Below are 143,343 nucleotides of genomic sequence, written 5' to 3'. Positions count from 1 at the left end.
CCTCAATCTATTCAAAGAGAGATCCTCAAAGGGTTGTTTCTCTTAGGCTCTTACCACATGGAGATCCACCTAGGGCTGTTTCCAAGGGAAGTCCTTTCCTCAATCTAGGAACCTCCAAGAGGGATCCACATAGGGCTGTTCCTCTTAGGCTCTAACCACATGGAGATCCACATAGGGCTGTTTCCAAGGGAAGTTCCTACCAATCATCCTCATCATAATACTATCACTCATAACCTCAATCACAATCCTCAACCATTACCTCATTCATTATTGCTACTTCTATAATCATTCCTCAATTACTCTTAAACAATCAAACATCAACCAATAATCATCAATCAATCATAACATGTATCAATGCATGAATCAATGCATGAGCATACAATCACTATCATAATTACATATCACATCTCATAAACCATTTCTCCTCAACGGAGTATGGTGGAACACTCAATGGGATCAACCACAAGGTCCAAAGGTTTACCTTGCTCTTTGAGCTTTCCTCAATTGCACACAACCCCAAGGGTTGGTCACTCCACTTGGTCCTCTTGCCTCAATCCTATCAACACAAGGAATACAATCAAACAATGCTAACAATGCAAGGAAATCCATAGTTCCAAGCCTAGATTTCTCCAAACATCAAAGCATACTAAAATAACACTATAAACTCATTTCTACCGATTAAATGTCATTCCTAGCATTTTTCACAACATACTCTAAGCCTCATTCTTCCTTGAACATAGCCAATCTACTCAACATTTCATAAAAACCCTAAAACACTATTCATTAACCCTAAACTCATGCAAATCTCCAAGAATCATGTGAAAGAGAGTGGAAACTTACCACCAATGATCACACAATAGAGGAATGAGTGTTCCTCAAGCTTCCATGGAGGTAGAAACTCCCAAAACCCCACACTTCTCAAAAGGGGCGAATCTTTGGGGACCAATATCTCTCTCCACAAGGACCCACTCAAAACCAAGCTAGGATTATGAAAGAGGGGAAGATTTAGAGTAGTTTAGGCTTTTGAATCACCCAAAACGGTTGGGATTTGCTCCCACTAGGTTTTCCCTCCTTCTTCCTCTCTTCTCCCTCTCTTCTATTCTCCTCCTTTCTGTTTGCTGTCGACGGGCAATGGGGGGGAAATGGGTTCTTCTTTGTTCTTTAGTCACTTAACATAGGTTAAGTGACTTTAAGCGGGTATTGGTTCGTCTATCTATTCAACTCCATTAATTACCAAACTTTACCCAAAAGTCTGGAATATTATTCTAGGAATATTACTATTTTTATTTTTATATTTTGGGTACTTTCGCCAGTACCCATTTATACTCCTTAATTTTCACTGAGTACACTTTTTAACTCTAAGTGACTCAGATTCATTTAATTAAGTCTTTTACTTAATTTTACTCACTAAAACATGCTTAATTATTTAATTAAAATTAATCAATTAAATGCTTAAGTTTGGGATATTATATTGTGCACCTATTTTGGGACTTTGATCACTTGCTATTTCTAAGTCTTTGGTATGTAATCCTTTTGAAGAACAATGATGCAATTGTATATTTGAATATGGATGTAATATGAATCATGTTTTATCCTTTAGATTGTAATAGGATTGTTGAATGTAGATATGATGGAAGGACATGGATGCCATTTGATAAATGTGTCTTAACATAATTAAGGATCATGTATAGAAGTGATGGTATGATGTCTATTAGGTGTTAAAAGAATGGTGAAAGAGAGGAAATCTCTCATGAAATTACATGAAAACAGGGGAGGACATGTTTTGCCCAGCTGGAGAGCGTTTTAGCGCTGAAATGAGCGCTAAAACGCGCTATGTTCGTGAAATGGAGGAAAAGTCTCTACCCTTGGGCTTTTTAACTTGCAAATGGGCGCTAAAACGCTCAAGTGGGCGTTTTAATGCGCAAGTTAAGTGCTAAAACGCGCTGAAGACCTGTAGAAGGCAAAATTCACTGCCTATGGGCGTTTTAACGCCCAGTTGGGCGCTAAAACGCGCTACCCGAAATCAGCAAAAATAACTCGAGCTACGGAGCTCCGATTTGAACCCACTCGAAGTTAATAAAGAGATCTACAACATAGTAGGAGATGAGAATTATAAAGGAAGTATAGAATTCATATAATATTAAAAGAGATGAAGACATTTAACCACGTGTGGTCTAATAAAAGAAGAATATGATGTTAAGCTTAGTTTATTTTATTCCGCAACGTCATATGGTTATGATCACGCAATTGGGTATTTTAAATTCAGTTCTGTTCAAAAAGAAAAATCTATCTGAATTTTTAATTGAACCAATGTGATTGTAACTGCGCTTAATATCATAATGCAATGTTAACAAACCGGTTCTAGAAGGGGGTGTTACACTGGAAAATGAAGAAACTCTGAAATCATCCCTTTTTCAAAGTTCTACATGCAGAGTCTGTGGTCGGATATGATATCTTGAATTATTTCTTGGCATGCCAACTAATTTCTACATTGAAGTAGACGCGAAAATATGTGATGATTAGTGAGATATTGCCTTCAATCTTAAAATATCCTTGACCATGATTCTAATTGGTATAATCGTAAAGGTGTTACACGTCGAATCTGGTTCAAGGAAAGATTCACTCATTTGTTGAACTTCGTTCTTGCTTCTTCTTCAAGATGGCTTTATTTAGGTAATGTGGACGAGGGTGAGATTTGGTGTTTAAATTACTTTGCAAACTTTGAAGTTATTACTAAACCAAAAACGTTAACATTTTTGAGGCATTGTGATGTCCACTCCTCAAACCACTATGTATCAACATATAAGCCTCGTATATGCTTCTTATTGTCTTCTGCTTGTAAATACAATTATGTGAATATTTTTTCTAATTTTCACCCGTCGGGTACTGTAGTTGGCACTTAGCAGAGGCGCGGTCACAATGGCTGCCAACTTCAGCTGATGAGGGAGCCGTAAATTCACGAACAAATAGAGTTCTTAGCCATCAACTTCTACAGAAGTGGCTATTGACTTTTGAGGTAGCGCAACCTCTTCACAGCACAAAGTTTATTCCTTACTCAACATTAAGGTGGATGGAAATAGCAACAAGTCAGCGATCTGGATCGGACTCCAATACTCTTACGGCTAACAGGTATTCCTTACTTTTAATCTCTTCTTGATCTTAGGTACAAAGAGGAAGAATATATCAATATTTTCTAGCTAGAAGATTTTGAAATCTGTAAAAAAATAATTATAACGCAGGGGTAAATTTGAACTGCAACGCCTACTGGATCATTACGTGAATAGGGGTCACCATTTTTGTAGTACATCATCTTCCCGACAAAAAGAATAAAAACTTTGTTTACCACCTGCTTAATCTTTGCCAAAAGGATGAAATCAAACTCCACTGAGCCGAAAGAGGGTCTCTTCAATTTTTTTGGTTTTGTGCATTTTCTAGATAAACTTATTTCAACGGAATCTTATCTTTAAACCTCATTCAAGGAACTTGCAACCAAATCACAAGAAAAAGCTCAGGGGACAGTCCAATGGTCTCTTTATCCCCTTCACATTTCCGTCACCACAGTTCTGAAAGAATACATTCTCAACCAATGTTCATTATTCATTATGCTCAGTTATTCCGTTTAACAGAAAGAATACCATAAACCAGATACGATGGTAAGTTGGCAAAATTATTAAATGAAATAAATAAAGCATCTGCATGTGTCTCATTCCCAGAAAGGAATCCATTCGAAGAGTGCAAATCCAGCCATTCGGGGTACTATAAGCATCTTCATTTAAAAAAAAAAAAAAACTTTTCTCTTAGCCCTTGATAAATTATTTCTGTTTGATATGCCGTAGCTGTCCCTGCCAGCAGTGAATTTCTGTGGGCTCCAACCTCATTATAATTAATAAACTTATAAACACAAATCCAAGTGCATCTCCACAAACTACTTTACTTTTTGGTATTGCCTTAACACCACTAATCCCTTGAAAATTTACAGTCAATCAAGTTCAAGAAATGAGCAAAACACAAGTTACATGGTTCTTTTTGTTGTTGAACATCCTCACTTATGCAGCATATGGAAGCACAAGCACTGCAGAAACCGGAGATTTCAGGAACTCCAAGCGACAAAAAGAGCATAAGCGTAACCAATTTTGAACTTCTCGTTTGCTAGTTTTTCTGTTTCTCTCTTGCAAATTCATATTATTTTCTTGTATCAAAATCACATCCAAATTGTACATTTTGATCACAAACAATCTCTCTCTTACATGCAGCAATGTACGGTATGACCACTGAATCAAGCCAACCAGGCATTCAAAGAACATTTCCAGGATTGCATGTTGCCAAACAAACAAGGATTTCACGGTTTGCAAGAGGGATTTATAGAGGACCGAGTAACATAAGGCCACACATTGTTCGTAGTGCAAACTCCTACTCAGTCAAACCTTCATCCTTATTCATGGCTGCACTCAAACATCTCGCTTTCGTATTGCTTTTTGTTCCTGTTCCTTGCCTATTTTGAATTAATGAGACCTGAACGTTCATCTTACACTTGTTTCTATTAGCTTGGTATCCAAAACATAATTTAAGCTTCAAGCTACCACTTATTTCCACTAAGGTACAACCGTATATAGGATTTGCTAGACATGTCTGAAATCTATCATCCGCTTAACGGGACATATCAAGACCTTTACAGTGTCTTAGTAGCCTACTTTTGATTTGTGTTATTATACACACGAACACTCCTGCATTTGGCTTGTATATTTCATCTATATTATAGAACTGCGTTTGTAAGCTTCCCTCTCTCCATGATTTGTATAAATAATGCAAAAGGCTTGGTACCTATATCCTTTCTTTGTCTAGAGATATACATCCATCACTTCATCTAGAAGGAAATCAGAATCACTGCTCACCTCAATGATCCTAGTTAATAACTCAACAAGTATCCATTCACTGATTACCAATTTAAGTTATAGGTGTAGATAAATTTTCTATAAGCATAAACATTGCAACTATGAGGGTTACTCTATTTAACAAAGTAAGAAAAAGGGAGAGAAAAAAAATTAATTAATTTAAGAGCTTAAATTCCTGAGACAATTTGTTTGAGGTAGAATGCTAAGAAAATTATATAAGAAGCAATGCAGCAGCCACAGAAGAAACAAATAATTAGAACATTATTAGGTAAATCCATTATGATTATTTATGAGAACTTCACTATACAAATACATTGCAGATACACGGAAGACAAAAACAACATAGAATAGGAATTACATAGACAAAGATCATAATTTCTATAAGATATATTGACTGTAAATCTGTAACAATAACCATAAAAACCTTAAATAAGATCTCCACAGACCAGTAGAAGGAAGACTGAGTGATGGATCACAGAGTTTACATCTTGGATTAATATTCTTATCAATGCTCAGATTCGGAAAACATCTGTTTGAAATCTCTCATCGTATAAATTCCAATGTCCATACCTTTCTGTGTGAAAGACAGACCTGGGAATGTAGAAATTTGGCTTTTTAATGTCTTTCAAGTGTGCCAAACTGGACGATGCATTTGCAATGTCTCGACTAGTTAAGTTCGCACATCCAGACAAATCCAAGAACTCAAGTTGAGGACACCCCTGACATATCGAATTGAGGCCTTTAGCTGATAACTTCAAGAACCTAATCTCAAGCGACTGTAGATGAGGCATAGAATTTGCAATGGCAGCAGCTTCAGATTCTCCGTCTTGTGGACAAGCATTTAGATACTCATTAGGAACAATCCCTACATGTTGGGAAGGATCAAGCCAATTCATGAGATTTCTCTTAAGAACCTTAAGATTGGGGCAATTTCTTCCAATCAGCACCAATGACTCATGGGTTATCTCATAAGAATAGCTGATATCCAATTCCCTAAGCTTTGGACACCCAAGAGCTATCCTAGAGATAGAATCATCAGTAACACGAGGGCAGCTTCTGATTGACAACACCTCAAGATTTGTGCATCTGAAATGCAGTTACATTATATTCAAAGCAACAAAAACAAACAACATAAGACAAAACAAGGTGAGGCTTCAGATATTGTTACATAAAATAAAAAGGCTAAATGTTCCAACGTTATATTCACAATAGACAGCAATAACCACCATATAACACTTTGCAGCCTGGAAATATTGCAATTACAGCAAACCCAATTCCAGAATCGACACCTTATTGAAAAATCATAGCATGCCCGATTTCAACTCTCAAATCTGAAATCCACTCGGAATGATTGAAAGCACCAAAATTTTTGGAGACCCAATTCTAAAAAAGAATCATGTATGCGATTCCTACCCTGGTTTCTGGAAATAAAAAACAAAAGAGACACATGGGTATTGAAATTTGCAAGAAAGTTTATACCTTTCGGCGACCAAAGCGAGGGAACGATCAGAGCAGTGTCGAATGCGGATCTGTGTGAGAGAGGAATGTGTCCATTGGACGACAGATCGAAGCATGGAATCGATCTTGATCTCGAAGTGTGGGGACCACAACCAAGGGGACTCAGGGAGCGAATCGAAGAGGGGATCGAGGTTGAAGACAGAGTGAAGAGAAGGGTCCTTGAAGGCGCTGAACCATGACTTGCAAACAAGCATGCTCCCTCGCCATCGATCCTCCAACGTCACGCGACTCAGAATGTTGATCAGGCACTCGCGAGTCAACTCGGCCCACTCTGACTCGGTTTCTTCTCCCTCTCTATCCATTTCCTGTTCCAACATTTACAACCTCTTCTGTTTCTTTTCGGATAGGATTGGAAATTGGAAGGAATCTGAGTCTCTCTTTTTGTATCAAAACGCATGCATTCACATTTTATATATTTTCAAAGGACAGTTATGTAAAAATTATTTATCATTTTAAATCATATAAAGTTATATCATTTTAAAAGAGATAGACACAAAATAAATTTTTTTATTTAAATTTTAAATTAAAAAAATCACCATCTTTCTCTCTCCAATGATTTCTATTTTCTGTGTCTATCTCTCTTAAGATGACATAACTTATGTCATTTTAAATGACAAACACCAAACCCATTTTTAAAAGGGAGTCATTCTACCTATTTTTTTGTTTATCTTTGTCTATCATTTTAAAAGACTATTAAATTATAATCTTAATTAATATTTATCTTTCTCTCTCCTTTTTATATTCTGATCTAACAGTTTTTTAGATTCTGATCTAAAAGATCGTTAGATTTGAATCTAAATTAACATTTATCTTTCTCTCTTCTCTTTAGGTTCTGATCTAACGGTCTTTAACATAGTAGTTAAAATCTGGATTTAAATCTTAAAATCCCGATTTTAACGATTTATTTTTGTTAAAACAATTTAAATTTCATTTAAAATCCTTTCCAATATAAAATCTCGATTTAGACATTTACTTAAGTCCCGATTTTAAGATTTAAATCCTGATTTTAACTATTGAAATGATGTTAAGCAAGTTAGAAAAATTGTTGAATATAACATTGCTGATGTTTCATCCGAAGATGAATGGATTGTGGAAAATGAAGGAACTCTATCTCATGATGAAAGTTTAGATGAAGACAATTTTGAATGATGTAGTTGAAGATCACGTGGAACAGAATGTCTTCGATGATAATAACTTAAATGATTTATTAGCTTAGACCCTTAGAGTGTGACAATTGTATACAAATGCATAAGGATGGTGGCAGGTAGTCTATTTTTCTTAATTTTTTTTATACATAAGCATATGTATATAAAAATTTAATTTTAGAGTGCAGGTAAAATCTACGATTTGTATTACGATTTTACGATTTAAGATTTTTTATTCCCTTTCCGATTTTAGGTAAAATCCCGATTTTGACTACCTTGGTCTTTAATAAAAAAATATCAACTATCATAAAAAAATATACCTATCACATAAAAACATAAAAGGTATGTCTGATATTCTCTAATATCTTTAAAGAGATATGTTATTCTGCCTACTCTTAATTTGTCTACCCCTCTCAACACTGTTAGATTATAATCTTATCCAACGGTGGAGATTTATGGGATAAAATAAATCCTTTTACTTTTTTTTTCTTTCTCCTCACTGCCTCTTTCTCTTTCTCTCTTTCCCCTTTCTCTTTATCGATGAAGACAGAGACAGAAAAGCACATACAATCGAAATCTCTTATGAGTTTGAATTGATTTTTTGTTCATATATATTTGTTATGACTCTGGTAAAAGAGTTCTCTTGAATGTGGTAAATGCCCAAGATGCCAATAGTATGACAGTTATTCGAATGCCAAATCCCTAGCTTTCTCTCTCTTAAATGGCGCTTCAGCAACAACCTGAGTACGAACGCAAGCGACTCGACAAGATTGCATGAGGATGAAATGAATGAATTAATTGAAGATCCATAATTAAATAGTAATGTGAATTCGACATATGTGATTAATTAGCAAACTCTAACAAAATTTGGAATAGTATCAAATACGATGGGTCAAAGAATCATTGGCGAAAGAGAAACACCTTTTAAATTTTGAATTCTGACTCTTTCCTTTATAAATTTCCAAAATTGATGGTCGTTCAAGGGGGTGGGACGAGAAAGAAAGGGTGGGAGGCAATGAAGAGAAAGAAAAGGGTAAAAGGATTTATTTTATTCCGCAAATCTCCACCGTTTGATGAGATTATAATCTAACGGTATTTAGAAGGGTAGGCAAATTAAGAGTAGGCAGAATAACTTATCCCTAAATAAAAATAGATAAAATAAAGTATTCCCAAAAGAAAATAGGATTAAAAGCTTTTTAATCTCTGCAAACCTACAATGCATGGACACGTTTTTTTTTAAAAAAATTTGCGTGTCAGACACCGACACGTTTCGACACGTGGTCAACATTTTGGGACACGCTGTAAACTTTTTCCAACACGCAGTCAACGCTCCGACAGGCATTCGACAAGTTTTTTTTAGGTCTAAATTTTATTTTATTAACTAAAAGTAAAAAATTAATTCATAAGTCAATTTTTTCTGTTATAAAATTTAACATAAAAAATTTACAAGGTATGAAAAATTACTTTTGCTTTATATTTATGTTATGGAATTCGAATATTTGATTGGTTATATTACTTATTATGAACTGTTTTATGTATTAAATATAAATTATATTATATATATTAAAAATATTATTTAATATCAAAATGTGTCTTAACGTGTCGAAATATGACTTTTTTAGAATTAACGTGTCGGCGTGTTGTATTGTGTCGTATCTCGTGTCGATGTCGGTGCAATATAGCTGCAAACACAAAAAATATCCCATCAATCCTTTTTAAAAAAAAAATAATAATAATGGGCCCATTTGCACGAGGTTAAAGTTTCTCTCATAAATTTTAACTTAAACGGAAAAATATTAGAACTAATGTAAATGAGATTTCTTTTTTCTTTTTTTGAAATAACGACATATTTATTTATTGTTTATCTCTTCATTCACTCTTTCTCTTTTTTTTTTTCTTTTTTTTGATAACATACTCTTTCTCTTTTATATATTAAAAAATAAAACTGAGTACAATATATGGGCTGGCCAATGTGGACTGAGCCAAATCACACACAGTTAAAGGATGAAGACTTTAGGTTAGGTGAAGTGCTTCGTGGGCTGATGATGTCTGCTTTGTGGTTAATTGATATTGAACTCCCTTGGCGCAATGGATCTGGTTGGAGCGGGTACCTGCAATGACACTCTGACGTTCAAGTCAGTATCAATGCTAGGCTTATGTTATACTCTTATTGGAATTAGATTATCATACTTGGGTGTGTACCCTTTGTTTATATAACAAGTCTTATGCCACCTTTGGTAGGCGGTATGCCTTCTGATTGGCTGTTCCTGGGCTGCAGACTTATCTATCCCAACTAGTGCCTTTCTGGCTATACCCTTATATGATGGGCTGCCTTCTTAGAGTGGTGGTAAGCTGAAGTTGTCTTTCATGTATTGGCTTATAACGCGGTGGATCTTAGTTTGTTATAGGATCCTTCCTTAGTTCTTAAGTCATATAAGGCGGTTTAGGCGCGATGAGACCATTGCGCCTTCGGTTCTTTATGCGCGATGTAGACATTGCGCATTTCATTAGGCCTGTATGTTTTTGGGCCTATTCTGAGCTTTAACCCTTTATGGGCCCATTTTAGTTTATCCATATCAAAAACTAATCATAAACAATGTAAATAATAATAGCAAGTTAGCAACTAATTATAAAAATGTTAGATGGTAGTTAGCTAAATAAAATAAAAAATGCCATATTGCAAAAACTTAAGTGACCAATGGTCAGTCTCAGTACTAATAAGAGCTTGCAAATTTTTTAAAGGAATAGAATATCTTTACTTATTCAAGACAAGACACTATAGCCAATACTAAGAGTGGACTCTGATGTAGTGATTGGAATGCTTAATATATCAGTAATCATCCTCTAAATCAAAGGCTATGATCACTCCAATATTTGAAAGCATGTAGGTTCAGGAGGAAACAGAGCTCATGCTAATGTGATCTGGTTTAGGAATTCAGGACACACCCACATCTTACAAATGCAATTTTTTTCCCCCCTTACATCCAACCAAAGTCCATGCAATCCATCCTTTTCTTAGTTATTGGTCTGGAAAGCTTTTAGTTCAGGGATATGGACTTTGAACCTAAATAACTATAAGCAAACATAAATAATAACAAAAAGTTAAAATATTCTGAAATTTTACTCTTTTCAAACATTTTGTCAACTAATAAAATTAAGTTATTATGAAATTTTGCTCATTTTCAAAAATTTGAATATATGATAATAAAATTTGGCAATGATCTACGGTGTAAATATTCCAAAATTTTCTTATTTAATCTCTCGTACTAAGATGTGTTATTTTTTTCTGTGATTTGAAACTTTATTATTCTTGACTACTTATATTTTATTACTTAATCACAGCCGAATTATATTGATTAATTTTGTTAATATTATCCTTAACTAATTATGTCCTATTTACTTGATAGCAAAAAGCTCTTATAATATCTCTTATTTTATTTTTTTAAAATTTCCAATTGAATAATCTTGTCTTCATTAATTTTGCTAACAGTATTAATTATATTTTAATTTATTTACTTGACTTTAGGTTCTTAATTTTTTTTCTTCTCTATTCTTTATGTGTTGACACGTGTTTTTTTTTTTAACATTCGTTCACTTTATTATCTTATATTAAATTATATTTTATTTACTTGATTTCTTCTTGCTTAATTTTTAGAATCGGTTGTGCTGCTCATTTTTTTCGTTTGATCAATTATAGTTTATCATCCTTGATTTTTTTTATAGTACTTGAATAATTTTAATTTTTTATCCGATTATTAAATATATTTTATGAAAAAAAATTATCATTTTAAAGAATATAACTTTGTGTCATTTTAAATGAAATGACCGTGTTTTGATATACATTTGTTTGTCTTTTATATTCTCTTTCCTTCTAATTTTGTGGAGGAGAGAGACAAAAAGGTATTATGGAGAAAGGAGAATGTAAAAAATAGTAAGTATTTTTTCTATATTTTATTTACTTAATTTATATGCAGTGACAGAGCCACTTTGGTGCCAACAGATGCCTTGGCACCAGCTCCCTTTCAGCAAATTTCACTCACTACCATGACTTCAGATAGGACAAGTAGCTGAAACCAACTACACCTTAACACAATGGCACTGACTAGTTTTCATTTAGTACCACGACTTCATGTATTACCACCATACATTCCTCCTTGATGCTCACACACGGATGTTTCTCCCTCTCTTCGCTCCTTCTTCAACCCCAAGCCTAAGATGGTAAGGTGTTTGACTAGTTGTGCTTCCTCATTTTTTTTAGGGATAATACACAAATTACAAATAAGAAGCACAAATGCAAAAAAAAAAAGGCACTCACTAAACAGAACAACTATTTCTTTTATTTTTTTCTCCAACATTTTCATTTTTTTAGGGGTAAAGACAACACACTTTTTCATTTTTTGAATTTTCCATTCTTTGTATCTGCTACTGCCGCTAGCGGTGTGCTTCTACTTTTGTGATTGCTAATAACCTTGTTTTTAAACTTTCTCTCTCAACTTTCACTGTTTTAATACTCCATGCAGAGGGGTGTTATTTTTATAGCCCACCACCACCCGTCATGGCCGCCTCCTTCTATGGTGACCGTTCTCCATTTCCAGTACCCACCATCCAATTGGGTATGTTTCAAACAAAGCAAACTGAAACAAACGCTTGAAAATCTTTTTTTTTTTTTTTTATGTAAGTCTCTCTTTTTCACTCCAAAAAGGAAACTTTTGGACTTCTCTCTGCGTTTGTCTCCAACTTTTGTGTTCTATGTACATGTTTTTTTGGTGTTAGGTTTGGTAGATTTGAAAAATCAGTAAAAAAAAAATCTGGGATTAATTTGTGTTCTGTGCACATGGTTAGCATCAGCTAAAAATTTGTTCCGGCTCCACCACTGTTTATATGCTCTCTTTTCAAATTTTTATGATTTTTTCTTACATAATTTCTTGTGTAGACATGCATTACATTCTTCATTTAGCCACTTTACGAGAGCAACAGGGATATATGTATATCTTTTACAAGGTTAGTATCCTATTATTTGGATTTCAAACCTTACGGGGATCCTAATAATATTCCTATTCCCATTCTTACCCCTGTATGAGTCTATACAAATATTCAAGCATCGGGATGTGAAGTAGACTCAATTTACTTCACAGATAATAGGTGGTAAGAGATGAGTTCGGACTATTTATAAGGTGAGTACATGATTGGAGTTTCTTCAGTGTTCAAAACAATAGAGTCAAGCTCCTCGGTCCATATGAGGATTAAATTGATCCACCACCATTTTGGGTAGTTCGAACTCCCAGGCAGTTTCCAAGACTTCATATATCAATTTGGGTAGTTTCCAAAAATTGATCATCATTTTTCGGATTATTCCACACTCATCGTAGGGATTACCATTAACAGTATGTCATGGTTTGTCTTTAAAACTTCTCTGTTAATTGATGTAATTACTCTGAATATATAATTTGTGACACTTGAAAGCTTTACTTTCAAATTTAAGAAAGCGTAGATTGCCAAGTTAAGAACCCCACGAAAATGGTAATACCTTCTACCGTTTTACTTCCCAAAAATTCTCTCATTAGGTAATACTCATCGAGCAACCTAAGAGATGAACTAGAAGGAGCTTGTACGTTTATCAAATTAGAATATTTCAAACTTGTGGATTAGCCTTTTACCTGTTTAATCATATTCTGTTAGGCTTCAAAAACTTTCCTACAATTACCTCCTATTACCAAAATACCAGTAGACACGATGCCAGGAACATTACTCTCTCTCTCTCTCAATCTGTATATGACAAAAGGTTTCATTTTCTATTAAAAAAAATCATAAAGGAATGGAATTGAGCAGCAATACAATGCTTCCAACACCATATATCGACTTGTATGTCAGGTTTACTATCATAACAGGAACATTATAACTTAGAAAGGGCCAATCCATAAAAACAAATCGACAAAAGCATAAACATAATGCTCTCCAGCAGAACTATGAGAATAATATCAAGCAGTATGGTAAAAACATATTAAAATTGACAGAGGGAAAGAGAAGCAAATATGTCTTTCTTTTTTATTTTCCACTTCTATTTTCTCAGGAAACATAGAAGAGGACCATAAAGGAGGAAAAACATGGGAAGCACGAAACCTGCCATGTAAAGATCAAACCCTAAATGCATCTATATTCTCGAAATAATCTCACCCTAATCTGCTGAATCAACACATTGATGATGATAAAACTTTAACGGGTGCGGGGAGCAAAAGGAAGGATTGACTATTATGAAAATCAGATATTCAAAAGCAACTGTGAGGAGTATTGAAACTCAGTTTCTTCCGCCAGGGTTTTTCCCCCTGGCACATATAATATTACCACAATGAATATAAAAATTCCAATTATACAATGGAGCCCATGTTGGCATGGCCTGTGCTTACTCTCACATGAACCATTTTTAGTAGAAAAACTAGTCAGTCATGCCAGATAAACCCCTGATTTTAAGATAGTGAAAACTGATTGAAAATTTTCAATGCATGGTTAGGTTCAAATCAACAAACCACCCTATGTAGTAATTCTTGGTTGAACCCATTGGGAATCTGGAATCCTTTCTTGATAATCCATTGAACCATCTTACCCCGTCCCTGACAATGCAACCACTATTGAGATACGTTCAACAAACAAAGAGAAGTATTTATATAAGCAAATCACCTTCTGATGGTAATAACAGTTGGTCCCAGCTCCAAGTGCACCAAAGAAAGTACGGGAATCAGAGAGAAAAGGGAGCAAAGTAAGGGTATTGTGGGAAATTGGGCACTGCAGTATTGAGGTAGAAAAGACAAAGGGGAAAAGAGAGCTGGAAATATAAATAATTTCTGAACGTTTGACTGTTTGAGAGGTTCAGAGCTCTCCCAGGTCCAACCAATCCCAGAATTTCAGATGCCCCTCACACTGACACCCTCCACTGCTAAAATGGGACCCACTTGGCTGACCTGAAGGAATGTGGTGAGTATTCTCTCCACTTAGGTTCTGAGTCTGACCTTTTGTAGCAGCCCAATGCCTTATGCTTTTAAAAATGTTGAGATATATAGTCCCACATTGATTGGATGGGCAACTAATATGGCCTTTATAAGGCCTTGGGCACTCCCACCCCTTGAGCTAGCTTTTGGGGTGGTGACCTCAAGGTTCTTAACATGGTATCAGAGCCTCACCGTCCCCCGCTGTAAAAAGTGGAATTAATAATAAAAAAAAAGCACAAGAAGGTAAACCAAAAATGGGCCTATGCAATTTTCACGCTTCTAGCCTAAATGGCTCTTGCGTGAGAGGGCGTGTTGAGATATATAGTCTCACATTGATTGGATGGGCAACTAATATGGCCTTTATAAGGCCTTGGGCACTCCCACCCCTTGAGCTAGCTTTTGGGGTGGTGACCTCAAGGTTCTTAACAAAAAAAGGATTGGGCCCTATTATATTGTTTTCAAAAAAAGGATTTAGGTTAAAACAGAGCTAAAAATGCAACAATCTACATCCGTTTTGTCTTTAAATTTCATGTTTCACTTGAAAGAGCCCAATCTTTGTTTTGAAAATCATTAGATAAGTTCAGTCACTAGTGCTTAATACATTTCAAGAACAAAGCTGAAGGTAATAAAATCCTGGTTATACTTTCTATCACATTATATATATTCAAACTAGTAATTAATATGACAGGGAAGAAACCAATATTAAAATATTCATTAGTAGTGTAATACTAAATTCAAAAGATCAACGAAGAGGTTTAGATCCTCCACAATATAAAAAGTCATTAAATACTTCTTCATATATTTAGACATTTCTGAGACCTAGACATTTCAAAGATCCACTAAGCCCCGTTCCACCTCAATCACCCACGGAAAGAGAAAAAGAGCAGAATAAAATTCAACTATCAAGAGATACCAGTTATAATTGATGTTCTCATGAAATTCGTTTGGAAAACCTACCACCATTCTCCCTAAACAAATAAATATGATATGCTAGTAAAAGTCTCCATTAAGGATGATGTGATATAAAATAAACTCACAAGCTAGGGGGTGTAAAGTAGGAAGGGTCATATGTAGAGATTTGCTATCAACGGGTAAGTTGTACCGAATCAAGGAACAACATGTATAAAGTCTCTTTAGTTTACAAACAAAACAGAAAAAAGTACATACTTTTTACCCATTTGATTCACTTTCAGCAGCCCCTAAAATATATTGTTTTAAATATTGATTTCAAAGTTCAAAATCCTCAATACTCCTTCCCAAAACTGAATATTCTAGATATTATCATATTTCTGGAGATTCAGATCTATGCGAAACCAAGAGCACAAACTAATGTCAAATAGAGAGCATAACAGAAGAATCCTGATTACATAAAAGTTGTTTAAGCTTCGAGAGAAAAAACAAGTAATCCTACTGTTATGAATCAAGTATCCCCAAAGCTTAAGTTGTTCAGTGAAAACACATAAATGATTTTATATCTAACATGCTCCATCACACAAGAGTCCTTAGAGCCAAGCATTGATAATAACAGGCCCACCCTATCTTGTGCTGAAATTTCACTTTATTTAAAAGAATGGAGGCAACAAGGGATCAAAATCTAAATCACATGGTCATAGGGACTTTGATACCATGTTATGAACCAAAAGCTTAAGTTTTTAAATGAAAACACATGAACGATTTTATATTAACATCTTTAACACCCACTAACTATCAATTTCAATAAGCATATAAACTTATTTTTAGTAGTTATGCAAATGCTCACTATCAAGCAAGCCATCCACATCACTTCTAGGCTTCTACTCTATCATCAATTAGATAAGATATCCATATTATCTTCTACAATATCAGTAACCACATTTTTTTCATAACATAAGAACGTGAATATAGCCATAGAATCAACAATCACATTATTACCAGATAACTGTCCAAAGGACCCGAATACTCTGAGTAACTGTTCTCAGCTCAAATGCTATCACATAAATTATGCAAATCACAAATTGACCAAGTCCAATCTCAATGAAAATTAAAAATAAGAATACAGTTCGAGTGGTGTCCACTGTATACTCAGGAGTAGGACACAAGGTATCACAAACACGATGAAAAGTGGGGGAAAACACACACAGTTACACTGTATGTGTTAGTACTGTTGGTAATACAGAGGACGTCTACATTCATCAAAGTACTGATCACGATCAACAAAGATAATGGCATAGAGAGCATAAATTATACCAGGAATATACCCTAGTATAGTAAGGAGCAAGCAGATGATGAATTCAACCTGCATAAATAATGCAATCACAGTCTCCGATTAGTAACAATCAAATTATAAGAATTTCCAATACAATTATACTGAAATCATACAACTTCAGATTGATAATTTTACTTTATGATCCTTATCCCCTTTTAGCCAAGAAAAAACTAATTTTATTTCACAGCCTTCATAGTTTGACTTTGTTCATTGTTTAACCACACAAACAATTAGACAGTTAAAACCTCGATCTGCTGAAAGCAGATTTGCAGTAGCTAAATCCAAAAAAAAAAAAAAAAGAGAGTAAAAGGGGACATACGCTGCAGCAACCATGGCGGAAGCAAACTCCGACCGGAGGGAGCAAGATCGCGATCATTATCTCACAGCATATTTCGCATCTACTCGGCATTTTTCACTCTGAGCTGCTACGAGTTTCACTTCAATCGATAGGATCGAACATGTGATCACGAAAACCCAAATATATATGTATATATATATCACAATAAAAAACTTTAGAGTTGTACAAAATAAAAATATTAAAATTTTATTTGATGAACTGATAATCACTCATTTAAATAGAATTCAAATAAAATAATAATTTCAAAATCAATCATTTTTCTCTACTTTTTTTATTTAAATATATGTTAAAATATTTTAATATGTGTTGGCAGTTGACTGATATACCTTGATTTGAGTAGAAGAATATTAGGTTTCACTAAAAATATTTCAATCATAAAGAATATTAGTTGACTCTTGTGTATATATAGGGCTTGATATTTTTGTTTTTAATGTAAAATTACAAGGATCACTAAATGAAAATTTTGAATTCACCTTTATTATAAGCTTAAGACCATGCAAATTTCTTCACATTTAGTCTTAAATTTGATTAAAAAAATCTCTTATTCATTTATTTGTAAGTGTAGATCCAACCACCACATCGGGCAAACTCTAATAAAAATGGACTTGATAGTAAAAATACTCAAAATCACACTAATGAGAGTACTGGTAAGAGCAATTCTTGCAGGCAACTTTTATTCTTCCATAATAGATTTATCATTACGTGAGGCTCGAAAATTGATTTATATTGAAAAATAATTAACTTTTTATATTTTACTTTTACAATTGCCTCACACAAGTGTTTTTTTCTGTAAAGGAGATAGAGGACCTTATACTATAAGGTATTCTTCTTCTTCAGCGATGGTGTTAAGTTTTTTTTTAAAGAATCTTCGTTTCTAACTTGCTCTTTCTCTCTGCATTTCTCTTTCTTCTCTTTTTCGCTCTATAGTGATTCAGAATATAAACATCTCTTATAAATTATAAATTAAGACACCATTAATTTAAGTCAGGTCCGTCATGCACCACAGATCCAACAAAATGTAACATTCTTTGAGCTTAGACCTTTTAAAGGATCTCTGTTATATATTTGTAAACCTGGCAAAGAACCATTCGAGTCAAGTTATCATTATATGGCTTAAATATATGAGAAATGATATTATCATATTATAAATACTACAGCATGTTTTATGTTTTCCTTGTTTAGGAAATAAAATATAAAAAATATGTTAGAATGTATACTTTTATTTATTATAAAAAACAAAGTGATATCAGGATACCAAAAAAAAAAAAATGATATAAGAACGATGTAAATATAAAATAGTGCGAAAATTTCATTTTATTGGATTTTATTAAATTTTAAAGAAGTTTGCATTTTATTAGATTTTAAAAAAGATTTGAGATATTTCGTATAATAAATGAATTTGGCTTTATCACATTAATGTTTATTAAATCTTGTGTTTCTAATATTCTGCAGCATAATTAATAATAAATTCTATCTTATCATGCCACGTGATGTAACGTAGTGAGACCAGCTACATAGCTGGTTTTGAGCCGGTTGGCCCAGCAGCATGTTCATGACTTGTTGTCGACAACGAAATTTTGTCCCCCACCACGTGTGGAAAAAACGATCCACTGCAATTAACAACGAGTCCTAAAATATTTGCATTTTGATTTATTTTTTTCCCTGAAACTTTGCATTTGTCATTTGAGTATTTAAAATGCAAAAAGGTATCATTTTGATTTTTGTTCTTAAAAATTATCGTAACAACTCATGATAAAAAATAGTAAATTAGTTTTTTTATTATATATATGATCTGAACAATTTCCATAAATATGAGTCATTTTTATATCAACTGACTGACCATGTGATCTCTTTCAGCATAAATATATTTAAATTGTCTTGAGTTGGAGCAGCTTTAATCTATGGGTTTTCAATGGAATAAGTTGAAATATATCTATAAAACACTTTGACGTTAAAGTCAGTTTTAATTCATACAAGTTTTATTATGTAGATGAAGAGATATAGCTTGATTTAACGTGTTGGTATTTATAACGGGAAGGTGACTAGTTTGGGAGATGATATTTCTTTATGCTGGGGAGGTTGGGGAGGCAAGTCCTTTATTGGCTGTTGTGGGTGACTATGATGAGGTTGCTAAGTTGGCAATGGTGAAGTTATAATTTGTTGTGATGTAGCTATGATTACAGTAACTTTTGTTGAATCAGACACTCAGAAACCTTGCTTAATAGTGAAAGCCTTCAACATTGGCCTTTATAATATTCGATTATAATATTCCATATCAATATTCAATGTCGTTATAAAAAGAAAAAAGAAAAGAAAAACTACTAAAATAATATTAATAAAAATAAAAATGATAACGGATGTGATATTTTTTTATAGATATATCATATGTCTTTTTTATGGGAGAAATCTTATTCAAATAAGGAACATTCAAAGTTGTGATATTTCAGCGTCATGCAAAGATATGCCCTGAAAATAATTTAAGGAAAAAAAAAAAAAAACTGACGCTTCTTTATCCCGTGAAGATATGTTCCTATTAATGGCTAAACAAAAACTAAAATCAATTTAAAGATGTTAAAATAAAGTATCCCTAAGAGGCAAATACTGAAATTGTAACATCTTACTTTCATGTTTATCAGTATATTCTATCATGTCGACACCATTTAAACAGGCTGTGAAACATGAGGAGAGAAACTACCCACAATGTCTTCTTTATGGCTTTTGGTTAAAGTTCATTCCGAATATATAGCGTTCGGATGTCGATTTTATCTCTCTTTTCTTTTCTTTTTTTGTCACTTTCACAAATACATTCTTTCTTTTTGGAATCTGTCTCGAACACCAAAGTTATATATATGGATTTATCATCTATTATTTAACATGACCACAAAAAGTTTCCTACACATGCAACATTTTGTGGGGCCCGCAACAAAAAAAAAAAAAAAACTTCGGCACGCAAAACGAATCTCTATAACATAACACAATCACTTTTCCTATAACATAACTCTTATAAAACCCTATATATATATATATATATATATATATATATATATATATATAGTGCTTATCGTTTCTTAAGCTGCTCGAGATAAGTTTATCTCCGGCTAATAAATCATAACTGTACAAAGATGAATGTGATAAAGGAAGAGAGAGAAAAGAGAATCATAACCATTCGGAGGTGAATCAATTAATATAAGGAAATAAATAAATAAAACGACGTAGTTTTTGGGTAGCCGAAGATTAAATTATCTCAAGCTGCTTGAGAAATATTTTTCCCATATATATATATATATATATATATATATATATATATATATATATATATATTAGGATCCTTTGACACCAGTGTCAAATTTAAAGTTTGACACCTCATCTGAGAGCCGTAGGATCAAAAAAGATCAACGACTCTGATTTCTAAGCATGTGATACCATTGATCTTTTTTTATCTAAGGCTCTTAGACGAGGTGTCAAACTTTAAATTTGACACCGGTCTCAAAGGATCCTACCTCTCTCTCTCTCTCTATATATATATATATATATATATATATATATATATATATATGGGCTTATCATTTCTCAAGCTACTTGAGATAACTTTAACTCCGGCTACTAAATCATAACCATACAAAAATGAATCAACGGTGATAAAGGAAGAGAGAGAAAAAAGAAATCATAACCATTCAAAGGTTAATCAATTAATATAAGGAAATAAATAAATAAAACGATGTAGTTTTGGGGAGACCAGAGATAAACTTAACTCAATCTGATTAAGAAATGTTTTTCCCTATATATATATATAGGAAAAAGTATTTCTACAGTCACTTTAGATAAGGTTGTCTACAACTACCCCTTTTTCACTAAGTACGACCGGTCGTACTTAGTTATAACAATAAAGCTGTTCTTTTTTTCTCTTTCCTCAAACATTGTCGGCTGACGTGGCGGAGAGAAAAAATGCAATTTTAATGTGCGACCGGTCGTACTTAGTGACAAAAGGTAGTTGTAGACAACTTTATCTAAAGTGGCTACAGAAATATTTTTCACACACACATATATATATATACTTACTACCAAAAAAGTTTACTACCTTTACAACAAACTTAATAACCATTGATTTGATTTTCGGCTATAATTTCTTGGATTTATTGAGAATTAATAATTAATTAATAAATGCGACCTAATAATTTCCAATAAATTATAACCGTTAGATTGCCGGAAATCAACGGTAATTAGGTTGGTTGTAAATGTGGTAATTTTTTTTGTGGTAAGTATATCCTTCCTTTATATATATATATATATATATAAGTAGGATAATTTGACACCAGTGTCAAATTTAAAGTTTGACACCTCATCTGAGAGCCATTAGATCAAAAAAGATCAATGGTATCACATGCTTACAAATCAGAGTCGATATTTTTTTATCTAACGACTCTCAAATGAGGTGTCAAACTTCAAATTTGACACCGGTGTTAAAGGATCCTACCTCTCTCTCACACACACACATGAGATAGGATGTTGACACCAAATTCTAACTGTTGATTTTTGTCAATAGACAATTGTAATTTATTTGGATTTATTAATTAATAAATTTGACCCAATAAATTATAACCGTCAAATCGGCAAAAATCAATGCTTAGGATTTGGTATCAAATTTTTTAGTTTGACATTCATATCAAAAATCTTGCCCATATATATAGATAGAAGGGTTATATTTACAAATTTTTTATTTACAAACTGCATTATGTACTCAGGAAAGAGTACGCTAGGTTACACTGTGTACTTCCCGAAGTACTCAGTATAATTTGCAAAAATTTATACTGCAAAAATTTTTAAAAAAAATATGTAAACGGATCCCTATATATATATATGAGCTTATCATTTCTCAAGCTGCTTGAGATAATTTTATCTCTGGCTACTAAATCATAACCATACAAAGATGGATCAATGGTAATAAAAGAAGAGAGAGAAAAAATGAATCATAACCATTCAAAGGTGAATCAATTAATATAAGAAAATAAATAAACAAAACGACGTAATTTTGGATGGCCGGAGATAAACTTATCTCAAGTTGCCGAATAAATATTTTTTTCCATATATATATATATATATATATATATCCAACATTGCGTCCGTTCATACGTGTGTCGTAACCAATAATTAGTAGAAAAATGTAACTATCAAATTAACGGGGAGGGTCATACTTACTACTAGATAAGTTTATCGTATTTACAACCAATATAATTATTATTAGATTAGAATTAAATTTAATGGCTTATAATCATAATTTTTTTTCTCACATTTTCTTTCTGTCTCTCTCTAGGTTTCCATCCTTTCTTCCTCCTTATAGCCTTATAGCACTTTATCGAAATTCAAGATTTGTTCCCATTTGTTAACATATTTCATGAATCTGTATGATATCGGTAGGAGAGTATTATGAATTCATTTTTTTATTATGAATTATTAGTCGTCGCCATGAACATCATACCAACGACCCTGACAATGATTTTCTTTGAAGAAGCTCATGACTGACACAGACAAGGAGAATTATCAATAGCACACAAAATATATTGTATTATGAATAATGAACAATGAATAGTACCAGAGAGAGAATTATCAATCAGAGTATATACATAATGGTTCGAGATGAATAATGATTGTATTAGATGGAGGTGATTCTCAAACCTAAAAAGAGAGAGACAGAGAGGGGAGGAAATTTAGAGAGAGCTAGACAAAGGGAATGTGTGGAGAAAAACTTAGAATTATAAGAAATGATCATGAGCCGTTAGATTTAATTTTAACCTAATGGTGATTAGATTGGTTGTAAATGTGGTAAACTGACATAGTGTAGGTATAACCCTCCCCAAATTAATACATTCATTGAATACATTAATTAATTCAGTAATCACGCCTTTTTTTTTCTGTATAATTAAGTTAACTGAGCAATTTTAAATGCTCACAATTAATAATCGCAATTACTAAGAAAATTGTAATTGAATGTCATTTTATAATTATAAGATATTAAACGTAAATAGATGTATTTAATATTTTTTATAGTATATTTATATGGATTTTATAAGAGTTATGTTGTAGGAAAAGTGAATGTGTTATGTTATAGAGATTCGTTTTGCGTGCTGAATTTTTTTTTTTTTTGCTGTGGGCCCCACAAAATGTTGTGTGTGTAGAAATTTTTTTGTGATCATGTTAAATGATAGATGATAAACCCTATTTATATATAGATTGAATACAACCAACAGTTGGTGAAAGGCACGTGAAAAAAGCTAACTGTTAAAGTAATACCTTTATAGGTTTTATAAGAGTTATGTTGTAGGAAAATGATTGTGTAAAGTTATAGAGATTCGTTTTGTGTGCCGTAATTTCTTTTTTTTTTCTTTTTTCTTCAAAAAGTGTGAACCCCACAAAATGTTGTGAGTGTAGGAAAATTGGTTGTGTCATGTTAAATGACAAATTCAAACCTCTACCTTCATTTAATACAATTTTAATTTGAGAAGTATTTGTAATACATTGTTTTTAACATATGTATTAATAATAATATAAGGTTGTTGAATTGCAATACGTGTATCGTTAGATCGATTTTTCGTATTGTAAACCGTATCGAATTACAAAATATAAAAGTATAAAACAAAAATATAAGAAATAATAATTTAATAATATATATTTTTTATGACTTTTATCGAATCTTATCCCAGTTATGTTCATCTGTTTTATGACTTTTTTTTAAGTCATTTGAATTATTTCTGGCTAAGAGACAAAAAAATAAAAAATGACATAAAAATGGACTAATGGGTATAATCGTATAAGAAAAGAAAATTAAACCTGAAGTTTTGAGATAGACGTATCTGATGGACTAACGGGGATTTGTTGGAAGCTTATAATCTGTAAATAATTTTCGAAAATAAAATCTTTCTTCTTTAGATATTGAAGAGATTTAGAATATTTATTTAATATTTTTCTTTATTAATATAAAATTTTCAAATTAATTTTTGAATTTAAATCACAAATCAAATCTTTATTTTTTTTTTATATTAAAAATTATAAATTTTGATTTAATTTTAATATTGTATGACATGCGTATCGTATCATACGTTCGATACATATTCTTTTGTAATACACCTCGGAATATATATTATTGCATTTGTAAATCGTATCGTATCATATAAATCATATCGTATATCTTACAAATAACTATGAATAAATGGATTTTATGTAAATTTATCAAATATTTTAATTATATTTTTTATTTAATGAGTCTCTCGTAAGATTTATCTAATAATAAAGAGGATGTGGTTGAATTCAAATTTCAAACAGATAGAGGAAAAAATTGAATACAAAGATAACAAAATTAGTAAAATTTAAAGATTTAATTGACGGAGGCTGAGGTAGAAAGAGAAGAGAATCTCAGTGTGAGCGACACATTGCAAATTTACTCTGAAGAGTGTTGCAGAGGACAACACTTTTTTTTCCAAATAAACGCGCCCTTAACATTACACTCTCATTTAATGTTCACTTTTTTTTTATATATAAATTCTGTCCCAAACGCATTCATCTCCAAGTCCATTAAACGCTGCAAAATATCTCTTTCCTTCTGTTCCCTGCATTTGAATTTTCTCACTCATAGTTTCAAGCTTCAACCTTTTTCAATGGAATTTAAGTATAGGGTTGTCGATGACAGACCCACACCCACACCAACGTCGTATCCTCTGTCCACCGTTACCTACGTTTCCGAGCGATCATTGCAAGGTTGTTCTTTTTTCTTTCTTTCTTTCTTTCTTTCTTGTAGTTTGCATGTTCATGGTAATTGGATACCCATTTGCCTTGTTGCATGTTTATTGCTAAAAAAAAAAAAAAAAACTTTTTAATTTGTTGTCAATAATTTATTTTCTGGGGTTTGAGTTTACATCAGGTGGTAGTTATGAAAGCATGGTTTCTACTACATCCAACAACACATTCAGAATGCCGGCGGCAAACGATGCCGGCGAAGCATTGCGGAGAGAGCTGGAGAAAGAGCAAATCAGGCGAGAGATAATCGCCGGCGAGATTGCACGGCGGAGAGAACTGGAAGAGGAAGTGAGGAGGGAGTTGGCGATGGAGAGTGTGTTGGGAATCCCAATGCAAAGGAGTTTGGGAGCACCACAGGGATTCTCATTGCAGGAGCGTGTGGCTATGTTGTTGAATCCAAGACTGAACCCATTTGATGGTAATATCTTTGGTGTGCCACAACCACAACTACCCCAAATCATGGCTCCTCCTGAAATCAAACCTTCTCTGCAAATCATGGCCCCTTCAGAAGTCTCAACTTCTCAGCACACTAACAATGATAAAGTAATCGTACTGGTCTGTTAACTCCTCCTATTCTATCTTTTCAACTTTTTTTTTTGTTTACTGCTTGTTTATATCTTTGTTAAATTTGTCTTGTTCATGGCCATATTTTGTGATATGATTTTTTTGTTGATAGATGGAACTTATTCACATGGGTCATTGGATGAATGAATTGTGTCACAAAAAGATGTATTTATTAACTCGAGTCACTTTTCTAAGGACCCATGTGACCAAAGGTCTTGCTTGCATTCTATTGCTCACTACAAGCACTCACTGATAGGAACCCATAAATGGGTTCTGATTTTTCAGAGAGAGAGAGAGATGAGAAAAACAGAGAAAAGAAAGGAAAAGAATAATTTGGTAACTTTGAATTACAAACAAAGACCCAAGGAAAGAAATCTCCTTCCAGGGTTTTCCCTCTCTACAACAGAGCTAATACTCAGTTTTCAAATGATAATAAATCAGAATAACCACTCTTCTACCCGATCCTCCTGCTTAAGATAATTCTCTGCCTCTACAACTTTAACCATCTAACTTCTCTTCTTAACTAACTATCCTAACAAACTGCTATCTGACCCTATTAATGCCATCCTCTTGTAGTTCAACATTGTTCTCAATGTTGGAATTTGGAAATTGGGTACTGTTAGTATGCGCTTCCATTCCCCAAGTGGCCTCCTTTGATGGGCGTCGGTGACATTAACGAGAGCTTGGACCAGCCGTTGATGGTAGCCCTTGATCCGCCATAGCCAACATGGTTGCTCACCCTTATTGGCTATGGTGGATCAAAGGCCGATATTAACGGTTGTTCCAAGCTCTCGTTAAGTGCATTTTCGCCCATCAAAGGTGGTTAGTACTCAATTTGCATATTCTAACCTTGAGAACAAAGGTAAACTTCAAGGGATGACATTGATAGAGCTAGAGAGTAGTAGTTTGTTTGTATAGATATGCTTGGGCGGTTAAAATTGTTAGAGCTAAAGAATTAGTTTAGATAGTAAGAGAAGGTAGAAGAGGAAGATTTAGATTTGATACTTTGAAAAAAAAGATAAAAAAATAGAGCAGTGACTCAGTTGTGAGGGAACACCCTTGTAGGAGATTTCTCTCCTTTGTTCTTTGTTTGTGATTTGGTCAATCAATACAGAACGGTTCTTTCTCCTTTTCTGTTTCTCAGTTCTTTCTCTCTGAAAATTCAGACTCTGTTTTGTGGTTCCTAACACACACATGCTTACTCAAGCATACCGGTTATCCTTATCAGCTTTTTTATTATAACTGTTTCAATTTTGTAGATTTTTCCACAGACTACTTTAGAAAGTGGAATTTACTATGCAAGTAGAGCGGTACTCGTGCTTAAAATGATTAGTAGGGTACTTAATTCTTGGCTTTATGTCAGCAGAAAAGTATTAGGCCATAAAATATAATGTAATGTGATAGTAAAAGTTGAAATGCTATGTATTTTGTCATTTCTGTAATACTAAAATGGGTTTTGGCATGCTAATGGTATTATGGTTTCTTGTATTACCTAGAGCACAGAACTAATATTTGTAAAGTTAGAGAGAAAGGTGATGGAATAATGAGGAGAGAAATGCGAGAGAAACAAGTAGAGAAAAGTTGATAGTGTTTTATAAAGGGAAAAAATAAGGCAGGATGTATGCTACTCTTGCCCGGTATGCTTTCATATTGGTTCATTTCCCTTCTCTTCCTTCAAATTCACTCAACCTCACAATGCTTCACAACTATTCTATTTATAGTTGACTGACTAATGTCACTACTACTTGACCTAGAAGGACATGTTATATCCTTAAGTGCATATTATCTCCTATGTTTATTATTACATCAGACCTTATTATGTCTCATGCTTATATATTAAAAAAAAAAAGAACAATGGACTATAATATAGTCAAATGGCACACTAGCAATAAATTTTTAGTTCCAGTTTACTTCAATAACTGCATATCCCAAAGTAGCACTTGGAATGTTGTCCTTTTTCTTGATCACTTTATTTTGTACACTAAAGCACATTCAATGTATAATTCTTTTTGTCCTCTTATTTTGTCTTCCTTGCAATTTGGACCTATGTTTGTGTTATCTATAAATTACTTTCATCAGTGAATTACCCATGAATCAAAACAAACTACAAGAGGAACTGACAGGTTCTTTTTTTAGTTTTACTTAGTTCCATTTGGTTTGCAGTATTTCTGAGCCAATCAAGGTTGGTTCAGTTCAAGGTTAGGTCTAAAACCATACGGTGTAGCTCACGAATGCTTCTTGTAGAAGTTTAGTTGAATCTATATTGGCTTGGTCCTTCTATCCAAAATTTATTATTTTCTAAAATTGATGTTAGTTGACTTTAGCAATTAGTGATTATTATTTAATTTTAAAAGTTAGGCACTTTAGTTGTCGAATTACATAAAATACCTCTTTCAAAGTTGTAGCTGGAATTGTGTCATTTCTGGAAGTTGTAGTATTTTTTTTGTCAAATTTTCTCAGCTTTTTCCCTTCACAGGTCCTTTAGTTCTTTAATTGAAAATACCTGGCACACGATGGATGTGATATATACTTTATGAACCAGGACATGTTGATATATGAACACACTATAAGCAAAGCTTTGCTTGATATAATATTGTTGTTTTTATGCTGGCTAACCTGCTTTGATTCCAGCAAGTTGCTTTTCCTATTTGTTTGGCTAACCAGTGCACGGCAGTAGATTTTCTTTATTGTAAACTTGCATTACTTAACTTCATTGGCAATGGAACCATGTATGATCACTATCTGTATATTTTATTCTTATATTCAAAGAAGAAGATGGAGTCAATATATAGGGAATGTCAAAGCTCTTAATTGGCCAGTGAGCATTTCTTATTTTGTTTGAGTATCCCATTGCAGGCTAAGCCAGACCCAGATCTTCATGGTGCAAAGCGAAAAGCAGTAACACCTCCAGCTGTTGATGGCAGCAAGCATTCTCCATTTAGTTTGAAGAAAAAACCCAAGGTGGAGTGGAGTTGTGCACTATGTCAAGTTAGTGCAACAAATGAGAAAGGCTTGAATGCGCATCTTCAGGGTAGGAAGCACAAGGCCAAGGAAGCAGCACTGAGAACGCAGAAGATTGGTAAGTGCACCAAAACATCATTGTCATTAAAGAAAAGTAAAAAGTGTGTGAAGTCTACTGAAGCCATTGTTACCACAATTTCAGGGTTGGATGCAGAATGGGGAGAGACAAATCAGACAACGGTTGATAAAGGTGTAATGGAATCTGAAAATGGGAAGCAGCTTGTGCAGAAAGGCGAAAATACATGTTTGGAGAATAAAAATGGAACAGCAATTGTGAAAGATGCAGGGGAAAAAAATACATTCAGTAATGGGAAGTTTAAATTTTGGTGTGAAATATGTGAAGTTGGTACTTGCTCGCTAATTGTGATGGAAGGCCATAAGAAAGGGAGAAAACACCTGACTCGAATGAAGAAATTCAGTCAAAATGATGGGAGTGCCATGCCCACATCCCCGGTATCAGTAGAATCACCTGGGTTGAACAAAGAAGCAAGGATAACACATGTTCTGAACGAAGAAACAATGTCAAAGATTGCAGAGAATTTTTCAGATTCAGATAATGTGCATCCGGAGGCTGAATCAATAGGAGATAGAGCGGGTGAAGGACTATGATCCTGGTATTTCTGGAGTAGACAAAACTACTTATGTTGTAAATTGACTCATTGCAACCTGGTTTTTTTATCGTTTACTTATGTGACATTTTTAATCTGCTATGATAAATAGATCTTGCATAAATGTGAAACTCGTTTGATCTTCATTCCATGGCAATTTCAGCCTATGCTGCACCACTACATGTATCTGTACTCTTATCTTATTAGTCCTTACTGAGTCCCCCTTGTGGTAACGCAAAAACTTAGGACCTTATATGGTTTTGTTCCAATTCTGTTGCACATTCTCATTACTCCAATGTCCCAGCGTATCAATCATAGCAAAGGAACATGAGAATTAGAGTGACAAGTCTTTTCTGATTTGAACTAAACCAAAATTTCTTTTATTTATTGGCAACATTTTATTAATTTCAAGCGCTAGGAAAATCTCATTTTATTTTAGAAATAAAGATGAGGGCACAACTTTTTTGCTAGTAGCAAAGAAAGCGCAACTCTTGATGCAAAATTATAGGGAAAATAGACTTTTAGAAAAAATGCAGAAGTTTTCTGCTGTATTATCATTCTTCAATAATCAAAAATCTTCTCTCACATCCTTCTAACCAGCCTTTTAAAGGCAATACAAAAAGTAACTGACAACAAAGGACTATCAATGGTCTATACAAAACGGAAATAACCATAAACAAAACATAAAGTCATGCAAACTGAAACGTCTGCAATTATTAAAATCCATAAAAAGCTTTAAAACTGAAACGTCTGCAGTTATAATAATTTATGGTGACTTAAGTGCATCATCATCTCCCACTAGGAAAAGATTCGCCCTCGAATCTGCAACGTCTTCAGGTGGTAATCCAGGCGGAAACTCTTCTGGTACAATATCACCAAATTTCCTAATTAAGATTAGGACTTGGAAATGTAATACTTTAACATGCTTGGTATATTCATTTGTAGTTTGGATCAATGATCGCATCTGTGATCCGTCATAGGAAAACTTTGTCTGATGTACCAGCAAGTCCCATTGCCTTTGACGATCTCCAATTAAACTTTTACCAAAAGCTAAATCTTTATCTCCATGGAGCATAAGGTTGTTATGCTCGTTGTCCCCAAATTCATAATACTGCTTGCAAATTAAAGACTTCTTGGATGAAGGATCATTCTGCATGATATCTTTGGGTAGAACTTCATCTGTGTCAGAGATATTAGAATTTCTAATAACTGACTTCCCATCAGAATCACTACAAGAGATTTCTTTCACCTCTGGATTCTCGTCGTCTTGCTCCCAATCATACTTATCATAGATAGGGAACTTGTCATAAATTGGAGCATCCATAACAAGATTCTCATCATCTTGCTCTTCATCATATTCATCATAGATTGGGACCTTCTGGTCTTCTGTCAAGTCTATGATGTCAAAGATCTTTTCGACGGTGTGTGACCCGTCGATAAACTCATCCAGATGAGTAGTGCCTTCGAATTATGGGATCTCAATCTTCACCTCAATATTAGCAAAAAAAGAATGAGTAGTGCCTTCAGATTCCCATCCTTCATCTGACTTGTGCAACTGTGCCTCTGCAAGCAGTTGTTCGAGTTCTTGGATCCGTCTGTCCTTTTCCTCAATTTCAGCATCTCTCGCATCAGGATAATAATCACCATCGGTAGGTTGACTGCGTCTGCCGCCACGACCTCTTCGTCCACGACCACGACCTCCGTGATTTTCCTGCTCAGCCATCTTTAAGGCAAATACCAAATGATGCAAAATTATAGGGAAAATAGGCTTTCAGGAAAATGCAGAAGTTTTCTACTATAATCATTCTTCAATGATCAAAAATCTTCCCTCACATCCTTCTAACCAGCCTTTTAAAGGCAATACAAAAAGTAACTGACAACAAAGGACTATCGATGGTCTTAAAAACTGATACAAAACGGAAATAACCATAAACAAAACATAAAGTCATGCAAACTGAAACGTCTGCAATTATTAAAATCCATAAAAAGCTTTAAAACTGAAACGTCTGCAGTTATAATAATTTATGGTGACTTAAGTGCATCAACTCTTATGGGTGATTTTCTTGCAAAACTAAGCATGAATATGGACTAGTTTTAAGACTATTATGAGCGCCTTATCGAGTGGCAATGGGGTTCTTGCTGTTCTGTTTGGTATTTGGTCGTTACAAAAGATAAATGAACGTTCAAATGTAAAGGCTTACAGGCTTTAGCAGCCGCAATTGACCAACCAAATTGCCATCTGTTAGAAGCACCGGTCACGTTATTCAGAGATTTATAAGCAACTTCTACAAAGTAGACAATCAACAACTCCTTTGTCGTGGCGCCTAAACGCCAACATCCTAGCCTATATTTTGGTCAAGTTTATTTTTTCTGCCTAGATTTCCTCCATATGGCTTCAAATAAGTTAAAAAATAGTAATATAGAATAATGAACCGGCATATTGGAGAATCTTGTGTTACACAATTTAAATAATGAGCAGACCAATGCATAGTTGCTAAGTGAACAAATGGATAGACATTGTAGACAAACCAACCGAAACCAGTCCATAAACTTCAAAGTCGGCCAGAAAGTGGAACAAAACCCCAAAAGTACACAAGCCTCAGGATTGAAACAGGCACAAGAATCTAAGGACCACCATTTAAAACACAGAATCCAAATTCAATTTTGGACTACTTTTTGCAATGCAAAAGACAAATAAAAACAACTCACCAGTGAAGAAAGATAATTCACCATTTCATCTAATATTTATATTGAACATATGATATATGATTCTATGAGGTATATGTTATCTTTACAAAATGAAACATAAAGCTTGAATGACTTGATGAAGGTAAAAAAATATGGTCTGCTATATATCAAGGCAGACTACACATTCCAAATGGGTAGCAAATTGTTATTACTAAGATCAAACCCTTAATGCCACCTGGTCTTGCCATGAAATCTTCCTCTTCCCTGCCCTATTTGATCCATCCCCAACGTTTCTACAAACTGACAGCTTGATATCGTTGTGCTGCTCATCACTCACAACTCTTTGTGTACTTCTCTTTGATTCTTCAATCCTCAATGGCTCGCCGTTGCCCTGTAATTCCTCCTCTTCTCTCTGCATGGCATCCAAAGTAAAAACTATAAGTCTACAAGAATCAAACATTATCAAGGACTCACAATGTAAACACAGCATGCACAATTAATTACCGAAATCTGGTTCAAGTCAAAAAATGGAACTATACTCTTCTTTGTGGCTTCCTTCCCATTGTGAATCCTATCTTTGTGATTCAAGTCAAGCACTGGAGTAGAACCGAGAGAAGAAGCATCTCTTTTACTAAAACTCCTAGCATTTTGGTTTAAATCAAACACATGGCCAGTTTTTTGCAACGTGACTTCGACCCCATTGGAAATCCTTTCTTTTGGTTTCAAATGGGAAGTGGTGTGGGGTCGCAAAGTGGATTCCTTTCTATTGTAATTCCTTCCCTTTGAGATAATGGGCGCTTGGATTTTGAGCTTTCGTGGCTTTAGAAATTCTTGCTTAGGTTGAGGCTTTGGAGAAGGATGTTTTAGTAAGTATTTGTAACGTTGCCTCAGAAATCTGCAGGAAAGTGCTGAGGATAAGCTTTATGGATAATAATAAACAGCAAACCAATAAAAACCCAAAACTACTCATTGGTAGGATACATTACCTAACTTCAGCTGACAGGATCAACTTTTTCTGCTTCGTACCCTGCAATTTCATTCTCATGGCCTCTGTTTCCTGAACATACAAAAAATATCATGAGAACAATTTTTACAAAAATCTTTTACAACAACTCAAACAAGACTATCATGGGAAAATAGACAAACAAACACACTGACGAAATTATTTTGACAAAACTTCCCTTACAAAAAAAGAGATATAGAGACTAATTAACAATTAATTACCTTTTAATTATTAAATTCAGGATTGAATTAGTAGGAAAACCCTACGGAAAATATGACAAAGTAAAAAATAGAAAGCTACATAGCGAAAAGACCCAAGAGGCTTAAACTAAAGCTATGCAAGGTTAAGGTTCCAAAAGCTTTGAAAAAATGTAAAAAAGAAAAACAAAATAAGAAAACCCGCAAGAGCACACCGGCTCCTATGTGATTGTTGTTTCATGTTAATTAAACACTCAGAAATTTCGCAGATAAGAATCAGATAATTTGGAGTCCCAAAAAAAAAAATTGTCCTGTAAGATGTAACCGAAGCGAAGAAATTCTAGAACAAAGAGAGATACAAGCAACATAAGAATAAACATGAAAACACACCATCCCATCAGATCGGAACACGATTATAGGTTTGATCCAAACAAATTATTAAACAAGCATATAAAAACATAAGATCTCTTCTTGTTTTCTCTAACAAATTCTCAATTTTCTCAGCAACAAACCATCATAAATCCAAATCAACCAAAAGGCACAAACACACCAAAGGAAAAACCAGATCTAGCGAAACCCACAATAAAAATTTCCAATCTTTCGAGAAAAAACAGGGCAAAGGCGTTACCTTGTGCAGGTCTTCAAAGTCCTGCAAGAGACTCTGGTGCCTCAACCTGGTCCTTTGATCCTGATACACATCAAAAGAAGTCTCCATGGAGACAACCCCTTTCATCTTCTTCATGAGATCAGGGAAGAACAGAGCAACAAACAAGGCAAGAACCAACAACAACTAAAGGTAAAAAAGGGGAGCAAATAGAGAGAAAGTAGAAGGTGGGGTGTGGTAGGTTATGGAACAAAAGGGGTGTGTGAGAGAGAGAGAGGGAGAGGGAGAGGGAGAGAGAGAGAGAGAGGAAAAGAGGCACAAGAAAGAGAGAAAGAGGGGAAGAGGTAAGAAGGTTCTCGCTTTCCTGTTTTCTCTGTGAAACTCTGACCAAAACAAGGAACCCCAAAAAGCCCACATAACTCGGTGAAAAAATATTGTTCTTTAGAAAGACCAGTGATGAAGATGGGGGATTTTTTGGGGGCTTGCAGAAGGGTAATTCGGGGAACATAATTAGATGATGAGAGAGAGAGAGAAAGAGAGAGCTTGTAAGGTGGGTTTGGTTGGAGGACATTTGAACACATCTAACTTCTCTTTCTTTTGTTTCCCATTCTTTCTATCTTTCTTTTTTGGTTTTTCTTCTACATAAATTTTGGTCCAGCTGGGCCATTGATGAGAGAGAAAGAGGGTTGGATGGTGTGGTGTGGTGTGGACTCTTTGGTTTTGATGGGAGGATGCGTGGAGTTTCCATGTTTCTACTTTCATTCTATTTGCCATTTGTTGTTGCCCTCTGCGTAGAGAGAGAAAGAGAAAGATTGTTATATGGAAGGTAGATTAGGGGCTGGAAAAGGCAAAAGAGGTAAATGAGATGAGATGATGCTGTTTCTCTGCTGTGCCTGTAGCAGTTTTTGGTTGCAACCTTATTTTTGGGCTTTGGAGTGGATTCAGTACTTTTGTTTTTGTTTGGGTTGTGAACTCTCTCTCTCTCTCTCTCATATGGTGCCATGCCATGGTGCCCCTCTCATTTCACCCAATTATTATTATATACAAGGTCAATTGGTATGCATTTACCTGCATACCCTTCTTATTTTTATGCTTTTCCCCTCCTTGTCCTCTGGTTGGAGAAAAATCAATCTGGCTTTTTCATCATGAAGCAGGTAAAGTAAAGAAGAAAAATCCCAAAACCCATTTGCCAATTGCCCCCCCATTATTTTGTGGTGTCTCTCTCTAGTAGCATTTGAGGGGTGGATTAGGTGCTTTTTTTCTTCTACATCCAAACTAGTCCCTTATCTTTATATTTAATGTTTCCTCCATCTTCATGAATGGAATTATAAAGATCCCACCAGCACCTACTTTCAGGACTTTTGTGTGACACCACCCCTACCTACCTTATAGCCACCACTACTGTTGATTGAAAGCTCCATCACCATTACCCTTTCATTTCTTTGTTGTGGGCGTGGCCTGGTGCTATATAGCCACATATTTTGAGATCTTATTTTATAAAAAAATAAAATAAAAAATTATTATAGAATTATATAAATTAAGACATAAATTTGGGATACAAATATTGAAGCTAGATAGAATAATTAGATAGGGGGTGTTTGGTAGGAGGGGAAAAAAATTGTCCAGGAAAGTGGGATGAAGAAAATAGTTTAGCCATGTTTGATAGGAGTAAAATAAAAAAATGGGTAGTAAAATTTTTTGACTCGGAAATATGTTTTACAAATGATCTCATTATAAAATATTATCATCCAATGTATGGTCAGAAAATTTGCCTACAACCAACACACATTTTCTTATCTTACTCGGTAATAAATTTCGGCATACCAAACACCTTTTCTTATCTTACCCAATAATAAATTTTTTCTACCATGTTTCCAACAATTTTTTTTTCTGATGAAAAAAAATTTCTCCTTTACCAAACGCTTCCTTAAGGATTTATATAAATGCAAGCTTATATGAATATGACTTAACCTATTTTTATTAAAACAAGAAAACCACAATTGATATTTATAAATAATTTTAAATGTGCAACTAGCGTTATAATTTCTTATGATTATCTAATGGGGACAATGTGGTTAATGTCTCTCACATGGCGTGTGGGTAGTACTAGTATGTGGTACAAAAGGGGATCCCAACCCACCAAAACTCCTTTAGGTAGCGTTTGGTTGGGGACAACTCAAGATTTTCCTGGCGAAGTGGATGTGGGCATCATCGTTGTCCACGTTTGGTTCAGGTATTTCATCTTTGTTGCCCATCAATGGGGGTTGCCTAGCATTCCATGAAAATAAGTAAAAGTCAGCAATAATCACTGTTGATGAATCCGGTTGTGAAGGTGGTTTTGTTGTGAAAAAGCGGGTAAGTGAAAAATGGGATGAAATGGAAGACAACTTTACCCCTCCGTCGTAGAAGTTGGTCGTTTCCAGATTGTACACTTTTGGTCAGGTACAGACAACGGTGAAACAAGGGTTCTTGTTATATTGCGACTGTCTTCGTAACACGCTTCCGGTAAGATGATTCTTTGTCGTTGGACTCATTCTCTGTTTCTATGTTCTGTTCATTGTTGCAAACACAACTTTTGGATGTGGCCACACACCATCTTTTTGTTCTGCTTGTGGTAGTGATTATGAAATGTAGAATGGAGATGAAATGATGAGATGTTCATCCGATTTGTGACTGTGCTTGATCTGGTCTTAATATTGTAGGAATGTATTGTCTTGATTCATGCCTTGAACTATGTTTATTTATTATGCAATCTACTACATATTTACATGATGGGACACTTGTCCATTTTGTTTTGCAAATGGCGCTATTATAACCAGACTTCTCTCATGATGCAGTTTTGAAAAGCCACCTGTCTAATACTGCAACTACACACGATTTCTTTAGCGCTTTGTATATCTTGAACCGCTTCTTTGGTAGCATGTTTTTATAAGGATATTTATGTAATTTCGTTAAGTTTTCCCATCAATATTTTATCTTCAACCAAACACACATTTAGAAATTTCATTCAATTTTCCCGGTAAAATTTTGCCCAACCAAACAACTTTTTTAAAACTTTCCTATCTAATTCACTTTTCCTATGGATCCCTAGTATTTACATTTCCCTGTTATTATAAAATTTCTCCCCAACCAAACACTACCTTAAGAATTCAAAACAAGACAAGATAGCAGAGAAGTCTCCTAAAACAAAGATGCTGAAGCCTGTTGAAGCTGTGTTTGGTTTCTTACATTTGTTAACAGTTTTTTCGGTCACCATTTCGCTCTTTCCTTTTGTACGTCTCATACCCCAACCCCATCTACCCTTGTTATTTCCAGGAACGGTGACCATTTTGCCACTGTTGGCCAAAAAAATTATCTGACTGTCATGCCAACAGTAAATTTTGCCAAAATGCCACGTGGCATATTTCGCTACACTGCGTAGCGAAATATGTGTGTAAATAATTCGCTACACAGTGTAGCGAAATATGCCACGTCAGAACTAAAAATGTCATGTGTCAAAATTGAAGAAATTCGCTACATAGGGTAGCGAATTTCTACAATGTTGACACGTGACATTTTTAGTTCTGAGCAGTCTGACGTGGCATATTTCGTTACACTGTGTAGCGAATTATTTACACACATATTTCGCTACACAGCGAAATATGTCACGCGATATTTTGACAAAATTTACTATTGACGTAATAGTCTGATAATTTTTTTGATCAACAATGACACTTTGGTCACCGTTATTTTCGTTTCCCATTCCCTTTGCGATATTAATAACTTTTTGGATTCTATTCTTAATATGCTATTAGGAAATTTGACTTTTATGTGTACCGACCGAGTCTTTGAAATATGCGTCCCTTCGTAACACTCACGAAAATCCAAGTGTCGTTGTTCTTTTTAATGTAAGTATTCATTAACGTCAAATTAGTTACACGAACTTAGGAACGTTTGGTAAAAGAATATTTTTTTTTATTTGAAAATTTTAATTTTTAAAAATATAATTTTTATATTCAGTTTACGATAATATTTAAAAATTAAAAATTTAAAAAAATTCAGTTTTTTGAAAATCTTATAAAATTACACGTACCAAACGATCCTTTATAATTTTTTTTTTGTTTTTTTAAGGGAAGACTTATCGTTTAGGTGGGGTTTAAAAAAAGGGAAAAAGTGAAAAACAAAATAAAGTGCATTTTTTAAGTTTAAACACATGTTTTCATTATATATTTAAGTCTCATTAATGGACCAACCGATAAATTAAGTTTTCCTATCTGTATTACTTGATCCATATACTTTGTGGTAATTACTTGCTATTATTATATATGTTATGAAAGCAGTATTTTTATTTCTCAGTCTATTGGGGTGTGCACGAAGTAATTTTTAAGGCTAACTTGGCCAAATTTTTATCAGACTGATTTTATAATTAATTTTTTAGAGCTTTTTTTGTCAGAAATTACTATTTTTAGTTTTTAATAAACGTATTAAAGTATTTTTATTTTTTAAAAAAAAAACATTGCAATTACTATAAAAAAAACTACTTAAGTACAAACAAACGAACTCTTAATCTAGATTATTTATACAATTGTAATATCGACACTTGTTCATTTCATCTCTCATAAGTCATTATAAATCATTCGTCTCCCTAAATATGCCGTATATAATAATAATAAATTTACATATGCATGATCTTGAATATAGTAATTTGAAAATTCACTCATTAATAGGTACATAGTACATACACTTAAATAATATTCTTATGGATGAACTTGGACACTATGTTATACATCCGAATCATAATAAAAGAATTCATATTTATACTTTAGGTAATACAATTAAGATAAATAATTAATACAATTTTTTTTAAAAACAATTTCTCTAAATTTAGATGCTCTTACCTTACCTATTTCCATTTGAGCAATGTTAAAAACTCTTAAATATCTAGATTATAATTTTAAATAAAAATAAAAGTATTTTATATTTTCTAATTCTTTTTAATATTTATGAGAATTACTAGGAACATTAATATATAAAATCAAACAATTTTTTTTAATAATCATTGTAGTTAAATATCGAGTTGTTTATTTTTATTTTATTTTATACTTTAGAGCATTTGTTAAAAATATTAGTGTGATGACCGATGACAATATAATAAATATTTAAAATTTTATACTTTTGTTTTCAACACACTGGTTAACAAATTTTTTTTATCAAAAAGTCTTATTTCATACTTGAATTTCTCACACTAAAATATACAAAATACTAAGTGAAAAAAAAAAAAAAGAGTCAACTAACTTATTACGTGGCAGTTTGATAGTTGTCATTGACAAACACATAGACAGGTGACAAATCTAACCAGTGGCAAGTACTCGTAATCCTACAATTGGACCGTTATATGAGTAACCTGAAATAAGGGTAATGTTAACAGGGAAATCTGAGTCACCGACTCTTGAGGCTTCACTGTCCAATACATGGAAGCCAAAAAATTCTCCATTATCTAATACTAACAGTAATACCTCTTTCACTTCACCTCACAAATTGCTTCATCTCTTTCCATCAAAACCCAAAATTGTAACCTTTTTCTTCCCTGTGCGCGGAAGCCAATGGTGTCCACAGTTTCTCTAACTGGTCATTTATCAAACATCCACGGAACAAGTGAATGGAAAAAGCTTTGCCCTCTATCAACTTCTCTGTGTAAGTCTACCCCTCCATTCATTTCCATTTGGGTTTCTCTTTTATTCAATAAAGTTGCAAACTTTTTTTACTTTGACATGTTATATGGGACTTTTGCCTCGGGTGAGTGTGATTCTCCAATTTACAGGCAAAGAATGAAATGTTAGGATTTTTTTTTTTTGGGTTGTTGTTGTTGTTGTTTGTACTATGCAGAATTGGTATCTGTTTTCTGCCTTCCCATTGTGGCGTTTCTTATTGCCTAGAAGACCCTTTATTTGTTTAACTGTGTTGAAAAATAAATTCATCTTGAATTGTTGGTTTAGCATATTCTTATTCCAGCAATTGAATGCTTGGAATGTTTAGTATTTTTCTAAATAACAACAGTACCACTTTGATTCGATGTTTGACCGTACTGTTGGAAACTAAGCTTATCATTTATAATATATCCAAGACTATAAACAAAATAAGAGACTAGATTGATAAAGGGGTTATGTAAGGTTAATCCATGTATGCTTTCGATTATCAAATTTAACTTGTTATGACTTAAGGTATTTGTCATTGGCTGTTATTATATAGGTAAACTGAACTCCAGTGCAAATGTAGTTGATATGAGGATATTATCTCGGTGTGGTAGTCAAAAAGTTGGACCTGATCGTAGATGTTTTCGTGTTTATGGCCTATTTGGAGGGAAAAAAGAAAATAATGAGAAAAGTGATGATGCACCTTCAAAGGTTAGCCAAGTTAGCTTTCTCTTGCCATCAATGTAACATGTGAATACACACTCTGGATGACAAATTTGCTTTTGTATTAATATTTCCCATCTGTTTAGATTTTTCATTATTCACATGCATGATAATGATTGACGACCGGAATTTTTTTCTCTGTCACGTTTATTTCACAAGCATTGTAGGATTAATTTTTTTACTTGTTTAATAGTCATCTCATTAACTTAAACTGGATGATGGATAGTTCTTATGATTTCTTCCAAGAGAGAAATGAATCAGTGATAAATTATCTCTTCTACAGAGTTTCCTCTTCGTAAGTGATAAAGAATCACTTCTCATTTCTGGCATGTGGAGAAGTTCCTTAGAAAGACACATTTGAATCAATTATCAGACTGTGTTATGTAGGAGATCCTCCCAAGCACCCGACATCAACCTTCCAATCCACCCCCATTTGATGCCTACTTAACTGTTGAAACTTTTCCCTTTTATATAGTTGCAAAGTAAGATATTCACCTTTCAAGCTAATATTTATAGTGTGAGGATCATGTTTGTATTGGTAAATTTTTTGGTCATGCTGTCCTGTGCTTATGTGTTTTAAATTCTTCTGGGACAAACCCAATTAGCAGAGCAAGAACACCAATCACAAAAATATAAATAAAGCCCCGTGTTGCAATGAAGGTTGGCAAAAAAGGCACACGGTGATTGTCCATGCCTATCAAATTGAGTTTTTATGGTTTTGATTATTCCTCGAATAAGTCACAACTTCTAGTTCTCTTTCAAAATTACAAAGTACACAGATATTGTGGATATACTCAAGGTTCCAATAGTTTGTGTCCCACTACGCGTCCAGGAGACTTGATCCATTGAAGCGCTAGTAAGAACTTCATAGTATTGTTATGATTATAAGGACACTATTGCAGAGTTTTTCTGATGTGCAGCATATTTTTTAAGGTTCATAATCAGGTCCTATATTCGTGATATTGATCCATCACATATCTTCACTACCTTATGCTGAAATGAAAATGCTGGCATTGATGGTTTGCCTTTTGACTTAGGTTTATTAATGGACTGAAATCCATTACTTCTATCATTTGCGCATTTCACTTCTGACTTTTGAGTTGATTTTTCTGTCTTTCTGTATGTTCTCTTCTGCAAGATCATTGGATATTTATCATTGATCTGTAACCTCGAGATATCAGCTTATCTGTATCTTCACTTTCCCTTTTTCATGATTAATCTTATCTTTGTCTGCCGATATTACGTTAAAGTAGTTATTGTCCTTTCTGAGTTACATAATTTATGATATTTTCACTGTACACAATAGGTCTAGTTCCCTATTAAAATTCCTTTGCAAAATATCACTTTTATATTTGGCAAAATGTTGGGGACTCGTTTGATTGGTAGATGATCATGTGTCATATGGACAACATTCTAAGTTAGTAACTCTGAAGGAATAAATTCTATGGTAACGTTTACCTCTGATGGTGGTTGTAATTGTACATAAGTTGCATTCCAGAAGTTTTTAACTATTTCATTGAGTACACAAGTTAAAAACTTCATGGCACATGATTTTACGTAACAGCTATTTAAAACCTTTCTTGGGCAGAAGTGTTTGTTGTTATATGTGTGTATACTAAGCTTAATTTTGCTTACACTTGACAAACTCTATTAAAAGTTGTTCCATTGTGACTGAAAGGTCACAGATTCAAATATGGAAAACAGCATCTTTGCAAATATGTAAAGGTAAGGCTGCGTATAAGAATTGTCCTCACCTTTACCCTTGCTTGTCGGGATTTAATGGGGGGTGGTAGACAATCTATTAAATTCAAAATTATGAGGCAGTATTTTCTTTTGTTGGAATGTTGGGTTTGTCTATCTGATTGATAAATCCTGATATTCATAATTGGTGGATTTGTGGATTGACTTTAGGCCGGAATTCTTGGAAACATGCAAAATCTTTATGAGACTGTGAAGAAGGCACAAATGGTGGTCCAAGTTGAAGCTGTGCGAGTTCAGAAAGAACTTGCTGCGTATGGCATTCTTGCTAAACAATTAAAGCTTTTCCTTTTCTTTTTTTGCCCCAGTTATACGAGTTATTCATAATAGAGTTATCTGTCTTTATTCTATTATGCAGAGCAGAGTTTGATGGTTACTGTGAGGGTGAGTTAATAAAGGTACAATATTTGCTCTCTCTCTCTCTCTCTCTCTCTCTCTCATGCTGTGTGGTAGAAACCTTTTCGTGCTTTTGTGAGCAGATTTGGAATCTGGAACTTACTTAGCCTTTTAATTTTCCTTTTAAAAGCTGAAAGTCTGGAATTTTTATGTGCATCATCTTATAAATATTTTATACTCCACGGCAAGGTTGTCGATTCTGCAATACGTAGTATCATATATATATATAGATGGGGTATGTCATAGAATGGTGTCGTGGTTCAGTTTATATATATATATATATATATATATATATATATATATATATATATATATATAATAACATTTGTTGTTCTAGCTTTATTCTTCATCATGATGTGTTGGGTTACATTATCAATACTTGTATTATAATCTGTAAGTTTGGTTTCATTTGTTAACTTGCCTTTAATGAAGTTTAATTTTTTAGGTAACACTATCTGGGAATCAGCAGCCTGTACGAACACAAATTACTGAGGCTGCTATGGAATTGGGACCAGAAGTGAGTAGGCAATTCAAATGATATTTTATAACTATACATACATCTTTCCTGTCATAACTAATAGCATCCTGCATACATGACCATAGGGTGAAATTGGAGTAGACGTTTGCAAAAGTTAACAAATATGTAGAGTTTATTAATGTATATAAATTCTTTGATTGTTTTTGCTGCTTACATAAATAATGTTCAAAGAAATTTGTAGGACGAGGGACTTAAATTTGGATAGGATTGCTCACTTTAATGGAAATGTAACACAGCTTTCCCCTTTGTCTCAACTAGACATTCTGTCAAAAGTTGGAGGAATGGTTATGAATGACAGATATGGTTTTCATTCATGTATTGAGAGTTGGGTTGGATTGCTGATAATTTTTATCGAACTAAGGGCCTCTTTGTTTGAGCTTTCAAAATAAGTGTTTTTATGATATAGTTTTCGTTTGGAGCTCTTTTTTTGGAAGTTACTATTTTTAATTTCTGAAAAAGAGACTAAAACAGCTCTTTTTATGTTTCTTCTTCTTTCCTTTTTTTTTTTTTTTAAAAGAAAACATATATTATTATAATTTTTTTAAATTTATTTGTTATTAAACGTCTCTGGGTTGCAGAAACTTTCATTGTTAATCACTGAGGCATACAAGGATGCACACCAGAAGAGTGTCCTGGTAAAAAATCTCAATTTTCAATAGGAATAATGGAAATTCCCTTGCGTTTGTGGGTATTGGTTTAGAAAAACATGATCTTGCTATTGTTTTGCAGGCCATGAAGGAAAGGATGAGTGATCTTGCACAGAGCTTAGGAATGCCGCCAGGGCTCAGTGAAGGGATGAAGTGATGACAAACATGAGATGAACATCAATTTTGCATACAAGAACACCAATGTCACAAATTCTAATTTCTCCCTTACCTGTGATTTTGAATTTGCAATCTTGTTTCTTTATTTATGTCATACAAGAACCTAATTTTCTTCCCTTTATCCTTGTCCTATTACTTTTTTACGGGGAAAATCAATTCTTTACATCTTATTATCATTTCTCTCGCAGTTTAGGTGTGTTTGGATAAAACGTAAAAAGATAAAAGCTTTTATGAGAATATTTTTTTTTTTTTTTCCTGAATGTTACTTTGTCTTGTTTTTAAGAAAAAATACTATTTTTTTTTTTTTAAATGAATCCAATTATGTTGAAAAATTGGACGTGTTTTTTTAATTAAAAGAGCATTCATTATTTTCCCTTACTAGAGCACAAACTGGCCCGAAGAAAAATCTGGGCCGCGTTAATCCACTATGAGATGACGTTGGTCGCATTTGCCAAGATGGATTCTGTTGTTGATAAGGGGATACGAATTCTTCTTTCTCTAAATTTCGCAGCCTCATGAAATTTTTATAAATAACAAATTTCTTCATGTTTACAAATCAGAACTTAAATCTGAGACACTAATTAAAATTTTGACATCCTTGTTGCTCGACCCACCCACCAATTGCATGGGATCGGAGGTACAAATTTGACACCCTTTTTATGTGACGGTTCCAATATCATCATGCATCAACACGGGGAATGATATAATATTCTAATATATTAATTCTAAAAGATATTAAATTTTGACAAATATATTTTGGTATTAAATAATATTAAAATTTATGTAATATATATTATATTTAATATATAATTATTTAACAAAAAATAAAATAAAATATATAATACTCATCAATTTTGCAAAGAAATATATACACTCCAGTGAGATTTACTATTATATTTTTAAATTGAAAATCTCTTATATACTCCAATAAAATTTATTCGATATTTATTTTTACTTTTTATTATATCCGTTTAGTAAAACATTAATCAGTTTTTTTATAATATGTAAAGAAATTTCAAATATTATAAATGTTAGAGCATGTCAAAATATCGAGAAATGTCAGGTATCAAAAAGTGTCGAACACGATACTTCAAATTTTTTGAAGTATCGTGCTACATAGTCAGTTACAACATTTCCCACTTGTAGTTTTAATAGCAATATAATTATGACAGATGAGTATATTGGAGTCATAAGAATTGACTTACAATGAACCCTTTGAGACTAATCATGAACTTTCTTAGCCAAGATGATGTAGAATTTTGACTTGCAATTAACAGAACCGTTAACAATATTTTCTAGTTTCCAAGCTCTACATGTGATATTTTCATAGCACAAAAGCAAAAACAGTAAACAAATATCAGGAATAAAAGAATGACACATAGGAAAATGATATTGCTGTAACTTGTAACAATTTTTGAGGATGCAAGTTCTAGACTCTAGGAGGGTGAGTTCAAGTGGGAGGCCTTGGGGAAATCTCTTCTTGTCTGCACAGTAATTGTAAATTATGTAGTTCTTTTGCACCCACAGAAGCCTCTGCTGACCGGTTGAAGAACATGAGGAAAAATTGTATACACTTTATTTGATATTGTCTTATTAAACATGAGTAAAAATTACATACCATATATAATCTTTTTTCATTCACTTGATTTTGTTTAGCTCAATATTTTTTTAATTATCTGTCTTATACTTGCTGGTCTTTTTTTTGACATTTGTTCTTTCATTCAGATTTTTGACACTTTGTTTCTATTCTTTTTTATATGATACCTCTCATTCTCATTATGAGGTTTTTGCAGAATATATTATTTGATTTATTTCATATTTATAGTTAGAAATATCGTCTATTAAACTTGAAGCACCAATTTCATAAGAAATTTCATCTCAAAGAAATCAACATATAGGAAAAATTGATCCAAGTTGGGCACATCGTAAACAACTTGTTGAAGAGAATGGAAAAATTGTTCTAGTGTGTCTCTATTGTGATAAGATAATTAGGGGATGTGACATTAATCAGCTTAAAATCTACTTGGATAGAAAAAAATGGCAAGTTGAACAATGCAAGAAGGTTCCAAAAAATATTCATTTCAAATGGAGCAAAATATTGATGACGGCAGGAAACAAAAAAAAAAGTCCAAGAGGAATATTAAGATAATAAACCATTTGATGAAAATAGGGTGAGAGAAGTAGACGATGCAATGCTAGAAAATTCATTAAGAAAATCACATTCTATATCTCAAAAGGGGGAGAATATTATTCCTTTAGGTTCTTTTTTTTAAATAAATAAATAAATAAAAAGTAATGGAGAAATGTGACCTCGTAATTTCCAAATGGATGATTGATTCTGGTGTGCCATTTAATGCAGTTAATTCATCATATTACCAACCAATGATTGATGTTATTTGTAGCATGGGTTCAGAATATAAAGGTCCAAACTTTTATAGAGTTCGTGATCATTTGTTGAATAAGTGGGTTGGAGAAGTCAATAAACTTGTTGAGAGTTATCGCACTGTTTGGAAGCAAACAAGATGCACTATTATGGCATATGGGTGGACTAATCGTTGTAGGAGAACTCTTATTATTTTTCTAGTTTATTGTCCAAAAGGTAATATTTTTCTCAAGCTGGTGGATACTTCTAATGCTTCCAAAAATGCAGATTTGTTGCATAAGCTTTTTAGAGATGTGATGTTAGATGTTGGCCCTAAAATTGTTGTTCAAGTTGTGACTGATAATGCTACAAATTATATGGCTGCTAGATGGTTATTGGATGTTGAGTTTCCTAAGATTTTTTGGTCTCCTTATTGCGCTCATTGTATAAATTTGATGTTTAACCCCTAACATGTTTATTGCATGTATCTTGGGTTGAACATGTGTAAGGATGTGCAAATATTGTCTCTTACGCATGAAAAAACTTTATTTTCCCCTCTTTTCGTGTTCATGGCTTACAAGGGCTTTTTTGACAAAAATGTGTGACACTTTTCACGACTGAGGCTTGCAAAGAAATATTGTGGGTGAAGACGTTTTTCTCATAACTTGGCCATGATCAAGACAAGTACGAGCTGAAGTGTGATTTTGTTGGGATCCTGCCTTTCTTCAAATGGAACGAACAGATATAGAATCAAAGCGATTTCCTAAATGTCGTAACTCTCCTCAGATCTAAATAGACTGAATAAGACACATAACGAATCAAAAAAGGATATCGGATAATTAGAATTAGAGAGTGAAACAAGCATTTTGGGGATAGAGGGACTTGTCCGGATCTGCACGACTTTCCGGATAATATCCATAAATTACTTGTTTTTGGTAGGATATGAACATTACTATACATAAATTCTGATGCATGGTCCACATTGGCATTCCAATGCATTTCTCCCCCAGAATCAATTACGGGTAGGTGGACATTTTATCAGATGTTTCTATTATATCAATCTACCCCTGTGTGATTCTTGTTGAAGCATATAATGGGGGATTGCAGGGTAGACGATTTCAAAATGAACTTTTCATTCAATAGATAGAGAAGATCACCAATAGAATGAAATAGGACCACTTTAAGGTTCCCCATGAAATAAGGCATGGAACGGAGCCACTCGTGAAGGAAACTATCAAAGCGCTATTCATCTGGAAAAGAACTCGACCTATCACTCCTGCACTAAACACATTGACGTGAGGTATTACTAGATTTGGGATGTGATGGAGGATGGATAGCTCAAACTCATCAAAGTGCATACCGACCTGAACTGGTCCGACATTATGACAAAGTCGGTTCCTACTAGGAAATTTGAAGATTGCTGCTAAGGTGCCGGGCTACTGAACCCGATGGATTAAAGTCGGAAGGGGGAGATTTCTCGGGGTGGTTCCTCTATTAATGCTGGCATGCACCACATTTAATAGGTGTAGGGCTCAAGACTGTCCAACCACCTCAAGCACCATAATGATTGAAGAAGATTCTGGAAAAAATGAAGAGTTCCTCTCAACTTATATAAACCCATGAAGATCTTTGTAATAGGTTAGAAGCTTAAGAGAATTTTGAATCCTCTCAACTTATTCATCTGCCATCTCTTCGTCGTCGCTTCTTCGGCTTGTAAGTGCTTTGATCTCTCTGTGACTCATCCCTCTCTCTGATCTCTCTCTCATATTTTAAATAAATTATTTTAAATGTTGTTTTTGGGTTATGATTCTTTCAGGCTTATTTGAATTGAACTGGTTCTGATTGTTTGTTTTGTTGTTCTTTATGGTGATTTGAAGGAATTGGTGGGGTTGGATTCACTCCTCACGTAATCTTGGTGGACCCTGGCGGGGTAATGCTTCCTCTTGGTTGCAATGTATTGAAATGCTGAATTATATGACTGCTAAAGTTAGTTGCTTTAGTTTATTGGTAATTTTTGTGACTGAATACTTGAAATAACAATTATTTAGATTCACTATTAATGAATACGATCAGAAAGATTTGAACTGTGACATGGAGTTATTGCTTTTGGTTGTAACTTATCCATTTTAAAGAACAGTCTTGCGATGATTATTGTCTTGTAATTTCTTTAAATGTTTTTATATTGTTTTGGGAGTTGGCACTAATTTCAATGCTATTGCTCTATGAGGTAATTCGATATTGCTCAAGAAGGTTGCCTTTGTTACATGTGAAATTGCTACTAGTTGCTCGATCAATGCTTTTGTATTATAGCATGGGCTCTTAATAAATTATCCGTATTCAAGTTCATCAAATTCTCTTATAAATGTTGGTGTGAAGTGTGATTGAATTTTGGTATCTCGTTTAATCAATTTACGAATTTATGAGATGTATCTCATTATGGTTTCATCACTTCATGTGTGATAACTTGGCTTCATTTGTACCGATTATTGACTGGATCGTTAGATTATTGGTTCAACTGAGATCAATCGTATATACTTTTTATATATTAAAAATATATAAATATATTACTTATGATAATATAAAAAAAGTGAATAGAAATAAATACTATAAATAAATGATAATAATATATATTTTCCTAGGAATAAATAATTTTTATAGCAATATAAAAAATATATTTACCTTAAAAATATTATTTAATATCAAAATAGTTATAATTTGTAGAAGGATTTTATAACAGTTATGTTATAGGGAAAGTGATTGTGTAATGTTATAGAGATTCGTTTTGCGCGCCGTAATTTTTTTTTTTTTTTTCTTCAAAAATATGTAAATCCAACAAAATATTACATGTGTAGCATGTTAAATCAGAAATGTAGACCCATAGAAATATGACATTTTTTTTAGTTGCTTTGTTTTTCTAAGGTTCATTTATATTTTTCAGCTGGAGCTAGAACTGAAGCCTTCAAAAGTGACTCGGCGATGGCCGGAAACTACTTGCCGACGGTTCAGCTCACCGGGAGTGGCCGGCCGGTGCTTGTACCGAACGAAATCGAGTGCTTCTTCCTCTCAGGCGTGGACCTTCTCTGCGAAGGCGAGTCCTACACTTGGTTCCCTCATCTGAAATCGGGTCTCCTCATCCTCACCACGCACCGCCTCATCTGGCTCTCCGATTCCGCCGCGGGCTCCGCCGTATCTGTTGCCGTCCCCCTGAGCGCAATCTCGCACATCTTCTCTCACAAGAAGTCCCTCAAGTCGATGTTCGCTTCCCCGAGGGTCCGTTTCCAGGTTGCTCTGGTGGCGGAGGGAAGGGTTTTGCCGTCGGTGGTGGTGACGATTGTGGTGAGGGGGAAAGGGGACTGCGATGCGTTCTTGGCCAAGTTTTGGGAGAATTGGCGGGCCAGGGCGTGGGAGGAGGCGGAGAATGCTACGAGTTCGGGTTCGAATGCGGTGGCAGCGTCGTCGGTGGCGGCATCTTCGAGCGGGATTTATTCGAGTGACGGGACGGTGAGGATGGTGGGAGTGTCGGGGATATTGAGGAAAGAGCAGGAAATGTGGGAGAGTACTGATCGGAGCTTGCAAGAGGCTTTTCAGGATTTGAATGCTCTCATGGTAATGTCTTTATGTCTACTCTGATTGTGTAAAAAATATATATACATTTTTGTTTTGCTATTTTGTTTTTTATTTATTTGTTTATGGTTATTGCACCTAATGATATATACTATGATATATATTTGGAAGGAACATTGCACAACGGTTAGTGTTAGTTGCCATGAGATAGGAAAATGTAATTAGCCTCTTATACAAGACAAGACAGACCCTTCAGTGAACTCTGCACATAGCGGGAGCTTTATAGCATCAATTTGCCCTTTTTTTTTTGGACCAAATGAAGGTTATGTTGAGGTTTGGTGGAAGGAGGAGAAATTAGATGAATTGAATTCTGTTTACCAAAAGTCTAGTTGGTTTTGTAGTTGAGGGAGCCGTAATTATGGCTTGGGAGGATTTTGTTTAGAATTAAGAAGTGCATCATTTTCACAAATCTTTATGTTTATTGCGACTTGCTTGGGCTGAGTTACAAGGAAATATTAGGGGGTTATTGCTGTGTTTGCAGATATAGGCTGCATGTTTATGATGCTGGCAAAGGTATTCTAAACCATGTTATCCCTACAACTCAATCATGCAGATTTCTGAAATTTTGCTTTTGTTTGTCTTGAAATTTAGGCTGTGTTAATTTATGTATATGGAGTAATTTGTGGAAAATGAGCATTTTTCTCTTTTTATGCTTAGTTAAGCGAAGAGGAAACATCAATTAATTTGATTGATGAGGACTAGTAAGGCGAATGATCTCTGGTCCTATATGTTACTTTTATAGGTGAACTTGTGAGCTGCGTTTTCCCTTTATGTTGTGAAAACAGATGTAAACTCGTTCTTTCTCCTACTTGATTGTGACAATTGTAGTTAGGTCTAGAAGTATTTTGGTACTGAAATTCTTTAACTAGTTTTGTTTTTGGCTTGTGTTAAGCGAAAGCTACTCTAAGTTTTGGGTTGATGTGGGTTTGCAGAGCAAGGCTAAAGAGATGGTGACGCTAGCAGAGAGAATGAGACAAAAACTTTTGTCTGGCTCAAGTTCTCAAACCAATGCAACTAATGATGAAGAGATGGTTTCAAAGGAAGAGATGCAAGATTGGTTATTGAGTGTTGGTATAATATCCCCTGTTACCAAAGAGTCTGCGGGTGCTTTGTATCATCAACATTTATCTCGTCAGGTTCTCTTATCTGTCCTCAGTCATGCATTATTTCTTAGTAATAAAAAAATCATGCAAATTGTAAGATATTCTTTTAAGAAGGATTATTATTATTAAATTTGGTCTTTTTTCCTTAACATTTAAAAGATTGATTTGATATAAAGAATTCATAGTCAAGGATTTTTTTATCATGGATGCTTTTTATTCCTGCTATTTTAAATGCAGGGATACTCATGACTTATGTTGTTCAGTGATTGCAAAAAAAAAAAAGTAATGGTTTGCAAAGCTCATGGGGACATTTAAGGTTTGCTAGTTCACCAAAATAATGAAATATTTTTAAAATATGATTATAGTTTTTAACCATATGTTGATGAACATATTGAAGATGAATTTGTCTTTGCCTTTGTTGATGACAATTAAGGACTGACATGGCCAACATGGGACTATTATCAAGGGCAGCTGGTATTGGAGAAGAAAGTAAAAATACTAGAAAGTAAGCCTAAAGGGATAACATCAGCAAAGTCAGAATAAGGCTAGAATAATATGGATTAATTAGAATACAGACGATATTCTTGATGTGCATAAAAAAACTATGGTTGAAATCATTATTCATATAAAAGATAGTTACGGTATCTATTTCTTTGCATTACCCAATTGTGGTCGCAAGAGCCTGGGAAAAGCTCTCTCACTCATTCTCATTCCTGGGGCGGAAGAAATGAGTTGTTGATTTTGATATTTTGCTTACTAACCTACCTTCAGGCTGTGTGTGCATATATTTTGATATTTTTTCTCGCTTCTATAGAAGTAATGGGAAAAACAATGTTCTGTCTTTTTAAGGTTTTGGAGTTAATTAATGGTCACTTGACTGCCTTTTGTTAGTTTTCTGTTTGTTTAACTAATCTGTCCTTGCTAATACTTAGTTGGCAGATTTTGTTAAAGTTCCACTTGACAGAGCAGGAGGGATTATCAATCTTATTGATATTTATTGTCTCTTCAATCGTGCTCGTGGCACAGGTTTCAGTACTCTGTCTTTTGTTTTCGCTCAGACATGTTTATCTTTCAAGTTTTACATTTTTTGAATTAATACCTCCCTTGTTTTGGTTGTCTAATAAACAGAATTAATCTCACCTGATGATTTGATGCAAGCATGTTCTCTTTGGGAGAAGTTTGATGTGTATGTATGACATTAGCCTTCCAATATACTAACTTCTTTTACTCTGTATTGGTAAATTGTGGGCATAGTATAAGCATGGAGATTAGGTGCCTTCAAATCATACTCCTTGGGATTCTACCTTGTTTAATACTTTAATGCAATCCCCTTTTTTGTTCGATTATGTTATTCATTTGTTTCTCTTGTCTATTTTTATTTTTACTTTATTTTTATTTCATTTCTTTTTCTCATCTTCTTTTCTCTCAATCATTTTTTGTTTTTTATTTGGGTCATTAACCACCGATTCAAACTAGTTTGGGATAAATGTATTATTGATGTTATTCATTTGTTTCAGCCCAGTGGTTCTACGGAAGTTTGATAGTGGAGTCATGGTAATACAAACTAAGTTCCACAGCGATGAGGAGGTAAGTTCATTTTATCTTTTTGTTTGTGGTCATTTTTATAACTGTTTTAGGTTTTATTGTTGTTATTGACTCGGGAAAATAATCCCTGTCTTGTGGTGTGGGAATAATATGGATTTTGTGTAGTGCATTAATTGTGAAATTGTGGGATCAGATTAGTGGATTGTTGTAGAATAGCTTGTATTTATACTAATTATGTTTTTCTAATGAGCTCTGAGCTCTTTAGACTTGTGCTCAGTTTCTTCCCAGATAGTGTAATAGGTCGGGGTGGGTCCTACAAGTGAGGGGACACCTGGACCATCTGGGACTGAGGTCCAGAGCATAATTGTATGTACCAGACCAGTTGGCTAACCAGATCACAAAACTAGTGGCTTTGGCTCCATGGTCAGTCCGGTTGAATTTTGCTGACTGTACTTTGAAATGAACTGGTTAAATCTGTTGAGCTGATATAAACATAAAAAAATCAAGCTGTTAATGAGCTCTGCAGAAACCTAAGGAACAAAGATGAGAACGAAAAGTGAAAGAAATTGAGAGTCCGTTTGTGTTCTGTTTTTTTTGTTCTTAAAACTATTTTGTAGAATAATTAATGAAATAGGTGTTTTCTTTGTGTTTTTGTTTTGAAGGTTAAAAGTCAAAACACAAAACAAAAATAACTCAGATATGTTCTCTAAATTTGAGTCTAAAAACTAAAAAATAGTTATAATTTTTAGAATTATTTTTACAAAACAGGTCTTATCAAACGGGTTTTTTGTTTTTTATTCTGAAAATCAAAAAAATATTTTTGAAAACTGAATTCAAACATACCCTGAATCTATATTTTTCAGAATTGCGAGAAATATAATGGAGATTGGATTTTCTTCCTCTGCTCCTTTGTCTTCCTCTCCTTGACTCTGTTTGCATTTGAGCTTCATAGCATTCACAACTATAAAAATTTTATCGCTTCCCTTCACTTGTATGAAGAAGCATTCTTGTTTTTTCTTCAGCTTCTCACTTTTTTATCTTTTCTCGCTTTGAATGCATTTGTGTAACTTTGATTTTGGTTGCTTTATGCATTTTTGTTTTGCTTGCACGTTTGGAATATATTTGTCCTTTTTATCTTAAAAAAGAAAATTTGGCATGGGAGCATGAAACTGTCAGTTCATCTTGCATAAATTTGGTTGCTTACTGTTTGTATTTCTTCCTGTTGGAGCACTGGACCAGTTTGAACTAGTTATCATGTGACCGGGCCTTTTGGCTAGTTTGATCTCCGGTCTAGGTTATGGAAAGCTCTACCTTTTTGGAATTGTTTATACGGAAAGCAATTCAACTATTGTTATTTAACCAAATATGTCAAGTTGATATTCTAATTCTAAAGTTGAACTTCGGATCTCCAATTCTTATTTTTGAGAAGATTTTTATATTTGTAATGGATTATACAATATCTGTCAAATTATATTGATTTCCCTTAACTGATTCTTCCATCTGCCATATAAGTTTCTTGGGCTACGATGTGTTTGTAATCTACCTTTAATAGGTTGCCACGAGAACGTTTATTATATTTTAGATTACTGATTTCAATCTTCTGCACTGATTTTTTATATTGGATGAGGTGGATTTTTTTTTTTGTTAGGTTGTCAATCTTCATTTACATCTTTGTCAATTTTTTATATCACTGACTGCTGTTCGGTGTAGGTTTTCACTAAAATCAAGGTGCTTGTTATGAAGCCTGATGCTCTTCGAGCTGGGATAAGTGCTAGTGATGCTGCCATGACACTGGGAGTTGCCCCGGCAATGGCAAAGGAGCATCTCTTGTCTGCTGAGAGCAAGGGTACACAGCTGCACCACTTTCTACAATACTTTTAGCAACCTGACTACTCTGTTCTGATTTCTGTCGAATCTTTCCCAGGTGTACTATGCAGGGATATAAGCCCTGATGGATTTCGCTTTTATATTAACTTGTTCCCGGAAATTGATCGAGATGATATGTATTTGTAAGTATACTTTCTATGCTTGATATGTAGTTTGGCTTTTGTTTTAATATAATGTTTTGGCTTATTGATATTCTGGTCAAACCTGTTCCTGCTTGAGCTAAAATTTAAATGTACTAAGGCTACAATATTTGATGTTTGTTCAGTATTCCGTGTCCAGTTGTCATTACTGTTTGTTTTATCTTTCCCATGCTCTTGTTTATTTTTTCAAATCATAAATGAGATAATGATTGAATTCCTTCTCATCAAGAAATGTAACTTTCCCTTCTGTTGCAGCCTTTTTGTAGTTTCATGGTTTCAAGATAAATAACCAAAAAAAGTCTTCCTACTTGAAATATATAGATAGAGTATGCTTTTGATTTTATTTAAAATTAATGCTTCACTTTTGAAATCCATATCATTGGCCTTGCAGTCCAGCTTTCTGCTTTGTAGCCGCTCAAGAGTTATTAATTACTATCCCCGTTCCTGCTTCTCATGGGTTTCTAGTTTGATATGTTGTTTCAATTATAGAAAATGATTTTGTTTATTGATTGCTTTCATAAGCATAAGTTCTTGCATACTGCCATGAATGCAGAGTAAAAGATCAAGGGATTTATCACTCATGGGTAAGGGCAAGCCATGCTTGTGGTTAGAGTTGCAAGCTTGTTCAATTCAATTCAATTTAAGGTATGGATAAATTTTCAGTTAGTTTATGTGTACTTTGCTGCTTTTAGTCATTCTCTACTTCGAAGTTCACGTTTTCTCTTTTTGCTCAGAAAATTTACAGATTGACATGATTGTTGAGTCAAGGTTAATGTTGGGCTAACGATTTCAAGACAAGCCCATATCCTAACAAGTTAATATATACAGTACGTCGAATTGGGTTAGTCTTTTCGAATGGCGTTACTACGTTGGATATGATCCAATTAAGGCATGGCCTGAGGCAGCAGTTTTGACGATTCTTGAACACTGTACCATATTGTACAGTTGAGACGGGTTACTTCAACATATTGCTAGGGGTTTCTTGCAATTTATAGACATTGCTCAATACATGTTCCGAAATTATCAAAATAAGAGACATTATCGGTCATGCTCTCAATAGGCCATGTTATGTCAAGTGAATTTCTAAAAAGGGGTGGGGAGGGATTGACAAAGAAATGACAAATGAAAGAGTAGGGTCCAGGACTCTAGGGTGTAAATAGGTTGGGTTAGTCTAGGGTTAAATAGGCTAGAGTTATATGAATTATTTTGAGTTTGGTTTGACCAATTAATCTAATGTAAGTTAAATTATAGGGTTCACCCTATTAATATTTCAAAAACAAAAGGTCTAGTCTACGCCTAATTAATCTATTTAATCCTATCAAATCTCCAGATCTTCAAGATTTTTTTTTAAAAAAGATTATTTTATTATTTAAATAATTGTATTGTTTTTTTAAAATAATATAATTGAGGTCGACCTTGAGATTTTATAGGCCAAGCATCATGAAAGTTTATGCCTACAATATATTTATTAAACACGCTTTTTAAGGTATGAGTCAATTATTTTTTATTAAATAAACTAGGCCAGGCTTGACTTAATGTGTAAGCCCTTAATAGGCCTCATGAATTATTTACAGCACTAGGCGAGACTGGACATATTTTGGGTGACAGAAGAGCTTAATAAAATGATAAGTAGGATGTAATTTCTTTTTGTTTATTCCATTCAGTCATTTGATATTTTATTATAAGGGTATGCTAAAAATATTAAAGGCAATAAATATTAATTGTAATTGATATCAGTCAAAATTAATTGATATTCATTCATTTATTTTATTAATGTAATTTGAAATGCTAAAATCATAAATTTAATAAATATTAATGTTAATTGATACCAATAAAGATTAGTTATTAATAATGAGATATAATATTCTACCTATTTTTTTTTGGTACATTGTCAGGAGGTATCCCCATTCAACCTTCTCGGGGCACCATGCCCTCGGGGTACGGCCCGTTTGGGCTAGCCCCTCATTGTAACAATGAGTGCACTAAGCTTCGCAATCGGAGAAAGGACGAGACTAATCTCCCCCATTCAACCTTCTCCGAGCACCATGCCCTCGGGGTATGGCCCGTTTGGGCTAGCCCCTCATTGTAACAGTGGGTGCACTAAGCTTCGCAATCGGAGAAAGGACGAGACTAATCTCCCAACCGAACAATCCCTTGGGAGCTCAGCTGCCAACTGAGCTACCCTTGGGAGTTTATTCTACCTATCTTTTTTTTGCCTGTTATACCTACTCATCTTCAATACTATTGGATTAGAATTTCGTTATTCTTTTCTTTTGAAATTTTGATGCAATGGCGTTAAATATGAGTAGGTAAGGTAGACAAGAAAAAAAAAAAGGTAGGTAGAATAATAATATCTCAATAATAATATGATATCAAGTGATGTGTTGGGATGTAGAATATTATGTTATTATTTTATAAATGCTAAAACATAAATCGTTTAAATTATAGATCAACGAAAATAAAAGCAAAAAGGGGAAATTTTTTGACAATATAAAAATATATGGGGAAAGTATTTAAATGATATAATATGGTATCTTTTTAAGTGAAACGATTTTTAAAAAATCACTTCACTTATTTTTTTTCCTCAAACAAAAAAAAAACCACTTCATTTAAATAACGCAATATTAAAAAGAATATTTGATTCATTGGGATTTGCGATATATTTGGCTATTTGGCATATGGAAGCAAGCACAAAGCTTAACGTAAGTTTTCACTTCACTTGCAAATGATTGTCCTTTCAGTTGATTTTAATTAAGATCGAAATTGTTACAATTCTTGGTATAGAGCTACTAAGAATCACTCCAGAAAACCAACTAGCAGAAAGAGAAAACATAAAGAACAACACCAGAATTTATACTTGGTTCAGAAATTCTTTGTAAAAGAATTTCCTACATCCAAGTTGGCCAGTGAGGGTCAAACGCCCTCTAGCATGCACTAATATTCAGAACAGAATAGTACAAAAATTATGTTCAGCAAATCCAGCAAAACAGAAATACAGATACAAATATTACAAGACAAATAACCGAGGAAGATAACCAAGATTACAGATGTATATCAAATGACAAAGAAAGATCATCAACAGCAAAGAAACAGAGAAAGATATCACCAAGACTATGAGCAAACACCAAGCACCAGTGTCTCCAGCTCCTCCAACCACACGAATCCCTCTTCTCAAGTTGGGAACGTCACCATGCTCAATCTTCTTTGGCTGTATGATGAATCTCCAGAAAGTGCACCGAACAATAGCTTCTCCTTGACACAAGGATCACTTCTCACCAAAGAACCGAGATGAGATTCTCAGTTTATCTTCCTCAAAATGCCTCACCAAGGTTCACGAACAAACCCTAAGTTTCTTCTCTCAAGAACGATTTTATCAGAGAACGAAGAAAATGAAAAAGTGTATCTTAATCCGGTTTTCAACGCATCAGCACATATGTATCATTAACTCAGTAGCCAAGAGAATGAAACGGTGCGTTTTTGTTACTCATATGCTTATTAACAAAATGACCAGCATGTGGGCCTTAGCAAACCAACACAAAATATTCATTGGCCCAATACAGTAAATAACCCAAACTGAAACAAAAGTCAGTAAACATATCAGCCCACATAATAGGTAATAATTCTTGTTTAGAAAATAAACTAACAGAAATGAATTATGTAATAAGATTTGCTTAACGCAAATGTGCTATACAAGCAAAAGAAGCATAGAGGAAATTAAATCGAGGTGTTAGAACTCGAACTGCATGTTTGATGTGTACCCAAGTGCGTCAAGGTGAGCAGCCATTGCTTTATTCATCGGAATAGTGACCTTTGTGTCACTCTTAGAAGATAAATTGACCTAAATGCCACGCCAAAAAATAATTTTATCAAACTGCCACAAGGGCAAGTTCGTCCAGAGCTGTAGCAAATTTGGTATGCTGATATGTCAGCTTCCTGGTAGTGTCAGAGTTCGCTTCTGACAGGTGAGGCATTAATTTCAACCGAGGTTGTGTTAGAAGCGAACTCTGACACCACCAGGAAGCTGACACATCAGCATACCAAGTTCGCTACTGCTCTGGGCGAACTTGCTTTCATGGCAGTTTGGTAAAATTATTTTTTTGCATGACATTTAGATAAATTTATCTTGGAACAATGGCACAATGGTCATGGTTCCTTATTCATCAGGGGTGGACCACACCTAAATATCTGCACTATTTGTTGGATATGGTTCATACTTCGCATGGTGACGAGAGTCTTTGTTGTAGGGGTTACCAAAAAGGCAACAAAGCGGGGGTCCGAAGGAGCCGCCCCGGTGGGGTCCGGGAGGCAGCACCCCCGTGTCGGTAGAGACTAGGTACTGTTGTAGGTCTCTGATTTAATATAATTTTCTTAATAATTTGAATTTGCGCTCATGAATAGCTGGTGTTAGAGTTTTCTAATTCTAATTATATTTATATTTGTTTGCTACTTTTTCTCACAACAAAAATATCAAAATCTTGTGTAAATTTTTAATGCCAAACAAATATTACACATCACGAAAGGTATTGTAGAAAATTTTGCATTGTTAGGTCCAATATTTTCAAAATAACTTGTCTTGTCAATTGATTACCAAAAAGTAAAAAATTAAAAATTGTGTTGTAACTTAATTACATGTGCTGTGGTGTTTTTCTTATCACGTTTTCTCGTGTGCATTAAACACAACCTAAAATCTTAACTAGTTAAATCAAAGGCAAAAGTGATTATTATTTTAAATGACATAATTTTATGTTATTTTTAATGAATTTATATTGTTTTGATATATTTTATTATTTTTTCTCTTTTTATAAAATTAAAAAAAAAAGTGAAGGAGAAAAAAAATTTAAAAACACACCAAAATGATATAGTTTCATTAAAAAATAGAGACCAGATATTGTTATTACCAATTAGTATTATTATCAATGTTACTACCAGTTTATTTCACTTAGATTGATTTAACAGTTATATTTATTTTTACTTTTGTATAATTATGATTTTTCATATTTAATACTTTTACATTAAATATGAAAAATCATAACCATGTAAAAATAAAAATAAAAATAAAATATTAAAGATATGATGAATTTTTTTTAAGAAAAAGGGTAAAACAAATTAATAATAATATTGATAGTAATAATATCTTATTCCTAAAAAATAAAATAAGGTTGTGTCAATGATAAACACTTTTTCCGATTACAAAAAGACAAAATCTATTTTTGTCGGTCGACGGCGTTGAATAAGAATAACTTTGTCAACGACGGCGTGCGCGGTTTCCACAGTCCCGTAAATCTAGCACGTGTCATATTTGTAGATACCTTCTTCCTTCTACCTTTTCTGAATTCACCATCAACCAAACCTAACTTCATTTTTATTATTCTTCTCACAACTCAAAGGATTTAAACAAAAAAAACAAAACAAAAAAGAAACAGGTATGCAATTCTCCTATTCAGAACTCAGAATTTTTCAGCGCTTCAATCAAACATCTTTACCCTAACTCGTATGATTATGCTTGTTTGGATTAGGTTTTCTTGGATTTTTGAATTTTGATTTGTTCGTTTAATCAAAGATGTTAGAGCAATTACTGATATTTACAAGGGGAGGATTGATCCTCTGGACGTGCAAAGAACTCGGCAACGCTCTGAAGGGATCGCCGATCGATACGTTGATCCGATCGTGTCTTCTGGAGGAGCGATCTGGTGCGGCGTCGTACAACTACGATGCACCAGGTGCTGCATACTCCCTCAAATGGACCTTCCACAACGACCTTGGCCTCGTCTTCGTCGCCGTCTATCAACGGATCCTTCACCTCTTGTACGTCGACGATCTCCTCGCCGCCGTCAAGCGCGAGTTCTCGCAGGTTTACGATCCCAAAAGAACCGTTTACCGAGATTTTGACGAGACTTTCAGACAGCTGAAAATCGAAGCCGAGGCTCGCGCGGAGGATTTCAAAAAATCGAATCCTGTGGCTGTGCGTGGCAACGGGAAGCAGCGAGGGACTGTGCAGGGGCAGGGGAACAAGGCTGGATCGGAAACGAAGAAGAGTGATGGTGCTTTGAAAAATGATGGTGATGGCGAAAAAGGACGTAAATTAGAGAACGGCAATTTTGTTGTTGCTAACGATACTAACTTGAATAGTTGTAATAATAGTGTGAATGGTAAAGAGAATGAGAGTTCCAATATTGGGGCTTTTGATGTAAATAGGCTTCAGAAGCTTAGGACAAAAGGTGGGAATGGAAAGAAGACAGGTACTACTGTTGTTGCCAATGCCAATGCCAATGCCAAGGTAGAGCCCAAAAAGGTGACGAAGAAAAACAGGGTTTGGGATGATTCGCCTCCTGAGGCCAAACTGGACTTTACGGATCATGTGGATGTGGGTGAGGATGGGGACAGAAACATTGATTTTTTGGCGAAGGAACAAGGGGACAGTATGATGGATAAAGAAGAGATTGTTAGCAGTGACAGTGAGGCTGAAGAGGATGATGATAACACCGGGAAGAACAGCAAGCCTGATGCTAAAAAAAAGGGGTGGTTTTCCTCTATGTTCCAGAGGTAAGATACTAAGATTTATGAACTGGTGAAATTAGTCTTTATATGTTGTGCATTTTGTTTGCTTTATTGGCTTCTTTCAGATTTGTGTTTAGTAGTTTACGTTACAGTATGTATGGGATTGATGCCGTGGTGCTTGAAATCCTGAAAAAATGTATATAGCTCTACATTGGATGTTCTACTTTGTATGCGGAAGATTTTATTGTTTATTGTATCCCTCAAGGGGTTGAGTATGTCGATGTATGGGTGCTCGGAGTGACAATGGTATGGGCCAAAGCACAATATGAGCTACCCAAGTGCAACATAGATATATCTGCAATGGGGTTGGTGTGTCATGGCGATGGTGGCTCTAAATCTCAGCAGAATAACAACTCATAAAAGTGTGAGAAATCTAATGCCTCTTCGATGGGAGAAGAGGGGTTTATATAAGGGAATGGATATTCCGTAAACCAGAGAGAGATGAAAAAGCTGAGCACACTGTTAGCCTTGCCTCCACTACTGTTGTGAGGTGTTTTGCTCCCACTGTAACCCTGTTCAGGGAAGAGGGGATACTCTGTGATGAGACTCTTATGGTTCATTTTGGAGTGTCATCTGGAAGGTTCTAGACTTGAACCATTAATATTGTGTCCAACTTATTGGGCCCTGAGAGGTTGGCCAGAACAGAAACCTTATTGATATTTTCTTGTAATTTTATTAATTTGTAATGTTATAAGGTACTTGTTTGAAATTTAGGAAAGGAAAGGAATCGGAGTTGGGGACATAAATTGATGGGAGAAAGGATAAAGGAATTAAAATAAATTAAATAGTTATCTTGATCTTAAAAGCACTCCCCTCTTGTTATCAAAAAAAAAAAAAAAAAGCACTCCCCTCTAGCAAGTTGAATTAAGTTTTCCTTTTTTTAAAATCCGGGGATGCTGTCTTGTTTCTATTTTTCTTTTGCTGGTATCTACCATGGTGAAGCTTATTGCATTGTTTAGATGTAAATAACTTTGCACCTGCTACATTGACCGATGAATTTAGAAGCCTTGATTTTATAACTTTCTACTTTATTTCAATTCCCAGCATTTCACTGAAATGACTAATAACAATATTCCTGTACATCCCTGTGCTCAGTATTGCAGGGAAGGCCAATTTGGAGAAGTCAGACTTAGAACCAGCTTTGAAAGCTTTGAAGGATAGGCTCATGACGAAGAATGTGGTATGTATTTATCTTCAGCAGCATTTCTTGTGTCCGCCTGAATAACAAAATGGTTATCGATGTGCTTCTTTTTGCTCTTCTTAAGCTAGCTAATTTTGCTTACATTCTGTCACTTGTAGGCTGAGGAAATAGCTGAGAAACTATGTGAATCAGTTGCAGCAAGTCTTGAAGGCAAAAAGCTAGCTTCATTTACAAGGATATCTTCAACAGTGCATGTTTGTTTCTATCACCCAACCCTATTAACATTTGATGCTGGCTTTTTCTTTATAAATACACTTTCATAACATTCATACTGACACTATGGTTCAAAAAATAAATGCAGGCGGCAATGGAAGAAGCACTTGTTCGTATTCTAACTCCTAGGCGTTCTATTGACATATTGAGGGATGTGCATGCTGCCAAGGAGCAAAGGAAACCATATGTTGTTGTATTTGTTGGAGTTAATGGAGTTGGAAAATCCACTAATCTTGCTAAGGTGAAGGAATAGCATATTGTTTCTCCTATTTATTTAAGATTCCATCTGTTGGGCTTGCCTTTTAAGTTTTAACAAGGAGATATTCTATTTTTGTGTGCAATTGTGTAGGTTGCTTACTGGCTTCTGCAACACAATGTTAGTGTCATGATGGGTGCTTGTGATACATTTCGATCGGGAGCTGTTGAGCAGCTGCGGACCCATGCACGTAGACTTCAGGTTTATATTGATTTTACTGCATAAAGATTAATGCATATATTCTTGCTTCATATCATAACTAGTTAGGGGAAGCATATTGTCTTATAATTTTCCTTTTCAGATCCCTATATTTGAGAAGGGCTATGAGAAAGATCCTGCCGTTGTGGCAAAAGAAGCAATTCAGGAAGCTTCACGCAATGGTTCAGATGTAGTTCTAGTTGATACAGCTGGTCGTATGCAGGTAATTATCGCAGTTTTTGTTCTAGTCAAGAATTTAATGATTTTATGAGTATACAAAATACTAGGCGACTCCTATTATTCAATATCTCAGTTTCTAGTCTTTGCAGTTACAGATAGTACGTCCATACAACGAACCTTCTTGCATTTATTTTATGTATATTGGAACAGAGGACCATCCTCTTATTGGATTGGTTGAATGATTTTGGCTATATTTGGATACTGTTTGTTTGTAAAGAACCAATTCAATTCAAAACCTTAAAGTGTTGGGTGAGGGTCTTTTTAATAGTTTATATTATTCTCTCACAAACACCTTCATACAAGAGCCCTTTGGGCTTGAAGCGTGGATATTGCACAGGCCCAATTTTTTGGTTTACCTTGTGCTTATTTAATTTCACTAGAAAATGGGAAGAGGTAAGGATTGAACTCGTGACCTTGTGGTCACTGAAGCTCTGATATCATGTAAAGAACCAATTCAACTCAAAATCTTAAGGTGTTGGGTGAAGACTTTTTTAATGGTTTATATTATTCTTTAACATTGGTGATGTTTATTTCGATGTTTTTATGTTCATCTGAAGTGTCACTGTTGGTTTTCAGGATAATGAACCATTGATGAGAGCACTGTCAAAGCTCGTCAACCTTAACAACCCCGACCTGGTCTTATTTGTTGGAGAAGCACTGGTTGGTAATGATGCAGTTGATCAGCTTTCGAAGTTCAATCAGGTTCAGCTCTATATATATAATATTTTTGTCCAGCTACAATTCTATTTTTGTTTCTGCTTTCTCTATATGAGGGCAAGTTAGAGCATCGGTAAGGTTGTTTCTTGTGACCGGAAGGTTAGGGGTTCTAGTCCTAGAAACGGTTTTTTTGCAAAAGTACAGGCTGCGTACAATCAACTCTCATCTATACCTTTGCTAGTCGGGAAGCCCTGTGCATTGGAGTTTGTCTTTTTTTGTTTTTTTACTTGCTTTCCCTATATCACAGTTATTGAACTGATCTATTTTGTTGCAGAAATTAGCTGACCTCTCAACATCTCCTACACCCAGATTGATAGATGGGATCTTGCTCACTAAATTTGACACTATTGATGATAAGGTATGCAAGTTCTAAAATGGCAAGGAGGTGGAATTTTGGCTGAGCATTTGGGTCTTATTGATGAATATTTATTGGTCTGTCGATGTTTCCTTTTGTCAGGTGGGAGCTGCACTTTCAATGGTTTACATATCTGGAGCTCCAGTCATGTTTGTTGGCTGCGGACAGTCTTATACTGACCTCAAGAAACTCAACGTGAAGTCAATTGTGAAGACTCTCCTTAAATGAGGAAACAAACTATATTATTTTCGCTTGTGATGTTGTTCACCGATGACCTGTCATGAATGTTTCTGTTTGATGATTCCCCCGTCGATCCCATTACTTTGTAAGCAAAACTAATGTGGCTATGACTTTGGAGGCAGTTTGGTTTGTTTATATTGAAAAGCTTCTTTCCTCTATCTACATTGAGATAAACTAACGTGTGTATCGAGTGAATTTTGTACATCACGTCCCAAATTAGAAAATAATAAGGACATAAAAGGAAATAAATAAAAAGCAAGGGATTCATATGGTATAAAAAGGAGGAGAGTACAGAATTCGGTGCTCTTGTAATATTAATTATTTTTTTCGTGTGTATCAATTGTCATCTAATTTTCCTTTAAACATGTGGCAATCGGCCAAAGAATGTTATGTTCTAGTTTTACTCCTTTTAATAAAACGAAAATATTTACCCAAAAAAAAACAAAATAAAAAAAACGAAAATATATTACCTTTTAATCTCATATTTTGTTTTATTTTACAAATATATCAAATAAAGAATAAAATTCATATAATACTTCCTGAAGCGGAGACTGTCCAAATATTTAGTGTGACAAACGAGTAGATATATGTAAGCATGTTAGGCATTTTTACAAGATAAAAAAATGAAAAGAAAAGTTTTAGTGTAACTTTAACCGTGGGTCATAGTTTCAAGCTTATGATAGTACTCAACTCGAGGCTGAAAGATATGACGATAGCAAAATGATCTAAAGGGTCCGCAACTCCAAGTTATATTTGATTGAAGTGAATCCATTTTCGGTACTTTATTAACAAAAGTTAAACGTATAATAACTTTGGTATGATTTCACATCAAAGATGACCAATCGATGTCCACACCAAAAGCACTAATTATAATTTGCGGACATAGACATGATCGTAATTACAATAAATGAATAATTGTTAGGAGCTGTAATTTTGTCATAATTTATTTTGTCAAAATAATGTGTCATGTTTAATTGTTTATTAACTTTTGGATGGATAAATAATTTTTACCACTTTATTCCATCCAATAAACCATCTTTCTATGCTGTCAAAATTTTGTCTATTCTATTTTGTTTTTTACAATGTAGCATTGCTCATAATAAAATTAGTAATATAACCTATTTATCCTTTTTTAATACATGATATATTTAAGTTAGATTTCAAGATCGAATAATCTTTTAAAAAAATTAATATAACTTAAAACACGATTCTCTTGTATTTTTTCTACTGAAAAAGAGTAGCTAGCATATTGTCTTTTTCAATTGTTATTTGTTCATTATGGATTAAAGCCAATCCTTTGTCCACAAAAGTTGGATGAGAAAAAAAAAAAATCTTACATGTAAAAATTTATACAAAAAAGTTAATATGATCCCCTAATTATTTTAAATTGCAGGGAATGATGATCGAATACAGTCCAACTTAGCATATCATATAAGGTAGAGTTCTTCACAAAAAAAGAAATCATATAGAGTGATGTTATTTTGGAACTCATGATTAACTTGTTAATACTTTGTTATTCTTTTTTTTTTCTTTTTTGGGTAAATAAAATTTTAGTCATTTTAATATCAGGATATGCTACAAGTCAACAAATGCTTAAACAGATACTTAACCTAGAAATGAAAATCTCAACAAGAATCAGATCTATAACCTTATATTAATACTGTTCAATGTTGTCAATTAAGTCAATCTTCATTTATAATACTTTCATCTAATTATATTCTACATTTTCTGTTTGTATTAATAATTTCTTTTATTAATATTGTGTAAAAGTTAACTAATGCATTTCATAAATGATCTAACATAAAAAGATAAATAAATTATAAACTGATCAAGGAAGTGTACTAATAAGTATAAAAATAAACATTTGCTCCTTGACCATGTACAAGCAGTATTTTCCTATACAGTCTAAGAGTTAACCATTTTCATTTTTTCTCCCTAGTCTTGAATGATAACAAACACATCAAGCGCTCCTTGACCTGCAATTAAAACACCATTTCCTAAGATTATAATTATAACGTGTAATAATATTACAGAGTCTTTTTTCTTTACAAAAATTATTATTAGTATGTGCCATTTAGGATTGTCATAAGTCACAAAGACGAACTCACTAGTACATGAATTGTTTAACTGAAGATGTGACGCCCTTCTTCTGCTGCCTCTACGTTGGAGCGAAAAAACATTTAACCCCTCAAAAAATGAACAGGTATATATATAACATGGTAAAAAGAAATATGACACAAACAAATGATAATTAAGTCACGGGACGATTTTTTTTTTTTTGACAGATAGGCCACTATGTATTTTTCACACATTTCCGTTAATTAATGAGTCGTGTCTTTCTTTTAAATTTTTATGTGTATATATAAATGCATCCTAAAGAATAACGAAAAGGTGCTTGGTTTAATTTAAAGAGCTCATGCACGTAATCTAAGAGGTTATTTTCGGGTTCTTGGCTCGTCAATTCGCCAAAATGTGGTGTTGCTTCAAATTGCCAAGTGGCTCTCATTCGGAGCATTATTATCACAACTGTTGAAGGCTATATTAATTGAGAACCCAAAAGCCAGTACTTAATTCGTCTCTCACACTAACCATCAATTAATGGGTTCTTTACCTCCATTATTGTTGATCATTTTTTTCTCTATGTGGCTGCTAATTTCCTGCTCTGAAGCCCGAGAATTTCTAGTTGGAGGCAGTGAGAATTCATGGAAGGTTCCTCTTCCATCACAAGATTCACTCAACCAGTGGGCCAAGCGTCAACGATTCAGGATCGGCGATGCTCTCAGTAATAACAACTATATATCCCTTTTTTATACTAGTATTTCTTTCTGTATTCGTTTTTTTTTTTCCTTTGTGAAATGAAAAATTATTAACCTGACTTTTACCTAACAGTTTTTGGATTAGCTTGCCTTCGCCTAGCACAAGCACCCGGTTTTATTAATAAATACTAGGATTTAATTAGGGGTGTAAATAAATTAGGCTAGGCTAGACTTTGCCTTAAATAGGCTTGGCTTGTGTAAAAAATAATTATCTAACCTGACCTGTTAGCCTGTGTAGGCCCCAAATTACAAGTTTCGCCTAACCTATATTTAAAAAATAAAAGTCTTGACCTAGGTCTGTTAGCCTGTTGAAGCCTATTAAACATTCAACAATTAAAAGAATAATTAAAATAATATTACTTTATTATTCAAAAGTATTAAAATAATAATTTTATTTAAAATAAATAATATGATATAGGTCGATCTATAAAGCTTATAGGCCCGATATGTACAAAAAAGCCTATAACCTGTAATCTAAATAGATTTTTTAAAAGCACATGACTATTCTATTTACTATTTGTAATAAGTCAAATCTGACCTAATATAGGCTAGGTCGTAGGCCACTGTAGGCTTGTCTAGCCCATTTACACCCCTAGATTTAACTATGAGTAATGAAGTTTGACAAAACGAAATAAATGAGGACCAACTAAGAGAAAGACCTATTAAGTGGGTCAGTGGAGCCTATGGTGGAAGACCATTATAAATGGGCTAAGTTAGATTAATCATATCAAATGGATCTGACATTAATATTTCAATCCAAAATCTTAAAATATTGAATTCATGGATCCTCCACTTATATGGACATCAGTTAATCCAATACACCAATGTTAAACTTCACCACACTTAAATATCCCAACAAGACTTATAAATCTTAAAATGTGATAGTGCACTTATTGTAACAAGTTTGTCTTAGCCTATTTAATTGTAGTTCTACTCCTAATAAATAGGGTGAGTTTGTGATTATTCACCCCCTCAATTTCAACGGACTCTTAAGACTTTTATATGCAACTTTTATCTTTCAGGTAAATAGGTTTTTCGAATGTATTTTATTCAGTTCATCGCTTTGATGTTAGTCCGATTCGGAGCGGGTTCCGAGTTTAAGATTTTGAATTGGTTCTTTGCATCTCTCTAATTGTGACATCCTCCTTAAGCAAACTAAATTCAACTACTCAGAGACTCTTGGAATTTGCATTGATTTTTCTTGCATTTTCTGTGTGTTTTAATTAATTAATAACAATTTGTTTGCATGTCCTATATGTACAGTTTTTAAATATGATAACAGAACAGAATCGGTGCACGTGGTGAATGAGAATGATTATCAGAGGTGCAATAGTGAGAGAGCGGAACACACAATATTCAGGGACGGCAATACCAAGTTCTGGCTTTCCAATTCAGGACATCACCACTTTATTAGTGCTCAGGGTCATTGCCAGATGGGGTTAAAGCTTCTTGTTGTCGTCATGTCTGAAATACACGGAGGAGGAACGTCTCATCCCCCGCCTCCTTCATCGTCAGCGTCACCCGCACCGCCATTTTCACCATCACCATCACCTTCACCGTCACCGTCACCGTCACCGTCACCAACTAATCAAGGTGTTGCTCGCGGTTCAAGCGGTGGATTCATCGGAATTGTGATGTGGTTGGGTGTTTCATTGGTGATGATGTTCTTAATTTAATAAAAAATATATATGTTTGTATTTGCATGAATTAATGTCTCCGTGACTACATGCAATATTTGTGTGGTCAAGTCAAGTTTTTTCGTTTTCATTTTGCTTATGTGTTTTCTTTTGATGGGAAAAGGGTTGTTTCGAGTCAGAAAGATTGCGCACTTGAACTCGAATGGCTGGTCTGAGTGATTTCAATTAAGCATGAATAAGTCATTTGGATTTAAATGTGTATTGGCTCTTCCCAAGTTATTGTTTCTCTAATTATAAATATGTTTTCTGCTTCTCATTTATATATTATGTATTCATTAATATTAATTTGCATAAATTTATTTGCACTTATATTCACCTTTTTGCCCTGCCACGTGTTCAGACGAATCCACATAACTAAATCTGAGATAAAGTGGTAAACAACTCTCTTGTATTTCTTCTAGCTCGACTAATTCTGAAGTAGGCTTATTAACGGTGACAATGTAGGACCTTGCCTTTGAATAAGTTGTCTCCATGTTCTCTAAGGAAATTTTTTAGATGATTTACTTATATTTTAAGCCCAAAGAATCTGTTAATATGCATTTTCAACTAACTATTCACATCACATAGGAAATAATAAGGGACATTTATCTAGCTACCTTTACAAATTACAATATCGAAATAACGGAATTATTACCACCATTGACCAACAAATTGAAATTATAAGTTATAACATTAACAAAAAGTTATAAATGATGGTAGCTTAGTTGGTTCATGGGAGCTGAACATGTGGGAGTGAGACTATTTGTTCGATTCTTCTCAATATCATTTTTAGAAGGGGTTTAAAATTTTAATCCTGTTCCCGTCCTAAATCACCGAATCGAACTAATCGTAAAGCGATCAAACGATGAAATATTTTCAAAAAGAACAAAAACAAAATGTCATAAACCAGAGTCATGCGGAACGACGTAGAAAATTAAGGTCAAACAATTTTTACATAGTGGATCTCCTTAGAAGGTCAACCACACAACGTGTCAAATGCAAAAAGACTCCAATTCTAGAAGCTCCATTTGTACAGAACCCATTGTTTTTCGCCTTGTATTCCTTCTTGCCATTCCCATGTTCTTCTCTTTCTTCTAGCAAGACTTGCATAAACACCTCAACCTGCAAACTAAAGCACGTACACAATAATTGCACATATATAATACATATAAAACACACATATATATATATATATATATAGGATTACAAAGGCACAGATTCATAAGGGTATATATATAAGAAATAGACAGAGGAATTTAGAAAGAAAAAGGATCGAAATGGTTGGGGCAGAGGAAACGAAAGAGCGTTCACGGCTACATACCACAGAAGTACTTCACCAACGTAGGAAAATGCCTCACTGTCCCATGAAAATGGCCATTGGTGGCTTTGCAGCAATATCTGTGCTAGGTTACTTGGTCTTGTACTCCAATAAGAAGCCAGAAGCTTCAGCCATGGATGTTGCAAAGGTTGCCACTGGGGTGTCTCATCCAGATAACACTCATCCCCGCAATTAGATCATCACCATATATGCATGAACCATATATACTTCATTAGCTTCAACATATATATACTTATTGTTGTAATTATGGCTTTGTGCAGCTTATTTTCATCTTTATTATATATTTCATTTCATCTGTGTTTAATTAAGTTCCTTCTATACATCATTAATTGTATTACATAGCAATAGACTTCAATAAACACTTTACTTCATATATCCCTTGTTCTTGTTCTTATTTGCATGAGTACATCAGATTCAGACCGTACGTGTTGCATGGTCAATATTTGAATTTCAGAGGATCCATCCAATTTATCTTTAACTAGTGTCACAAACTTATCCACTTTAATTGTCCTGATCTGATTCATTGAAGAAGTATAGTTCCATGTGAGCATATAAATATCATAATTTCCACATTAAATTCGTTATTTTTTTCAACTTAAATAAATTTATAGTGCTTGGCTGACGATCCAAAAGTTATCATTTTTTTTCTCCAAACCAATAGACACCCAGAAAACAGAGCCAGAAAAGAAGGAAAGAGCCATCAAATTTTTCTGGGTTCAGAACCAAAAAAATCCAGTACCAATTACCTAAAAATAAAAATAAAAATAATTTTTCACATAATAGAAAGAAGAAGCAGAGGCTGCAACACACAGAATCGTTTTCCCTTTTTTATTTTTGTATTTTTCTCTCTCATGATTTCTCCTTCAACAAAGTTAATGAATATTGAAGAATAATCAAGAAAGATAAGTGGTTAGGAATAATTATTTAAATTTTAAATTAGAAATAAGTACTATTTAATTTTATTGAGAGAAGGATATACTTACAATATCATTTGCTTTACTATTACTTATAATTATTTTTATTATCGTTAAAAAAATAAAATCAACTAGTGAGAGTTGTTAATTTAATTTCGATCTAACAATAATAAAAATTAATTAAAAAGTTTGTAAGACAGCCTAACAATCAATGACGACTATGGTTGACTAAAGATAAAAGATAAGTAATTTGTAGTTATAAAGTGATTATTATTAACTAATCAGATAAGAGTAGTGTAAATAATAAGAATTATATTATTTATTTTCCAAAAAAAAGAATTATATATTTATGGCTAAATGATTACTGTTGACCAATAAAATAATGAGTGATAACCTTCTAACTAAGTGGTATTAGTAATTATGATTTTACGTATCAATAATTCCTTAATATCTTTTATTCCTAACATTTTTTTTTGTGACGGTAAAAAAAAAAAAACATACTTTTTTTTTTGGAAAGAGATATTATTTCACCAATAACGTAATGATACATTTTCTGCAAAAGTGCAAAGTAATGACATAAATTTTTCCATTTTGCCATTTTTCAATTTGATCGGATCCATTCGTTCGAAACATTTCCGTTCAGTCACCATTATGATAAATCAAATATGAGTGATAGCCATTAATGGTAGATGTCACATTGTGAACCACTATTTAGTTACGGTACGTAATGATGGATCAAATATAAGCAATAATCATTGATAACAAATATTAGACTCTTAACTAATTAACGAATATGGTTGACCAGCATTATAGTAGTGTTCTACTACGTAATATGGTTGACCACTCAAAGATGAGTAATAATCATTTACCTACTAGTGTTCTACTGTTCTTGACCAATCAGAAAAAAGTGATAGCCATTAACAATATATGGATAATTTTGACCTTTAGGTCTAATTAAATGGTAATTCTTTTTTTATTTTTTTAGAGTTAACCTAACTCTAATTATCTCTTTGAGATGAATTAACTTCTCTCAGTGTATTTTCACAAGCTTCAATTTTTTTAGTTAGCTATGAGACTAATCCGGAGCCCTTCTCAATTGTGGCATATAGGGATCGAATCGAGACTCTTTTCTTTCTACTTACTTAACTCCCTTGCTACCAATTCAGCTAACACTATTTAAAGTACACCCCCTCCCAAATGGTAATTCTTTCTTTCTAAGGGTTTAATGTTTTTGCTTTTATTATAGAAATTTTTTTCTACCGCACTCACATAAAAATAAGTGAATCCTACTAATATTTTCTCCACTTAATTTTATATGAGTGTGACAGAATTTTTTTTTAATAAAAGCAAAAATATTTTTTCCCACTTTCTAATTAAATTATAATACTTTCTTCTTAATAATTTTAATTTTATTTTATAATTAGGGATAGAATATTGTTACTACAAATAATTTTACTACCATATCTTAACTGTTGATTTCCGTCAATCAACGGTTTTATTTATTGCGAATTAATAATTAATTAATGAGTTTGATTTGTGAAAATAATAACCGTTGATTGACGGAAATCAACAGAAAAAAATTAAAATATTATTTTTTCGTAAATAATTACCAATAAGTTGATGTTTTGAATTTAATTACGAATATAATGCACTCATTCACGCCCAAGTTAGGTGTGAGTCGCGTGACTCACAACTTCACAAAACACAAGGCATTCACGCCTAATTTAGGCGTGACTCGTCTGATATTGACACGTGGCACAAAAAGTTAACAGTTTAACCGCAAAACTTGAGAAGGCCATAACTTTTGACTCGGGTATCCGAATCAGGTAATTTTTTTATTCCACATAACTTTTCGAGATCTACGCAATGACATCTCATTTGACATATTTTATCTCTAACAAACACAGTTCAAATTTGCAATAATGATACTATATGAGCGTTTAAACCCAGAAGCCTGAGTTCTTTCCGAATCAACACCAAAACCAAGTGTTTTGAAAAAAAAAAATAGTGTACAATGTTATTGAATCGCAATACGTATCATGTATCGTTTGACTGATTTTTTGTATCGTGAATCATATTGTATCGTAAGTTACATCCTTATGTTTTATGATTTTTTTTCTTTAAAGCCATTTAAATGATGTATGCCTAAGAGAAAGAAAAAATAAATAAATTTAAAATAAAAATAATAAAGGGACTAATGGGTATAAGAAAAGAGAACTAAACCTGAAATCGAATCCTGAACTCTGAAGTTTGGAAACAACTCTTGTACGAAACAATGGTTGGGTCTTTATGGCTGAAATAGTTGGAAGCTTATAGCCTTTGAATGGTTTTTAAAAATAAAATCCTTTTTACTTAGAGATTTAGAATATTTATTTAATTATTTTCTTTATTAATACAGATTTTTAAATTAATTTTTTAGTTTAAATCACAAATGAAATCTTTATTTTATTTTCCTTATTAATAATAATTTTTTAGTTTTTTTATATTAAATCACAAACCCAGTACTCGGAGGCTTTTGGGTTTAAATGCTCTTATAATAGCATTATTGCAAATTTGAACTGTGTTTGTGAGAGATAAAATACATTAAATAAGGTGTCATTGCATAGATCTCGAAAAATTTTGTGGAATCAATTTTTTTTTTACCTGATTTAGATACCCAAGTCAAAAGTTATGACTTTTCAAAGCTTTACAGTTCATAAGTTGATTTTTTTGCGTCACGTGTCAACACCAGACGAATCAAGTCTAAATTATATGTGAATACATTGTGAGTCACGCCTAACTTAGGCGTAAATGATCACGCCTAATTTGAGCTAGAATGAGTGCAATACAAGAGAAGCTAATTCCTGTGCGGATTGGTTAGCCAAGTCTGCTCTTCACAAAGATACTGGATTCTGGAGTCATAGAGTTATGCCGTTTCACCTTGCTCAGTTATTTGATCACGATCTTCAGGGAATCTCCTCTTGTAGGGATATAGACCCTGGATAGTTATTTTTTGTTTCTGGTTGTTAGTTTGTTTTTGTTTGGGGCTTCGCCCCTTAATGTTATCAAAAAAAAAAAGAATGAGTGCAATAGGTTCGTAAATAATTTTGAAACAACTATATATTTGTAATTATTTATTAAAATAATAATATTTTAATTTTGTTTTGGAAATCAATGGTTAAAATATGGTAGTAACGTTTTTGGTAATAACAATATCCTATCTCTTATAATTAAATCGTACTCTTTAATTTCTCAAATTTTTATGATTCGTATACTTTCACATTTACACTCGTTTATTTAAGAGAATTTTTTCAATTAAAAAACATGTCTAAAATGTTTATGTTAATTAGATTTTTGTTTCTATTTCTATAAAAAGAACGAGATATTTATATTTCGTCTTTGTGATTACAGATTACGTTTTTGTCGGTTTTCTTTCTTGTGAAAGTCTTGGCACTTTCTCCATAGTTTTCTTTTCTTGTCCAGTGAGTGTTGCACAGCACAACCATGACGACGACGACGACTACTTAATTTCCCAGAGATTAAGATTCCACTTCAAATGCCTTATTCTGCGTCTCTCCATCTTCTTTTTCCGTTCAATCGCACTCACCGTTACATCGCCTATTTCTCGATGAGGTCCGTTCCCTCTTTTTTTTTTTTTCCAATTTATTTGCTTCAATCTCAATGGAATCAGCGAATAGAGTTTATAATATATTTGCTTCGGATTGTTGCGTGTTGCTGAAATCGTAATTCGTAAGAGATTTGAGGTTTTAATTTTGAACTCAAACTTCAGCGACAGTTAACCCTACCGCTAAAGTTTGGTTATGGTTAGGGGGACACATTTCAGAAGAGTAAATTTAAATGTTTGGTTAATAAGTAAAACAAAGGAGAAAAGTAGTGAACTTTTTTGGGATAAATGTTACTCCAACTCTCACTCATGAACTTTGACAATTCCTAACAACAACTCCTCACCGGCGGCGATATTTCCGGTCGCCGGCAACTGTCAACCGTCGCTCTTTATTCTCCTGCGAGGTTTTCTTTCGATTTTTGAGATTTTGTCGTGGTGCTCTTGTACTTGAAGGATGATATTGCAGAAAGAGATATTATCGAAGTAGAGAGAGAGATAGAGCGAGGGAGGGATGTGTGAAGGCTAGGGTATCGGAGAAATTTTCTTTTATTAGAAAAATACAATTAGTGAGAAAATGGTGGGAAAAGTGATTTTTATGAGAAAGTTAAAAAAATATTATTTGTTAGACTGAAATATTACATGAAAAATTTTGGTGTAAAATTGCTACAAATTTGAATTTGACTGGGAAATCAAAATAATACCATCAAGGTGGTATTCTCAAGTGGGTATTTTTCTTTATTTTTACACTATAAAATTTTTTCCATCAAATTTTGTTTTTATAGGCAAATTTTCCTTATTCTATATTAAATATGGTCATTTGTGAATCACATCTATCACTTTTTTTAGCATTCTCAAAAAAATTCACCTATCAAACACCCACTAATCGTTATTGTTGAACGACAACAGTTCTAATTTTTTTTTCTTGTTTTTTACAAAAAAAAATTCATGTAGCAAACATTTTTAATTTTTAAGGGATAAGATATTTTACATCATTAGCATTTACTTCATAAAATTTTATCCCTTGAATTTTATCTCCTTTAAATTTTAATTGTGTACCAAACACATGACAGATTTTAAATATTAAAGTCTACGGTGAAACCTGTCACTAACACCAAAATCTATCATATTGTGTCATTGATGAATGTCAGCCAAAAGAAAAGCGAATGTGTCTCCGTAGCAATAACTTGATCTTTGACCTTTTACTTTTGGATTTTGTCCTTTCTTAATCTAATGACTGGATTCTTGAATGGATCTTCTTTTTACATGGGGAAGAGAGGAACCGCCTATGATTTGACGTCTTGGGAACCATAATCATGACCTTACGGTTTCTTTTATATTGTCTGGTTTGTCTCTCATTATGCCTAGTTGGATCAATATTAGGTATACATCCTTTTAGCCCATACTCTATTAAGAATCTAATTGACCTTTTCTAAAATGATCACTTAATTGGCTCAATGTGTTAAATAGGATTATATAATTGATAATTAAATATACAGTCAATAATAATGCTAGGAAATAAATTTTCCCAATAATACACCCTACCAATCACCAAATCATTTTGTTTTCATTTAGTTATTTTTTTGTGACTTTTTATATCATAAGCATTTAACCAAGTGTTACGCTACTAGCTGATCACCGATGAACTCTATCTTTACTTAAATCATAAGGATGAACTAGCTTTACCTAAATCACTGGAAGTAGTTGTTTCAGAGTATTAATGTGACTTTCATGAGTTTATGAACCACGAAATAAGGGTTGGGCGAAGAGAGGGCTACTGGTGATAATTATTTCTTTCCTCGTAAGATGGAATATCTGGAAAATGGTATTGCCAAAGAGTAGGGTCATTTATTTCAATAACCATGCTATCCACCTAAGAGTATAGGCATTTGATTATACTATGCTGAGATATTCTATGGGAACTAGCAGTTTGGTTTAGAAAATGAAAAGTTTCACAAATACCATGCCAGAAGGATGATGATATACCAAGCAAGTGGCAACTTTAGGTTCATTCTGCTGGTGCAATCAATCTATTTTATAAAGTAGATCTGCGTTTGGGTTTTAACACCTGAAGAGAGTAAACATGAGCATAAGTTTCTTATTCTGTCTGATGACATTCTCAAAGCTATATATTTTCTAAATTTGAATTGGAAATTGCTCCAGCCTCTAGCACGAGGCTTCTAGTGAACATTTGGAATCTGAGCATGAATACAGAAATATTATTAATATTGATCATTGTTTTGAATCTTGTTTGGTTTATCTCCAGGTTGTGCATATGCGATCAACTGCTGAAAGATGTTTGACTGTGGTTACAAGTCACAATACATGGGTGGCCAGCCGGAGAACTTTTTGAGGTATCCAATATATTTTCATTGCAAGGTTACGGTTGTAGAGATATGAAGGAGAAGAGAGTAATGCAAATAATATTTATTCATGTTCTTAGCTCACATTTTCTAAGACAATGAATTCAAGTTATTGAAATTTCTGAATCCCCCCCTCAACTTTAGAATAATTTGTTATTTTTATTTTTTGGTATATAATTTAGAATAAATTTTAAGTTATTTCAAAGTTAACTTAGGATATAAACTTTCAGCGTTGGTATATTTAATTTGCTTTTCTGTCATGAAATATGGATGGATATATAACCAATTAACCATTTGCTGTCACACATTTGTGAGTTTTAGCAGGTAGAAAATTTGCTATTTTGGCATTTTCCAAGATGGCTGACCAGTTAAACGTAGAGAAACTAGTTTTTGACTTGCAATATTGTAAGCTTTTAATTTTAAGATGCTTTACATAAATCTTATGGATGTAGCTTTCTTAAACTGAATAAATTTTTTAGTATTCAACTCATAGTGACCTTAAGTCTTAGTATGCACACATGATATTTGAGAAAGCATTCTCTTAATTTCTTGATTTCTTCTCTCTGCCTTTTTCTGGTCTAATGGATCTTCAGGTTCCTGTTTATGAACAATTACTTTGCTTCAGTTTTAGAGGAAAGTGATCTGTTTCTGTGCATTCTGTTTGTTTATTTCTAGGTTGGAGTCATTGGATTCTAGACTGTCTTCATCTTCTGATGCTGGAGTTAAAAAATCTGGATTTAATATTGACAAATTAAGCCATGATGGTCATGGAAGGAGCGTAACCTCTAGGTCTTTTAAAAGAGGAATGAGAAAAGGATCTGAAGGACTTAAGTCAATTGGTCGAACACTTGGATTGGGGGTATCTAGGGCAGTCTTCCCGGAAGATCTTAAAGGGTCAGAAAAGAAGATATTTGATCCTCAAGACAAATTTTTGCTCTTCTGGAATAAGCTTTTTGTTATCTCATGCATTTTGGCTGTGTCTGTGGATCCACTGTTTTTTTATCTCCCTGTCATCAATGATTCATTACACTGTCTTGGCATAGACCAAAAGTTGGCAGCCATAGTTACCACCATAAGGACAGTCATTGATGCTTTCTATCTTATGCACATGGCTCTCCAATTTCGTACTGCTTATATTGCTCCATCCTCTCGTGTCTTTGGGCGGGGTGAGCTTGTGATAGATTCAGCACAGATAGCCAAGCGATACTTGCGGCGGTATTTCATCATAGATTTCCTATCTGTGTTGCCGATACCACAGGTTGAAAAGACTGTTATCTTGAGTCAATATCTTTTTGTTAATTCTGAGAGACTTCACTAGAGAGAAGAGTACAGTAAAAGTGGAGGATAAGATATCCTACATAGCATAGCCACAGAGAAATAGGCAAACAGTACCATCAATACAATAAAGCTCTCAAATCCCGTTACTTATCTGTCTTCTTTGGTTTGAAACTGTTAAAGATGGAGATTCTTTTATAAATTTATTTTAAATTTTTTTATTATTGATTTTTTTTTTAAGCTTTTGAGGATTGCTACTTCTTTTTTCTTTTTTCTTAATAAGTTCTCCTATTTTTAAATTAATTCTGCATGTTTGTTAGATACACCGTGTTCTACAACAATCAAAGTATAAATGATACTTTTTGCTGTCGATATGCTGAACTCTTATTTTGGCAGATATAAGGAGTATTCAATTGTTAATGCTATCTTGACTTTTGATTATATATAGTTATTTCTGCTGAAATTTGCAACTACCTACTCTGTACATTAATTAATATATTCAAAACTTTTCTCAGTGGACGTCCATTAATAAAGTTACAACAGTTATTTGTATTAGTGTAATGCGTGTCCGTATTGCAATTGCAATTTGAAGGAGCATGTAAGAAAACTCAAAGCGTACTTTATTTTTTCTTTTTCTGTTCTTGTATTCAGATTGTGGTTTGGAGATTTCTTCTGAGGTCAAAAGGTTCAGATGTACTAGCTACAAAGCAGACCTTGCTGTTCATTATCTTGCTTCAGTATGTTCCTAGATTTCTTCGAATGGTACCATTGACTTCAGAGCTTAAGAGAACAGCCGGTGTCTTTGCTGAAACTGCATGGGCAGGTGCTGCATATTATTTGCTGTTATACATGCTTGCTAGTCATGTAAGTTTTTCTTTTTATTTTTTGTTTGTGATGTTTAATTCTGTTGGTCTTTGCTGCCTTGCTATTTTTGAACTAAAATACGACCTCACTAGTTATGCTATTATTCTTGCTATCTAGCTTTATGGTGCATCAACTTTGCCAATAATTTATTTTTGGTTTTCTTACTTCAATAATATTTGCAGATAGTTGGTGCTTTTTGGTACTTGTTAGCTATTGAACGTAATGACTCATGCTGGCAAAAGGCTTGCAGTGACGATGGGTGCAATAAAAACTTTCTGTATTGTGGCAACCAGCAAATGGAAGGTTATAGTGCTTGGCAGAATAGAAGTAAAGACATTCTTAATTCAAAGTGCTCTGCCAATGATGATCCTCCACCTTTTGATTATGGAATTTTCAAGCAAGCATTGTCATCTGGTATCGTTTCATCTAAGAAGTTTTTGTCCAAATACTGTTACTGTTTATGGTGGGGGCTCCAGAATTTGAGGTAATTATTTTGTTTCTTTTGGACATTTTTCATGCGTTTTATTGATTTCTGTCTGAACTGAATACTGGTTTTCCAAGCTTTTCCCCAGAAATATGTACATTTCTGGATTGATTATATTATTTCTGAATAGTTGTTTGTGAAGAGAATGTGTTGAAGACAAACAAATCAGATAGAAAAACTATTGGTTATTGTTGTATTAGTATTGCAGTGGGTACTGGGTAACTTGAACTCTATTGATGTCACATCTCTTGGATGTTCCTTATATTAGTGTTCTGTGCCTCTAATAAAACTTATAACACGATGAACAAGTGGATTTGAAAAAGAAAATTTGAATCTGTCTAAACCATTGGAGAAATGATATGTTATAGTAACTAGCAACAGTTGGGCATTATGGAACTTTATCCTCTTTGGTTGTAGTTATGGACCACCCTACCTTAAACGAGACTTTCTCATCCTGGATAAAGGAGGGACAGACAAATTGGATTTTAAGTGAATTGTTTTATTTTAACTGTATTTTATTTGATGTTAATCAGATCAGGGTTCCACATATCTCAAAATCTAATGATAAACCTTTTTCTTATTATCATGTGTTCAAGAGCATAGGACTTATCTTTTGGAGCATGATTAGTTACCCAGCTTGTTGCTTTGTTCTGTAAGACAAACCCTAACATTAATTTCTGAAGGTAGGTTACTAGTCCAATCATTGAAATGTTGAATACAATTAATGGTATTGGTTTTTGAAGAATATCTATTAGTTTCGATGTAGTTGACATCTAGAGTACTGCTTTCTTTCTTTGAATCTATAGATTCAATGATTTCAAAGTTAGAGTACATTCTAATATTTGAAGTAAAGAACAGTCAGACCATATCAACTGTAATGCTATTTCAGAACTCTTTATATAGGTGATAAGTTTGATGTTCTACATATTTGTGCATGTTTCAAGATTTGTTCTAAAAGTTGACCATTTTATTAGTCTATAAACTTGGCATGGTACTAAGTGTTGTTACTAAGTTCCTTAAAATCCGTAGCTCTACTTCATATCTATGATTATTTTCTTCTTTCCAGCACTGTCTCTATCTCTCCACCATGAGCTTTTCTCGCTGCCTCCATCTTATCAAGAATCCTTAAATTATTTTGTCCCACTGCTGTGTTGTATTTTCTACAGCTTCCTTTCCACCATCCACTGCTGTCAGATGATTATGCAGCCAAAAACCAAACAATTAACTCTCCTCCCTCAAATTGGGCCATTCCTAGTGGTTTTAGGCTGAACCGACCTCATCTCATCATCGGACGACTTTTCCTGTGGTTTCTTTCTTACCAATGACTCATATACTGATGAATTGGCTGGATTCATACCAATCTCCACTGTGAATCATAATGATGGTGGCAGAGCGTGGTTCAACAATCGCTGATGAGTTTAATAGCAGTTCATAAGAGGGAAATTTTAGTTTTGTGAACACAATAACACTCATCTGATTCCAATTTCTTTCAAATAGTGTGTATTTTTCAAAGAGTTTACTTTTAAACAGTAGGGATTTTGATAAGACTAACCCCTTATATGAGTAACAACAGCACAAATGTTCTAATAAGAAACAAGTAATTACACGATTAAGAGTCTAAACTCCCTGCAAGGAGGAACTCTCCTAGCCCCAGTCCCCTGACTGAAATAATTCCAAACAGATTCCCCCCCCCCCTCCCCCCACTTTCATCCAGATTCACATTAATAAATGAAAAATAATAACTTCTCGTAACTGTCATGCAGTTACTCATTTTTCCAACCCCAGTACCTAAAATATAACAGTGTACATTACATAGAGAATTAATAACTATATACATAACTGCATCCTATCCACTAATAACTGCCTAATTTGAATTAAATACTTTCTGCTCACCTAAACTCTGTCAGAGTCTGTGCCATTGGGATCAATGTTTCTATCAATTACTCTTTCCATTAGAATTTGCCTTGTCCTCAAGGCAGAAAGCTGGAAATTGTTGGCGAATGTCCTCATCCTAAATCTCCAATCTTATCCCTTGCCTCTTGCGATTCCATGGTGTTAGGCATATCCTCTTCTTCCCAAATTAGAAGGCGCAGTTGCTTTTCTGGACATTGATGAGTAGGGCTGAAAGGCTGTCCATACTTGAAACACAGCCCCCTGGCTCTTCGTTTCAACAATTCTTGATAAGAAAGATTGCGCACTCCTCGGTTAGGCTTGTTGTTCTGCTTATCATCCCCACTAGTTTGCTTCTCATTCCTTTCATGAGTTTGGGAATTATTTGGAAATATGCCCAGCTTGTCTCCATTTGCTTCACTATCTTTGCTTCCAGCAATTTGGTGACTTATCGCCACATTCTTACGAAAAGCAGCATTCTCTCTCCATGCTCCTATGTGTTTGGAGTCTCCCAACATTCCCAGCTTCTTCTCTGCAAGTTTGGCAGCAGAAATTGCTTTATATTTATCAGCAGGAGCTATAGATAATACCTCTGGTCTAATCTTCTCCTTTAGGCCTCCAAGAAACAGTTCCAAATACTGTTCATCTAGTATGGGAGGAACTTGTGCAGCCAACATTTCAAATTCCTCAACGTAATCATCCACTGATCCGGTTTGTGCCAATACCTTGAGTTGTGAAAAAGGATTGCCCAATTAATGTTCTCCATAACGATAAAAAAGAGCCCGCTTGAATTTCTCCCATCCCATTTGCAGGTCAGATTCCCTCATTACCTTAAATCAATACCAAGTCGTTCCCTCCATACATATTTGCACAAATTGGAGGCGAAGATCTAGTGGAGTGCCATGCACAGAGAAGTACGCCTCAGCCCATGCTACCCAACCAACTGGATCTGTCCCATTGAACAACGACAACTCAACCTTTTTGGCTGACAAACAAAGATCATCATTCTTGGATGTTCCTGAACCGTCACCAGTCCCTTAATGTTCCCCTGATCTTGAAAAAGAAGGCTCATCATGATGATGTAGTTGTTTTAGAACCCATCTCGCATTTCTGAACACATTGTCTGGAACAACTTAGTGAGTTCTCCTATGGTAGTGATAAGTGTTGACAGTTGGGTTGAGTGCTCATCCAAACGCTTTGATTGACCGCCAAGTAGGGGTGTTCAAAAAAACCAAATGATCAATCAATCCATAAACTGAACCAAACCCGTTCCAAAAATCGGTTTTTATAAAACGGTTTAAAAAACCAATCCAGTTTTTTAATTTTGGTTTAGGTTCGGTTATCCATTTTCACAACAGTTTGGATATCCAAAATAACCAAAACATATCCATTTTTTTAATCATTTTTTATTTTTACTTTTTAACCCTATCTTCAATATTTTGATAAATTTAACATAAATCACTGTCATTCAAGTTTGCTTTAAAGTTACAACGCTAGCTAGTCATAATATTTACTTATTGACTTCAAAGTTATAACACAACTTTGCCTACTGAATTAAGGAAGAAAATAGGACACAATTTAACATAGTTTAGACTAATAACAATTAACAAGCCAGTCCAATGGCTTTATCATGTCTACTAGGACTAGAAGTTTTTCATAGATGCTCTTCAATAGTGGTTGTATATCTTCTTCCTCTACAGGTCATTATACTTTTGGAAAATAGCCAAATTCTTTTTGTGGTTAATAGGAGAAAAAAACATTTTCCCAATACCCCAAATTTTATACAAACAGGTTAAAAAAGAGATATTACCAAAGAGGAAAACAAAAACCAAAATGATAGATTTCTAAGATTGAGTCTATCCAGATGCGCATGTTCCAAGCCACAATCCAAAATCTCCTCTCCTTGAAAATTCTTGAGGTCTTCAGTAAGATCCCAAAAAGCATCTCCTAAGCAAGTTCTAGGATTTATTGACCTTTTCATGTTTAATCAAAATAGCCTAGATATATTTAGCAATAAATAAATAAATAATAAAGGTATTTTTTATTTTATTTCAAAAAAAATGTAGCACAACACATCAAAAACCGATTTTGAAGTTGTTATAAAAAAATTGGTTTTGAACTTGATAACCGGTTTATGGTTCATAACCGGTTTTGATTTAAAACCGGTTTTGATTGATTTTAAATCAAAATCGGTTTTTAACTATAAACCGGTTTTGGAACCGGTTTCAAACCGGTTTGGATAAATAAAAACCGGTTTTAAAAAAGAAAACCGGTTCGGTTTGAAAACCAAACTATTTAAAACTAGTTTGGTTCGGTTTTTGTTAAAACCGATTATGAATCGCTCCATGCACACCCCTACTGCCAAGGTTCTTATCATGGTTAGTCTCTTGTGTGTTATGATTGACACTTCTACGGCAGCCAACCTTTGATCCAATGCATCCATCCTTTAATTTGCCATTCTCGTGAGCATACAACAACAATTCCACTGTTTTCTTCCTCTTCAACTCTCAATGAAAGCACCAATTGATAAGACTAACCCCTTATATGAGTAACAACAGCACATATATTCTAATAAGAAACAAGTAATTACACGATTAAGAGTCTAAACTCCCAGTAAGGAGGAACTCTCCTAGCCCTAGTACCTTGACTGAAATAATTCCAAACAGATCCCCCCCCACATCCAGATTCACACTAATAAATGAAAAATAATAACTTCCCGTGACTGCTATGCAGTTACTCATTTTCCCACCCCCACTACCCAAAATATAACAGTGTATATTACATAGAGAATTAATAACTACATACATAACTGCATCGTATCTACTAATAACTGCTTAATTTGAATTAAACACTTTCTGCTCACATAAACTCTATGATAGAGTCTGTGCCATTGGGATCAATGTTTCTATCCGATTTCAGATAAAGTATGTGCCTTATATTTTCAGATTTAGTCTAGAGGAAACCACTTGTTCCCATGTCTTCTTCTTACCCCTTCTCTCTCATTTCGTAGATTATTGATATGCCAATATTCTTTTTTCATTGACTTCACTGCAGTACACTTGGCCAGGGGCTTCAAACTAGCACCTATCCTGGGGAGGTTATCTTTTCAATATCACTAGCTATATTTGGCCTCATCCTCTTTGCGCTTCTAATTGGAAACATGCAGGTATGCTTCAAATCCTTTAGCTTAACATATCGTGAAATTAAGATTGCTGGAAGTCTTGTTATTCAGTTTATTAGGAACATGCTGAAGTATCCATAGACTTGTGTTTGTCTGGGTCAAATGTGCAGGATACTTGAATAGTTGAATTACCCAACATTAATTTTCATGCTTATCAACGATATATGAGTACTTAATGGAATTGAATGTTGCAAACGTATGAATGTAATGTGAGTGGGTTTAAATGATATTAAATAGTGTTTTTATATTGGAGTAACTAGCCTCCAAATAGTCATCTAGTTACTATCTATTTGTTAGGGCAGCTGTAGGTGGCATGTGATCTGATATATGCTACATAGAGGAAAGATTTACTTCTACCGCTTGTCTTTTTTCTTTGGCTAAAGCATGTATTGTTGAAGATGAATGCTATTATTGCTAAATTTTCTTAGTGTCTTTTCAGAACTGATGGACTACATATTATTCATGTTGAAAACTTATAAAACATGGAAACACTATTTTGGTGCTGTGTGCTGTGTCAGACACGACCCACTGACAACATGTGTTCATACATGTCTAATTTTTTTTTTTTAAAAAAATGGGCTTTGACATGGCATGGTCATGCTCATTTAAAATACACATGCACTTGAGCACAGATAATGGGGAGTGAGTACTGGATGTTTTTAAATTTGCTCTAAATGTTGTTTCTCCTATCACAGAATGGCCTTGTAAATGTTCACTAAAGTATGAAGAAGCCCACTGTCTGTTATTGATACTGAGGTTTCTGTATTTTCCTGTGATTCCAGACATATCTTCAGTCTCTTACCATTAGGCTCGAGGAAATGAGAGTCAAAAGGCGTGATTCAGAGCAGTGGATGCGTCATCGCTTGCTCCCACAAGAGCTTAGAGAGCGTGTGAGACGGTATGATCAATATAAGTGGTTGGCAACGCGGGGCGTAGATGAAGATAGTCTAGTTCAGAGTCTACCAAAGGATCTTCGAAGAGATATTAAGCGTCATCTCTGTTTGGCTTTAGTGAGGAGGGTATGCTGTCTAACACTTGGACTAAAAAAGGATCCAACTTTTCTCTGACAATGAAAGGACCAAAAATTTGTACTTGAACGATTGTGTGGTTATTTAGTTCCATATATGTGGTTATGGTATTTACAACTAAATAATCGCATCAAGTTATGTTTATTTGATCCTGCAGGAGTATAATTACTTGCACGAGTATGTTTAAGATTTTCTTTTCAAACTCTTTTAGACTTTAATCATACAATGCTTCTATATGAGATTTTTGGACCCAATCTCTCTCTTAGATTAACTTACCAAATTAATGTACATCCGAATTTGTTAATTTATTAATTGCTTTTCATGGACTTGTAGGTTCCACTATTTGAGAGTATGGATGAGAGATTGCTTGATGCCATATGTGAGCGACTGAAACCATGTTTATTTACAGAGAGTACTTACATTGTCCGGGAAGGAGATCCAGTTGACGAGATGCTTTTCATCATACGTGGCCGCCTTGAAAGTGTTACCACAGATGGTGGGAGGAGTGGATTTTTCAACCGCGGTTTTCTAAAAGAGGCTGACTTTTGTGGGGAGGAGCTTTTAACATGGGCTCTGGATCCCAAATCTGGTTCTAATCTCCCATCTTCTACTCGAACAGTTAAGGCATTAACAGAGGTTGAGACCTTTGCCTTAACGGCTGATGAGTTAAAATTTGTTGCCAGTCAGTTTAGGCGGCTTCACAGTAGACAGGTTCAACACACTTTCCGTTTTTACTCCCAACAATGGAGGACTTGGGCTGCTTGTTTTATTCAAGCAGCATGGCGTCGGTATTCTAAAAAGAAAATTATGAAGCTTCGTCAAAAGGAAGAAGACGCTGCTGAGTCCGAAGGAACTCATGATAATGCTGGTGGCAGTTCACATAGCCTTGGTGCCGCCTTGTTGGCCTCAAAGTTTGCTGCGCACACTCTTCGTGGTGTACATCGCAATCGAATTGCCAAGACTGCCAGGGAGTTAGTAAAACTACAGAAACCCCCCGAGCCTGACTTTACTTCAGATGATGCAGACTAGATTTTCACGTGTAACTAATCTCTTGAAATGTTTATTTTCATTAACTATTATGATTGGAACTTGTGAAGAAAGGTCAATTATACAATTATTCTGGTTGCTTTTGCGAGGATTTCAAGAGCTCTATGACTCTGCGAATGTTTCCTTGTAAATTATAGATTGTACATTAAGCCAACTGGCTGTCATATTAGGCCTACCACTGAGCATGTAAAATTGATGTAATGTTGTCAATTTTATTAATTGGTTGGCTGAATCAAGGTCGGTCTTATTTGTCATCCATGTGTAATTTAAGTGAGATTTAATATGCTTGTGTTTTTTCCACTGGAATCCTTTTTAGCATAGTTCAATATATCACCCAAGGTTCACCCGTGTTTTTTCACTTCCCTATCAGTTGACAACCTGCGTCCAAGATGACCGTGCTCATAAGCCAATTTCAAATTATTTTAAGGCTCACATTTTGTAGTATGAAGCTGCAATTTTCTTGTTCCCTTGCTTTCTTCTTCTGGCTCCTCCCCTCCATTTTTTGGCATTAATTCTCCAGGTGGATGCTATCCAGCTAAATTACTTCAGCTGCCTGTTGGTACCCAGGTATCCCCACTTCAAAGTTAGCTCAAGACTAAGTGAAGAAACTTACCAGAACCAGGGGATAATACTTGTGCAGTTGTGCTGACTATTATTCAACCAGAAGCACTGGCAATATCTGTTTTGGCCCAAGTATTTGCATGGATATTTTAGTTGCAGCACAAGTTAAATCAGGAAGCTACTGCATTCCCAGTCTTATTTCTATCTTCGTTCCATTTTGGTTCTTTAACATGCACTTTGCATTTGTAAGGGAAACCATGCTCCGTTTCTATGAAATGCAAGTGTATATCAGAAAAATTCAAGTAAAAATGCTGACGTATATACAGAAATATTTATAACAAATTTCTTATTGACAAAACTGATTTGATGTCTTCATACAGGATCGAGACCAAGGTGTACATTTACTACTTGCAAGCATTCCTTTCCTTTTTTTTTCAAAGATAGGCATTGAGGACACTGTCCTCACATATGTGCCATACAAAACAATGAGAATATTCAAGGAGACTATGAAAAGGGGAAGGAGGATACTAAAATGCTAAGAATACAAATATGTATACTCGGAAAATACATTTGATAATTTGAACAAAAATTAAGAATTGCAAAACAACCTATACTGAGGAGACTAAAAAATCTGTGCTTAAAACTTAGAACTGGAACCATGGGACTAAGAATTGGCAAAGATCAGTCAATTTTGACTGAGGAATAGATCAGCCTTGTGAACCAGAAGCACGCATAGAAACCAATTGTACCAATCAACACGAAGAAAGCATATGAAAGCAGCAGCATATACCCAAAATACAAGACTCCAGAGACTGGCTTTGTAATCTGAAGTTTTGTGAAGAAGTAAAAAGCAGCATATAGGAAGAGGTAGAGTGCAGAGGAACCTGAAGTCAGATATGACCTTGATAGGACCCAATTACACAAGGCCCAATATGGCAAAGTTTATATCAGGGACCGTAATAGGAGTAAATGGCCCAAGAAGAATATGTTGATGCTGTTGCTGTTTTGTCTCATTTTATGGAGCATGCTGAGTCAGCTAATTTGTTACAAAAAGTTTGTTACTCATGCAGTGCTTGAGACGGATAAAGGGGAGTGTTGAGCGTGTGTAAAGGGTACCATGGTGGTCATTGAAATTGCTTAGGCAATGGAGATAACTCAGGGCATCTCGAAGGACCTTGAGACCTCTTAACTTTCTGTTCTTTTATTTCTTTATTCCTTCTGCATATCTGAGCTATAGCAGCACTATAGTTTGTAACCCAAATTCAGTTTTCTTGCTGGTTATTGTTGAAATTGCTGCTTCGAGTAATATAGAAGTATTGTTTGAGAAATTATTGCTGTGAGATTGTTTTAATCCTATCAATTGGTATCAAAGCTCCATCTGGGAGCTGGGTTATGGTTCGTACGAGAACCATGGAAGGAATGGAAGAACGCTTACGTTGGACGAAGCTGGGACAGGAGGAACTGATCAAACGTATGGAAGCTAGCGATACAAATCAAGCGGAGATCATCAGGAAATTGAGTGGTTTTGGGGGTACAAGACAGTGTCATCACTCAAGACTTGTTCCTGTTCGATTTAGGAGGTGCAGACGTCGTTCTGGGGTTAGATGGGCTCGAAGGATTGGGGGAATTCAAAGCCAACTTCAGAGAAATGACCATTAAGTATACCTCCGGTGACCAAGAGACGACCATAAGGGGTGACCCTTCTCTCTCCCGAACCATTGCTTCCCTAAAATCCATGGCTAAGGCTTTGGAGCAACAAGGGCAGGTTATTACGTTAAGTGGGAGAATCCTAGTCGTTCTCACGCATTTCAGGCCGAGTGGAGGGAGATGGATGATCTGCTTCTGGAGTTTGGGGACATTTTTGCAGAGGCTAAGGGGTTCCCACCTAAAAGGAGCCAAGACCATGCCATTATTTTGAAACCAGATGCTTAGGTGCCTAACAATAGGTCCTACAGGTATCCTTTTTTCCAGAAATCTGAAATTGAAAAATTGGTAGCTGAATTGCTTAGTGATGGTATGATTAGGCCTAGTGTCAGTCCATACTCCAGTCCTGTAATTTTGGTAAAAAAAAAGATGGGAGCTGGCGAGTTTGTGTGGACTACAAGGCCTTGAATAAGGTCACAGTTCCTGATAAATTCCCTCTACCCGTGGTTGATGAACTATTGGATGAAGTTGGTGGATCCCGGGTGTTCAGCAAGTTGGATCTCAAATCTGGTTTCAACCAGATCAGAATGGTACAGGAAGATATACCCAAAACGGCTTTCAGGACTCACGAGGGGCACTACGAGTATTTAGTCATGCCTTTTGGCCTTACAAACGCCCCCTCAACATTCCAAGCACTCATGAATGATGTGCTGAAGTCGTACCTGAGGAAATTCTCCCTGGTTTTTTTTGATGACATATTAATTTACAGCAAAGGGGATGATGAGCATGTAGACCATTTAAGGAAGGTATTTGAGGTATTGCGTGCTCACAAATTATTTGCCAACTGAAAGAAGTGTGTGTTTGGGCAAAGACAGGTGGAGTATCTAGGCCACATCATCACTGAAGAGGGAGTACAGGCTGACCCTCAAAAGATACAGGCTATGGAGGAGTGGCCCATTCCTAAAAATGTGAAAGGTTTAAGGGGATTCCTTGGGTTAACCGGTTATTACCGGAAGTTTGTCAAAGATTATGGTAAAATAGCACGTCCTCTCACGGTTTTGTTGAAAAAAGACTCTTTCAAATGGAATGATATTGCGCAGGCTGCCTTTGTGCAATTAAAGCATTTGATGACTGCTGTCCCCGTGCTTGCTCTTCCAGATTTCTCCAAGACATTCGTGGTAGTTACTGATGCTTCTGGCAAGGGTATTGGGGCGGTGTTAATGCAGGAGGGCAGGCCATTGGCATATATCAGCAGGGGATTCTCTCAGCAGGCTATGGGGAAGTCTGTCTATGAAAAAGAGCTCATGGCTGTTGTGTTGGCTGTCCAAAAGTGGAGACCGTACTTGTTAGGCAGACACTTCGTTGTTAAATCTGATCAGAAGAGTCTTAAGTACCTACTTGAGCAGCGGGTACTTGGTGAGGGGCAGCAAAGATGGGTCTCTAAGTTAATGGGCTATGATTTTGAAATTCAATATCAACCGGGTAAGGCAAATTTGGTTGCTGATGCACTATCACGTAGTGAGGTTTTTTGTCTCCTATCCTCGGCTCATTTACCACAACTAGGGGACATTGATCAAGAGGTACAGGCTGACCCGAGGCTTAGGGGCATTATCCAAGATCTATTGGGGGATCCAGCATCTCATACAGGGTTCCACATCCAAGGGGGACGTCTTTTCTATAAAAACAGGTTGGTATTAGCCCATTCTTCCCGATTTATTCCCTCAATTATCTCTGAATTTCATGACTCTTGCATTGGAGGCCATTCTGGCTTTTCTAGGAATACAGGCGTATGGTAGGGGTGGTTTTTTGGGAGGGTATGAGGAAAACAGTCCAGCGTTATGTGATGGATTGTGCTACATGCCAACAGAGCAAGATCCAGAACCTTTCCCCTGCTGGTTTATTACAACCCTTACCTATTCCATCTCAAGTATGGACTGATATATCCATTGATTTCATTAGAGGGTTACCCAAGGCTCATAGATTGGACACTATACTTGTGGTGGTTGACCGTCTTACCAAATTTGCTCATTTTTTGCCGTTGGCTCCCCCCTACACAACCAAGGAGGTTGCTGGCCTATTTGTTAAGGAGATAGTGAGACTACATGGGTTCCCTCTGACCATTGTATCTGATAGAGACCGCTTATTCCAGAGCCATTTTTGGTCCGAGTTGTTTAAGTGTTCAGGTACCAAGCTGAACTTTACTACTGCTTACCATCCCCAATCTAATGGGCAAACAGAGGTGGTAAATAGGAGCCTCGAAACGTATTTACGTTGTTTTTGTAGTCCTAGGCCACGTACCTGGCCTAATTGGCTTCATTGGGCTGAGTATTGGTACAACACTACATACAAAATCTCCACGGGGATGACCCCATTCAAGGCTTTGTATGGTGTGGATCCTCTTAGCCTCCTGCGAGTTGGGAATAGTTTTCCCACAGTGGATGCGGTCGCTCAATTGTTAGTTGATAGGGAATCCATTCTAGATGAATTAAAAGCTAATTTGCTCAAGGCCCAAGCGGTTATGCAAACTCAGGCCAATAAAAAGAGGCGTGAGGTTCATTTTGAGGAAGGTGACTTAGTTTATCTACGTTTACAACCATACAGGTTGAAATCTTTGGCTACTAAGTTGAATGAGAAGCTCAGCCCCCGCTATTATGGGCCGTATGAAGTAGTAGCTAAAGTGGGTACTTCGGCCTATAGGTTGGCCCTTCCTCCTTCTAGCAAGGTTCACCTGGTTTTCCATGTGTCATTACTTAAGAAGGTTGCTCAACCGGTGGACAATGCCCAGCCTTTGCCTCCTTGTCTCTTCGAAGGGTGGGAATTAGTAGTTGAACCAGATTCAGTGTTACAATGGCGTCGGGACCATCAGGGACGAGTCCAGGTGTTAATTCAGTGGCTTAATCTCCCTTCTTTTGAGAATTCCTGGGAGGATTTTTCTGATATACAAGCTCAATTTCCAGATTTTCACCTTGAGGACAAGGTGATTTTGTTGGGGGGAAGTATTGATAGGACCCAATTACACAAGGCCCAATATGGCAAAGTTTATATCAGGGACCGTAATAGGAGTAAATGGCCCAAGAAGAATATGGTTGATGCTGATGCTGTTTTGTCTCATTCTATGGAGCATGCTGAGTCAGCTAATTTGTTACAAAAAGTTTGTTTCTCATGCAGTGCTTGAGATGGATAAAGGGGAGTGCTGAGCGTGTGTAAAGGGTACCATGGTGGTCATTGAAATTGCTTAGGCAATGGAGATAACTCAGGGCATCTCGAAGGACCTTGAGACCTTTTAACTTTCTGTTCTTTTATTTCTTTATTTCTTCTGCATATTTGAGCTATAGCAGCACTATAGTTTGTAACCCAAATTCAGTTTTCTTGCTGGTTATTGTTGAAATTGCTGATTCGAGTAATATAGAAGTATTGTTTGAGAAATTATTGCTGTGAGATTGTTTTAATCCTATCAGACCTCCACCACCAAAAGTAGTCCTCACTCCTCACTACACAGCTGGAAATAGCAGAGAACAATTGAGATCTCAGCACAAGTGATGATGAGGACGACGAACAGGAAACCGAATATATAATAAAATTGATGTAACCAGATTGATGTGAGAATGAAGAAAAGCTCAATGAAGACTGCACCAAACGGGAGAATGCCTCCTATTAGAATAGAGCAGACCGGGTTCATGTACCAAGCCTGCTTCAGGATTTGCCTAGCTATCTTGTTTGTCTTTACAGGATCCTCAATTGCTGGCTTTTTAGTGGCACCGTGTGGTAATTCAATTGCTATGAATTATGGTAACTAACCTCAAACTCATCATCACAGGTAAAAATGATTTCATTCTTGTCCTCAATCTCTTGAGGAGATTCAGACTTGGTGACTACCTTTTTTGCATGGGGATCACAGGTAGTTAAGCGGATCTTCTCATTCCATTCACCTTCATTTTAATGCTTTACACTAGGAATATTTCAATGTACAAGTATTATTAACCATGAAATTGAGAGATTAGCACAAAACTATTCTAACAATCAGCTGTAAAAGAATTATAATACAACAACCTGAATGGTTTAACCTCAAATCCTACAATCCTTGACACTTCTGTCACTGGATCTTTATGACACTAAACCACAAATGTTAAGTGGTTGTGGATAAAATACTTTACCTCTTTGTTCTGTCAACAGTTGAGTACAAGAGATGAAAATGAATTCAAACCAATTATTATAAAGTAATGATCAGCACTCAGCAAGCTTGTACTTACTCCTGAATATTGTCCTTTAAGACCAACAAGGAAGCCATGCAGATACAGATTCCTGATCAGGCCTTCTGATAGGAATAACCAATGGAAGATTGTCTAGAATCCTGCAACAATGTAAGGGTAGAATATCCTTTTGTCTCAGAAATAATTGACATAAAGTTGTAAAAGTAAAATTTAAGGGTCATTAGTGCCTCACATGTTCACCTGATACTCATCATCTATCTTTTCCATGAATTCTTTGGCTGTTATTGCATTAAGAGTTACTCCACAAACAACATTACACATCTGTGGTTCTCTCATTTTAAACTGGAAGAATCCAAATTGTTTTTAATATTTCACTAATGAACATAAGATAATATATCAATGTTATGATGATTTATGAAAAGTTATCACCTCTTTCTTAGGTTGATAACCTATGCATTGATTTAATCATGTGAAAAAAGGTGTCAACTGTGTCGGCTTAAGAACTTAGGAAATGCAAAATTTAGTCAGCAAAGGAAAATACAACCTCAATTTCTACAAGAGAATTATGCTAATAACACACTCTTTATTATTGAGTGAATTTCATGCGAGTCACATAAAATTCACCATTAAAGACTATAGCTACACGTAAGAGAGTGTATTACAAGCATTTCTCCTTCCTTCAACTTCCAGCATTGCATGATTTGAATGAAAATTAGCCATGAAGAGGTAATTAGGGTTGGTATTTAAAAAGAAAAAAAGAAAGAGAGAGAGTAGTTGAGACACAAAAATGAGGATTCGCAACACATTTGAGTTATGATTTCAGACACTCGTCATCTAATCCATAATTTTAACGGTGATTTCACACACATTGAAAAAAATCTAAAAAAATATATAAATTAAATTTGAGTGCTCTTTATGGTGTTTCGATTGTAATGCTGTATATAAAGAGATAACTGAACTACCTACCTGATAACAAACCCTCCATCACTAATTAAATGTTTGGTTTTTTGACGAATAGTGTTTGGAACAATTTATACAAGTCAAAATGTGTCTTCATTGAAATTCAGTTGTCCTACTTGAATCAAATTCAAATTTATCACCATAATATCAAGTTATTTGGATCAAATAGCATTTTATTTACTCATTTATTTAATTAGAGTTTAAAAAAATACAAATTTTAAATCATTTATATTAAAATATTTTTAATTAACTATTACTTCTTTTTTTGGTGTGGAATTAACTATTACTTAAAATATATAAATGTTGTATTTTAAATAAACTTTAAATAATAATAAAAAAATTAATTTGACATTTTTGAGCCTGCATTGAGCTGGGTATAAATATTTTTTCACTTTGATCTTTTAGCCCAACCCAGGGTAAATATATCTATTTTCCTGTAAGCAAATAATTTCCCTCAATAAAATTATATGAATGCGTCTACTACAATGCGCAAAAAAGTCGTTTGCATTTAGTCCAATGCAATATTAAGAAAAAGTTGGTCATTAATGGTCCCTATTGAAAGAAAAAGAAAAGAAAGAATTTTGATAGATCTAGATCCAAATCTTGATAACTACTCATTTAAATTTCGCCCAAAAAAAATTGTTTTCGGATAATATGTAATTTTGAATTTATTCTGTTTTATGATTCCTTTTCAAACAATTTATAAACATTATATAGTATTAATATGAACACCTTGCATTTGTTCTTCATAATCTAACGTTATTTAGCAGACTACAAACAAGTCATTACCAAATTGTTATGACATGGATAAAAAGAAAAAACTAGTTATCATCGTGTATTTCTCGAATGTGAAAACATAAGTTAGTAGACAAGACACACACCCTTAAAACTTCGAGGACAAAGAGTGTGTTTGGATTGCATTCTAAAAAAAGTTACTTTTATACCCTACTTATTTTAAAAGTACTTTTTATAAAAGTTAAAACTATTTAAATTTAAAAAAAAAATTATTTTTTTTCAAAAATATTGACTTTTTACTTTTTACTTTTTTTGAAAAGTTAAAAATTTTAGCTTCTGAAAAAAATAAGTTTTTGACTTTTTTATGACTTCTGCTTTTTTTAAAAGCAGCATCCAAATGCGCTTTAAAATAAAAGTGCTTTTTTTTTGGGGGAAAAGTAATTTCTGACTGAAAAAAAAACTCATCCAACGGGTCCAAAGTTTGTATCAATTACTTCAATCGAGAATTCCAAGAGCGGGAAAAACTTAATACATGCAAATTGAAGTCTGTTAAAATATAAATACATGATCCTCAAGTACCTACTCATAATAATGTGTCCACATTTTTCAGAAGCATGTATAAAGCATACTTCAATACCATAGTCCCACAGTATAAATACAAATTCCAATATAAACTACAAAAGGAATTCATGATGGATACAGATACAAAGGAGGGAAGCCAGATATAGCAAGAAATAGAATTTCAGTTATCCTCTTGTACAGGTGATTCTAGCATTCTTACAGTGCGAGGAAGCATAAACTCAGCAAATATAGGAAAATGAGATGATGGATAATACCCATCAATATTATCATTCACCACTTCACATGAAACAGGAATCAATGATCTACCTCTGAAAAGGATCCAATCAATGTGAAGATCCTGTGTTTGCCGATCCCAGCAGAGGCAAAGGGCTCTAAATATTAACTTTAGGTATTCAAGGGTTCCCTGTTTGTCACCTAAAAAGCACCACATAACACTTGAGTAATATTAGTCATATCATGCTCATAAAACAGAAAAAAAATATATGTATAAACATCAAAACAGTACCCTTGAATCCATGATAAGTGCGGATTAGTGAAACATTTTTCCTAACGCGGGCACTTGGCCATGCATCCCTCATATCCCCAACTACACCATGCTCTCTGCACTCAATCACAGTAAACACACAAGTTACAAACTACTACTCTACTGTAGTCTGCATCTCATCGCAGAATCCAACTTAAATGAATAACGAAGATAGGTGCACCGAGCATTATGAGAAATATGAACCTGAGCTCCTGACAGTAACATGATATAAATGTGAAAATTGATAATAATGATTGTAAATGTATGCATATAGTCAGAAACTACCTCGATCTTCCAAGAAGAAAGCGTCCAGTAGTTGATTCCTTTTGCGTATTGAATCCTCCACAGTACATAACTGGCAGGCTAGGGGGTAAGGATGCAATATGCTGCCATGTGAGTAAAGCACTTCTTCTGCGGGCACGAGCACTGAACTCATCCATGTTTGTATTTACTATCTGAAATGAGAATCCTGGTGGCTCGACTCCTTTAAGTTGAAATGTGTGGACATCATGTCAAAGAACCAAATAATTCGAATATTGCGCAACAAAAGTAAAACATAGTTTGAAAACATTTTATTTTATAATTTCTTTTCTAAATCAAAAGGATATAGCCCATGTTGCAATGCAAGGAACTTCAGAACCCCATGACATGCTTCCAGGTACAGAGGGAGATTCAGACAACCAAAAGGTTCCACCTTCCAGAAGCTCTACCTTCATTTAAGAAAAATATAACATAGGTGAACCAATAAGTTCTCTGACCAGTTAAATGAAAAATTATACCAGATAATACTGAAATAATCTCATACCTTTTCCTTATCGTAGAAGATGGTGCAATGCTCATCAGAAGTGTCTTGGGGCCCTTTTCGAGATATGCCAAACTGATCATAACCTGAATGTTTTTATCAAAGTAGAAAAATCCATTTATAAGTAGAGTAATATTAAGCACAAAAAGGATTTGACTGGAATAACTTATATAAAAGACAACATCCTCTTATTTCTAGAAAGAAAAAGAGTAACAAAGTGATGTAAGTGTTCATAACGTCTAACGGGGACTTGAGCCAGTTCTGAACGCAAGTAGAAGAAAATAGCACCCTTTTTAGTAACAGTATTGAAAATGAAGTCAAGACTATCCCTTTTTACTGCCTTGAGCTACAAGTACTACCACTGATATATAAAAAGCCCTTTTCTATGAGTAGTTTGAACCTCTATACAGAAAACCATCTGAGTTGTATTTGATCTTGTAAGCTCACCTCAAGCAAACAAGGTTTTCACAAGTGGTGGAAAGACAAGACCTCAGGTATCATTCTTGTGAAAAGCATTGTGTTAAGAGACACAGCATGTACCTCTCCTTCCCCTCTAACTGAATTCCTTCAACTAAAATATTCCCTGCCACCTCAGCTGACCCCCCTTGGGCTGATCCTCTGTGACGTCTTCTAATATACACCCTTAGAGGTGTCTTATCACATTGTTTTTTCCATATTACAGCTAGTTTCCAGTTATCATCAGGTTTCACTATGAGTTGATAAGTACAATTAATATCTGAAATCTAATACATAATTTTATGATAATGGTATTCTGAATTCTTTCCTTGGAATCCAAGCATCATTATCTTTTCTTGCAGAATAATCGTTTATTTAAGTAGTTTGCAAGCCATCCTTGAACATTAATTCATGTTCATTAGCAAAGGCTAGTCAATTTGAGCTAAAAATTTCCAACATGAGCATAAAACCAAGGCAAATTAAAGGGACAAAATAATGAAAGAAGAAAGACAGGTCACTCGAGATAGATGAAAATATTTCCTGAAACAACTAGTACATAGTCATGCTTACTCATATCACTCCGCAAGATTATTAGCTGAACAAACAGGCATTTTAGGTATTTTAATCATTCCGACATTTTATATCAAGCAAAATCCTGAAAAGCCTACAACACTCCTCTCCCACTTCCTCCTGATATATAAATTTGAAAGCTTCCAGAGCATCTGCCTATTTGCATGAATAATTTCTCATTCCAGTTAGAATCTTCATTTATCTAACCTTTTGACATTTTTGAATGAACTACACACCCATTTTAACATAACCAAATCATCTATTGTGCAGGCATCACATAAGAAAATCTGCATAACGAGCATTAGTTTACTTTAAGCAACATGATAGATAACAGCACCTTATTGAGATATTGCTCTTCATAACCAGTGCCATAAGATATAAAAACATGATTGTGACAAAACCATGCATGTAATAAATTTGAAAACTATAAATTAATCCTTTCAGAAGCTGAAGAACAAGTTATTCAAAAAGTAGTTACCTGGCAAACCCTGCTGGAGAAAATCCAATTGAGTTTTCACTCCTGAATCAAGATACAAATTTAATATAAAAAAAGAGCACCCAGATCAAACAATCTGAGGAGAGAGCACTAGAGAAGGGGGTTGGGGACAAGTAAGGGAAGAGCACAATTGTACACAAGCAAAGCAAAAATCTTCAAATCAAAGCATCAAGATAAACGCATTTCAATGGCCAAGGAATTGAATATTGGAAGCCAGTTTCATCCAGAAGGATCTAGAACAATCCACCAAACTTTTAGATCACAGAAAGAAACAGCAAAGCAACCATTTTTAGCAAACCCAGATGAAAAATAAGATCCACATAGGAACACAAACATTAGAGGAGCATGTAGAGAGACATGATATACCAAGAAGTATGAACACTAAGAAAAAGAAGAAAAAGAACCTTGTTGGGTACAGAGGATGATGGGTGAGTAACTGGTAACAACGCTTATACACAAGTCCCTTCTCTTCTCCCACGAATTAGGACTGTCTTGTGGCTGATCATCATGGAGATTGAAGGTCATCACAGTCAAAGATACACTCATTTTCTTCAAAAAGAAACAATCTTTCTCTCTCTAACTCCTTGCCCTTCTCTCTACTTCATGATTAATCGATTTAAATGAATAGGGAATGCTTCAAAAAAGAACAAAACATGAACAGGTTGTCATGCTATTATATTTTACTCTCTGTCATGAGCAAAATGCAAGACAGCCAAAAAAGGGAGTTTTTCTTTTCTTTTCTTTCTTTTAATTCTTTTTTGGGTTATGAGCCTTTTCTTCTGTGTGTTTTGGAGTGAAAGAAGAAAAGGTTTTGAGGTTGTTTCTGAAGTCTGAACTGAAGAAGTAAGGAATGTCCAAAGTCCAAGGTCCAAGGATGCCCTTTTTCTTGCCATAGATTCATTTTCTTACACTCCCAACCCTCTTTATTTGCTGTGTCAGTGACTAAGTGCACCAGCGAAATGGTGATAATCAAAAGGGTAAAGTCTTTATCTAAAAATTTACCATCTTACATGACACAAGTTATATTCTTTTGTAAAGAAATAAAATTTTTATTTTTATTTTTTTTGTTAACTCTCTTTTCTTCTTTATCTATCTCTTTCTCTCTCTTAAAATGACACAATTTTACATTCATTAAATCCATTAAAATAACACACACTTTCCCTTGATCAAAATTACCTAATCCTTATTAAACCATTTCATTTTGTTTTGATATCTTATAGGAGAATCAGCCTGTATTTGTTTTAGCTCCTTTTTTTAAGAAAAGAAAATTTGATTTTGACAAAAAAAATTGGAAAAAATATTTATCCTTTTAAAGGATATAATCATATGTCATTTTATATCTTAATTATTAATTTTCGTCAATCAACGGTTATAATTTATTGGATTAAAATTATTAATTAATTAATAATAAGTTTGACCCGTTAAATTTGACCCAATAAATTATAATCGTTGATAAACAGAAATTAACGATTAGAATCTAAAATGACATACGGTTATATCTTTTGAGGGAAAAATGTTTCTGCAGTTAATGTAGATAAGTTATTTGCATTTTGTTCCCAAAACGACGTCATTTTAGTATTGAAATCTTAAAAAATTATAAATATAAAGACTATTATAACCCTGAAATAAATTAAAATTACAAAAATACTATAATTTTCGCCCAAAACGACGTCGTATTGAACTTACTGCAGATAACTTATATGCAGTAACTACAGAAAAAGCGAACTCATCTTTTAAATAGATAAATACTATTCCCATAAATGTGCTTACGTGCCTTTAATAGTGATTTTTACTAGAATGGTTATCAGTTCTTTATCTTTTATTTTGTATTGTTAATTATTTTTTTAATTAATTCTTCCTAAGGTGTTTTGCATTGTCATTTAATTATTACGATCAATCTCTTATTTTTTTGTAAACATTACGATCAATCTCTTTTAATGAATTAGGATGACTAGATAATGTTGTAAATTACACAGTGATTTTGTGTAAAGAGTGGTAATTAAGTAATTTCGAAATTTGTATAGTTATTGTTGGGTATCCAAAGTGGAAAAAGGCATCCTAAGTAGCCCCAATAAAAATTAGTTTGACATTCAACATATAAAGCCACGAAGGATGTAAGCAAACGAAACATACAGAACTTTACCTGTTTACTTTTTGAATATGGTTAGAAAACATAATTGGATGAATTCGTCGTTTTATAAGTAATTCAAACTTAAAATTCATTTAGCTAAGCTGTCTGTGATTCACTTTGAAGATCTTCTCATTATAGTCAATTTAGATTTCAGGACATCCTTCTCAACTATCTCTTTCTGTATATTTTGTCTATTCTTTTGTTTTTTTACCAAGATTGTTTTGCGTGAAAAAGTATCATTCTTTACTGGCAGCAGAACCACAAAGTATATATATTAGTTTACTTTTTCTACGGTCAATCTAGATAACTAATAATCTACATTGAGCTCAAAATGACGTCGTTTTGAGGTAGAAATTAAAATATTTTTGTAATTATAATTTATTTCAGATTTATAATAGTCTTTTTCATTATAATTTTTTAATTTTTCAACTGAAAATGACATCAGAAGAAATGCATGATACAAAAAAAATAAAGGAGCATATTTTCACAACTTTTGTAATAGGTATTTCTTTATTAAAAATAGAAAATAAATAAATAATGAGATTCATATAATATTAACCATAAAAGGGTAGGTAATATTTCAAGATGAACTGAATCTCCTCTAGACATCAAGAGATCAACCAAAATTTAATATTTTTTGGAAAAAGATAATAAAACAAAAAACAAAACTTAATAAAGTGGAAAATAAATTAACTTAAAATTTGTCTTGCAACATTGCAGATGAAAACTACTAATATTGTATTACAAAAAAAAAAAAAAAAAAAAACTACTAACATTGGGGAGAGATAGATCCGTTTTATGTTCTAAAAGATATCTTTCAGTGTTTTTTTTCTCTGTATTTGTTTGTTTATTCTGTTTTATTTATCTATTTTTTCTCAATCTTTTCTTGATTTGGATGCATCAATCATGGGCCTCAATTAGTAAAAGATAAAAATAATGTTCATGTTCATGTTGAATACAGTAAAAATTCAAGTTAGGAGAAGCTTATCAAAACTTGAAAAACCAAAAGTTTTTTTTCTTTGTATTAAAAGATAAAAACAAAAGGTTCGAATACAGTAAAAAATGATCAGCTCCTTTTGCATCCCTTTGAATAACTTATTCATATAACCAACCCCATCGAATAATTTAACTCATCCTGTGCTTCACTCAAGATTTGAAGATTTCAGTTGGCATTTTTCAAAACCCATTCTACTAAAGTAGCAATGCCAAATCCTGTTGCTGAACGCTTCTTTTCATTCCACACTGGACCAGCCATGTCAATATGCATCCATTGAACCTTTTCATCAACAAACTGCAAAAGCAAATTGGTTTCAGAAACCCCTAACATACACACAAAATAAGCCAGCCAACTAGGAATTCAGTCCATATATACTTACTAAGCAGCTATTTTTTATTCCAACAAGTCTCCTTTAATAAATGGTTTGCATATGAACTTTTTAATGCAAATTTGGAAACTTTATGTTGAACACTTCTTGTTAGAGGCACACAATCATGGGGTGAGAAAATGGGGGTGTAAGGAGAAAAATTAAAATACATACCTGTTTTAAGAAAAGAGCAGCAGTAATAGCACCACCTTGTCGACTACCAGTGTTCAGCATATCAGCCGCTCCTGATTTCATTGATTCCCAGTAACTTTCTTCTAAGGGCATCCTCCATAATTTCTCCCCACTCGCTTCAGAAGCTTCAAAAACTTCTTTTGCCAGGTCATCACTGGGAGTAAATGCACCTTCAAAAACAATTGTTTGCAATAGTAATCAGATGAACTTTTTCAGATATATCTTTTAGGTCCGGCCTCTCCAAGACCTTAGCTTTTCTCTTTCTCCAAAATAATACAAATTTTAAGTGCTCGGAGCCAACTAAATTTTGGAACTTTTTCACATTCTCACAAGCAAATATTAGTATATGGTCATAAAAAAAAAGCTCAAATCCACACATAATATAATAGTATTTAGCTTATAATTACCTGCAATAGATGGACCAAGAGCAACTCTGCAGGCCCCAGTTAAGGTTGCCAAGTCAACAATCTGAAGAACAGTTGATCAACCAGTTAGCACAATTCTAAACCAAACCATATACCTAATTAAACAAGTCTTAATCTTGTCTAAATTGATACCAAAAATCAAAATAAGATGACAACTGAGAAATTTGTACATAGAAAAGCACAAAGTCAGCACTTGCCCACAGATTTTAAACAATGACAATGGTATCTATTCATCAAAAAATTGAATTTTTAGTTCAGCCAGACAAATTAGAATGGTTCTAACATTTTGTCCAACTCTTGTTAGAAAAATAATTAATCACCAAATCTAGTATTAAAATGTTAAGCAAATCTTTTGGGAGGGGACCTAGATTGGATATGATTTATGGGGATACTACAGGGATGGAAAGACGCAAATGCATTAGCTCTATACCTTTTCTACACCTTGGTTACAAGCATATACCAGAGCATCTGCCAGGGTAAGTCTACCCTCAGCATCAGTGTTGTTAACCTACACAAAAGGTAAAGCCAATGACAAATCAGGAGTAAATTATATCAAATGCTAGTAACAAAGACAAGTTCAACTACTACACATGTCCCATTATATAGAATCATAGATAGATCATAGAGGCCAAAAATTCAATTCATTGACATTCAGTAGCATTGTATACATACATTTATTAGTACCTGATATAGCTATAATAGACTTGCAGTACTGAGACAATGATAATGATACTCAGTTTTGATCCCAAAACATCATAAATGATTACATTGAAACTTTCCTCAAATGGAAATAACTGATACATTTCATTCAATATTCAAATAAAACATTCCAAGAAGCTCCAATTAAATTTTCATTATATAAGAATAACACTGGACCTTACGATATGTTTTCTTGCAAAATGGAAAGATTGCAAAGTAATGGTTGAAACAGAATCAAAATCCATCAAATAATGTGTCAATACATGTTATATTTAATGTACAATTTAAAAATAAAAAACCTAATAAATCCTCACCTCTATAGTTTTTCCATTTGAAGCAGTGACAATGTCTCCAGGCCTCATACCTGCTCCACTTATCATATTCTCACAAGCTGCAACTATGAAATGAACCTGCATATGCAGGACTTCTTAAACTGGGCATAGCATGCATTATTATTATTACACCACAAAACACACTACACAATATTCACCAAAAGATCCAAACAAATTCCAAAGGAAACTAGCCACCAGAAAAGTAAATCGAAAAATCACATTCAATAGGCCTATTGTGAAAATATTAAATGAGATAGCAAATATAACGCAGTTATATATATCTGAACCCATTAATTTCCGCATCCCATGTTGAGATATATAGTCCCACATTGGTTGTATGAGCAACTAATGTGGAGTTTATAAGGCCTTGGGCACTCCCACCTTTAGAGCTAGCTTTTGGGGTGGTGTATCCCAAGATTCTTTACATGGTATCAGAGCTTGAGTTCGATCCTCACGGCCCCCCACTTTCAAGTGGAATTAAAATAAAAAAACACAAAAAGGTAAACCAAAAATTGGGTCTGTGCAATTCCACACTTCTAGCCCAAAGGGCTCTTGCGTGAGGGGGCGTGTTGAGATATATAGTCTCACATTGGTTGTATAAGCAACTAATGTGGAGTTTATAAGGCCTTGGGCACTCCCACCCTTAGAGCTAGCTTTTGGGGTGGTGTATCCCAAGGTTCTTTACATCCCACCCACCGCCAAATACCCCGTAAGCAAAGTCTTAACATAACATTGAAAGATAGAATGACAAAAAAAAAAAAAGCACTATGTATAAAATATAAATCAATCAACTCAAATGTTATTCTTTGAAAAGGATAAAAGCATGAACAACGAAATAGAAATGACTGACCTCCACCCCAAGAGGTTTGATTTGACCAAGAGCTTTTGCTGCACCTAAAACTGCAGCCGAACCACCCATATCAAATTTCATGAGTTCAATCGAACAACCAGGTCCAGTCTTGATGTTGTAGCCACCACTAATAATATGCAGATAACATAATAAAAAATGTAAGAAGAAAAAAACTATATTTTACAAAATAGTAAAAACAAAATATAAATTTACCCATATATAATCTGTATGCCATGATGACAATTTGGCAATGCATGAAGAAATAAGACAATGAAGCAATCTACTTAGTACCTCATATAAAAGATTTATCTACCAGCAAAGACATCAGGATTAACTTCTTAACCAATTAAAGTTATAGTACAGGAATCAAAACCATGGATAATACACTAGGAAAAATCTCATTTCAGATTGATCACTCTCTTATTGAGTTGTAGATAAAATAAAAAAGACTTCGTTTAATTAATACCTGTCAAAGGTCAAACCTTTTCCCACTAAAGCCAACTTGGCATTGACAGGTCCACTTGGTGGTTTATAACATAGATGGATAAAATGAGGAGGATTTGCTGAGGCTGCAGCAACACCTAGATAGGACCCCATTTTCAAATCCTTACATTGCTCAGCATTTAATATTGTAGCAGTGAAAACATCACTATAGGTGGAAACAATGTTAGATGCCTGTTCTGCCAAAGCCCCTGAGATAAACAAATTACCAGTACAGATCAATTCTTAGTGAAGTGTAAGTCCCTCAAATATATATTAAGGCACAATGAAATTGGCCGACTGCCTGCCAAACAACTGCATGGATTAGGAAAAACATATCATATACAAATACAATTCAAAGTGTCATATGAACCTGGTGTGAGCACATTAGCAGGAGAATTTACTAGCTGCCTTCCAAAAATTATTCCAGAAGAAACATCTCTTGCGTACTTAAATTTCTTCTCGAATTCAGGTCCCGTTCCAAGACCAATAATGTCAACCATTCTAAGAGCTGGTTTCTTTGATTCTGACCTATACCTATAATCTTCAAATAATCCCAACATAACCCCTAGCACAGTTCAAGCCCACGCGTCAAGTGCAACCATAAAAATCACAAGCTTACACACACACACACACACACACATATAGATAATTGGACAACTATAAATCATAAAATCAATACCAGTCGCAATTGCATAAGCAGTGCTAGGCTTTGATTGTACAGAAAGTCCTTCAGGAGAGGCAAGAACAATGGCAGCATCGCTTGCATGACCAGACCTTGCAGCCGCCACAACAGCCTCACCAAAAGCCTTAAAAGTTGCTATAGAGGAAGCTGACTGTCCAAGTCCAATCAAGCCAACCCTCTTTGATTCAAGTCCTCTTATTCTAAGAACCGTTGATTGGCCAACTTTGCCAGAGAAATCCTCTTCAGCAGAAGCTTCAGCTAATATACCTCCCAAATTTGAGTCAATTTTGTTCAAAATCAAATTCTGAAACCTCGAGTGTGCATCTCTCGCCAGGTCTTTCTCAGTAACCGAGTTGCATAAGAGAAAGCATAAAATAAAATAAAGTAAATTAAAAACATAAAGTAACCGAGTCACCTTTAACTCAAAAGTCAAACATGAGAGAGAGCGTAAAATAAAATAAAAATATAACGTAACTACATCATTTTAACTCAAAAGTGAAAACATAGGAGAAATTCCACCACAAAAAAAAAATGGGAGAAAACATAAGATAAAATAAAAATATAACATATTTGCATCACCTTTAACCCAAAAGTCAAAACATAGAAAAGAGCTTAAAATAAAATAAAAATGTAATGCATCCGCATCACCTTCAACCCAAAAGTTAAAACATAAGAGACAACACAAAATAAAATAAAAATATAACATAATCATGTCAGCTTTAGCTTAAAAGTCAAGCACTGAAGCATTGAAGATGACATAAAATAAAATAAAAATATCACATTTAACTCAAAAGTAAAAATATATAATAAAACAACATAAAATAAAATAAAAATATAACGTATTTGCATCACCTTCAACCCAAAAGTCAAAACAGAAAAAAGCACAAAAATAGAATAAAAATATAACGTAATGATGTCACCTTTAACTCAAAAGTCAAACATAGAAAATGGCATAAAATAAAATAAAAATATCACCTTTAACTCAAAAGTAAAATCATAGGAGATTGTTATCAAAAAAAAAAAAAAAATCATAGGAGAAAACAACATTTTATAAAATAAAAATATAACATATTTGCATTTCCTTCAACTCAAAAGTCAAAGCATAGAAAAAAACACAAAATATAAAAATATAAAGTATTTTTATTACTCTCATCCCAAAAGTCAAAACATACGTGAGAATATAAAATAAAATAAAAACATAACGTAATTAAAAGTTGAAATATATGAGATAGCATAAAATGAAAAGCATAAACGACCAAACCCATATCTAATTTAATAAATGTTGAAGTCAATGATTCTCTCACACAAATCACTTCTTATTTATCCATTAGTTATTTTATTCCATTTTAAATTTGTAGATAAAGAATGACAAAATAATGTGTGGCTCCACAATTCACTAATACACCTCTATCATATTCTACATAATCTTTCTCATTTATAATGACTCATTCTTTCGCTTCCAAAAATGAAAACCACTCGCATTGGATCTTTTATCTAGAGAAGACCCAAAAGGGGAAAGGAAAGGGAAATAGTGAAACGTGCGGATATAACTTCAATATCTTACACCAATAAAAAATACAATATCATTACATATAAGGTCCCCCTGATACGGCCTTTTAACCATATGACTTCAAAATATAAAAAGTTTGACGAATTAAGCTCCTGGTCAAACTTATTACCATACTAATACAAAATAACGCATTTTATTTATAATCGCATTAAGACATGGCTATACTACCGTTATTAGACGCGGTATACCCAGACTTGCATTTGACTTGCATAAACGCGGCATCTTTGCTATCGTCTTTAAGGTGTCAGATGACAAGGAAAATGGTTCTGTCCATACCGCATTTAGACACACAATTTCATGCATCATTTTGTGTGTAAGACAAACCAACACACGGAACACTGAACACGGGTTCTGTTCTACCACGTCTAATCACGCACTGACATGCACCAATTTGCGTGAAAGACAAATCAATTTACGAAACACTTAACTTGGGTTTTGTCATACCGCGTTTAAACACGCATTGACATACACCAAATTGTGTGCAAGACAAACCAATTTAAGGAACATTGAACTCGGGTTCTGGGATAGCACGTCTAAAATTGGTACTGCACAAGACGTGTTCAGTGTTAGCGCAAAAGTTGTGTTTTGTGCGTCTATTTATATATCATTGCCTTTATTCAGTATTGATATATTGGTGCCTTCATTTAGTTCAATTGTGGCTCTCTTCTTACGGTATAACTTTGGAATTCTCTCTTTTTTCGGCGTGTAATTTCGATCTTCAAAATTTGCTATAAGTTCAACTCTTTTCTTCTTTCAATTCCCACACTATTTTGTTTCCATATTCTCTTGTATTTTTGTATTTCACCTTCTTCCACATATCCTTTTGTTTACCAATTGGCAAAAACAAAACAAAAAACAATTCGTGCACTTGTATACTATAATGGTAGAAATGTTATAGGTCATCATGGTGTAACATTTGAAGGTGAAAAAAGAACAATATGAATTACACATGGTACTAGTTTTAGGGAGTTGAAGGCAAAAATTCATCAGAAAATGGAGTTACAAGGGAATCAATATATTTTTGAAGTGACTATGAGAGCTCTTGCTGGCAATACTGAATACACAACAATATCAATTACATATGATGATGTCGTTGATATTATATTAGATATATTTGTGGAATAATCTGAAATAAGTCCTGATTAAAGTAGTGCAAGAAAGTTTGTTGAGCTATACGTATATGTTGAAAATGCTGAGGATTTGTCAATATTGATTCTGTCACTTGATATAAATATAACACCAGACACTGAAAATTTATACAGGTATGTGTCATCATTTGTACCTCCGCCAGCATGCAACAATGTTACATTTGAGGATGAAGACATTCCAACATAGGACCATAATGATGATGACGAAGAAGAAGAAGAAGATGGTGATGATTGTCTGGAATTGAGCATAATGACAATGAGTCAAATAACGAAGATGACGATGATCGTAATCCATCTGCAGTGCCAACAGAAGTTCGAAACACCTTAAGAATTGTCATCAACGGGTTTCGGGATCAAAACATGGTAGAAGGTTAATGAACAAGTGCTTTATTGATTTTTTTTTTTAAGGTTTATCTTGTACATTTATCTATTGATTTTGATGTATGTTATGTAGGCGATAGTGTAACTCTATTTTGGAATGACATTTCACATTACTCATACATTAATTATGAGTATCCAAATGAGGTTCAAGAATATAATGAGAGGGAGTATCATGGTACATGGACCATTAGGGATGAGTTGTTTGTTAAACAATAATTTGAATCCAAGGAAGCAGTGCAAATGGCAGTCAAGTCTTATTGCATGAAAAGTAATAAGGAGGTTGTTGTTGTTGAGCGTACGACTCTGAAGTTAGTCATGAGGTGCAGGAACTATAACTCGGGTTGTTCGTGGCAAATGAGGGCAATGAAACTGAAAAATGGATTAGTGTGGGTGGTGAGCAGATGGGTGGCACCTCACAATTGTGTCAGCAGTAATCTGTCCTAAGATCACAGACAACTTGATTCCACGTTTATTACTTCAACTATATTAGGTGACTGATATTTTTTTTTAATTAAAGTTGTATTGTTTTAGATGTTATGTCCCTTGATTCTTACTTAAAGTTATATGTGTAATGTTTTGACAGATATGGTCATGGAAGAACCACATGTATCAGTTGGGTTGATACAAGAAAGAATATGAAATAATTTTGAATTCACTATTTCATTCCGGAAGACACTGAAGGCTAAACAAAAAGCCATGGCAAAGATTTTACGGCGACTGAGACCAATCTTATGGTTATTTTCCTTGATGGTTTGATTACCTGCTACATTTTTCTGAGGGTTCTATTTATCACATTCAAACAAATGAATATATGGAAAATCATTGGGTTGTTAATGGTTATTGGGTTTTCGATAGGGTTTTCTGGACTTTCAGGCAATGTCATGACGCGCTCAACTTTTGCAAACTTATTATACAAGTTGTGTGGAACCAATGCACTCTATGAAAAGAATATAAAGGTTCAACGATTTCGATGATAACAAACAAGTATGGAAAGAAAGCTTCAAGGTGAAACCATCAAAAAGAAGTCTAAACAAGATCAAGACTCAAGCTTCAAGAGAAGTCTCTAAGTCCAAACTCAGAGTAATATACTGTAGGACTTAGGAGTATTTGTAAATTGATTCTTTACAAGAACGAAGCTCAAAGAATTTTTTTTAAAAAAATACATGGATTAAATCATCGTTTGACATTCAAATAAATTCTTAACATGAAAACATATTTTTCAATGTTCATAAAATGTTTAAACAATATTTGAAAATGATGTGAATCAAGAGAAAACTATTTTAGGGTGAAACCAACCTTTCAACAGGTTGGTAATCGATTACCAAACAATGGTAATCGATTACCCACTCAATGGTAATCGATTACCTACTGTACAGAGACAAAAATAACGGCTATAAAATGGCTAGTTTGCGAAAATAAGTAGGAAAAAGGCCATGGGGCCCCTCTATAAATAGAGATTACTGTTCCCATTGATGGGACACACTTCTTGATCATTATTACTCATTAATTCTCATTCTATTTGCATTATTCTTGTCTTCTTAATCATAAATTCCTTTCGAGCTTTATTCTTGTAAAAATGTCATATACCCTTGTTCTTCAACTTGTGTTATTTGTACTTTGAGAGTACTTAGTCATTATTAAACACCTTCCTTGATTACTTGAGTAGCTAGGGGAGTGAAGCCTACACACTTGAAAGGTCACCAAATTCCTAAGAAAATTTGGAGTGAAAAAGTGTAAGGCATCAAGAGCCCGAAGTCTTGAAAAGTTGTAGTGGTTTGTCAAGCACCCTGAAGCTTGATAGTTAGTGAAAAGAATTGATCGAGCGGCTTCAGTCTGGACGTAGGTCACGGTGGTGGTGACCGAACCAGGATACATCTAGTTTGCAATTTCTCTAACCTTAATCCTTTTTTTAAGTATTAAAATTGCATCTTAGATTGTCTTTATATATTCACTTGCTTACTTTGTTGATCACTACACTTGCTTTTACTATTAGACATTTCTTTATTAAATCACTTTATTGAAGAAATAGTCTTTAAAACATCAAATGAGGTACTTTGCGAAAAGATTTTGTAAAACTCAATTCATCCCCCTCTTGAGTATTGAAGCCACCTGTCCAACAAGTTGATGGCACACACTTATATGGGAAGTAGAAAGGTATGTTGATGATTACCACAACACATGGTGGAAATTATGAGGTATTACCATTGGCATTTACAGTTGTAGAAGGTGAAACAAATGAGACTTGGGAATACTTTTTGGCTTGTATATGTTTGTATGTCACGCAAAAAACTGATATATGCCTAATCTCAGGCCAACATCAAAGTATATTATTGGCAATTGTAAATCCATATCTTGATTGGCAGCCTCTAAATGCGTACCATATTATAGCAAAAATGAAACAGAGAGGTATATGGACAGAGTTAAAGCAAGAAGTTGGTGACCTTAATTTTATTAATGATGTATTTATATTATTAGTGTAGTATATTTAATGGCCTTGGATTTTATTTATAATATTATTAAAAAATTTAAAGGTACTATATTCATATTATTAAAACTTTAAGTTAGTGGCTTAAATTTTATTTATGCTATATTTATATTATAGCATAGTTTCTTAAAAAGTATTGTTTAGAAATAAGATGGATTTTTTTTTCAATATAACAATTTAATAATAAAACTAATTGCAATTTTTGTTGCTGAATTTAATAGTTTAATGACTGTGTTACATAAATAATGTATTTATCACATGCATATTATTATTTTTTTTATTATATTTGTGAAACACAGGTTTGTGGACGGTGACATGACTAATCCGGATCTCGAAGAATATGGTACGCATTTAGAGGCTGCCAATCAAGATATGGATTTACAATTGCCAATAATATACTTCGATGTTGACCTCTAAGGAGAAGTATATGAACCAAAAATGAAACAGAGAGGTATATGGAGAGAGAATGAAACATGAGAGATGTGAGAGAATGGTGGGGTAAGGAGAAAGGTTTACCGCGTGGGACATATATAGACAGAGACACGACATTGTAAATACCGCGTCTAGAAGTGGCAAGTTCAGTTCCATTTTTAAGGTCTGACGCGTTACATCGAAGACCACGATTTGGACCAGTCAAACACGTCTGGTGCAGAGGCGTGTCTTGTAGTCTCTGACACCATTGAACGCGACAAAATTAATAACACGTCTTTGTTAGGTCAAACACACCAATGACACAACAGCGTTTAAGGACCTTGTTTTACGTGTAACTTGACATCTAATGTCCCATGTCTTAATGCAGTGACAGATAAAACGTATAATTTTACATTAGTATGGTAATAAGTTTAACGAGGAGCTTAATCTAGTCAAACTTTTTATATTTTGAACTAATATGGTCAAAAGCCCCCGATGCCTTATGACATTGTTAAATTACAGGATATTATTAAACTCATGTGATTTCTATATTGTTTCAGTTTTTTTTTTTAACTTTTGTGATCTAAAATTGATTTCACTCTATTTATCTTTTATTCTCCAATTGGTATTGCTTTTTAATTTTCTTGTTGTCACCAGCTTTTCTTGATTTCTACTATGATTTAATTAAATGCTTTTTTATGTTCAATTATTGAATAATATTGTTGTATTTATGTAAGGTAGTCTCTATTGTGTGCAAAAAAGAATTATGCAAATTATGTAAAAAAAAAATATGCAAATTAATATGTATAACATTTGTTTATTTTTTATAAATTTTTAAATAAATTTTTAACATATTTTTCATTTCAAGTAGAGTTTTGAAGTTTTTTTAATTATTTTATCGACAATAAATAAATAATAAAAAGAAAGAAAGAATACTCACCATTTGAACCAAATATATACATTTTGCATCATTTCCAACAAAGTCAGAAAAGTTTTTTTTCCAATATAGTGATAGTAATAAATAAAACTTGTAATTATATCAATTATTTGAAGAAAAAAAAACATTTTTTTGTTATTTATAATATATTAAACCTTTTTTTTTGTTATCCCTTACATCACACGCGTATTAAGCTATTTTAATTTGTTATATTGAGTTTTCTTTTTGTGAAAAATAAAGTCTACGAGTCAGTATAGTTGGAAGAAATTAAGTTAAAGTTAAATAAAAACAACCTCAAATTTAAACACGGGATCAAGTAAGTTTTAAAAATTTCTGATGTGTTTTTTGTTTTTGTTTTGATAAATCACATATATTCTTAACGGGGACAATTCTGCTCCAGTCAAGAACATTCACATGATATATACTTAATAGTTCAAATAACATAAGCAAGGTATCCAAAAATAAAATAAAATAACATAAGCAAAATTCTTCTTTTAAATTGTTTATATTATTTTACGAGGAGGAATATTCTCACTACCAAAATTTTCCACTACCAATTTACTACCTATCTAATCAACATTAGATTAACATTTTCTCTCTCTTCAAAAACTTTTTAAAATTCTCTCTCTTTGATCCATGGGTGATGTGATGGGTAGTAAGTTAGTAGTAAAAAATTCTGGTAGTTAGAATATCCTCACCCTTATTTTACATAAAACTATAGTTTGTGTGTCAAATGAGTTTGTTCATAAGGAAAAACATTTCTTCGGCAACTTGAGATAAATTTATCTCCGGCCACCCCAAAATTACGTCGTTTTATTTATTTATTTCCTTATATTTATTGATTCACCTTTGAATGGTTATGATTCCCTTTTTCTCTCTCTTCCTTTATCACCATTGATCCGTCTTTGTACGGTTATAATTTAGTAGCCGGAGATAAAATTATCTCAAGCAACTTGAGAAATGATAAGCCCTTGTTGCTATAGGCCATATAATATTAATGTTTCGGGCGCAAGGATGGTGAAAACTTAGTTTGATTCGGGTTTTTCTTTTTGGACTATACAATTTTATTTTTTTTGAGATATTTCAATCGCTTCATTGTTTCGTAACTAATTCGATTCGGAGCGGGTCTCGGGATTAAGCTTTAAACTCCTTCGATGGACAATATTAAGAAAGATTGAATACATACTCTCATCCCCACCTGTTTAATTTTTTAACACCAACTGAGTTATCATCATTTGATTCGATTATATAATTTAAGTGGGAACAAAATGATCAATTTTGTATAAGGAATTTTTTTAGCCAATTCGGTTGGGCCAATGCCCTACCTTTCGAGTCTTGAAGGATTGACCCAACGAGCTTGGCCGACATTGGCAGCCACAGTACTGTCTCCACTCTCCACAATTGACAATACCAATTTTGTTACTTGTTGAACATAAATGCAACTTTTTCAAGTGACAATGATGGATTACATTTCATTGACATCGCTTGAAGGATTCACATGTATAATTTCTGTAATACAAAGTTTGGAATCATTAAAAAATAAAATTAATTTGAATTTAATTGAATTTGTATTGGAGTAGAGGTTTGCTATGATGGAGCAAAGGGAAATATGTGAGTAGGCAAGGAAGAGGATTTGTATGCAAGGTGCATTTCCTTATATTATTTTGTTATTTACTCTATTTCATAAGCTTTTAGCGTCGTAATAATTTGTATTTTGAAAGAAGAGGGTAATATAAATGCCATTCCTTTGGCTTTTTCTTTCTTTATCCAAGGTCAACACCCTATGAGTCATTTCTTTAATATTGAGATCTTGTCTAATTTTTTTTATACAAGTGAGAATTAAACATATAACCTAATACAATTTACTTAAATTTTTTATCACTAGATCAATTTCGATGGCTTCTAAAAGTATGAAAATATTGGTAATATTCTCAAAGTAAAATTGATAAATTATTAGAGGGTGCTCAGAGGGATAAGAGATCTTTGATGTATTAAACTTCTTGTCTTATATGTTATTGTTTCTCTTTATGCTTCTAGAGGATGTCTTTTCTTTTATCTTGTACATTTCTTCCTTCACTTCACTTTAAATGAGTGTTTGGTATAGGAGATATTTTTTTTTACCAGAAAAAAAAGATTTCTTAAAATATGGTGGGAAATTTTTTTTCCCAAAAAAATAGCGAAAAAGTGTTTGGTATGCCAAAATTTAACAGGAAAAATTAGGTTACTTTTAGTAATAGTATGTTTAGTTGATGATAAAATATTGAAGAAAATTTCAACAAAAATCACCAAATTACCTATAATTTTTTAATATTGTATCTCTGTCATTAAATACAAGAGGGCATTTTAGTCTCAAATCATTAAAATCAGAATATAAGTACATGGGAAAAAATAATACTATGGGATGGGTAGAATTTTTTTTTTTACCAGTGTTTAGTTTAAATTTGGATTGACAGACAAAATTTTTTGCTAGGAATTTTTTATTATTCCTGATATCAAATATGGTTAAATAAACATTTTCCACCCCACTTTTTCATCATTCTGAACAAAATACTTATACCAAACACTCCAACGTATGGTTTTTGTCATTTGCTATGATAGAAGGCTATATATATGTATAGGTAGATGACATCTTCCCTTTCATTGTGGTGCTCTTTTTAGCGACACAATAATATGCTATTCGTTTTCGAATAATATTTCTTTTGTCATTTGATGTTATACAAGGCTATTATTATGTACACATCTTCCTTTTGATTGTGGTGCTCTTTTTATTGACTCAATAATATGCTATCTGTTTTCAGATAATATTTCTTTTGAATGAAAAGTATTCCAGCTGTCATTATGAAAAATATAAATCAAGATTCCTAACCTAACCTTACGGACTTATGCCTTCATACGCTTCTGCAGCTGTCTTCACACGCAGAGCAGAAAATAATGAGCTCATGTACCCAAGACAAAAAGGCCATCATTCCCAAGGATTATAAAAGATAAACCATTGAAATTTTTAAAGATTCTGTAATTACAATAATTGAGTTTTTTGTCCACGTATTAAATTACTTACAGCAAAAACACAGTAAAGAGAAACACGTTAAGGTGCAATGATGATGTGAGAAATTCAATTCTCCAGGAACCTACCGATCACAATTTTTGTTACCAAAAAATTTAGCCAAAAAGACTTCGCATAAGATTGAAAGAAATTGGAGGGCAAGAGTTACAAAACATGGTTAGTTACCACCGACTAAAGGTGTAAATACATTAGGTTATTTGATTTAAATAGATTGAATTTGTATAAAAAATCTTAAGTCTGACATAACTTGTTAATCTGTATAGGTTCAAATTATAAATCTGACTTGATCTATGTTTAAAAAATAAATTTTTTAACCTAGATCTGTTAACCTGTTTAAACCTATTAAACATCTAATAATTAAAAAATAACTAAAATAATATTACTTTATTATTCAAAATTATTAAAATAATAATTTTATTTAAAATAAATAATATAATATAGACCAACTGTAGATTTATAAGCTCGACATGTATAAAAAAAACTTACGACTTGCTTCATAAATAGTTTTTTTTTTAAAGTCCAAACCTGTTCCATTTGACTATTTATAATAGACTAAACCTGACCTAATATAGATTAAATTGTATACTCCTGTAGACCGACCTAGCCCGTTTACACTCGACCATCCGTCACAATTATTATTTTCAGAGCTCAAGCAATACCCCACCATTGTTGGGGGAATCCAAACGTAGCAAACATGTCTATCGAAGAATGAGTACTCCCGCTCCAACGGTGACAAAGAAACACACAGCCATTGTTGTATCATTGTCATCCATCACAAGTGGGACTCATCAATCAGTTAAAATTCTAGCTGTCCAACACAATGCATCCATGAATGACACTATAATTAAAATGAGACGGCAACACTGCACAATAAGAGCTAGTTATCTAATCATTGATCATTTGACTGTACAAAAAAATTGTACACCAATTCGTTAAGGCTTCCCTCGAGAAACCTCATATAACAAGATGGGTAGTTGGATATTCAAATCTGCTTTGAACTACATGAGATAGAAACACAAATTCTCCTCCATCATGACTCAATCTAAGGCTAAGTAGAACGAATTTGGTCTACCAGATGATCTGCCAATAGAACCAGGATCTCTATCAGCCAAGACTATTGAGCCATCATTCATTCTGAGGAGAAACTCAAATTATCAATGGCAATGGACAGATCAGATTCCATCACATTATCACACTCCTTTTGTTGAGGATCATCCTTGATGGCATTCTCTTCCTTCCCTTCTGCTGCAGCCACACACTCCTGAAATCTGAAGCAATTGATGAGGTGGTCATTTGTTAACCCAGCAACCTGCATGAAGGAGTATACGACCGTGGGACCCACACCACGGAAACCTCTTCTCACCATGTCTTTGCTAATAACATCGGCTTTTGGTGTTTTTGCAGGAACTTGTCGAGGATATCGGAATCTGCTAACTATAGGCTTGTGGTTCACAAAACTCCATATATACTTGTCAAATGACCCAAACTCATCTATGACCTGGCATCAGTAAAACCTACAAAAAGTTAGCTGCAAAGATAATCATAGCCATGGTGCAAATTGTGCAAACTGCAATTATGGCAGTTCAGCAAAAAAGGGCGTTGTAGTGTTTAATGTTTGGAAAAGTACCAAGACTGATAGGTGACTTAGGACGCACCAGCTAAGCATGCTGGCAGGTTAAAGGATCCAAATAATTAGGTTGCATATCACTGTTGCAAATTAGATTACAAGAAGCTTAGGCTGTACGGCAGATTTATTCATGGTTTATCCCATATGGGTCATTCAAATTGAATAAGGGTCAGGACCACAACCCAATTACCTTTATGAGTTAGAATACTATACCCAAGATCACAGAAAAGCAACTCAAATCATTTTTAAAAAAGGGACCAACATGTGTTAATAATCAAGACAGAAATGAATTATCCTGCTTGCATAGTTGTTTCTCAATCCAGCATTTAAGTTGAAGTGGCTTCACTATTTTGTCAAATTCAACAGTCATATAAACTTTTGTGCAGTATGTGAAAAATTAGAGTGTTTAAGTAAGATCATTCATTTCTACATAGGCAATTAATACTTTCCATTTTTTTTTTTTTGAAAAATATTAGGCTTGCTTTTCTTTTAGGTAATTTTCCCAAAGATCAATGCATACAATAAAGCCATAGCTTTTTATTTTAAAATGCCTCCAAACTACCAAAACATTAAGTAATCAACTTCTTTCCAAATTAGCATATCCTAATAAGGACAAGCACGCAGGAACCTCAGGATTCCACTTTATTCATATATTACGAATAAGGTAGTATGAAGTACCCACCTAGATCAGCTAGTAAAATCACTTATTCCCTGGACACGTTATTAAATCCAGATATTGCCAATATAGAACAAAGGATTTAGGCAATGACAGTGAAGTATCACCAAGCCTGTATCCCATGGTTCTCTTGGCTTCCTATGGTCCAGCAATTAATAAGCAATTATGATTTAACCCAAGAGTTTGCATATTCCATTATGAAGGTTGCAAAAGTCAAGAGAAAACTAATCTACCTTCGATATTTGGCGTGCATTCTCAATTATAGCACGCAATTTAAGGTCAGAAAGTAAGGAGTTTGCAGTGGTTCCTGGTGCCATTATCTTCCTCTCATTCAATTTTGAGACAGCAACTGGATCAAAGTCTGCAAAAACTTCCCTGAAAATAACCTTGTTAACAAAAATAATGTGAACAAAGTCAAAGAGAAAATTGGCAACTGCTGAGGCCTGATGTTGAAGCCAACCAGTAGAGATTTGAAGTTAAGAATAAAAAATAATTAAAAAAATCTAAATAAAATAAATTCAAAACTTCTTCATAGATAATACCTAAAAATGTGCCTCTTGCTTAGAATGGCTGGCCAAGCGAGTTCAGACAGAGCGCTCGATAGAACAAGAAGTTCAAATAGTTTCCTACATGAGATAAAAGTGTCAAACACAATCTAACAGAAGAAGGTACCTTCATTTCTCCAATCAACATAACAAGATTATTTTTTGTGTATCACATACTTGTCATCATGTACTGGAACTCCCCATTCTTCATCGTGGAAAGTAGCATAACATGGTTCTAGTACAACCGGTAAACTTAGTCAGGAAACAAAACTTTAAAATAACCAATGTAGTTCAGCACTTAAAACTCTAAATAAGTATTATAGAGTATATTCTAGGAAAGGTATGACTTGCGTCCATTCATCTCTATTTCCACCAAACTATATCAGGTCCATACCATGTATTCACTTGGAATTCACAATTTTCTCTTCAACAGTAAAAAACATCAACTATAATCCATGAAAAAAAGGCACAAATCCACTGCGTGTTCTACTATATTTTCGCTAAAGACGCATCAACTATCTTAAAATGAAAAACCAGAGTTCATTCTCACTTGAAATTAATTTGTGTACAAAAGCATACAATGAAATCCAAATGGAGTTATATATTTAAAGTAAAATCTCAATCTTCAAGAAATGAAATTTATCCTGAAGTTAAATGAAAATCATACAATTCGCAATATGTCAATATCAGCTCAAATGCATTTTAAAATACTGAATAAGACCAGAAGATTGAAATTAACTACAATGTACATAATCGTGAAAGCAATTAAGCATCATTCAAAAGTATCATGAACTGAATTATCCGCCAAAAGGCTTATAGTAAAACCAACTTATCATTAAAGACACATAATTATTTTAAAAATCAGTATAACATGTCTGTTTAAGATTTTAGGGAAAGTGAAAGAAGAAGAACGAACCAGTATTAGGAGTTACCCAAGCACACCTCTTCTTGGATTGTGAACCATCAGGAGGAGGTTCTAACACACCATCAGAAGCAACACTTCTTGGCTTTGACACGGAGCGCTTCCTTCTACTACCTAAGCTAGTAGACCGAGTCAATCTTCCAGTAGAAGCTCGGCTATGAAATGAGTCAGTGGAAGCATCAGAAGAACAAGAAGCATTCAGAGACAAATTAGAATGCAACAACTGCTCATGCCTGCGTAGCACTGAAGGAACACTGACAGAATGTGACTGATGAGGAGAAGTAGAGGAAGTGACAACTGAAGACAATTCATAGGATTTCTTCTCTTGAGTTGAAGCAACCTCGTTGCCCAATTTCTCAGCCTTCCTCAGTGGCTTTGAAGCTTGTTTCCGAGAACTCAAAGACCCTGTCTTGTTACCAGCTGGTCCAAGCACAGACCTTGTCTCTGAGTCACCAACATTCATAGACCTCAATCTAGGAGCTCCTGACATTTACACAAATCTCTTTGGTTTCACAAGCCACCAAACACAACCCCCCTTGGAACTTTTCTACCTCACGATTCAACCTTAAGCTCTAAGTATCCATCAGCTACCCATAAAAATTCACTGAAAACCCTCACTCGTTTATCAGTTGGAAGCTCAAGAATCAATAGAAACCAGGATCAATATCAAACTTTTAGCTAACACCTGATTGATGCACAATGATGTGACCCCCAGAACAGATCTCAGATTTTTTTCCTCTAAAAAGCACTATGTATAACTCAAATCACCCAACTACACACTCAGAGACAACCAAAACCTGCAATTTGAGAACCATTAAGACACCAAACTCCCATTATTCTCAAAACCCAGAAAAGCTCGAAGCTGATAGGGATCGAATTCAGCAAGATGGGTTGACCTATCTGAGCAAAGTTAGGGTTTAAGCGGAGTTGCATTGTGTAGTCGTGATGAGTTTTGAAATGAGCTTGGGAAAGCTGAGATTCCATTCTGCATTGCGGAAAAAGAAAGTGCTCAGCACTGCAACCTCAAAAATCTGGTGCTTTCAAACTGTGGGTTGCAGTGCTCATGCTTCTTTTCTCCTCCCAGAAAATAGCAAAGAAATTTTCCGGGAAAATGGGTGTTCTTTTAGAGTGAGAAATAACAGAAACTTTGAAGATTGTAGAGAGAGAGAGAGAGAAATTGGGGTTTGATTTGATCGAACAAACAAAGAAACGAAGGTTTAAGTATAACTAAAAAAAAAATTGAGGTAGAAGAAGTGAGAGAATCAAAGAGTGAAATGAAAGAGTGAAAATGAAAAAAATAGAAAAAGAAAAGGTTGGGGTTAACCTGTAAATCCGGTTTTTGCACTACTATTTTACCGGTTGTGGCCGGTACACTCTCAATTAATGAATTCAATCAACAATTAAGCACTCAATATTTGTTTCAGAAGCAAACGGGAAACCATTAGATAAAAAAGTTCTGATTCAAGTGATATTAATTTTTTTTTGGCAGAAAACATAGCGATAAGTAAGGGTGTAAACGGGCTAGGTTGGACTTTGGCCTTCTTGGCCCAACCCTACATAAAAAAAAGTTCAGCTTATCTGGCCTACTGGCCTATCAAAGGCTTTATTTGTAAGCCAAGCCCGGTCTATTTTTAAAAATAAGAAAGCGCGACATGGCCTACAGGCCTTGTAGGCCTACCACTGGAGATACTAAGCAAAGAAAATAATTGTATAGAGCAAAGAAAGTTTCATTCATGAATGCACTAGTACTTCTCATAAGAAAAAAATAACAAACCAGAAAGAATCAACATAATACCTCAGCTTTATAATGTATATCATAGAGGAATAGAGTCAAAGAAATGGAGAAAATAAGAAAAATACAATTATTGGGTGCTGAAATAAAGTCTACAAGAGATTGTCATTCATCTAAAAATTGGGGTTGGTATTGGTACTTTGTCATGCCACATAAAATAAATATTATTTTATTATTTTATTTTTAATAAATTAAATAGGTCAGCCTACAAGGCTTTGGGCCAGGCTTGACAAAATTGACCTACGGCCTATTTGTTAAAAAAGCTTTCTTAAAAGCCTAAGTCTATTCTACTTTTCTGAAAGGCCGGGCCAAGCCAGGCTTAATGTAGGCCGGGCTGGGCCAGCCTGACCCATTTACACCCCTAACGATAAGTTATATTTATAAATTTTTTATTTATAAATTTTTATAAATTATACTGTGTATTATGGATAATACATATTTAAGTAATATATTTTACCCATAATATATAATGTAATTTGTAAGAGTTTATAAATAAAAAATTTGCAAAAATAATCTGCTCAAAAATATATTGCATAATTAAATTTTGTCTTTATTTATTTTATTTAAGAGTATTTTCTTTGGTTATAAATTTTTAATATAAAATAAACTTATTTAGACATGTATAAATTTTTTTGTTAACAACCCATCAATTTTTAAAGCTCTCTTTGCTATTAAAATTAAATTCTGCATAAATTCTATTAAATAATCAGAATCCGCTGTCTATCAATGGAATTAACGTAAGAATCAATTCAAAACATTTAAAACAGGGGAATAATAACATCACTATAAAGAATCAATTTAATCCGGTCTATATGTGTTAAGAAATTTCACACAAAATATGGGAGGTGACGAGGATCGAATACAGGACACCGAGGCTCCGATACTATGTTAGGAATTAATTCAACCCAAAAGTTTAAGTCAGTGGGTGAAAGCTTTTTAATGCTTTATACATTCTCTAATACGACCCCTACACGAGAGTTCACTGGACTTGAAGGGTAGACAATAAATCAGGGCCAGCCTGCATGTGCTAAGAAATTTCACAAAAAAAAAAATTGGGGGGCGATGAGGATCAACCCCACCCGGGACACTGAGAATCTTATACCATGTAAAAAATTAATTCAACCAAAAATTTACAGTGTTGGATGAAATTACATTAATGGTTTTATATATCTCTAACAACTTTTAGCTTTAAAATGGGTTAAATAATTGGTTATGTCATTCGCTAATATAAATTGCATTACATTTCAGACTTTTTTTTTTTTTTTTTTAGAAATATTCCAATCGGTTCATTGCTTCGCAACTAATCTGATTCGGGATAGGTCCAGGATTAAAGCTTTAAACTCCTCCCAAAGGTGGTACCGGAGAGATTCGAACACATGCTCTCACCCTCACCTGCTCAGCTCTCATGCGCCAACTGAGCTACCACCATTTGACATTATATTTCAAACTTTTGATTTAACACATCAATACACAAAAAATAAAATAAAATGGTGGCAGTTTCCAACCCATCACCTATTTATTGTAGGTTATTCAAGTCAGTAACCAAATCTTAATTGTCTGATGCATTAAAAGAGTCAACTGACAAATAATATTAGTTCACCGAATAAATTACACTATGACATGGGCTCTTGCCCTCTTTATCTACTAAAAAAACACGATGACATTAAATAAATTAGAATTCTGGAAAAAAAATAAAAAACACCAATAGTTCATCCAAATGCATGTGTATGTGTTTTTACCCTTTTACCCCCTCCACACAGAGTAATTAATTAAAAAACAGAATAGAATAATTATTTATCCATAGATTATTATTTTTATGTGGAATGTGTTGTTGACACTCGAATAAAAGAAGTCTGAATAGATAAAACAAACGGTAGTCGTACCTTATCTTCCAGCCAAATGGCATAGGCAACACCCAAGTTTAATCAACTACCAAATACCAACTACAAGGACAATCAACCAGAATATTTACCAAAATTGTTTGCTTTCGAAGTAGAGACTGAAAAAACTAATAAAATACATTTTTGGCATGCTGATTTCCCAAGTTCCTCACTGGACGTGATATGGTTATGCAAAGTGTAGAAATATTAGAAGACGAACGCCTACGCTTCGGGTGGAAAGTAAATTTTGATTCAAACCTTTTTCTTTCGTCATCAGAAGCTTCTATCAATAAATGACAGAAGAAAATAGAATAATTGGTCACGTCAAAAGTAAACTTCCAACTCCAGATTTACTTACAATACAATATCAGGAGTTTCGATCATCAAATCATCACTTTATAAAGAATTTTACCTAACCTCAACTGCTGACGTGGCCAGATGCTAAACGCCGATGGAATCTAGCACCACACCATATGAAATGGACGTCCTACTTGGCCCAAGTCCATTCCCATTTAAACCCCTTTGTTCAATTAACAAACATGTTTTAAGCATTATATCAAATCATTTAAGTTGAAGGATAATACTACATTGCTACTTTCACCCTCCATGACCATAAGAATAAAATGATGCCAATAATTCTATATTCGTTCCACTACCAGCAAACTGTTTCAGACAAGTTGAATACTAGCAAATACACACTAATTGTCCCACTAAAAGACTGTGGGGAAGAAAAACAAAGAAACAAGAAGGATTAACATGTGAAGCAGTGAAATTACACGAGACCTGCCAATTAATTTTTATAGTTACAACTGCATAATTTCTTAAAGATGAGCTCAGCAAGGCTTAATTTCAAAACCTATGCTCAGAAGCGTTCGAGCGGACTCCATTGCTTTCTCACCCCCAAGGTCCAAGGCTTCCCCAGTTAGTTCTCCTTCGGTGTCCACTGACCATTGAGTAGAAATTTTCTGGTTTTGCGGTGAGTCAGGTTTCTTTAACTGCAAATTGTTCATGGAGGTAGGTGCTGCAGCAGCCACAAGAGGAGCACTTGGTGGGCCATGTCTTTTCTTGGGCACAGGCATGTCATGGTCATGTACACCCTTGTACGTTATGATGACAGCATTTGAGTTATCTATAGCAGACTCAATATGCTTTCGAACAGGACATCCAGCAGAAGTGCATCTATAGTAATTTCTGAAAATTCAAGCAGTTGATCAGAAGAAAAGGAAAGGATTTCAATTTCAATGACCAAATTGAAGAAAACAAAAAATGGGAATTCAACAACCCGTATAAAGGAAAATAAAGGTTTCAAAGCCTGTTTGCTTACAGTTTAAGAAAACAATTTATAATTTTATAGACAAAAAAGCAGAAAAATCAGGTTGGCAGTTTATTTTTGTTTGGAAACTGTAAAACTAGATCCCAGACTTCTGTTCTTAAGCAGGAACAAGCAATACATGCTGTCTGAAACTCCAGACCAAGTTAAATAAGATTCCAAGACTTGAGAGAAGATGCATCAAGAAACACCTGCCAATTTCTGACTAGAGCTGTAAATAAAATTTCCAGAATGCCACTGACAGTTAAAAAAATTCTTTACAGGAAAATAAATCAGTATTGGTTGATACTTTGGCTTATTATTTACAAGGGGTTGAACATCTAATTCCAAGAGTCCATGACCGATTGGAAAATATAAGGACTCCGAGTAAATATTTATTTTTTGAATAAACTCATCTAATCATTAAATTTTTAGATAAATCCACCTAATAACATTAATTCCGGTTTGCCAATAATGTAGTGAACACTCAAAAGTAATCAGGATTCAGGAGACTAGGAGGAGCTGCTAGTGGTAAGAAGGTGCAGGACAACAGTACCCTAGGGCTAGGCTAATTTTGAATTTCCAACAATTGATTTTACAATGTTGTGCAGCAGTAGGGCTTACAAGAAGACCTCCTGCATTTATGAAAATGACCTTCAATTTCAAAACTAAATTTGTGCCAATGATTACAGAAGAGTTCCTCTATTATGATTTCCCCCCAGAAAATTCACAATATCCTTGATTTAGACAATGGATTTTTCTTTTTGACTGAGTACGCATTTTGCTGTCAACAGATTGCAATTGAAGATAATGCAATTCCATTTTTCTTGTTACTAATACATATCATGAGCTTAGGTTCCTTTGGCAGACAGATAACCTGTCTGAAATGGCATGACTGGGAAATAAGATTCCGTATACATTTTCTTGAAGGTCCAATTAGCTATGTTTTTATGGATACATGCTACCATAATGGATGCAGCATTTCATGAGCCAGTAATAATTTGTGTAAACCATTAATATATAATTTCACACTCAGTACGTGTGTTCTAGCTTAGTTTTCATACAAGAACAGATTTTTACCTAAAAGCTAGCTCTCTTAGCAACCTTTTCAGTATAAGCTATTCTAAGCATAAAATAAGCTAATAAAAAGACAGAAGTGCCTTTATCCTGGATCACTGAATACAACTGTCGAGTTGTTCAAGTTTGAACCTAAACCCAATAGGAAATTGTTTGTGAAGCTCAGCCATCAGGACTCCCAAGAGAGAGAGAGAGAAGACTTGAATATAAACCATTAAAGAGGCCCTCACCTAACAGCTTAAGCTTTTGGTTTGAATTAGTTCTTTACATGGTATTAGAGCCTCGTGTCCCGGGTTCGATCCTCACCGCCCCCCACTTTCTCTTGTGAAATTTTCTTAGCACAGGTAGGTGGGTCTGTGCATTATCCACCCTTCAAGCCCAGTGGGCTCTCATGTGAGGGGCATGTTAGATTATAATATAAACCATTAAAGAGGCCTTCACCTAACAGCTTAAACTTTTGGGTTGAATTAGTTCTTTACAAGAAGAAAGAAAAAAAAAAAGAGGGGCAATATTTTTAATAAAAGGGCACTAGCTTGAAATAAGATATTTGCATCATTCTTTCTTGAAACTACTTACAAGCAAATAAAAACAGCTTGCAACTTTTTTATCGGATTCTAGAATTTTTTATTTAGTTTTTTAGTTTTAAGCACCCATTCAATCTAAATACAACTCAACTTTACCATCTTCGTATAGATACAAACTTGTCAAGGCAAAAATATGAAATTCATGCTAATAATAAATTAAAAAGAAAAGAAAACAGATAGCAAGCAACATATAGGTATGCACCTGGGATGTGGATTCCCCTTCACCATTTTCTGTCCATACTTGCGCCATCGGTATCCATCACCTGATATCCCCACATCGCCTGCTGCATGTACAACAAACTTGGCTTTCTTTCCAGGTTTTACGGCAGAATCCAAGTCCGTTAAGTCACCTTTCTTCATTCTGGTTATCAAATTAAAGGAGATAACATCAAATCATTATATCATGCCACAATTAGAAGAAAATCGGCTTATTATCTATATTTTCTCCATAAAGAATATGAATTCGTATGCAAAAACTTGCCTTCGTTTTGGCTCTGGCTCATTTACAGGTTCTTCCTTCAAAATAACTTTACTATCGTCACTGATATTAGATGAGTTTTGTCGTTTCTTATCAGCACAGCAAGGTGCTTCTTGTAGAGGTTCTTTGGAAGAAATGGATGGATCAGAATCCTGCAGAACTCTGATAGGCAGAGCTCTGATAGGCTTCTCTGGAACACTGTTTTCTACAGTAGGTTCATTGGAAGACACAAACTTACTTTCCCTTATGGAATGAGTCCTCTTGGGGGGATCATGACTGTGTTCACTTTTATAAACAATCTCTGTCATATGACCTGAATGATCACAGCATTCAATTTTCTTAGCACTACAGTCTGAATGAGTACACCTGTAATAGCTTCGAGAACCTGTAGGACTCTTCACTTGCTTCTGACCATACTTTCGCCAGTTGTATCCATCAGATGCTGATGACCTTGGAACAGAAACAGCAGATAAGGTTTTACCACCAGAAGGAACATTTTTTACTACTTCCGGCACATGCATGTCATTAACCTTCGGAGGAGACATTTTCTGTTTTGGTGCAGTTGGACTAGGAACAGATGATAAAGATTGTGTGACAGAAGTTGGTGATAGTTCAGACAGTGGAGTTGAACACATAGACACCTGACGCTGATTTTCTATTGGAGTTGGGGGTTCCTGGACTGCTTCTCTTGCTATAGTTTCCTTTTCAGGAGGTCCAACTGTCTCCTGAGCATGGAATGACCAACTTTAGTGCTAACGAAACTAAATATATGTGGGATGTACAGAACATGCAACTTTTGATGCTTAATTTGAATGCAAAATCATGCTTTGTTTCGGGAATTGTTTATTCAAGAAAAGCAATCAAATGATTACTAGTTCAGTATACCTTGAATCCCACCTGGGAGATGTTAATTGTTCTATGAAATTGAATTTAAGAAGATTAGTTGTGTGTTGCATATTCTTATCATAGTTGCATAATCTACACTGTCCATACACCCGTACACTGTTACACACACCAAAATGCAACTCTCAACCCATCATCAATGCATCTCGGCTGAATCGAGATGGGAAGCCAAATTCCAAAATCAAACTAGTTCTTGTCAAGGACAAGGTACCCCAAAAGCCAAAGCTGTCAAGAGAAGGCCCAAGAATTGTTTACATCTGTAACCTATGAAGCACCGACACTTCAAAAACCCTGACGTGTTGTGTCCGACACTTTCCGACACTCCAACACGAGTTATAGAAATTCAAAAAAAGGTTTAAAGGTTGCGTTGCGTTGAGTTTTTAGTTCCAACTATTAGATTCATTGGATTACGATTACCATTTTATTGAGTTTAATATAAATATTTGGGATATCTTATGTTTCTTTGCAAAATTGATGAATATTATAAGTTTAGTTTCATTTTTTTGTTAAATTATTGAATATTAAATATAATATACACTACATAAATTTAAAATATTATTTAATATCAAAACGTGTCCTAATGTGTCGAAATCTAACATTTTTTAGAATTAACGTGTCGGAGTGTCGTGTCGTATCACATGTCCCGTGTCGGTATCGGTGCTACATAGTCTGTAACACACCCCAGTCACCCCCTCGTACACAAGCCCATATTAAACATGGTTCCATAACACTTGGTAGTTGTACAAAACTTTAGCTTAATTATCAAGAGAAAGGGTATCGTGGATCAAACTACTAGGGGCTCTAATAGAATGTCAAGGAACAATTCTCCGAAAAACTTAAGTTGATCTAAAGTCAAGAATGGTTTATATCTCTTCCAGTTTGTGACTCTGGATATTTCACTACTAGATGCACCATTTGATATGTTCATAGATATTGGTGGTCATAAGCTTTTCAAAATGTATACTCGAAGGCAGAATTAGGTGATGGGTAGTTAATATATTAGATATGCAGTTTTGATTAGGATATTATGTAAATAACCACAAGGGGTGGTTATACAGTTATAGTTAGGATATTATGTAAATAAAGAACCACAAGGGGTGGTTATTGTATGATGCAGGGTGGTTATTATGTCATGTAAACAGTTTATTACAAAATCAATTCTGCTTGGTAGTTATGGGTGGTTACTGACTGCAACAAGGAGACAAGCCTTCCATGTGGAAGGTTAGTTAGTTAGTTATGAAGAAATAGGGCTGAGAATAGATTCTCAGAGAAGGAGAGTTACTCCTTGAAAGGAAAGCCTCTTGTACTCTTGTTATCCAATAAAACTGTTTGCTTAATATTAAGAGCCTGTTTGGCACCTCTTTTTTTCTAAGCTAAAAGCTACTTTTAAGTTAAAGCTAAAAAAAAAGCTAAAAGTTGTTTAATGATTACATAAAAAATTTAGCTTAAAAGTTGTTCATTTCCAAAAAAATTGATACAACTTGAAAAAAGTTCCTCCTTGAAGCTTTTGGTTTTTGACTTTTTTCTTCATTATAAAAAAAAGCTTTTCTTATTATAAGAGCTTTTATAAAAAGCTGTCTACTTATAAGTAGAAGAGAAGCTAAAAAGAAGACCTCCTAAACAAGCACTAAACAGATTTATCTATATGTATTCTACTTTTTCTGTCATTAATTCTGCAAGGAATCCAAAGTTGTAACATCATCACATAGATACTTCATCAATATTAGATACCAGTGTTACAATTCAAAATTGCGCAATGTAAGCCACTGAGATAGGAAAAGTATTCTAAGAATATTCACAAACATCATACAGGAGTTGCATAAAGCTTTAAGTATCAAATTTTTGGAACTAGCCAAATATTAGATGCAGCAAGTACCTCTGATAGGATTTTAGATTAAGTTGTATCCTGTTGTCAGAGTCTGGATATTGCTTCTTATTTTCCTTTAAGTTTCAAGTAATTCCATTCCTCCTTTTTATGGGATCAATCCATCAATATATTTAGCAGGGCGTTATGAACACTGTGTATACAACCCCTTGGTGGTGAGTCAGCATTAGTTAGTTAGTTGGTTAGAGCAGTTAGTGGCATGAATGACATCTATAAAACATAAGGTAAGAGTGTAGAGGAAGCATCTTAAATCTTGGTGTTGAAATATATAGTCCCACATTGGTTGTATGAACAACGAATGTGGAGTTTATAAGGCCTTGGGCACTCCCACCCTTTGAGCTAGCTTTTGGGGTGGTGTATCCCAAGGTTCTTTACATGGTATCAGAGCCTCGCCGCCCCCCACTTTCTCTTGTGGAGTTTCTTAGCGCAGGTAGGCTGGGCCTGTTGCATCATCCACTCTTCAAGCCCAATGGGCTCTCGTGTGAAGGGGCGTGTTGAAATATATAGTCCCACATTGGTTGTATGAACAACGAATGTGGAGTTTAAAAGGCCTTGGGCACTCCCACCCTTTGAGCTAGCTTTTGGGGTGGTGTATCCCAAGGTTCTTTACACTTGGGCATTAGGACAGGGACATGGGAGAGAATCAGAGCCTCTCTAATGTTTTCTGTAAATACTCTTTCTTTGAACGTACTTTCTTTTCAGCTGTAACTTTGTATTTCCAAAACACAGGAATAAAGGAAGAGTTGTTTCAATTTGAGTACTCTTGCATATCTTGTTCTATTTTCTCGATTTGCAACTTTGATCCTTAACAATCGGTATCAAAGCTCTCAATCCGGGAGCTTCGGTATTCAATTTCAAGATGATTCTGGTGTTTGATGGCGTGGAAGCTTATGGATGGCAGATCCAAATGGAGCAATACTTCAAGGTGAAAGGAATGTCGGACACTAAGAAAGTTTCGGAAGCTGCAAAGGGATTGAAAGGATACGATCGCATCCGGTACCCTTTCTGGAGGGGGTCGAATTCAAAGGCAAGTTGGTTGGATTTCTCAAAGGTGATGCTAAAGGAATTTCAACCGGAATACGATCCAGATTTATATCTCTCTGACAAAGAAAGGCCATTTGAAATCAGAAATGGAGAGGGAAGGAAACTTGGCGATAGAAAAGGAGACACCAAAACGGGGGAGTGAAGGTGATGATGAAGAAAAACCGACAAGAGCAGACTGTTTCCATTTCAGAATGGACGGCAGGGAAAAAAAAGAGAGAGAGAAGAAAACCAAGAACTTGAGAGAGAGGATTCAAAGGAAAGGCCTATGGAGGTGGAAGTGATGAGTGCGCAATCGCCATAGTCAGTACGAACCGCAATGGTGGTGGTCAATCCACCCTTGATGCCAAAGCCAGCAGATGAGCACCATCATGACGGGAAGAAAGATAGACGAAGGAAGATGACGCGAGGATGGGTTTCTGCAATTCAATGGCGACCTAGCTTAGAAAGGGAATTTCAGAATTTGGGCCACCTTATCATTATTTGCATTCACCTTGAGGACAAGATGACGCTTTGTTTTTTGGGGGCGGGGAGTATTAATACGACCCCTTGGTGATGAGTCAGCATAGTTAGTTGGTAGGTTAGAGCAGCTAGTGGCATGAATGACATCTATAAAACAGAAGGTAAGAGTGTAGGGGAAGCATCTTAAATCTTGAGCATTAGGACTGGGACATAGGAGAGAATCAAAGCCTTTCTAATGCTCTGACTTTTCCGTAAATACTCTTTCTTTGAATGTATTTTCTTTTTAGCTGTAACTTTGTATTTCCAGAACACAAGAATAAAGGAAGAGTTGTTTCAATCTGAGTCATTTCTTGTTCTATTTTCTTGATATGAGACTTTGATCCTTAACAAACACCTTCTCCAGTAAGTATTTACTTACATTTTTCAGGGAACAGTTATATTTACAACCTATAAAAGTTTACAACCTCTTACAACCCATTTGATTATCCCACAATTATCTCATAATAGCCATCGCTCTCACCCTCTCTCTCTTCCTTCTCTCCCCCCATCCTTCTATGGCTTGTTCTTCATGGTCGAAGTGGTGAACCCAAAGAACTCTAGGGGTCCGCTTCTGGATGCTATTTGACAGAAGGGGAAGTATCACAGTACAAAGAACATGTCCTCATCACTAGATTCCAGTGTTCATTGCATTGCCCTGAGGAAGTTTTCTGGATGATTTAATAGCAGATTAATCAACTGCCTTGTCTCCACTCCCTTGCTTTTTTTTCTCTGATTTATTCAGGCTATTTGTCGTCGTCCACGCCCGCCCTAGAGAGAAAGATGGGAAGAAGGTGCGAGATGTTGAGGCCCAAAAGGAGCGAACCTAAGAGATGGTTAAACTGGAGAGGGAGAAGAAAATATGGGAACCGTCGATTTAGAGTTAATCTAATGGTGATAAAATAGGTTGTAAAAAATTTTGGTTGTAAATATGACCCTCCTTCATCTTTTAAAAAAGGGCCTACCCGGTGCCGAAGCAACCCACACTGTGGGGTCTGGGGAAGGGTATTTCTAGGCAGCCTTTCCCCTGCTTTGCAGAGAGGCTGATTCGAACCCGCGACCACCAGCGCACAATGGAGCGACTCCTTCATCTTTTAATGAGAAAAAAATAGAAAAAGGTGGCCCACAAATTCTCTGCCTAGAATAAGTTTCATACGTCCTAACCCCCAGCTGGAATGATTTATTGTAATGAGTTAGCAATCATTTTAATTCCAATTTCCAAAGTTCTAACATGTAAAGCAGAAATTAATATTTATCTGTGTTGTTCTCAGACTAAACATTCAAAACGAACTATCATCTTGTAGACCCAAAACAAAGAGGAAAGTAAAAGAAAATAGAGGAACACCACGCCACGCCCTAACTTTCAAGCAATTAATGTATTTCAATTTTACAGTTAACATTGACTACAAAAACACCAAGTGCATTAAAACAGTGACACAAAAATTCAATGAGCCTATATATAGCAACTAATAAGAAAGCAACTAAGCAAAACTCTTTAAAAATGGGTCACATTAAAGATTTGTATCCTCTCCTGTTCTTGAATAACAGGATGTGGTCCTATTAGGAACAGAGACACAGTTTTTTTTTTTTTTAATATAAATAGTGGAACCAATTATGGTAGGTCCTTCATGATAAAAATTATGTCTTTCTCTCATCAAGAGAACCGTATCCTGTTATTCTAGAAAAGGAGGGGATCCAAATCCTTTACATTACATACTAAATCCCTAATCAGAATGGATTCCAGAAACCCTTTACGTTAACTTGAGAATTATTTCAGTATCAAACATGGGCCCTCAAATAGAAATTTAGAAGCCAAACGTTCAACCTCGGGTTTCCTAATTCTAACCATACCCTAAGCCAGGGACTCTCAGAATTCAGAAATATTCGAGCAAAGTAGACAAATCCAAGCAGATAAACACAAACCAAGATATACCGCAAATAAAACAAGAATACCAAAAGCCCCCACAAAACTTTAAACGATCGCACCAAAACAAGATTTAAAATCCTGTTCAAAATAATTTAAATTTACTATGATAAATTTAAATCTAAATACTCTCTAACCTTACTTTCGGCTTTGCCGCACGAATTCAGCATGGTAGAACTCTCCTGCAAATCTGTGACATCAACCACACAATTCACTTAAAAAAAAGACTCATTTGGATGAAAAAGAACACACACACACACAACCATTGAAATCGAAGCGTACCGGCAATCCGATGCTGCACAACAAGGGATTCAACCGAAGAGGGAACGGCAGAAGCTAGGGTTTCTAAATTGGACTCTGTAGTAGGTTCATTAGAACTCTGTAACTCGCCGCACTGCGACTCGGTGGCCGGCGGCGATTCACCGACTCGCTCCTTTATCTCTCCGGCTTTTTCTTCTACTTCTTCTCCGTTTCGTTCTGAATCCTCTCCCTTCCGGTGAAGCTCCGGCGCTCCCCCGGGAAGAGCTTCGGAGCTGAGGTGCTCAGCCATAGCGTAGCAGATATAGAGAGAAAGAGAGAGAGAAGTTTCGAGAAGTTTTTATGGTTTTTGAAACCGAAAAACGTTTCGGGTTTTAAGAAACGCCACAGTTTCTGTGTGAGAGAGTTAGCGGGTATGTGTGTGTAAGTGTGCGTGTTGTGTCTCTGTGATTTTACTTTCATTGACTCAGGTGCTTCTATTTCTTTCTCTTCTGCTCTAATACAAGGTAACACACGCCGTCAAATTCTCCGTTCCTCTCTACTATTGCAATTAGCGGTTTCGCTGACGCCGTGAGTGTTCAGTGTTAACTGGTTCTTTGACTCGCCACAGTGAGCCGTTTTTCACTTTTCGGACCATTAATGACACTTGAATCCAATGTGGACTACACAACTATCTCTCTACTTTCTCTTTTTCAAAGGTTTAATAATATTTTATTAACCTGTTCTTCTAAAAAAAATATATATATATATATATATATAGGAAAATAGTAGTATAATGTTGTAGGAAACTATTTTTATGTCATAGACACTTCGATAAGTGTGTTGTTATTTTTCTTTTCTTTTCTGTTTTTTAGTAGTGGATTCCATCATTTTGTGTCTTAACATAAGATATGTTTTCTCCTACACCGTGAGAGTAGACAAGTCCATATATATATATATATATCGAAGAATATTTAATATTTTAATTAACTATTTTTAATTATTTTCAATTGTAACAATAAATGAATGGTCCGCTTGAAAGCTAGAAATAGCATATATTGGGATTTGGGACGAATATAATATATATATATCATAGGAATACTAGTAGTACGACCAAAATAAATGAGTTCCGTAGTTCCTGTATAACTGAAGTTGACGACGAACCTAGTCTAAATATTATAATTTAATATTTTATTTCATTACATAATTTAGAATACTTCATTAAATAGTGGAAGCATAATGCAAAAATTAAATATAAGGAAAAAGAGGCATCAAAGAGAGCATAGGGGTTCCGTTGGTCAAAGGATCGTTTTTATCTAACAGTTTCTTGAAAAAGTTTAAAAAACAAAATTGTGTCAAATAGTTTTGGATGAGTCTTCTTTTTAAGAAAATTTTATTTTGTGTCAAACTGATAAATGACTATAGAGAGGTGTTTTTATAAGCTAGGGTCAAACTGATGCTGCTTTGAAGAGGAACAGTACAATCTGAAACCCAACCATTGGCTATCTTGAAGAATAAAACGACCTTAAAAGGTTGATTCTATCATGCAAGTGCTCTAATAAAGTGGATTCCTGCTGCTAGTGGTTGAATAGAAAATCTAGTATCCCTTCTTAACGAGAATTTAATATATTATTACCCTTTGTAAGAGAATGTGACTATGCCCGCTTTATAAAATATTAATTGCACACTGACTAAAACGGTTCTTAAATAATTTTGATTTATAAAAAAAACTAATTGCATTTGATCAAATTACTCTTTATTAAAGTGCTCAATAATGTTGTGTCTTGAAAACCTTGCCACGGCTTTGTACCTATGTCTCATGTCTCGTTGACAGCATTGGAATTTGCAACGAAGATTTCTAAAGAGGAAGTATGTGTTGGGGTGTGTTTTCTCCGCTAATATTTGGTGCTAAGCATATATTTTATTTATAGGTACATGACTTAATGTTTGAATACAATCACTTCAATAAATATTATTCACCTCATTAGTGATGAAGACTTTAGAAGAAGACTCCAGGAACAAAGCACACATGATTTGCCAACTTGCGAAGCTTGAATACAAGAATGACATGAGTATGATCGAGCATCTCCACACTTACAAAGGCGAAGTGAATCAGCTTTGTAAGGCTGAGATAAAAATCGATGATAAACTCCAGGCTCTGTTACTCAACATCTCACTGCCAAAAAATTGGGATGCTCTGGTAGTGACACTGAGCTATTCAGCTCACGAAGGAAAACTTACAATGGACGTTGTGAATGACAGCCTCCTGAATGAGGAGTCCAGGAAAAGAGAAAGAGGAATTTCCAACACATCTGAAGCAAACGTTGCTGAGAGCATAAGAGGTACCGACCAGAGAGGAAGAAGTAAGCGTCGAGGTCGTGACGACTGTGACAAGTACAGAGGCCACTCGAGACCTAAATATAAACTAACATGCTTCTATTGTGGGAAGCTCGACCACTAGAAACTTGACTGTCATACTCTAAAGAAAGACCAGCAAAGCGGCAATGTCAAGCCAGACAAGATAGAGTCGTAGAAGAAAGAGGACAAGAGCACCACTGTTGTGGTTATAAATTCTGATATCGAGATCTTCCTCCTTGGTGAGGACAATTTTCTGAATGTAGCTTATGATGATTGTGCCTGGATCATTGATTCAGGTATATTATTCCATGTTACCCCACACAAGAGCTTCTTTTCTTCCTACAGAAGTGGTGACTTTGGTGTTATGAAAATGGGAAACCAAATCACCAACAAGATTGTTGGGGTTGGTGACGTTATCCTTACCACGGACGTTGGATTCAAATTGATATTGAAAGGAGTAAGGCATGTTCTAGACATGCGTCTGAATCTAATCTCGACTGAAAGGCTTGATAATGCTGGATTAGTAAATTCCTTTAGCAATGAAATATGGAAATTGGGCAAAGGTAACTTGGTAGCCGCCCGAGGAAAGAAAGAGGGCGCTATGTATGTGATGCAAGGGAAGTTTAATGGTGGAGAAGCCAATGTTATTCGGGAGGATAAAGCCAGTGTGGAACTGTTGCACAAGAGACTTGGCCACATGAGTGAAAAGGCTTTCAAATTATGAATAAGAAAGGTTTGTTGCCCGGACGGTAAGAATTGATGACCGACAGAATGGACAAATGCTGGAGACCAGGCAAGACGACGAAGGTATATTCTAGACCTCGTCCACACTGACGTTTGCTCCAAGTGGGATAGATCGTTTGGTGGGGCTCAATGTTTTATTTCCTTTATTGATAACCATTCCTGCAAAGTGTGGGTATACTTGCTGAAATCTAAAGACCAGGTTCTTCAAGCTTTCAAGAAATTTCATGATATGGTAGAAAAGGAGATTGGCATAAAGTTGAAAGTAGTCCGATTAGATAACGGGAGAGAATATTGTGGCTTGTTTGATGCCTATTGTCGAGCGACCGGTATAAGACTTGAGAAAACGCCCCCCAAGACTCCTCAGTTGAACGGAGTTTCGACCGGATGAATTGAACCATTGAAGAAAAGGTGTGATGTCTGTTATCACATGTCGAGCTGCCCAAATTATTCTGGGGTGAGGTCGTCCGAAAAGTTGTTGACTTGATCAACTTATCACCATCCTGAACGCTTGAAGGATTCCAGAAGAAGTGTGGAACGGTCAGAAGCAACCTATGATCACTTGAAAGCGTTTGGTTGCCGACCGTTTGTACTTATACCCAAATATAAAAGGGAGAAACTTGATGCCAAAATAAAAGAATGTATATAGACTTATCACCTTGCTTCACCGAGATGTGAGTTTGGATATAGACTTTGGTATCTTGTCAAGAAGAAGCTTGTGAGAAGCAGAGATATGATCTTTCATAAAAACGAAACCATCAAAGACATCCCAAAGCCCAAAGTTCATGTTACTAGTTGGCGTGAAGAGATTTTCCTTTTTGTCTGGGCGGAAACAAGGGGAGAAACAATTACTAATCGGAATGAACAAGAAGATCCTGACCGATCGGGCGGTAGTGAAGAAAATGAAAATGCTAATCGTCATGAAGCTGATGCTGGTCACCGAGAGGAAAATGATATACAAGACAATCAACCTGGCCTACCAAAAAATAAGACATTGGACTAGAGTAAGACGACCATCCACCAGTTACCCACCTGATGAGTATATAATGGTTGCTAAAGAAGGAGAACCACAAAGCTATGAAGAAGCCATGTCAAGTCCTGAACAGAATGAATGGGAAAAAGCTATACCGGCCAAAGGCCAAGATACAAAGCAAGGATTGTGGTGAAATGATGCAATCAGAAGAAAGAAATATATTTTGATGAAGTTTTTTCCCCGGTCGTGAAGATGACTTCAGGCCGATCGGTATTAGCTATGGCAGCCTTAATGGATTTAGAAGTTGAGCTGATGGACGTGAAGACTGAATTTCTTCACAGCAACCTGGAAGATGAAATTTATATGGAACAAGCTGAAGGGTTTTGAGCACTAGAAAAAGAAGACCAAGTTTACCTGTTGAAGTAGAGCCTCTACGGCTTGAAGCAAGCACCTAGGCAGTGGTATAAGAAGTTTGAATCCTTCATGATTGAGCATAAGTTCAAGAAGACTGAGACCGACCATTGCATATTTATGAAGAGGTATGAGGCCAAAGACTTTCTTATTTTACTTTTCTATGTTGATGACATGCTTATTGTAGGGCAAGAAAAAAACAAAGATAGTTGCCCTGAAGAAGGCGTTGAACTCGTCCTTCTCAACAAAGATGATGTGGACGAAGAAGTTTCTTCTTGAACTCGATCATGAACAAGAAAAATATAAGCTGAAATGTGGCAATCAAAGTGTCATTCATATAGTGAAGAACTCAACTTATCACTCCAACACAAAACACATTGATGTGAGGTATCACTAGATCTGAGCGGTGATAGAAGAAAAACAACTTGAACCAGCCAAAATGCATACTGATCGAAATTGGGCAGACATGATGACGAAGTCAGTTGGTACAAGGATATATGAAGATTATTGTCAAGGTGCCGGGTTGCTGAATGCCGAGCGGCTAACCCGATGTATTAAAGTAGGAAGGGGGATATTTGTTGGGGTGTGTTCCTCTTTTAATACTTCGTGGCTAAGCATGCACTTTATTTATGGGTACATGGCTCAATGTCTGAACACAACCACCTCAATAAATGCTACCCATCTAATTATTGACGAAGACTCTAGAAAAAAGTGTAGGGTTTCTCCTCACCTATATAAACAGAGAAAATCTTTTGTGACATAAGTTTTTAAACACTATGAGAGTATGAGAATCCTTTGAAGAGAAGTTTGAGTGTTTGACCTCTTTAGAAAATATCTTTGTAACTACCATTATTGGTGAAGCTTGAGTGTATAGACTCTAGTATGACTAGAGAAGTTTGATCTCTTTATAACCCTACCATTTCATAGTGGAAGAATTTTTGGACTAGTATCCCATGATTTTTACTTCTTTGCCTTAGAGGAGGTTTTTCACGCTAGAATTGGTTGTCTTTCTCTCCATCTTTCGTCTTTTGCATTTATCTATTTTTGCTGCGTTTGAGACCAATTGGTTACTATTATTTGTTTTGTGTTGAGTCACCAATACACTTGAATTGGCGTCCAACTTCTAGTATTGTCGGACGGTAATACTAAATTGCTGAGCGATAAACTTGAACACTTCACATTGTCTAATTGTATGTGTATCAGGCGGTAATTTGCTTCCGTGCGAATTATTTGAGAGACCCCGTTCCAACAGTATGTTGTGCTATGTTCAGTTTTGGGCCTCACAAAGCTCCAGATGAGGAATGAGGATGGCTACCCTGATACAAAATTCTTGGAGCAACCATGATAAATTAGTTATATCTTTCTCTTTTTTTCATTATCCCAATATTCTCAACATAAAGCCGATATTTTGAAAACCGTCTTAATATCAGTTTGATAATGTCGAACCAGATTAAATTGGATTGAATATTCTTGTGATTCTATCCGATTTGAACCTAATTAATCGAGTAATTAATTATCTCATTTCACCTTATCATGCCAACTGCATCCTGGGATGGAACATTCAACATCATACTATATTTGCTGAATAGGTGATTCATTCTATGAAGTATGAACCAAATGAGAAGCAAGAAAGCTATCTTGTCCATCAAAATAGACGTTGACAAAGACTATTATAATATAATAAATTGGGAGTTTCATTAAAGTTTTGTAGAATGATGATAAGTCGATCCAATTCTTCCCCACTAGGGTCATCCACCAACTGAATATTTTATCTCCTAATGTTTTTGTTACCATTATAAGGGTCATACCACCGCTGATAATAAAGTCCAATCCGGGGAATGGAAAACCATGAAAGCTGGTGAGACGGAACCAAATTTTTATTTTTATTTTTTTTAATATAACAATGGTACTGAGATTCAAGATTACTTCAACCCCTCGTAACTAAACCAATTCTAATGGCTTAAAAATTCCTATCTTCTAATTTGCTCCTCCAGACCCCTTTTGCATTCCTAGTAAACTTTCTTATACTTATTTGCTATTTTTGTTGATATCCCCGCACACGTAGACTTGCAATTGAAACTTATTTTTCATTTTGATTTTAGATTGGTCCAGCGAAACTTACAGTATGTTAAATACAAATATCTTTATGTTGAAATAATAGTTTATGTTTTTGCTTGCCATTGTGCAATCAAGACATTCAAAATCTCCCACGTGTTATTACAGAACAACTTTTATAGGATCCCGCGGGCATTGTCTACACTACACAACTTATCCACTGTACAAAAGATAAAACTAGTCCGAGATTCGTCAACTATAAATATTGTAAGTTCATCTTATAGCCAGAGCCCGTTTTATTTTACAAATTTAATCCCAATTAACATGGCTAAAAATTCATCATATCAAATCTTTGAACGCATCCGGTTCACCAAAGTGCAACAGACATCCGCTACAACAATCATCCTAAATTTATCTCTGTATTTATCATCAGATAAGTGCAGAGGGAGTAAGAGGATAGGGCTCAATATTAAACTCAACAAAAACGTAAAGATATGAGACATTTATGAGAATTTTATCAAGCCAATACAGTAGAATTCCTTGATTAAGGGACAAAAGCTAAACTTGTTTCGATTTTCCCTATCCCAAGCTTTGAGTTTCAAGCACAAGCTAATTTTCATCTTATAAAGTTTATTGTGCACACATGCATCAGAAAAAGTACTACTTGTTAGCAACATAAAAATAAAAAGTATTTCATAGAATTGCTTTAATTTTTAGGACCGATGTCCTTCAGGGAAGAAATCTGTTCTTCTCCCATTGCAGACATGACAGAAACAACAAGATCTTTTCCTTCAGCAAATCCATCTTTAATCTAAGTACAAAAGCACGAAATAAATAAATTAATAGGGCACAGAATACACATGTGGCATAAGATCATAACAAAACCAAAAAAAACACATCGACCAAAAAGCAACTTTAAATTTGATTTCAACAACATACCTGAGCAAGCAGCGCCTCATCAGTAGGAAGCTTCAGATCATCCTTGGTATTTCCATTATCAGTCAACAGACTCACCTAAAAGAAACCCGCGCCAATTGGTTAAGAATGCTTTGCTACTGTCAAAATATCTTAATAATCTAACTCTCTTTCTCGCTGTTGACGTGTTTGCTTTCACACTACCAGTTAGTCATAATTTTGCAATCTTTTTATTTTTTAAATTAATCGAGTAGAAGTTTTATTTATTCAACTTGAGAAAAATATCAGGTTGGAAGTGCACCATATGTCATCTTATCTTGAATTATGTACCAAAAAGTCATAGAATTGAATGTAAGGTAGAATTAATGGGAAATATTGGCTTTCCTCATGTCATGAGAATATGCCGTAAGATTATTGTTATCTTCAAAAGCAACCTTTCACAAGGCATAATCTCAGTTTTCAGAACATGGAATCCTCAGCAGACATAAAGAAGGTAACATCCTCCCACAACGTAGTTTCAGACTAATTTCTTTTTGGGAAGGATTATATTTACAAACTTTTTGTTTACAAACTACACTATGTACTCCCGGAAGTACACTAGGTTACACTATGTACTTCCGAGAGTATATAGTGTAATTTGCAAAAATTTGTAAAAATAATTTGTAAAAGAATTCTTCCCCTTTCTCTTTTACTATTTTTCATTTTACAAACTACAACATAATTGCATCCATGACACCTCCAGTGTCCCAAGTCAAAGACAACTTACAAAACCATCTTCAGAGATATCAATCAGTTGATAGTCCGTGCGATTCACATGCGGAACCTGCAAAAAGAGCAATCATGACTGATAAATGCATCACAACCAAATATTACATACACAAATGAATTCGAAGCTGCATTACATCACAGTTGTGGGATGAAGGAACAATATCTTCAAGCTTTTTCCCATTGAAAATATCAATTGCAACAAAGTGGCACTTTGCATGTCCATGCTTGCCTGTTTTTGATGTTGAAACTTCTACAACCTGTGAAGACAAATCGAGAAACAAACAGAGCAAAAAAAACAGATGTTTACATAACTGACTATCTCAAATTATACTAACAAACAGAGGGGACAGTTATTCTTATCATCATTTTAGGCTTACCACTCTTACTACTGTTTGGTTAACATTGGATCAACTTGAAATCAATGGTTGAAAACAAGGGAAAATTAACTGCAGTTGATTTTAAATTGATCTAACAGTAATCAAATAGGTTGTAGGTTGTAAGAGTGGTAAGACTAAAATGATAGTAAGTATATCCTTCCCATAAACAAATAAAGCAGCAAAACAAAAAATCCATTCTCATCATTGTCAAGGAGCTGACACTTCACCAGCAAATACATGTGTGAGAGAGAGATAGAGAAACTGCAAAAGACCCAGCAATTTCTTTTGCTCCACGGGGTATCAATAAATTAATAACAGTACAAATTAAATATACAATAATAACCATAAAAGAATACTTGTTCCTATGGCAAAAAATTTCACAAGACATGCCAATATGAAAGTGGGTCAATGTAAAGGTACAACAGCCATCTTGACAACATTATAAAATTGAAAAGATGGACAAAGCTTTTTATTTCATTTTATATAAAGATTATGTCAAACATGTAATACCATACAAAATTGTAGAATCACACCATGAAACAACAATAAAAATTTTCCATTTAACTCTCCCTCTCCCTCTCCCTCTCCCTCTCTCACACCATAATATCTATCATGCACAAACAATCTCGTATGTGAATTATGTGAGTTGCACGTTAACACAATCAAATCAAAACAAATCATCTCAGGTTCCAAAACAATTCATCTATTATGACAATAAACGTTGCAATCCAAAATACCGAACGAAGGATCGCATAACAAAATCAAAAGATGAATTCAGATATTAAATTGCAACAGAGAGAGAGAGAGAGAGAGAGAGAGAGAGAGAGAGAGAGAAACCTTGCAAGGCCTGGACTTGATGACGATGTAACCATTCTTCCGAATGGTACCAGCTTGCTGAGGGTACGTCTTTGAGGCTCCAGCGTCCGCTTGAGAATCGAAGTGGTGCTCTTCGTCCGACATAATTGATGTTTCTCTCTCTACACTCTCTCTCTCTCTCTCTCTAAACGCAGAAGAAGAACAAGAATAAGAAGAAGGAGAGTGACTCGGTGCTGTGGTCCCTCTGTTTTTATTCCAATTCCCAAACATACGCTCTCTAACGTTAGATCCAATTTTGGCCGTCGGATTGACCGTTCAATTAAACAGACAATACAATATTAAGTATTAACTCTTTACCTAAACCAATTTAATTGACTCTGTTTATCTATTTTTTGTCCAACCAGCACCCAATTGAGAAATGCAATGGGTTGAAACTTGAAAATTGAAAATTGTAGATTGATTGATTGATTGATGATAGAGACAATAAAAACTTATCTAGTATGTTTATCGTTTGGTAAATAGTAAAAACTATTAAAAAATCTAGTTCGTATATAGTATTTTTACACTTTAAATTTATAAAGCTGGTTTTCATCTAATCTTAATATATAAAATCTTCGTTCAAACTTTGACAATTTTATTGACGTGTCGCTCTCTTCTTTATTTTCAGATTTATGTTCACACTTGAAAGAATTTTAAATATTTCTTCTTTTGGAAACTTTTAAAATTCAAATTTTCAAAAATCATGGGTGGGAAAAATAGTACAAATTATGTAGTGGAAGACACATGTATTAATGATCCACTACTTTCTGCATAGGTTATTGTGAGGACTAATAATTGTTGGCAGCTTTGGAAATACGTTTTTTATGGGCGGGAAATGAGTTCAACATTTTTTAGTAACAAATATCTGTATTAATATCTCATTACTTTTTGCATTGGTAAGTGAAAAAGTAATCAAATTCAAAATTTAAACTTAAAGGTGAGAAAAGAGTTCATGATTAATATCTCACTACTTTCTGCATAGTTAATTGTTAACCCTATTAATATCCCACTATTGGGCTTAATTATTAAAAAACAAAATTTTTTGAATATAAATAGGATAAGTGAGGATATTCTAACTACTAAAAATTCTTACTACTAGCTTACTACCCATCACATCACCATAGGATTAAAGAGAGATAATGTTAAAATATTTTGAAGAGAGAGAAAATGTTAATC

The 143,343-nt window shown here is 34.5% G+C and overlaps 13 protein-coding genes, 1 non-coding gene and 1 pseudogene across 16 annotated transcripts; 6 read left to right on the top strand and 9 right to left on the bottom strand.

Annotated features, from left to right (window-relative positions):
- Positions 1-5,156: 5,156 nt before the first annotated feature.
- On the bottom strand, positions 5,157-6,776 carry LOC133293000 (F-box protein SKIP1). The gene is made up of 2 exons (XM_061491511.1): positions 6,372-6,776; positions 5,157-5,978 (listed from the first exon to the last, which is right to left on the bottom strand). Exons 1-2 carry the CDS (start codon positions 6,725-6,727, stop codon positions 5,405-5,407), a joined length of 930 nt encoding a protein of 309 aa, XP_061347495.1. The 5' UTR covers positions 6,728-6,776; the 3' UTR covers positions 5,157-5,404.
- Positions 6,777-16,391: 9,615 nt separating this feature from the next.
- Positions 16,392-17,259, bottom strand: LOC133293009 (UPF0057 membrane protein At4g30660-like). The gene is made up of 2 exons (XM_061491520.1): positions 17,103-17,259; positions 16,392-16,813 (listed from the first exon to the last, which is right to left on the bottom strand). The coding sequence occupies exons 1-2, from the start codon at positions 17,190-17,192 to the stop codon at positions 16,673-16,675; spliced, it is 231 nt and encodes a 76-aa protein (XP_061347504.1). The 5' UTR covers positions 17,193-17,259; the 3' UTR covers positions 16,392-16,672.
- Positions 17,260-31,240: 13,981 nt separating this feature from the next.
- LOC133292995 (uncharacterized) lies at positions 31,241-34,608 on the bottom strand. The gene is made up of 4 exons (XM_061491505.1): positions 33,639-34,608; positions 32,797-32,867; positions 32,315-32,705; positions 31,241-32,222 (listed from the first exon to the last, which is right to left on the bottom strand). The coding sequence occupies exons 1-4, from the start codon at positions 33,750-33,752 to the stop codon at positions 32,028-32,030; spliced, it is 771 nt and encodes a 256-aa protein (XP_061347489.1). The 5' UTR covers positions 33,753-34,608; the 3' UTR covers positions 31,241-32,027.
- Positions 34,609-39,094: 4,486 nt separating this feature from the next.
- LOC133292987 (nucleoid-associated protein At4g30620, chloroplastic-like) lies at positions 39,095-43,701 on the top strand. Its single transcript, XM_061491492.1, has 7 exons — positions 39,095-39,287; positions 39,843-39,997; positions 41,921-42,021; positions 42,126-42,165; positions 42,609-42,680; positions 43,280-43,336; positions 43,431-43,701. Exons 1-7 carry the CDS (start codon positions 39,197-39,199, stop codon positions 43,503-43,505), a joined length of 591 nt encoding a protein of 196 aa, XP_061347476.1. The 5' UTR covers positions 39,095-39,196; the 3' UTR covers positions 43,506-43,701.
- On the top strand, positions 40,617-40,757 carry LOC133293055 (small nucleolar RNA snoR86). The gene has a single exon (XR_009749004.1). It is a non-coding gene; the product is annotated as a small nucleolar RNA snoR86 (small nucleolar RNA).
- Positions 43,702-48,839: 5,138 nt separating the features above from the next.
- On the top strand, positions 48,840-55,392 carry LOC133293004 (vacuolar protein sorting-associated protein 36-like). Its single transcript, XM_061491516.1, has 9 exons — positions 48,840-49,493; positions 50,444-50,647; positions 51,547-51,640; positions 51,743-51,800; positions 52,132-52,201; positions 53,870-54,005; positions 54,084-54,168; positions 54,740-54,831; positions 54,921-55,392. The coding sequence occupies exons 1-8, from the start codon at positions 48,864-48,866 to the stop codon at positions 54,795-54,797; spliced, it is 1,335 nt and encodes a 444-aa protein (XP_061347500.1). The 5' UTR covers positions 48,840-48,863; the 3' UTR covers positions 54,798-54,831; positions 54,921-55,392.
- Positions 55,393-59,525: 4,133 nt separating this feature from the next.
- Positions 59,526-64,322, top strand: LOC133292989 (uncharacterized). Its single transcript, XM_061491494.1, has 10 exons — positions 59,526-59,609; positions 59,703-60,729; positions 61,840-61,924; positions 62,044-62,139; positions 62,247-62,399; positions 62,508-62,615; positions 62,716-62,835; positions 63,429-63,554; positions 63,844-63,927; positions 64,027-64,322. The coding sequence occupies exons 2-10, from the start codon at positions 59,747-59,749 to the stop codon at positions 64,150-64,152; spliced, it is 1,881 nt and encodes a 626-aa protein (XP_061347478.1). The 5' UTR covers positions 59,526-59,609; positions 59,703-59,746; the 3' UTR covers positions 64,153-64,322.
- A 2,440-nt stretch (positions 64,323-66,762) lies between these two features.
- LOC133293031 (early nodulin-55-1-like) lies at positions 66,763-68,656 on the top strand. Its single transcript, XM_061491546.1, has 2 exons — positions 66,763-66,946; positions 68,244-68,656. The coding sequence occupies exons 1-2, from the start codon at positions 66,763-66,765 to the stop codon at positions 68,654-68,656; spliced, it is 597 nt and encodes a 198-aa protein (XP_061347530.1).
- Positions 68,657-74,344: 5,688 nt separating this feature from the next.
- LOC133293054 (probable cyclic nucleotide-gated ion channel 5) lies at positions 74,345-86,880 on the top strand. 2 transcript variants are annotated; one of them, XM_061491573.1, is made up of 8 exons: positions 74,345-74,521; positions 76,777-76,864; positions 77,549-78,131; positions 78,800-79,012; positions 79,195-79,496; positions 84,441-84,552; positions 85,350-85,586; positions 85,929-86,880. In XM_061491573.1, exons 2-8 carry the CDS (start codon positions 76,806-76,808, stop codon positions 86,622-86,624), a joined length of 2,202 nt encoding a protein of 733 aa, XP_061347557.1. In that variant the 5' UTR covers positions 74,345-74,521; positions 76,777-76,805; the 3' UTR covers positions 86,625-86,880. The 2 variants fall into 2 exon arrangements, with proteins under 2 accessions (XP_061347557.1, XP_061347558.1); XM_061491574.1 differs by lacking the exon at positions 74,345-74,521 and adding an exon at positions 77,198-77,278 and having other exon boundaries at positions 76,838-76,864.
- A 1,004-nt stretch (positions 86,881-87,884) lies between these two features.
- LOC133293030 (transmembrane 9 superfamily member 10-like) lies at positions 87,885-94,043 on the bottom strand (annotated as a pseudogene).
- A 1,250-nt stretch (positions 94,044-95,293) lies between these two features.
- On the bottom strand, positions 95,294-99,055 carry LOC133293017 (uncharacterized). Its single transcript, XM_061491530.1, has 7 exons — positions 98,587-99,055; positions 98,165-98,206; positions 96,664-96,746; positions 96,467-96,568; positions 96,144-96,358; positions 95,841-95,935; positions 95,294-95,749 (listed from the first exon to the last, which is right to left on the bottom strand). Exons 1-7 carry the CDS (start codon positions 98,726-98,728, stop codon positions 95,496-95,498), a joined length of 933 nt encoding a protein of 310 aa, XP_061347514.1. The 5' UTR covers positions 98,729-99,055; the 3' UTR covers positions 95,294-95,495.
- Positions 99,056-101,376: 2,321 nt separating this feature from the next.
- On the bottom strand, positions 101,377-105,415 carry LOC133292988 (leucine aminopeptidase 2, chloroplastic-like). Its single transcript, XM_061491493.1, has 9 exons — positions 105,342-105,415; positions 105,029-105,228; positions 104,642-104,867; positions 104,176-104,302; positions 103,308-103,403; positions 102,725-102,802; positions 102,277-102,337; positions 101,852-102,039; positions 101,377-101,604 (listed from the first exon to the last, which is right to left on the bottom strand). The coding sequence occupies exons 1-9, from the start codon at positions 105,413-105,415 to the stop codon at positions 101,476-101,478; spliced, it is 1,179 nt and encodes a 392-aa protein (XP_061347477.1). The 3' UTR covers positions 101,377-101,475.
- A 10,803-nt stretch (positions 105,416-116,218) lies between these two features.
- LOC133292998 (uncharacterized) lies at positions 116,219-120,343 on the bottom strand. Its single transcript, XM_061491507.1, has 5 exons — positions 119,101-120,343; positions 118,362-118,419; positions 118,182-118,265; positions 117,873-118,014; positions 116,219-116,834 (listed from the first exon to the last, which is right to left on the bottom strand). Exons 1-5 carry the CDS (start codon positions 119,594-119,596, stop codon positions 116,466-116,468), a joined length of 1,149 nt encoding a protein of 382 aa, XP_061347491.1. The 5' UTR covers positions 119,597-120,343; the 3' UTR covers positions 116,219-116,465.
- Positions 120,344-123,412: 3,069 nt separating this feature from the next.
- On the bottom strand, positions 123,413-133,157 carry LOC133293022 (probable WRKY transcription factor 32). Of its 2 annotated transcripts, none has more exons than XM_061491536.1 (5): positions 132,760-133,157; positions 132,615-132,667; positions 126,230-126,951; positions 125,951-126,109; positions 123,413-123,969 (listed from the first exon to the last, which is right to left on the bottom strand). In XM_061491536.1, the coding sequence occupies exons 1-5, from the start codon at positions 133,025-133,027 to the stop codon at positions 123,612-123,614; spliced, it is 1,560 nt and encodes a 519-aa protein (XP_061347520.1). In that variant the 5' UTR covers positions 133,028-133,157; the 3' UTR covers positions 123,413-123,611. The 2 variants fall into 2 exon arrangements, with proteins under 2 accessions (XP_061347520.1, XP_061347521.1); XM_061491537.1 differs by having other exon boundaries at positions 126,230-126,948.
- A 6,553-nt stretch (positions 133,158-139,710) lies between these two features.
- Positions 139,711-142,337, bottom strand: LOC133293024 (eukaryotic translation initiation factor 5A-2-like). The gene is made up of 5 exons (XM_061491538.1): positions 142,150-142,337; positions 141,070-141,192; positions 140,934-140,990; positions 140,192-140,266; positions 139,711-140,063 (listed from the first exon to the last, which is right to left on the bottom strand). The coding sequence occupies exons 1-5, from the start codon at positions 142,270-142,272 to the stop codon at positions 139,959-139,961; spliced, it is 483 nt and encodes a 160-aa protein (XP_061347522.1). The 5' UTR covers positions 142,273-142,337; the 3' UTR covers positions 139,711-139,958.
- Between the last annotated feature and the right edge of the window lie 1,006 nt (positions 142,338-143,343).

The sequence above is a fragment of the Gastrolobium bilobum genome, unplaced genomic scaffold (genome assembly GCF_033153095.1).
Source record: "Gastrolobium bilobum isolate Gb01-03AN ecotype WA unplaced genomic scaffold, APGP_CSIRO_Gbil_v1 utg3588, whole genome shotgun sequence".
Lineage (NCBI taxonomy): Eukaryota > Viridiplantae > Streptophyta > Magnoliopsida > Fabales > Fabaceae > Gastrolobium > Gastrolobium bilobum.
Note: the sequence above shows the minus strand (reverse complement) of the source record. Positions and strands in the feature narration are given on the sequence as shown.

Coding starts and splice junctions, on each gene's coding strand:
- LOC133293000 (XM_061491511.1), bottom strand. CDS start 6,727: ATGTTGGAACAGGAAATGGATAGAGAGGGAGAAGAAACCGAGTCAGAG. Junction 5,979..6,371: donor CTCGCTTTGGTCGCCGAAAG/GTATAAACTTTC, acceptor ACTGCATTTCAG/ATGCACAAATCTTGAGGTGT.
- LOC133293009 (XM_061491520.1), bottom strand. CDS start 17,192: ATGCCGAGTAGATGCGAAATATGCTGTGAGATAATGATCGCGATCTTG. Junction 16,814..17,102: donor TCCGCCATGGTTGCTGCAGC/GTATGTCCCCTT, acceptor TTATTTATGCAG/GTTGAATTCATCATCTGCTT.
- LOC133292995 (XM_061491505.1), bottom strand. CDS start 33,752: ATGAAGAAGATGAAAGGGGTTGTCTCCATGGAGACTTCTTTTGATGTG. Junction 32,868..33,638: donor ACTTTGAAGACCTGCACAAG/GTAACGCCTTTG, acceptor TTGTATGTTCAG/GAAACAGAGGCCATGAGAAT. Junction 32,706..32,796: donor ATCCTGTCAGCTGAAGTTAG/GTAATGTATCCT, acceptor ACTTTCCTGCAG/ATTTCTGAGGCAACGTTACA.
- LOC133292987 (XM_061491492.1), top strand. CDS start 39,197: ATGGTGTCCACAGTTTCTCTAACTGGTCATTTATCAAACATCCACGGA. Junction 39,998..41,920: donor GTGATGATGCACCTTCAAAG/GTTAGCCAAGTT, acceptor GATTGACTTTAG/GCCGGAATTCTTGGAAACAT. Junction 42,166..42,608: donor GTGAGGGTGAGTTAATAAAG/GTACAATATTTG, acceptor TTAATTTTTTAG/GTAACACTATCTGGGAATCA.
- LOC133293004 (XM_061491516.1), top strand. CDS start 48,864: ATGGCCGGAAACTACTTGCCGACGGTTCAGCTCACCGGGAGTGGCCGG. Junction 49,494..50,443: donor AGGATTTGAATGCTCTCATG/GTAATGTCTTTA, acceptor GTGGGTTTGCAG/AGCAAGGCTAAAGAGATGGT. Junction 52,202..53,869: donor AGTTCCACAGCGATGAGGAG/GTAAGTTCATTT, acceptor TGTTCGGTGTAG/GTTTTCACTAAAATCAAGGT.
- LOC133292989 (XM_061491494.1), top strand. CDS start 59,747: ATGTTAGAGCAATTACTGATATTTACAAGGGGAGGATTGATCCTCTGG. Junction 60,730..61,839: donor TTTTCCTCTATGTTCCAGAG/GTAAGATACTAA, acceptor CCCTGTGCTCAG/TATTGCAGGGAAGGCCAATT. Junction 62,836..63,428: donor ATACAGCTGGTCGTATGCAG/GTAATTATCGCA, acceptor GTTGGTTTTCAG/GATAATGAACCATTGATGAG.
- LOC133293031 (XM_061491546.1), top strand. CDS start 66,763: ATGGGTTCTTTACCTCCATTATTGTTGATCATTTTTTTCTCTATGTGG. Junction 66,947..68,243: donor CAGGATCGGCGATGCTCTCA/GTAATAACAACT, acceptor CTATATGTACAG/TTTTTAAATATGATAACAGA.
- LOC133293054 (XM_061491573.1), top strand. CDS start 76,806: ATGTTTGACTGTGGTTACAAGTCACAATACATGGGTGGCCAGCCGGAG. Junction 76,865..77,548: donor CAGCCGGAGAACTTTTTGAG/GTATCCAATATA, acceptor GTTTATTTCTAG/GTTGGAGTCATTGGATTCTA. Junction 85,587..85,928: donor GTTTGGCTTTAGTGAGGAGG/GTATGCTGTCTA, acceptor ATGGACTTGTAG/GTTCCACTATTTGAGAGTAT.
- LOC133293017 (XM_061491530.1), bottom strand. CDS start 98,728: ATGAGTGTATCTTTGACTGTGATGACCTTCAATCTCCATGATGATCAG. Junction 96,569..96,663: donor TCTTCTACGATAAGGAAAAG/GTATGAGATTAT, acceptor TCTTAAATGAAG/GTAGAGCTTCTGGAAGGTGG. Junction 96,359..96,466: donor CTTGCATTGCAACATGGGCT/ATATCCTTTTGA, acceptor CATGATGTCCAC/ACATTTCAACTTAAAGGAGT.
- LOC133292988 (XM_061491493.1), bottom strand. CDS start 105,415: ATGCTGCCATTGTTCTTGCCTCTCCTGAAGGACTTTCTGTACAATCAA. Junction 104,868..105,028: donor TGCTAATGTGCTCACACCAG/GTTCATATGACA, acceptor TGTTTATCTCAG/GGGCTTTGGCAGAACAGGCA. Junction 101,605..101,851: donor CTGCTCTTTTCTTAAAACAG/GTATGTATTTTA, acceptor TTGCTTTTGCAG/TTTGTTGATGAAAAGGTTCA.
- LOC133292998 (XM_061491507.1), bottom strand. CDS start 119,596: ATGTCAGGAGCTCCTAGATTGAGGTCTATGAATGTTGGTGACTCAGAG. Junction 118,420..119,100: donor TTGGGTAACTCCTAATACTG/GTTCGTTCTTCT, acceptor CGGTTGTACTAG/AACCATGTTATGCTACTTTC. Junction 118,266..118,361: donor GTTCCAGTACATGATGACAA/GTATGTGATACA, acceptor TATCTCATGTAG/GAAACTATTTGAACTTCTTG.
- LOC133293022 (XM_061491536.1), bottom strand. CDS start 133,027: ATGGCTGAGCACCTCAGCTCCGAAGCTCTTCCCGGGGGAGCGCCGGAG. Junction 126,110..126,229: donor GAGCCAGAGCCAAAACGAAG/GCAAGTTTTTGC, acceptor TTTGATAACCAG/AATGAAGAAAGGTGACTTAA. Junction 123,970..125,950: donor AAGGGGAATCCACATCCCAG/GTGCATACCTAT, acceptor TTGAATTTTCAG/AAATTACTATAGATGCACTT.
- LOC133293024 (XM_061491538.1), bottom strand. CDS start 142,272: ATGTCGGACGAAGAGCACCACTTCGATTCTCAAGCGGACGCTGGAGCC. Junction 140,267..140,933: donor ATATCTCTGAAGATGGTTTT/GTAAGTTGTCTT, acceptor GGTTTCTTTTAG/GTGAGTCTGTTGACTGATAA. Junction 140,064..140,191: donor ATGAGGCGCTGCTTGCTCAG/GTATGTTGTTGA, acceptor TTTTGTACTTAG/ATTAAAGATGGATTTGCTGA.